At 36.7% G+C, this 144179-nt stretch overlaps 2 protein-coding genes and 3 pseudogenes across 3 annotated transcripts; 2 read left to right on the top strand and 3 right to left on the bottom strand.

Annotated features, from left to right (window-relative positions):
- Positions 1-61091: 61091 nt before the first annotated feature.
- Ttc14 (tetratricopeptide repeat domain 14) lies at positions 61092-75419 on the top strand. The gene is made up of 12 exons (XM_020162867.2): positions 61092-61384; positions 61769-61893; positions 62041-62240; positions 63421-63505; positions 63658-63787; positions 64085-64240; positions 64636-64707; positions 65218-65337; positions 65440-65562; positions 72249-72366; positions 73243-73352; positions 74135-75419. Exons 1-12 carry the CDS (start codon positions 61221-61223, stop codon positions 75054-75056), a joined length of 2325 nt encoding a protein of 774 aa, XP_020018456.2. The 5' UTR covers positions 61092-61220; the 3' UTR covers positions 75057-75419.
- Positions 66270-67161, bottom strand: LOC109685820 (triacylglycerol hydrolase DDHD2 pseudogene; annotated as a pseudogene).
- LOC109685818 (triacylglycerol hydrolase DDHD2 pseudogene) lies at positions 67164-67896 on the bottom strand (annotated as a pseudogene).
- Ccdc39 (coiled-coil domain 39 molecular ruler complex subunit) lies at positions 73519-130439 on the bottom strand. 2 transcript variants are annotated; one of them, XM_020162865.2, is made up of 20 exons: positions 129846-130432; positions 127148-127267; positions 124419-124565; positions 123129-123287; positions 120624-120716; positions 120399-120527; positions 116787-116978; positions 110533-110636; positions 109772-109904; positions 107816-108010; positions 106564-106728; positions 103948-104085; positions 101843-102051; positions 91487-91610; positions 81957-82116; positions 81360-81466; positions 80531-80671; positions 80223-80399; positions 79859-79944; positions 73519-78474 (listed from the first exon to the last, which is right to left on the bottom strand). In XM_020162865.2, exons 1-20 carry the CDS (start codon positions 129933-129935, stop codon positions 78315-78317), a joined length of 2829 nt encoding a protein of 942 aa, XP_020018454.1. In that variant the 5' UTR covers positions 129936-130432; the 3' UTR covers positions 73519-78314. The 2 variants fall into 2 exon arrangements, with proteins under 2 accessions (XP_020018454.1, XP_073929788.1); XM_074073687.1 differs by lacking the exons at positions 120399-120527; positions 120624-120716 and having other exon boundaries at positions 129846-130439.
- On the top strand, positions 93564-94046 carry LOC109685816 (NTF2-related export protein 2-like; annotated as a pseudogene).
- Positions 130440-144179: the final 13740 nt, after the last annotated feature.

The following is a 144179-nucleotide window of genomic DNA, read 5'->3' as shown; positions in this document are numbered from 1 at the left end:
CATCCTCTTTCCCAGGTGTCTTTATCATTCTTATTGCTTATTACTCAGTTTCTCTTTTTTCCCTGGATGGAGGTCAGTCTGTCCAGGGGGCTATGCTGCTCTGGCCCAGGCTTGTCTGTGGGAGTACCACAGTACCGCAAAGCTCACCTGGTCCACATCTTCCCAAGCCATCTGGGAGCTGGTGACTGGCGGCCTGGGGGCCCTCCTGGTTTCTCCATTTAATGTGAAGTGGAGATTCTCTGCACCAGTTGGAGGTGTGGAGGGGTCAAAATTATGCCTCTTCTCAGTGATTATGCCTGAAAAATGTGTCTCCAGTGTCTCTCCAAGATTTCACTATAGGAGGCTCGCTTTCTGCGTCCTCCCTCTAGCCGCCATCTTGGAATCCCCGCAAAAATTTCTGAAAGTCAAGAATATCACACCTCTCTGCCCAACATGAAATTCCTTTTTTGTTTTGTTTCAGGAAAAGGACTCCCAAGTCTCATGATTGAGTTACTAAAGAATTCATAAATGCAAGTCAGAAACAGAGCAGATCATGGCCAAAAGTGGAATAAAATAAACCACATGAAATTTAGCTTAATTATGCATAAAAATGTACTTACAAAGGCACAGTTCAAAAACAAAATTAATTATGTATGGAATTGAGTTATGTTACTGCTTTGATGACAAAACCAAAATATCTCACAGAGTTCACAGGCAGAGAGTTGTTAGTAAATACCAGAAAGTAAAAGGATAGACTTGGTTTTTCAATTGACATTTTAATTTTTACCATAATTTATATGAAAAGTTTTGTTCACTTTGTTTATTTTCGTGTTTTCTACTTATACATGATTACTTAAATCTGTACCTACATAAATTTGATTGTTTGAAGTCATATGTTATGATTTTAAATCAATTTTCTGGAAACCCTAGAGAACAAAAGTCTTTATATAACCCTAAACAGTCTTATATGTAATAAAAAATATATAAATAATGAGGTCATTATAAAATTCTATATAATGTGCAATCCACCTCATTAGGAAAGGGATAGCAGAATTTGGAGAAGTTTCTAGCAGAAATAATATTGCTGTATAATCTCCCTCAAAGTGTCAGGGGACATGGCATTGAACCGTGTCACAGCAGATCATCAAGTAAAAATGATGGGTAAGTTTACTCTAAACAGAGGGAACACAGTGATTCTCAATGTGGGAAATGTCCTCCCCAGGGAATACTGGCAATGTCTGTAGACACTTTTGACAACTGCAACTGGGAGGATGCTATTGACATATACATGGTAGACAGAGGTCAGGGATGCTGCTAAACATCCTACATGCACAAGACTGTTCTCACAATGAAGTCCAGTCAAAGATGTCTACAGTATCAAGGTTGAGGAAACTCAAACTAGAGGGGAAAAAAAGGAGAAATAAATGAGTGTGTTTAAAGAACTATGCCCATTAGCTACTTCAAATTTAAAAGCTAAAAACAACATGCATTTGTTATTGCATTAAATTTCTGAGGATCGGCAATCTAAGCTTGGATTATCTGGGTCCTCTGCTTAAGGGAGCTGCACTCTGTGCAGGAGGATGCGATCAAAGCACTAGCCAGGGTCGGTGTCTCTTTGGAGACCTGACTGTGGAAGGATCTGCTTCTAAGCTCATGCAGGGGTTGGAGAAATTCAACTGCTTGCAAATTCTCGGACTGAGACCCTCAATGTCTTGCAGGTTGGCAGGCAAGGTTGTCCTCTGTTCCTTGCCATGTGGGCCTTTTCATAGGGTAGCTAACAGCTTGTTTCATCAAAACCAATCAACAGGCTGGAGGCCTGGTTCACGCTGTACCTACCTCACAAACGCCTGAGTTCAAGCCCCAGTATTGGCAAAAAAAAAAAAAATGGAGAATAGATTCTCTAAGATAGTCTTACACATAAAAACAACTGGAAAAATGGGTACTCAACAAGTAATTGTTGAATTATGATTAAGCAAATGACAGATCAAGCATCTTATTTTTCTGAGAAATTAATGAGTTATCTGAAGTTTACATAGGTAAAATATATACAATATAAATTGGAGCCAACGTGTTTTGATGAAACAGATTATAAAAACATTTATTACATGATCAATAATAAACTTCAGAAGAAGACACATTAAGTCCTCCTTATTACCCTCAAAAGGGTAGTAAGAAAAGATCTAATATCTACTCAAAGATTTCTATGTGTTAGGTAATTTTCAGACATTATTTGAGTAAATGCTCATGATAAACTTCATTTTACAGATAAGAAACACAAAGCTCTTGAGTCAGAGATCAGGAAGATCATGGTACAAGGCCAATCCAGGCAAATAATTCCCAAGACCCTATCCTAAAAATACCCAATACAAAAAGAGTGCATTAGTTACCTATTAATTACATATTCTCTTTCTAAAAAAATTCCACAATTTAGCAGCTTAAAATAATACACACTTATTATCTCGATGTATTTATGTGGATCAGCAATCTGGTACAGATTATTTCAATTGTCTTAAGAATGTACAACAAATGGTGACACAGTCATTCAAGAAAATCTAAATCTCAGTAAGCAAAAGTCTATGCCTTTGAATCCTGCTTGCTGACTTTTCCATAAGCCCAGCTTTGCATTAAAGAAACTCCACCCCAAGCCTCTACTCCAGATCAATGCAGCCAAAAGGCAGGAGTTTCATCTTCGCACAACTCCTAGCCGGGGTTAGAGTTCAGCCCAGGAGAGGAAGACTACCAGTGTTGCTCAACTCAGCCCACTCTAGCCCTGTGTTGCTGAAGTTCTGTCGCTGGCAACTGTGACAGAAAGCACCAGGTCCTCCTTCCCCACTGAGCCCACTCACAGAGTGTATGCTCCACTCCACATACAGTAGGACAAGAATACGAAGTCCTAGATCTGCCTCACACCAGAGATTCTACAAAAGAGAGACAAAACGAAAAGACCAGGCGATCCAACTCCTTTCCATAGACCCACTTAAAAAGTGTGGATGTTACTCCAGGAAACACAGGCTCTGACACCAGTCCCGGTGCAGTGGCTCAGGAGTTCCTCCAAGATGGAAAGGCAAGTCATAAGAACAAAAAGCATCACAATTCTTCCTAAAAGGACTCACTTCATTTGGAACAGAAAATGGAGAATTCCATGTCTAAAGTTTTACAGAAAAAAAAATGGAAATTTTTTATGGGCAGGTGATTTTTAAAGAAAGACTAAAAGCCCCCAAAATTTAGCCCCAAATTCCTTGCTGCTTTTCACTTTGTCTGCCATCAGGATGAGAAAGAGGTAGACGAAAATAACTAAGTATGGTTCTGACATATTAAGGAATGAACGTATTCTATTGGGTAAATTACATTTCCCAAAAATGCTAAAAGTAAATAACTAGGCAAAAAGAACAAATTCTCAAGATAATTTTCTGTAAGCATTTTTTCTGTTCAATTTTTAAAACTGTATCCTTACAGGAAAACAAAATCTGGTCTGGTGCTTATGCTGTATTTATTAGCTTTCATTTAATTATAAAAAGTTATAATTTAATAAGCCATAAGTGTTTGTTTCCTATATTATTTAGTAAAGTCCATATTTTGAACTGCTCATTGCCAAGATAAATTTTTCTCTTATTCTACATTAATTACACAAAAAAGTAAGCATGAGTTTTATATTAACATCAACCTAAAATTGTGTTATATGAAAATTAACTTTTTAGCAGGATAATCTGTAGCAAGCTAGTAATTAAATTATCCTCGGTCAGGCATAAACTTAAGAACCTACAGGTTATAATGATAAGGAAGGATGAAGAGTGATTTGGTCAAACAGCATGAATGTTATAGGACTCCCAAAAGCTTCCAGTTACCCCAAAGTGCCTTGTGGAAGCAGGCTTGAGCCCAGAGCCTTTTCCCTCTGGGTTTGCATGTAGTTATTTCCATCCTGAGAGACTGGAATCCTTTCCAGCATTCCCACCCCTTATATGTGCTGAGAAATTTAAATTCAATTTCAATATCCTACCTCTCAAAAAATAGGGTCAGGCATGTGTTATTACTCCATTTTATTTTTCTATGATAAACTATCTGAATCTTGGTACTTTATAAAGAAAAAAAGATTTTGTAACTCAGAATTTGAAGGCTGAAAATTCAAGATCAGGCTGCTCTATCTGTTTGGTCTGGTGAGGAGCCCCTTGGTTGGCCACTGGTGAGAAGCAGACAGGAAAACAGTCATGTGCAGAAGGGGACAAGCATGTGGGGTAGCCTGGCTTTGTAAAAATTCACTCTTGTAAGAACTAACTGAAATCTTGCAAGACTACATTAATCCCTTTGAAGGACAGTATCCCCTAACCTAATCACTTCCTTCTAGGTCCCATATCTTAAAGCTTCCACAACAAGAACCAAGCTTCCAGCACATGAACCCTTGGGAAACACCACATCTGACAACAGAAGCAAAAGACTGTAATCATCACTCACAACACCTAAAATTTGTAAGTCTTGAAGTATTGGTTTCCTAAATAATTCCCAATTCTGAACTAGCATGGCAGCAAGTGATTTTCTCCCTAAATTGCACTGAAAAATAACTTTATAAGAATCATTGCAATAAGCACAGTAGAAAGTAGAAAACAACAAAGTTACATAAAGAAATAATAATTAAAATAGCTAATGACCTTCTCTATGCTATGTATAATTTATCTGGATTAACTTTTAGTCCTTAAAAATTCTGAATTGTAGTATAAATTCTCCCACCAAGTAAGTGATCTTCTTCACAACCACCATAGCCTGCAACTTGAATTTGCACATTGAAAAAAAATATCCATGTATTATATGACATAAACCTTTCAGGAGGTTCACAAATGGTTGAAATCAAGAATGAATGCCAGGGTGGGTGATAGTGATAACCTCCTTTAAACCCTCATAGCCCACTTTCATCTAAATGACACTAGTCAATGTCTCATCATATCTTAATTACTGGCCTCAATTCTCCTTCGATACCTTGAAGAGGGTGAGAAAAAAACGAAAATTCTAGCTCTAAGTAGAATACTCTTTCTCTCACACACAAATGTCATATATCTATATATATGAAATATATATATTTCACAAGTAATATTTAATGATAAACAAGACCAAAATTAGCAGGCTACTTTGCTATATTATTGGGGAAACTTGACCAATACCCATCAGAATAGCTACCTCTTAAAGTAATAATTTCTCCCTTATTTTATGATTTCATTTTTCCCCATTGAACTTACAAGCTTTTTTGCCTCAAGAACAGTAGGCAATCTTTATTCATCTTTTAAGATAATAGCAGTGAGATACACATTATCTGCTGAACCCTTCTTTCCAAGCAAACCTGATGAGAAGACTTTGTTGACACAGGCTTGGAAGGACCTGAACTACACCTACCTAGCCTCCCCTCAATCCCCAGAGCAGTCACTGAGAAACTGTGAAGACTTCTAGAACTCACTGAGGAAAGCAACCTGGGCAGGAAAACAAATGCCAGGACCAGAGACTGGACAAATGTAGCCTCATAGGACAAATCTTCCCTGCATATGTGTTTTGCTTGACTCATACTATTTTTGTTTCCATTTGGCGTAAGTATTTTAAAAGGAAAATATTTTACATAGATTCTGGATTCCTAACTTTTAAAGTGCTCTTGCACTTTAAAATATACTCAGCTCCCACTTTCACATGTAAATAACCAGTTAGATTTGTGTGGCAATGGCCCTTTCCCCTATGCTATTTGGCACATTCTTGATGAATTTTATTTTATAACCTTAAAATATGTTTCCTTCTTATCCTTGTAACAGTTGACTTTGTGACCATTGGCCAAATCTATAATAAAACTTATGCTGTCAGCATGCTGATTAAAATTTAAGAAAATCATTACATCTCTCTCAGATCAAGTGTCTTCTCTTATCATTGGGGAAAAGAGACAGTCTGTTGACATACTCACTTCTGAGTCTTCTAACTCTAATACTTACTTTAAAATTAAGAATACTCTCTTGTTAGAAGTGGACTATCTGCTATAACTTCTATTATCAGTAAAAGCCTATTGTGGCTATCATTTAACAAAAATTTTAAATAGTTTTACGAGAGCATTTAGTGATAAGAAAACAATTTACTAATTTAGGAGCACAGGAAAAGAAATACACTTCAATCTTAAAGCCCCCAGAAGGACTTACCTCGTGATAGACTTGATTTGGAAAATTTTGACTGAAAGTACAGTCTCTCTGAAAACCTGGGGACTGTTGACTTCAGTTAGATTACAACTGCTGTTGACCTTTGTCTATTCCAAGCCTAACAAAGAAAGACGAAAAAGGTAGGAGCAAATTAGTCACTAAAAATAAATCTTCCTCACAACTGATTAAGGCAGTGATTTTCCAAAGAGTCACCCAAACTTTCTGTGCCATAATTACTTTACATTCTCTAATTTGAATCTGCTTTCAATCTACTATTTCAAAAAAGTCACTAGAGAAGCACAAAGTAATTTTCTTCCTAGTTGTCTGCTTCTTTAGATCATGTTCTCAAAAACATGTTAGGTATTTGGTAAATCAGACCAGAATAATTGTGTATATAAATAACTGTCTTCTGGAATTGCTAAGAATTTTTCTGGGATTGTAAGATTTTCTAAGAAATAAAATACCAAATAAGTGAACTGGTGTGTATTAATTGTTTTATCTTCTCTTGTCATTACAGAAGTTCCTTGTTATTTCTCTCAAGTAATAAGAGTGTAAGGCCTTGCCACTCACTGTTCACGGACCAAAAGCATCAGCTTTCCGCAGGAGCTTGTTAAAAAACAGAATCTCAGACTCTATTCCAGGCCTGTTGAGTTGGAATCCACCACAGTTTAACAAGATCTGTAGGAGATTTATGCATATATTATAATTTGGGAATGTTAGTGGTTTGAATACGTCCCTCCAAAACTCATGTATTGAAAGCTTACTCCCCAGTGCAACAGCGTTAGGAGGTGAGGCCTAATGAGAGGAGACTAGGCCACGAGGGCTCTGTCCTCATGAATAGTTTAACGCTGGTATCGAGAGACTGGGTGTCCTTGTAAAAGGACAACTCTGATCTCCTTTTCTCTCATGCATACAGTGGCGTCCATGTTCTCTCTCTCTCTCTCTCTCTCTCTCTCTCTCTCTCTCTCTCCCCTCCGTCACTCACTCACTCTACCCCTTTTTGCTCTGCCGTGGTGTGACACAGCAAGAAGGATGCCAGCTCCTCCTCAATCTTGAATTTCTTAAGCCTTCAGAACCCTAAGCCAATAAATATCTGTTCGTTAGAAATTATCCAGTCTGTGGTGTTACGCTACAGCAACACAAAATGAGCTAAGACGGGGAAGTACTGGCCTAGAACACAATAGAAGAGAAATGGCTAGACCTGAGCTCTAATTCTGGTTCTTCCACTTACTAGTCATTCTGAACTTTTACCTTCATCTCAAAGTAAGACAAAATAATAATCACTTCCAGGGATGTTCTGCAGTTTTATTTACTTATTATCTCTGAAGACTATGATGCAGAGAAAGCCTTCAATAAACATTTGTAAAATCTACCTACAAAATAATAATAATAAGAAGAAGAGATAATTTAGTAGTTCCTATATAAAATTTGGTCTCTACCTTGAGCTAAATCTGTTTATTTTAATCAAGATGTGGAATTATTTTCTTTGATATTTCTTGAATCCTCAAATGGAGATTGAAAAACAAATGGTTTTCTTCCCCTTTCTCTCTTTTCTTCCTCCAACTCAACTTTCTTCCAAATGAAGCCAAGAGCCCCAAAGAGGGAAAAAAGGGGAGTGAGCAGTGCAAAGATTTTTCAGGACCGCCAAATGAATCTACAATAAACTCCTTGAGAGCTCCACATATAGCTCCCAATAGGCCATGTTGTTAAATGGTTAAGTGACAAAACAGTAACATAAAGCAAATTTGTCCATGGCACAGATGCAACATCTATGTAAAACCCTTCATTCGTTCACAGAGAGATTGCAGCAAGATATCCAGGAGCAGAAGCTTGCTAAACTGAATGAGGAAAATGAAGACATAGAATAGAAATAAATGTAGCAAAAATGCCAGGAGAATTCCTTGGAGCTACGTAGCTAAAGTATGAAACATAGGTGATCAATAGCCTTTCATATTCTAAGAAATACCAGAGATTTGGTTTTTTTTTAAAGCCTAAAGATGTTTGGAATAAATTTCCTCCAGTACATTTTTCTCTGGTTAATTCTGAAGATGGGTTCTCTCAATTACTTAGCTGGGCTGACCTTAAACTGTAATCCTTCTCATCTGTCTCCCATGTAGCTATGATTACTGGCATGAGCCACTGGTGCCCAGCTTCTTTGAGTTTTCATAATACAACATTTTTACCCTATAAATTGGAGGGAGGAGTAGGAATGATACATAGAATTATGTAATAAGCAGCTGAAGAACAATAATTAGGGATTTTTTCCATAAGTTATTATCACCACTGTGGTAAATACTTTGTCTATGCTTATTAACAATTAAAAATTAGCTTAAGATCTATACTACTTATTCTTATTTTTTAAAATATATTTACAATTCTTTTTCTTTAGCTTTTCAAATTTCTCTTTTCCTAGAAACAGTATAGAAAATAAAGTGGTTAAAAAATCAACTGTCCAAAGGATAAAAGTAGAATAAAAACAGTAATAATCACTCAAGAAATTAGATAAGGAGATATTTCTTGCATACCAAATTAGCAAAGGCTTTTGAAATGACAATAATATCTAGTGTGGTAAGTCACATATGTTTGTTATTTGTTTGGAACAGACTTTTTAGACAGCAGTAGGATCCTCACAGTGCTCATATGATTTTGCACAGTAATATCACTTGTTAAAAGGATGAACTCTAAATAGTCAGAGATATAGACAAGTATTTTATTCAAGAATTTCAGCACTATTTATGATAGAAAGTTGGAAATAGCCTAGTTGTCCAAAAATAGTTATAAACCAATTACAGTATATAAATGTGATATTATGCTATCAATAAAGAAAAATATATTTGAAGCCTATTCAGTCATATGAATAAGGGCTATTCACATAATATTTAGAGAATGAGACCAAAATATTACCACAATTTTATGAAGGAACACTCCATATACTTAAAATGTACACTTACATTAAAAAATAAGAAGAAATGATACTAACAGGTTAACAGTAGTACCTCTCTATGAAGAGTTTACACATAAGTTGGTAAACAAACTGAATTAGTAGACACATTACTTATATTTCTTTAGTAATATGTAAGTAATATAAAACATACAAGTAACATGACAAAGCATAGAGATTTCATTGACTAATTATTTCTGTACAAGGAATATCCTTTGAAGGGAATCTGGAAGAATGGTTTTACACATACAAAACTAATAGAAAATCATTCTTGGAAGAAGAAATAAAATGCACAAAGCCACTGAATTATTTGCATCCCCATTACCTAATTCAAGGATTGAAATGTTCAGTGTTTGTTGAATATACTAATGAATGAGTTATAAGGAAATACTCTTTCTTTCTCTCAAAATGTCCTTTGTCTTTTGTATTCACTTGCTAAAGGTCTACTGTTACAACACAGTGATATATTTCTCTTTGTTTAAGCTATTATGACAAAATGCCTTAGACTGATTAATTTATAATAGAAATTTATTTCTCACAGTTCTAGAGGTTAGGAAGTCTAAGATCAAAGTGTGAGTAGAATCACTATTAAGGCTTACTTTCTGCTTCATATTAGCACTTTTTGTTGCATCTTCATGTGGCAAAAGGAGCAGAGGTGTCCCTTTCAACCTCTTTTACAAGGACACTAATACCATTCATGAAGGTGAAGCCTTTGTGATTTAGTCACCTCCCGAAGAGCTTCCACCTCTCAATACTGGATATTATGTTCCAACATATGAATTATGGAGGATACCAACATTCAGATCATAGCATCTACAAATTTTCAAATTCATGGATTTTTTATCAGTCATATTTTAAGACTTTACTTCCTCAAATCATCTTGAATTCCTAAACCTCAAAAGTAATTCATTTCAAAATGGTTAATGGAAGATGCCTCAGAGAGCCAATCACCACCCCTTAAAAATATAGCTGTCACTTCTTACCCTATGTTTTAAGAAACAGCTAAAGTTTAGACCAAGAGCCTTCTAGCTACTCACCAGTTATCGATCAAAAGAATGCCTGCAACTGATTTTGGACTCCTATTTTTGAGAGACAGACAGAAAGAAAGAGAAAAGGATTGGGGGGGGGGGAGGGAAGAAGATTCTACAATGAAGGATCTTTGATACAATTTAGTTTTCCCTTAAAAAGATTTGTTTGCTGTTGCTTATTATCCTGGAAACAATGAAGTGATATGTTGGCAATGCCAATTGCAAAATTGATATTAAAAAATCTCTACAGTTACTTAATTTCTGAGTCATTACTTAACTTCTTGACACCCATAGAGATTAAAGTCCATCATATTTTGTCAGCAATTAGGAGATGGAATGTTTGGATGGAAAGTCGACAATGTTCTAATCTAATGAAATTTGACAGGAAAAGTGTCTGCTAAAAGGAAAAGCAGAGCAATGTAATATAAATCCAGGCAAGATTTAAAACATGGAAGGGAATTTAATTTTAAAGATTTATTTACAATTAAAGTAATAGCAATAGAAAACTTTCTTTTCCAGTTGTTTTATTTACTAGATACTCTAAGCCAGCCCTCTATATTGACAGAAGAAAAATATTGTAGATAAGGTACAGGCTTGTCATAAGGTGGGAAACCTAACAGAAGACCCCCATATAAAGTCAGATCTTCAAAGAGCTCCCTTCCTAAGCCATTAAAGGATGTGTTAACATTTGGGATAGTTTGGGCTCCAAGAGTAACCTCTAATTTTAACAGCTATTTTTCACTGAATTCCAACTTCTTTCCAAAAAATCAGAGGTAGTTTTAATGCTTTAGTGATACATCCATGCCAAGGGAAAACCAATGGTTTCCTAGCTCATGCTGTAAATAATAAGTTTTCACAGTAGAAATAATTAGAGAAACCTGAATGATTACTTTCATATCACATTACTCATGCACACACAGAAGACTCTCCTCTATTGAACTCAGTAACTGTATCAATAATGCAATCTATAATGTAGTTAGAGCAAAAACAACCAAAAATTGGCATAGTAAATCAATGTGGCTCATTTTAATTTTATTGGTTTTGTACTTTAGTTTGTATTTGATTGCAATTTTGTTTTGTTTTATTGTTACATAAAACTTGTATGTCTAGAGGTGTAGTTCAAGTGCACTTACCTTCCTAGCAAGTGCAAGGCCCTGAATTCAAACTCCAGTACAGGAAAAAACAAACAACTTGTACCTCCAAGGAGTTTATGCCTACTTTTTTGTGGTTGTGAAATTTGTTAGGCTCAAAAGGGAATCACCATTGTCAAACCTGAATAAACAGAGCCAGGAGGCCATAGATAAAGGGTTTTCATGTCTCTCATTTTTGCCTATTTACAGAAACTATTACAAGAGATTCCACCAAACCACAGTTTGCTACTAAGTCACAGAGACAGCTGCCTGGATGTATATTTATCTGATGTACTGTTTCCACTAATGAATTGACATCATGTCTGACACCAATGCTCTCTTTGCCTCAAAACTATTTCTGTAATACTCTTAATTTTGCCTTTAAAATCCCTGCTTTCCTTTGTACTCTTACAACAAAGAATACATTACCCATTACCATGGCACATATTACCCAGATTGCATTTCTGTCACTCATTCCTGAATAAAACATTTTATTTGGAGAACCTGTCTTTCTGAGTTTCTTTTTTAAAAGGGTTGATGTGTTTTTACACATTTTAATGGTATTTTTAATTTTTTTCTTCTTCCTTCAAAAGAAATATATGACTTCTTTTGTGGCTTTTACAAGGATTGGTTTATTATTTGGATTCTTGTGTAGATCACTTATAGGGCAGATCTGTCATCACTGGGCTTGAGTGTTCCAGTAGCTGCTTCCCATGGCAGTTGCAGTGGCCATTAACAAGCTGTGAAAGAGGTGCTCTGGATGATACATAAATCTCTCTGAACCTGGTGAAAACGCTTCTGCCCTGAGGCAAGAATCACCTTTGGTGCATATGAAATTGCCAGTTGTGTAGTCAAAAACTGTCAAATATCAGCATTTTCTTATCATATAAGTTAATACATGTTCCAGCTCCTTTTCCTTCAAGAAGAACAACTTGAGCTAAGCCAATATGAATATATCAAAAATAGAGACCTCTAGGCTGGCATCTAAACTTCCCTGATGTTATCCTAACTTTAACTAATGACATTACTCAAATTAGAACTTAACAATGAGGCTTTTTAAAATAAATTAAAAGGGTATGATGAAACATGAACTACTGAATATGTTAGTCTCATTTAAGTAAATAAAAGGAAATGGATTTAGACAATAAAAATAAAACTCTGTGTTGGGGAACTACTTGGCCATTGGTCAGGGAAATCTTCTTGATAGCCAGGAATAAACAAATTTTTTTAAATGAGGCAATGCAAGAAAGATTCAGAACTCCCACTAACAGATATCAGTCAGAACAGATTTTTCAGTGAGGTCCCTTTTGTTTTCTATTCAAGACAACATTAAAAAGTAATCATACATTACCCACAAAGTCCACATAGCCCTTCCTCATGAAGGTCTTTTCCTTTTGTTGCTTTAAATTCCCCAACAACTACCAATCCCTACCCACATCTAATTATAAGGAATGTTGACAAAGAAGAGTTATTGTTTCCTTGGCACTGAAGTAGTCTTGACTACCTCTTCCATACTGAACATGATGTTGGTGACAATATCTAAATTCTACTGTTCCAGTCTCATTTGGGGCACTGAAATGCATATTTATTTTCATCCATAGAAATGTTTCAAAGTAACAACTATGACAAAAATCTTCAGGATACAAAAAACTTCAAGATACAAAGAATCTGGAGTTAATCCTTTTGTTTTTTGCCACTTCCCATGTTTAATGTTTATAATTTATCTCTGAGGAGGGAAACACCCCAAATCTTGTGTGTGGTAGCTCCATGTCCACTTTGTTCCCAGATGAAGAGGATTACCCCTTGGCAGGCCAATAAAACCTGACCTGAAAAACAAAATATTCTATTATTTCCCTGGCATGGTACCAAAGGGTTAGGGTTAAGAAAGAGCTTACATAGTCACAAAAGAAAAAAAATGATGTTATATCTATGAAAAGGAGCAGAGTAAAATTGTAATAAATGGTAAAATAATCCTGAGGTTTTGTAATACTAACACTATACATATTTTCATTTAGTTCAATAATAATTTAGAAGAATCCATTATATGTAAGGTACTATATTAATATAAATAGCTAATAATTATTGAGCACTTGCTACCTGCCAGGCACTACACATTTTACATACATTATATCAAAGGTATTATGAATTAGGTATTATCATTATCCCCATTGTACAGAAGAAAGTCAAGAAGCTAAAAAGGTTAAATAGCTTGCTCAAATTCATAAATGGCATTGCTAAGATTTGAGTTTACATATGATCCTATTTTCTTCATATTACACCACAAGACTCACTTTAAAACATTTGAAGATTGAAGGAATATAAATATTTAGAGTGCTTAACAATGCAAAAATCAATACTCTGTTAAAGTAAATACGAATTATTTTTGAGTTAGTCATCTAAATTTCATTTAGGGTCAAAAGCATAAATATTAAAGTACCTTTTCTGTTGACAACAACATTTCCCAATGTCTTCTGAAACCCTTGCCAAGAGCTAACATCATGATAAATTTTATAGAGGTAGGAAAAATTATCATTGCTTTGGTCAGTGTGGAAATTTTCTTGCTGCTCCTCTGTGGCAGTGGTTAGCAGTAGAGTTACCCCTTGAGTCCAGAAACCCTAGAGTCTGTGGAATGCTCAAAACTGGATCTTTCCTACCTATTTTCCAAATGACAGCCAGAAATTGCAGGTCTATTTTGACCCTCATAGCTACAGACTTGACCATGATCATTTCATAGTTATTAATTTACTTAAACTATTATCTCATATTGTGTACCAATTAGTGTAATATATGTGGAAGGGAATTTTGTTCCACTCTTTTAAAATGGTCTTATAATCAAAGAAAATATAATCAATAGTAGATTGCATCTCTCCTTGGGCAAATACATTAGGATCATTTCTACTGCTCAATTTCTTATGTGATATAGGGAGGACATGCAAAGAAAATCTGTCCAAGTCCTCTAGATACCTAAGAATTTACCAAGAGGATTATGTGCCCTTTTCACTATTTTTAACCTTAGACCCAAATATATGCCTTACATAGAGTTTGCATTAAAATAAATAAGTTGATTAAATAAACAGGTTCTACATACTTTCAAATTCTTAGGGGACAGCATTTAAAAAAATAACTGTAGCACATGGATCAGAGGCCCTGATGCTTGTCCTGACAATATGCCAAACCCACCATCTTACTTTTTAGGCAAGCCAGTGTAACTTACTGCTTCCATAAAAGTCAATGGAGCTGAGTGATGACTAGGGTGTTAAAGGACAGGCCCAGGTGTTCCTTAGCATAACACTAGAGGCCTCAGCTCATTTCCAAAAAAAACTGCAGACAGAATGAGCCCTAAAAATCAGGCTTTCCACCAGAGAGCTGATGATAAATGAGCAGCCTTTCAGTGGTAGTACTGGGAAGTGATGGTGAATGGTTGAACCCATACAGCTCTAGAAACTGTGGAGGTGAAAAACTTTGAGCCCTGATGTCAGAGTGGGTATAGAAGTTCCAGTAGGAATGGTTGAGTCCAGGGACTAGACGGGCAGATTGGGAGAAAAAACTGCCTTTGGCCAGAAAAAGGAAGAGGTGTAATAATCACAAGATCAGGAAAGGACACAGCAAGGTTAGACTAATCTTGAGTCTGATAGTCATGAAATTTCCTAGGAAGAGCTCTTAAAATCACTGTGCTGCACACTCCTTTTACCAGTCCTCAGATTCTGTGAAACTGATGACTTCCTTTTTTGATTCTATTTTTAACTCTTTTCCTCAATTCCTAAGCTATCTATAGCCAATATTTTTCACATGGTTCTACAGCTGACCTCTTTGGATAAGACTCGATGAATATGACTGAATATGGTGACAAGATGATTTAAAACTTACCTTAGCGGTCCACTGATCAGCATACATCCCAAGACCGTCTGGCCTCCTGTCATTTTGAATGCAAAGCACTAAGGTACAGGGAGCACAACTAGTTAGAGATCAAATTCTGACCAGACCGCATATCATGAACCATGCCTAGCTCAGAACTGGGCCCCTGCACAGTTCTGTTATACTATGAACAGATTTTGCTTTCCTTACTTACTGTACTGCTCAAGACTTCATGAAAGAACATTCTCTTATCAGAATGCATTTCCCAATTAGTTTGTTTACTAAACCTCGCTTGTTAAAGTGAATGAATGTTCTACTTGTTGGACTTCTGAGTCTTGCTTACCATTGCTAAAAACAAATCAGAAATGCAGTGCTTAGTGGACTTACAGATCTGTGAGGCTATTGGTTCAAAAACTGTCAAATACAATTTATGTACGGTAGTCACTGTCAATGATCAATGACAATATTATAAATATCTTCATGTGCCCCTATTGATAAGGATGTGAAAGGAAATTTGTTAGGATACAAAAAAACTAAAGAAATTTACATTAAAATTAAGACAGAGATATACATATGAAGAGAAAATTATACAAGTAAGCACCCCAGCTCAGCCACTAATTAATTCTGTAACTTCATTCAACTCACTTAACCTTTCTGTGGCCTAGAGTCTACATCTGTAAAAAATCTTTTTAAAAATAAGTTGAAATTAAATAACCTACCAGATTCCTGGATTTAAATGAAGACTCCAGAACTCTATACTGACTATACTCCATTATTACTAATAATAGGGTCTAAGACATAACCATGGCTTATGCCAGAAAGTATGTATGATAATAACAATATCTAACTTAGAAAACAATAACTGTATATCACATTTTTCTAAGAGCTACATGTAGACTTATGGACTAATTATCACACAAACTCAACAAGGTAAGCACCATCATTTCCATCCTCATTTTCCTGATGAAGCAACAGAAGCACATTTATTAATGTTACACACATAGAAAATGGCACAACTAGGGTTTGAACCCAGTCTAGGTCCTGAGTCATATACTTAAAACACTATGCCACACTGCTCCTATGATTACAGATAACCTGGAAGGTTTGCATGGCTGGTGATAACAGAGATTAAGAGATAAGGGTCTTTTAAGGTAAATGGATAACTTCTAATTATAGAATCCTACCTGAGATTGGTTTTTTATACAGCTTTTCAGTAATGAGGAACTAAGATATGCCCAATTGCTCAGGCTAAAAATCAAGAAATCACTCTTCATTTTTGCCTTTCCCTCACTCCACACCCCATCAACAGGTCACATTAGCTCTACTATCAAAATAAATCCAGAATGCAATAATTTCCCACCATTGTTGAGTATGTCTTCATCTTCTCTGAAATATTGGAATTGCCTTCTTATTTGCCTTCTTATTTGCAGATCACACACACACACACACACACACACATGCACACACACATACACACACAAAAACCTGCCCAATAGCTTCCCATAATATTTAGAATAAAGTCCAAACTCCTTACTAAGGCCCTGACTACCTCTCCCACCTCATCTTTACTCACCCTACTTTACTCTATAACTTTGTGACCATTCCTCAAATATGTGAACTCGCCCCCTACTTCAGGCCCTGGCATTTCTCCTTGCCTGGGATGCTCTTATGCAGGGTGTTTATAAGCTTGGCACCTTCCTACCAGTTGTTTTTGACTGTCTCTTCCACAAAGAGAAATCCCTAAAACAATTAAACTCTTCACTCATTATCCGCATATCCTCTTCTTCATTTCTCTTCATAGCACTTGCTATTACCCAAAATCACACTCATAATTATTTGGCAATAACCCTAGGATCAGAGACTATAGTTTCTTGTTAACTGCTTTGCCTCCAGTGCCCAGACAGTGCCAGCCATAATGGTAAATGCTCAATAAATATCAACCAAATGAATTAATTTCTCCTTGTTCCATCATTTTCTGATATTATGATACTCACAGGATCAGTTGAGCATATTTACATGCTGACCCAGTCAGATTCTGAACAGACTGGTAATTTCACCACCCATCTATCTTAGGACAGACTGTCACAACTTGGCTGCCCATAATAGCACCTTGCTTTCAATGGAGGTAGATGTTCCACCTTTGGTACTACTCCTCACTCACTTCCTTCTTCTCATTGTTGGTGTGAAAAGGCTTTTACTGTTTTCTTTTTCCTTTGAGATTCCACATGCTTCCTTATGCCTCATCTGCTTCTTTTTAAATGGGTTATATTTTGCTTATCTGAATAGAATTTCCTGGAGCCTTTGAAATTCTGCTGTGATGGTCTTTATTTTTCCTGCCAAAATATAACTTCTCTGTATTTGCTGGATAAGAGTTAACTCATTAGCATTGAACACTAAGACAATTACAGCATTAAAATCCCATGACATGTGGAAATACAGAAATGAAAGCTGCCCCCTGCCTCCGTCGCTCATCACAATTTTGGAAACTTTCTAGACTGCCCTGAGTTTTTTTAAGTGACAAGAGCTACCCTCACAGCAGTCTTTTATTCTCTAGGTATTGTCTATTCATCTTTACAGTGATAAGTTGCTGGCTAAGACTGAAGTTTGTTAGCACAGATGGAAACTTTGGAATAACTACTGGGACCAGTAACTTTGAAAACCTGTGGTAAATTAGGTGGCATATATACATAATGTATGGAAAGAAAAGGTTGCTGCTATTTCCAAGAACTTGATTGCTTAATAATGGAAAATCCAGTAGATCCAGCAAAACCTAGCAAAGAGAAGTTGAAAAAGAAGCATTTCTAACAATATTTCAAGAAAGTCCCTAAAAGACTCTATCCACATATCTATAAGCATCAATTCCTCATTTAAACATCTACAGAAAGAATGGCTATCTAGTGATTTAACAGCAAAATAGTGGACATACTTCTTTTTCTTTTCACTAAATATCTCATTGAAATGTTTATGATTTGACATTCATATGTACAGGCAAAATAAAACTAAAAATTTTTAAACTGTCTGATTTACCATAGGAGTTACCTCAGGCTCTTTCTCATATTACACTAGAAGGCTCTGATCTGAGTGTGAGGACCATGTCTTTTGATCATCATTTTCTTCCGAGCCATAAGGAAAATAGTTGTGGAACAATAAATATTTCTGAGTAAACAAGTGAGAGAATAATTTTTTAAATATATGCTACATAAGGCAAAATAAAAGATCAATTAAACTGGCTTCATTATTTGTCTACTCACAGTCAGAGAAAAGCTCTGCAAATAGAGATAATAAAAAAATTTAGCATTTATTGAATTATCACTATATAAGAGTCACTGTGGTAAGTGCTTCTTCTTAAAATGTTTTATTAATATGTTAATTATACATCAGTGTGACATTCCATATATATATGTATTCCATATACATATATGTATGTATATATATACATATATACATATACGTATATATGTGTGTGTATATATATATATATATTGTGCACTTGATAAAATCAACATCCCCTTTTTCCTCCACACCATTCCCAGTCTCCTGTAATCAGTATTCTGCCTTCAAGTTGACTATTTTTAGCTTCCCTGTATGGGATAACATGCAGTACTTGTCTTCCTGTGTCTGAGCTTCAGCTCTCGATTTCTACCTCTTCTGCTTCTCATGTTTAAACCATTTTACAAATACCTCCTTCTTTTGAGGTGATGCGCTTGTAGATATTTGTACTATTGTTCAGAATTGGATTAAGTATGCATAAGAACCAAAGTAATTCATTATAAGAAGGGAGATAACAAGAAAAACTGCTGCAGACGTTTTTTGGTTATCTATTCTGTGCACAGATGGTGTACTTCTGAGAAATATCAAGATATATGAAAGAAAACATTTAGGCGACTGATGCTTATGTGGGTGCTGATTTCTGTCTACAGCAGATGCCTGTTGTAGCTTTGCATATCAGTAAATTATACTAGTTGTTTCTATAAGTCATCATCTAACAAGAAACTCAAAAGTGTTGTCTCTCAGATACTGCGGCACAATAGAAAGAACACAGATTTTGGAGTCAAACACAGATACCTAAATTCATAATCTTGAGCCTGCCATTTACATCAAAAATGTTTTTAACTTTGCATACCTAAGTTTATTAGTAAAACTATACAGTAATGCCTCACTGGCTGATTGCTGTAAGATTCAAGTAAAAATAAAGTGCCCAATAAATAATAATCTATTAATAAATGCTAACTAAAAATCCAAACCATACCAAAGTTCAGCATTGATAAAATGTGCTTTGATTATCTGATGAAACACAACAAAATAAATTTTATATTTAGGAATTTAAAGGATAGAAATGGCCCTATAGTTAAAGCAGGTTTAAAATGCAAAGAGGAGTAGGGCTGGTGGAGTGGTTCAAGTGATAGAATGCCTGCCTAGCAAAGCCTCGCAAGCATGAGGCCCTGAGTTCAAGCTCCAGTACCACTAAGAAAAAATAAATAAATAAAATGCAAAGAGGAATAGAAATATTTTGCATTTACTCTTGGGCTAAGATATCATTAGACTAATGGCAATCTTGTTTAAAACAACAGGAAAGGGACTTAGAGGAAGTGAACAGTAGAGTAGAAGTGGGGCTGTTGAGACAAAAACTGAAAAGGTTATAGAACAAATATTGTGATTGCTTCTTTTGTGGTGTAATACTTCAAGTCTCAATTTGAAAAGGTTCAGAAAAGCAAGGGAACACAATGAGACAATGGTTCAGTGAATGATAAAACCTAAGGAGTAATTAAGACAGGACTGTCTAATCAGAAAACACTGGAGGTCAACTCTCAGAGAAAGGAAAGCTTCAAAAGAGTTCACAAAGATTTCCTCTGCACCGGAGGGGCAATTATCAAAGGTCTGGGAGTAGCCAGGCATCAGTAGCTCACACTTATAATCCTAACTACTTGGGATGTTGTGATCAGGAAGATTGCAGTTCAAAGCTAGCCTGGGGAAATAGATCATGAGACCCTATTTCCAAAATAACCAGACCAAAATGGACTGAAGGTGTGGTTCAAATGCAGAATGCCTGCTTGGCAAACATGAAGTCCTGAGTTCAGCATCCTGAGAAGGCAATAGGTCCCTAAATTTGCTGAATGAACAAAGTCTGAGATTAGACCTGATGTCTTGAGTTAAGTCCATTTTCATCTTGCCTTTTGATTGCCCAGGGAAAACTCTAAGGAAATTGAGATCACTGAGATAATGCCTCTGGCAAATCTCTGCTTGATTCAAAACCTTTTTTTTTTCCTTGCAACTGATTCATTGTACAACCATACAGCCAAGTTTTCCCCTTCATAAATTAGCATGCTACATTTTTTAATAAATTTCCCTTTGGCCCAATTCCAATTCATTATTGTTGGCTTCATCAATAATCATCAGTCCCAGTCATTAGGCAGTTAAAAATAAGAATTTTGTTCATTACTCTGGGAATCTTATTTCTAAGTTTTGTTATGAAAATGTGATGTTTAATTTTATGTGTCAACTTTGCTAGGTCATGGAACCTAGATATTTAGTAAAACATCACTCTAGATGTTACTGCAAATGTATATTTTATATAAAATTTATATTTAAATCAGTAAAGAAGATTACCTTCCATTGTGAGTGAACTTCATCCAATCAGCTGATGGCCTTAAGAGAGAAGGGGAAAGAGAGAGAGAGAGACAGCCACACAGATGCACAGAGACAGAGGTAATTGCCTCTTTTATGCCTCAACAAGAGAGAATTCTGTCTCCAAACTGCTTTCAGACTTGAGCTGTAACATCAACTCTTTCTCAGTCTCCATCTTGCCAGTTTGTCCTGAAGACTTTGGATTTGCTAGACTCCTTAAAAATAAATATCCCTCATTCATTAATTTATTCATTCATTCATATTCTCTCCCCTCTCCCTCCTTCTAAGAAGTGATAGGTAGCAGTCAGACATGAATGATGGGTATATGCAAAGGGAACTCCTAAAATGGAGAACCCTTGATTTAGTGTATACTTGTTGAAAGCACTATTCTCACTCTCTCGTGGCCTACTTGCTTACACGATGCAAAATAAACTTTTCTAGACCTAGGTTTCTGGCTCAACATCCTTGTGAACACCTGTGAAACCCCTGATATGGCAGACAGGGAGAAGACCTGGTGTGAACTTCTAAGGAGAAAGGCTTGATATGGCCAGATTTTCCTGAAGATTAACCTTCCTCTGGAATATAAACACATCATTTTTAGCCTCCTGTGTCTGGCCCAAGTAAAGGAAAAAAAACTCTGGTCTAATCCAGGTAAGGTGGGCTACTTTGACCAAGCATTGCCTTTTGCCCTTTACCATGTTATTATAATCTCATTGTACTTTAAATTTTCTTCCCCTGTCCCATGGATTTTTCTTAGGTAGTCATGGGTAATTGCTTATAGTTTTTGAGCCATGTCATAATTCTTTGACAACTTCCATGTCAACGGACGCTGCAAGCTGGGCTTGGTGAGGGACCTGACACTCTAAGCCCCTTAAACTTCAATAAAATTCTATGCCAGGATGTATGTCATGGTCATTTGAGAATGACCACTTCTCTTTCTGAGATGACCCACTTTCACTCTGAAAATACCTTTGCTATTCTAATAAACTATACTTTCACTATGTTTTGCTTCTTGCCTGAATTATTCTCTCACTGGATGCAAGAATTGAGATAGCTATGCTGACCCTCCCATAACAGAAGGAAGTCTTTTAAATTGTTATAGTCTAGGCCAGGGATCAGTAAACTCTGTGTAAAGGGCCAGGTAGTAAATACTTTAGAATTTGCATGTCAAAATGTCTCTGTAAAAACTACTCAGCTCTGCCATAATAGTACAAAAGCAGCCATAGATGATATGTAAACAAATGAACATTGATATATCCCAATAAACCTTTATCTATGGATACAGAAATTTGAGTTTCTAAAAAAAAGATTATTTTTCTTTTATTTATTTTTCAACGTTTGAAAATGTAAAGAGCTTACATACTATACAAAAACAGCCCAGGACTACAATTTGCCCTCCCGCTGAGAGCTGCAAACTCTTCCTACTGGGATCTGATTCAAATTTATGAATTCCTTCTATAGTTGCTAAGGACTGCATAACGGACATTAGATGCTGCATCATTTTTATGTATCTGTGAGCTATTTCTAGTAATCTACTAAATGATTTAGAAAGCATTACTTAAATTTGGTTACAAGAAACTAAAACTAATTCAATACTAGAATTTTTGTCCATCTCTGAGCTGTTTGGCTTTTACAAAGATTACATTTCTCCTGGACCACCATAATTTATGACACCATAACATGCTGTACTCTTTTCCACACCATCTACCATCATTATAATTAATTAATTTTTTAAAAATCTGTTGCCCCCAGACCATGTCCATTTTTCCACCACTTTGACCCAGTTCATAAGATATCTCATACATGGTAGGGGTGTGTTTGCGCACGCGCACGCGGGTGCACTAAATGAATAGTCTCTCTAGTGTTAAATTGCTGTAATCTTGCTTTTGAACTGTACAGAAGTTTAATTTAGGTTCAAAATTATCAGTCCAGTTGGTTGACAGATGTAATGATGTATATTTGCTCCATCAGTGTTTGAGAATTTGCACTGATCTTTAAGATAAACATGAAATGTGGTTCTAATATGAATCATTCATACCATCATTGTTAAAATAGCTATAAAAAAGTCTCTCCTGGGACTTGGGGGGGAAGCAGTTAACGGGTACATTTTATTACTACCTCCAGGTTATTATGCCACTGGAAAATGGTCAAAAGGTTTGAAAGCCACTGTATTTAGAAGAGATGCCCTTTGTTTATGACAGGGGCATATCTCATTTAGTTGTTAGCATTTGCTTCAGGGGTCATGGACATTTCACTTTTAGAAATTCTTGTGTCTTAATGCAAGAATATTATGGGACACGGGTCACACGAAGGGGAGGCTGCACATAGGAGGGATAGAACAAGAGAAGGAAACCAAAAATTTGAATGTAGTTGATGTGCTCACTGTATGGGAATGAATACAGAAATCTTAAACTGTCCAGAGCCACCATGGGAAGGGCACAAGGGAAGAGTAAAGAGGACTGGTAGAGATGAACCACTTAGGGTTGTAATACATATATGCATGGAAACAACACAAGGAATCTCAAATTAGCAAGAATTCCATGTTTCTCTAATTATGTTTTATGTTTTTTCTTCTACAAAATTGGAGAACAGGAGGGCAGAACAGATTCTGCCCAGAGGGGGCGGGGGTTGGCACTGGTAGGATGAAGAGGTGGCAGGGAAAGGGGAAGGAGGGTGAATATGGTGCAAATAATGTGTACACATGTACATAAATGCAAAAATAATACCAGTTGAAACTGTTTCAGGAATTGGCGGGTGTGAAAGAGAGCAGTAGAGGGGGTGAATTCAAGTATGATATATTTAATACATTGTAAGAACCTTTGTAAATGCTACAATGTACTCCCACCCAGCACAACAATAATACAAATAAGCAGAAAAAAATAGAAATCCTTGTGTCTTCCCTACTGCAAGATTAGACTTTCAGAATGTATCTGCTAAGCCCCACCTCAGCTCCACTGGAGGTGATACAACTTTACTTTTCTAGGACAAGATGTGAGTCTCTGTGTGTTTTAGTTTTTATAAACATGCATTTATGAAATAGAACACCAAGTTGCTGGTACTTATCTCTGTCTTAAAACCCTGTGAGACAGGAGAGCGGCTTTCCTGGAAAACATCAGGACCACTGATCCATGCAAACAGCTTTAGATAGCTTTAGAGTTGGTCCAATTACTTCAGCATTTCTAGCACTTAATCAAAAAGGATCTGATTCCAGCAACTCTTACTTTAAGTTGTTTAAGGACAGCATTAGCCTCCTGTCCCCATTCCACTTCTTGGCATCAGTGTTGAGGAGCCATAATGGCAGAAAAACAAAAGGCCATTTTCCTCCTAGACAGTGGAGACCATTTCTCTGTTTTACCTTTTTCTCCTGGTCCCTGGTCCAATGACAAAAGTTATCATTCGGGGCAAATCTGGACAGCCCCTAGAGCGCTAGTTTACCTGGCCTCTGGCCTGCTCTTGGGGAGACCTCCTCCTCTGTCACTCTTTCCCCATAGTACCTGAAACTCCAGTGTCCCTGCTGGGACAGGATTTACTATCTCAATTAAAAGCTCAAATTCTCCTCCCCCCAGGCAGCTATCTCTGCTGCCCCCTCCTTCAGGAACAAAGAGATTCCACAGTGTGGACTGATGAGATGAGTGTAGGGTGAGCCAGGATGGCCCTCCCTATTCAAATAAAACTCAAAAATCCCTCACAGTTTCCACACCCAAAACAATATCCCCTCAAGCCTGAAGAATGATGAGGCCTTATGCCTATTCCTTAAAACAACAAGGGCTACTAATTAGTTACTCCAGCCCCTATAATAAATTTAAAATTCTTATAAAAGTTAATTTTAAAATACAAGTTACAAAGTAAACAACTGGAAAGGATATAGATAGGTAATAAATGTATTTTTTGGGAAGTTAAAGAGAAAAGGAATGGTTTTTGGATGAGAAAGGATTTTGTAAAAAAGGGTTTACCCTAAAGATTGTTTCAAATAGGAGGGATAAAAACAAGCCATCAAAGGGTTTAATGTTATATAAAGATCTAAGTAAGTTTTAAAAGTGCATAATAAGAAACTTCAGTGTGTGATAAAGTTAAATATAATCTAAGAGTTGCCTAAAAGATTTTAGGGTCATGTCAAACTAAAATCAAATCCTCTATGTCTATAAAATAACAAGGTTATCTTAATATTGTTCTGCTCTGAGTAACATCTGCACAAAAACATTACAGAGAAGGATTTTATTAAAGAAATTATTTGTGTTTTCTGCTGATCTTGTCAAGCTTTTAAGTATACTAAATCAGAGTTAATTTATATATTTGCCTATGTGTCTTAAATGACCACCTTGTAACAGTGTTATGTTATACTTTATCTAAATATGCTATAAACATTTAAAGGGTTAAAAGCGTCAATGTATATAAAACAATGAGCTAAAGCTCTCTTTTATCCAAGAGTGTTACATTTAAATCCTGACAGTCCCTGCCTCCTATAGGTCATCTACCTAGGTGTGGTCTTAAAGGGACAGACTCACTCACTGAGTCATAAATGCATCAACCCAATCTTCTGTTTCCCAACCCCCATACCATAAGACAGCTTACAGCTTTCCTGGCAGTTATAGGATTTTGCAGAATTTAGACCCCTAGGTATGCAGTCCCTGAACAGACACCTTTTATGCTCCTCCTAATATTCCTATTTGGGTCTTAAATAATGTATGGCCACCCCTTTCTCTTAGAAAAACTTGCCTCCAACAGACTCTGCTTCTCTGGCTGGCTACATGCCTTCTCAGGAAACTTCTCAGAGAGCATGCAAACCAGATCCTGCCCCACCCTATAACAATTTCTGTTAAACCAGAGCATCTTAGAGGTTGGAGGATTGGCTCGAGACTCTTTATGACCTGTGGCTACAAGGGACCTTCATCAACTTCAGGGAGGAGGAAATTTTCACCTTCGGAGCCTGGGTGTACACCACCATGAGACTCACCACCCCAATGCCATTTGCCAACTAACCCTCCCTTCCCCTACACCGCCCCTTGCCAGCTCGAAGAAGCCAGAGCCAACACAATGCCCCCCCTTCCTTAACAAACAAAAAAGGGAGGAATGTTGGCAATAATGGCACCAATAGGTTTCAGTTCTTACTGCACCCTTAAGCTTCTGTTTTCCAGGGTCACGGTCCTGCCTCAAGTCTAGCTTGAACCCTCCTTCTGCCCCAACCTCCAATCAGCATGAACCATAAGATCCTAACCAATCAGATCATGCTGAGTCCCACTAAGAGGTATTTAAGCCCCTGCCCCTCTCTCCCTCTCTCTCTTGGCTCTCTCTGCTCTCTCCCTCTCCCACCAGGCAATAAAGAATCTCTTGGCCAGATCACTCCTCTCCACGTGGTCACTTTTGGGGCCTGTATTTCCTTACAGTAAGAATTTTTGTAAATGCCACAATGTATCCCCAGCACAACAATAAAAATAAAATTTTTAAAAAAACTGTCAAAAAAAAAAAAAAGGACAGCATTAAAGTAATTTAGGTAACAATGAAATTTAAACAAAACAAAGAAAGGGAAAGTTAATTACTTTAGGGAAACTATAAACTCCCTCTTCATTGAATGTTCAATGGTTATTTGTTCTAAATGCTCTTTAGTTACTATTTATTGTGCATATTATGAAAGATGCTTTTCAGAATTGCTGATTCAATTTGCAGATGAGAGAAAAACTGTAAAATTTCCAGTAAGTTAACTAGATGTACAGAATCCTGAAACCTCTATGTTCTTAACTCCTTTGGAACCCTTTGTACACAGTTATCAGTGAATCTAGTGATTTGTTCGACTAAAACCCAACCTGCAACTCTGATATATGTTCAAAATGTAATCCACAAATTTTGCACAGGTTGACCTAATATGAAACATTGAAAGGGATGGCTAAACTCTTCCTAACACTGTAAAGGTATAATCTTGTCAAATTGTGGTGCCTAGTTACCTCAAAAAACTTAAGGAGTTGTGTGTGTGCGTGTGTGTATTATGAATATAGAAGCATTTGTAAAGGGAAAAGCAGCTTGCATGAAAACTGTCCTTTTTTTTCCTTTTTTTGAGAGAGAACATTCTAGAATTGCACACACACACACACACACACACACACACACACACACACACCCTACATCCAGAGAGACAACTGCCAAATTTTTCCTTCTGTCTTTGGCCTCACTCCTGTAAGTTAACATCTCTCAAGGGTCCTCTGCTCCTCTCCATCTATCCAGATCCTCTGCTCTTCCAATCCCAGGTCAAAAGCTCCCTCCTCAACTTCTTCCTGAGTTGACTTCCAAATGCATCTACCCAAATCAATTCTCTAAAGCATCATTGCTTTGGTCACTCATTATCTCTCTATTTCTTGATTGTTTACTTTTATAAACTCTTCCACTTTTCTACAATCACAGCATAGACTCCAGAAGAGCTTGGAAAGTACCTCCTTCTTGTCCGACTAGGGAGAAAGGTACTTTCAGAAGCTAGTCACAGGGTCCTGTGAGTGCACTAGCACAGACTGGGAGTCAGACGAAGCTCCCCGGAGGATATATCCAAAAGCAACACTCTTTCACCTAGTTAGGCTCTATCTAACCCAATGATCCAGTGAATGCTCTAGTTCTCTTTGCCTACACTTGCCTCTCCTTTTGAAAACACATCCCCCTGATACTCAATCTTCTGAGTTCTGCATCATTGATAAAATCTCTTTCTTCCTTGGAAGGGAAGAAAGAACTGAGCTAGAAATAAGTCTGTTAAAGGCTTGAGGGAGTTTCTGATGTATTTTTAATTTTCTCTTATACCTCTGTATTATGTATATGGTGGCTATACTGTATATGCATTGGTTCCAGGTCACTGGTTGGTAAGCTTGTACTCCAATTCTGGAATGGTATTTCACTTCTGGACTTCACTGTCCATTGAGCATTTAAATACATTATTTGTGTCAGAACAGATGAATAAATAATGTCACAATTCTACCACTCAGGGATTTTTGTGTTCTGCAAGCAAGTGGTAGCAGTTTATTCACTTTATAAGTAGGTTGTTGAAGATGAAAAAACTTTATGTATCTGAAAATCACAGAAGTAAACTTCCAGATTGGTTTTTCTAAATTACAAAAGGGATTTTCTTACTCAGTTATTTGTACATCCATGTTCATAGCAGCATATGCACAATAGTCAAAAGATGGATACAACTCAAATGTTCATCAATGGATGAGTGAATAAAAAATGTGATATATCTATATCTAGATAGATAGACAAATAGATATGTATCCATATATAATTGAATATTATTCAGGAAGGAAATTCTGATTTATGTTACAGCATAGATGAATCTTGAAGAAATTTTGCTAAGCAAAATAAGCCAGTCACAAATGGACAAATACCATATGGTTCCATTTGTATGAGGTACCTGGAAAGTCAGATTCATAGAGACAAATATAGAATGGTGATCTACACAGTGGTACAGGAGCTACAGGCAGAGAGGAATGGGGGAGTTTTTAATGGGTATAGGGTTTCAGTTGGGGAAGATGACAAATACTAGAAATGGATGGTGGTAATGGTGGCACAATGTGATATGTATGCTTCCTGTCACTGAACTGTACATTTTAAAATGATTAACATAGTACATCTATGTCATGCATATTTTACCACAGGAAAAGTTGTGTGGTGGGGGAGGATTTCTTGATAACACTTCCTTCCTCCTCAAAAAAAAAATGAGAAGGTGAGTGAGTAAAAATAGGATCCTGCACATTTCTTAACTTGGCTAACTCTATTCTAGCTGTTATGCTGATTGGTCATACCAATGAGACTGACCTCTGATTATTTTCCACTTAAGATATTAAAAACATAAGGAACTAGAGGTGTGGCTCAAGTGGAAGAGCACCTGCTTTGCAAGCATGAAGCCCTAAGTTCAAAACCCAGTCCCACCCAAAAAAAGATATTAAAAAATAAACAAATAAGCTCTCTAGAGGAAACATATTCACTATCCTTTTAATACTATAGACTTTAAATAACCACTTTACATACCAACTAGGTTTTTAGTTACTCTGACCCTTTATATTTCCTTTTGAAATCTGAAATTTCATGTGCAGAAACATAAAATTCAGGTTCTACAATGAAAAATAGGAATTATTATACACATAATAACTTAAGGAAAAGAAGGTACTTTCTGAAGTTTGTTAAACCATTGTTATTTAGAGTAAGATCCTGAATCACAAGAAAACTTGTTAAAAAATTTAATCTCACACCTACTGAATCAACATTTTTGTGACTAGAGGCTTGTAACCTGAATTTTAAATTTGCTCCTCCAGGTTATATTTATGCACATTAAAGTTTGAGAACCAGTAAACTAAAATATAAGTGAATGATACAAGGAATCTTCTTCCTTAGAAAAACAGGAAAAGATGAAGAACCACTTTTGAATGAAGCAAAGAAACATGAGACTGTGTACCCCAAAATCAAAATTATAACATGTCTTTGCTGAGACCTAACCCTATTCTCAGAGACCTTTGAGATAAATAACATCAGAATGATGTTTTTTGTTGTTGCTTTGTTTTGTTTTGTTTTTATTTGCTTTTGTAGTACTAGGGATTAAACCCAGGGCCTCATGCATGCTATGAAAACACTCTACCACTGAGCTATACCCCCAGCCACAGATATAAGTTAAGATAACCTGTGCCTCCAGCACAACTTTATATGTGTATGTATACACACACACACACACACACACACACACACACACACACACACACGTATATATATACATAATTGTATATAATATATAAAATAGTAGAATTAGTATGAAGGTAACCAGTAGAACAAAAAGTGGAAATTTTGGGTTGGTGGAATGGCTCAAGTGTTAAAGGACCTGCCTATCAAGCACAAAGCCCTGAGTTCAAACCCCTAGTACCACTTAAAACGAGAGAAACAGAAAGAAAAAGAAAATGTTCCTAAATACTAAATCCAACATTTAAAAAGACAAAGAACACATTATACAGATGTATGATAGTTTGGGCCAAAATATCAGTTATTCTAGCAAATTCATATAGGCTTAATTTAATTAATATATTAAAAGAAAAGTTACTTTAGCTCATACAGTAAAACTACATCCTATGCTATGTTTAAGAGAAATCCCAGCCACCTGTAATCCAGCTACTTGGGAGGCTAAGATTGGGAGGTTTGCAGTTCAAGGCCAGCCCAGGCAAATAGTTTGTGAAACCCCATCTCCAAAAGAACCAGAGCAAAAATGGGCTGGAGGTGTGGCTCAAGCAGTAGAGCTCCTGCTTTGCAAGAGTGAAGTTCCTGATTTCAAACCCCAGTCCCACTAAGAGAGAGAGAATAGCAAAAATATGCAAACAAAATAGAAGGGGTTGTGATCTTAATATCTAACAAGCTAGATTTAATACCTTAAGTATTAAAAAAGACAATAAAATTACCACAGACTTGAATATTTATTTGCCGAATATTGTAGCAAGCACTTTACAAATAGAAATATAAGAGATTTAAGATTTAACCAGAAACACAACCTAATATGAAATTTTAACACACCATTCTCAATCCAAGACAGATCAAACAGACAAAAGATAAAAATATATAGGCCCTAAATAATATAACCAACAAAATTTATTACATAGATATACATCATACTTTGCATCCTAACAAAAATATATCTTCTTTCCAATAGTACATAAATATTCATAAATGCCATATTTTTGTCCCAAAGAAATGATGCACATATAACTCTGATATTAAAAATACAGAATAACAAAATCAAAACCAAACAGTCTTTTCTATCTAGAAGTTAAATAACTATTAAGAAAATTTTTAGTTAAAGTGAAACTGACATATCAGATACATAAAAATAAAGCTAATGAAAACACTAAGTATCTAAATCCACAAGATACAATTAAAGGAAAGATCAGAGAACAAAATCAGTCTTAAATACTTACAAAGAAAAATTGAAAGGATGAAAATAAATATCAACTTGAATTAGTAGAAAGTACCCTTTGTTCTTTAATAGGATTTAATATCACAAAGATATCAATTCTTCATAAGTAATGTAAAATTTAAGTAAACAAAATACAGAAAGGGAGAATATTTAAAATAATGTCAAAAATGATGAGTTTTAAACAGAAAAAAGTAGAATTAATATCTTAGAATGCTGGTTCTTTGGGGGGAAATCAACAAAATTCAGAGTTCACTAGCTAATTAGCCAAGTGAAAAAGAGAAAAACAATACAAAAAATAAGAAATGACAACAAATAAATGATCAAAGAAGCAGGACATTTTAGAAATCATGATAGATTGCAGGGCACAACTGCATGAAAATAAATTCTAAAACTTACATGAAATATAAGTGTTCCTAAAGTTGACCCTAGTGGGAAAAAAAAGTGTGACAAGATCTTGATCTATTTTATGAATGAATAATATTCCATTGTATAAATATACATACAGGTGTACACACGTGTGTGCATATTTTTATTTGAGATTTATGCTAAATGAGTAGATTTTTAACTGTTTTTGTCTACCAGGAAAAAAAACCAGGTAACCATGGATGCATTAATCTGGTTCACTAGGGTAACCTTTTTTACTATCTATATGTATCCTGTAATATCCTGTTGTGTACCTTAAATATACACAATACAACTTATTTTTTAAAAAGAAAAAATGTCAAGCACACTAATTTCCTTTGAAGAAACAGAGATAACCAAAATGCCCACATTATTGTGTAATCCAGGCTAGCCTTGAACTTGCAATCCTCCTTCCTCAGCCTCCCAAGTGCTGGGATTACAAGTGTGTGCCACTGTATCTGGTTCTTCCTTTAAGTTTTTTTGTCTGGAATGTTATCTTTTTGAAAATGAAAAACTGACCACATCACTCCTCTCTTTAAAATCCTTCAAGAGCTTCTCATTTACCCAGAATAAAATCTAGACTCTTTAGAATGGTATACACACTCCTATGAGGATAATCTCTTACTCTCCTAGCCGAGTCTGTACGTGCTGTATGCCTCAGGTAATACTGAGTTTCTGTAGACCCTCGAATGTGCCATGCTGTCTCACATCTCTGTGCCCTTTCTTCTCTTCCTGCAGTGTCCTTCCTCAGCATGCTAATTCTCCATTCACACTAATCCTTCAAGACTCAACTTGTGTCTCATCTAGCACCTGTGTGTATCTCTCATGGCACTTGCCACTTAGTACTGAGGTTGCTGATAGCAATCAAGATGTCCTTTAATAAATGAAATGATAAATCCACACAATGTAATATTCAATGATAAAGAAAGAAATGAGTCATCGAATCTCAAAAATCCATGGAGGAAACTTAAATGCATATTTCTAAGTGAAAGACGCCAGTATAAAAAGCTATATATAATTCCAACTACTGTATATGACATTTTGGAAAAGACAAAGATAGTAAAAATATCAGGCATTGCCAGTTTGAGAGGAAGAAGAAAGGGATGGGAAAGAAAGAAGGAAGAGGTGGATGGGATTTTTTAGGTTGACAAAACTATGCTGTATAATACTGTAATAATTACATGATATTATGCACTACTCAAAACTCAGAAATTTGCAATACAGAGGTTGAACCCTAATGTTAACCATAGACTTTAATTAATAATAATGTATTGATATTGGTTCATCAAGTGTAACAAGTTATCACTGGTGCAAGATGTTAACACTAGGATAACAGGAGAAGGAGGTATATGGGGACTCTGCTTTCTGCTCACTTTTTCTGCAAATATAAAACTGATGTAAAAACAAAGTATTTTTTAAGAAGGCATGGATTCCTACTGATATTTCCAATTCAAATGAACATGCTTTTAAATTAATTTCTTTGATTCGATATGTCTCTCTTTTCTCATATTGAAAGATCTTGTTCCCTAATTTTACCAATACATTTATATTTACTTATTTATTTTTCCTAATCCATAATTTCAAAATGTTGAACTCCTAAAATTACATCAATATTACTAACAACATTAAATCCAGGGAATGAAATTTAAGATTTCTTCCTTATTATTTTATCCTTAAACTATGACATGTTTTAAGAACTTTTGTAAATTGTCACAATACACCCCATCCAGCATAACAATAACAAAAAAGAAAATATAGCAAACATATCTCCATAATTAATTTTGTCCAATGTGAAATTGTGTTATATGTGAAGAGCCAGGAGAATCTACATGAGGTGAGAAAGTAATTTGATAGATTTATTAGTGTTTCCAATTCAAAGTATACATGACATATTGCTTCTTGTTGACTATTGGTTATGTTACATACCCGTGAACTAATATCAGATATCTACTACCATTAATCTATTATGTACATTCAGTATAATTATTTTAATATTACATCAATAAAAAAATTGAAAATGCTCATAGATTAATATTAATTGAATAAAGGCAAATATGGTAAAAAGTTTGAATGATAAATCATATTAAAGTAATCTTAGCATGAATGACTTGGCAGTTGTGAGGTATCCCAAGACTCAGCTCCCATTGCTTTGCGATCACTGGTCCCAGGAGCAGGTATGCAACAGTAGGACACCCTGGTAGCCAAGAATGAATCTTCCTGCCATAATGTTCCACTGTGGTTAAGAAGTTAATGCTGGAGGAGATCCAAGATGGTGGCTAGGGTAGGGAATCAGAAATCTTAAGCTCCGTGACTCCAGAAACCACCTTGAGACATTGGAGCTACACTGGGTAATTCTGATTGCTTCTAGCCAAAATAATACTGCCATCATATTAGTTGCAAATAAAATTCAAACTGACCCTTAAATCAGCCTTTAATTGCACCTACCAGCTGCGAAAATCACACATGGCACAGCCAGCAAGGCTTATCCAGCCCTGGGAAAAAGACCTCCCAGATGTTTCCCATTTTTTCTTCCCCCAACAAGTAGAAGACAGAGCATCAATCAGAATCAAATTCTGTGACATCTTGGACCCCTAGCCCATAGAAAGCCTCCCTACACTGTATTGTACTGAGAAGAGCAACACCATTTCTCCCCACCAGCCAGCACCGAAAGTGCTTGCATGAATCTGCAGAATGAACAGGTGAGCACCATGCACCACATGCAACTTCCCCACCTACCCTCCAGGAACATAATCCAGAGGAGCTCCTGGGCAGACTGAACCCCCCCACCCCCCCCAACAAAACTGAAAAACACAAACAGCGAGCTATAATCTAACACCAACAGTGGAAGTGGGGGTGGAATGCTGAGCCTGCCCTTGAGAATGGGGGTGGGACAAGGAGCCAAACTCTCAGTGCCCAGCTCTCAATGGATGAAAGCAGCAAAGGCTGAGAGTTGGAGCAGGGTGACAAACCAACCTCACAGAGGAGCCATTAGCACCTAGCAGAGGTGGGGAGAGGCACAAAGGCTGAGAGTGGGGGTGGGGCAACAGGCCAACCTCTCAAAGCAGTGCAGGTAGTGGATCCTGGAGATGATCTCCTGGGACAGAGGGCAGCATTCAAAATTGAATTGCCCCACCTTGCTGGGGGAGGAGCTGACCAAACAGAACTGCAGCTGAAGGGCAACACAGTTGCCACCTGGTGAAAACAACAATAGTTATGACCACCCTGCACAAACTGGCAGACTTACATCACCAATTGCAACTTGCCCTGCAGACAGAAAGATCAACTACTACTCACAAGCCAATCACCTGGTGATACCACATCAGAGCTTCTGCTTGTATGCCAATACCAGGATTGGACACCTAAGGAATAACTTCAGAATTTTTATCAAAAGACTGAAATTTTTGTTGTTCGGAGAGTGGATTATGGAAAGCCTATGAAAATTGGACATAAGCAAGGCGAGATGCAGTTCACCTGCTTTTTGGAGACTGGCACAGCCCCAGAAGCAGAATAGCTATTTCTCCTAAGTTGTTTGCATTCAGAGAAGCAGGAGCACAGGTTTCTCCTGTTACAATGTCATGCCCTTCCCCAAAAACCTCTGCTCCACCCTGTTTGCCACTGTTTATAAAAGATCCCTGAAGAAGGAAGAGGGGCTTTTTGCCTTTGACTTTTACTTTGGGCTTTTGCCTTTGGTTTTTGGCTTTTGCTTTGGGATATGAGGCTTTTTGCTTTGGCTTTTGCCTTTTGCTTTTGGCTTTTTGATGTGGGAAGATTTTGGAAGGGAAAAGAATTACAAGGGAAAAGAATTGCTGAAGGGAAAAGAATGACTGGAGAGGGGTTGATAGAAAGTCCACACCAAGAACTTTAACAGAGGCCTTAGAAAAACTAAGCTTGAAAAAGCTTGCTAAAGAAAAAGGCCTTGAAAAAGCTAAGCTAAAGAAAAGCCAAAGAGAATATGGGACAGTGCAAGATAGAGGACTGAGACTTTAAGAGTTATGTATATACAGTTTTTAAGTGCAGCTGTTGTTTGCAAGTCTGAGAACTGAGGCTTTAAGAAAGCTAAAGAGAGATGGGACAGTGCAAGCCTGAGAGAAGATTATGCTAAAGAACAGCTAAGAGAAAACATGGGACAGAGTGAGTCTAAGGAAAGAGGTTTTACACAGGTTTTAAAGAAGACTTTAGAAGCAAGGTTTTAAAGAACTGCAAAGGAGTAAGGTCTTAAAGAATAAAGATAGAGAAAAGAAGAAATAAGGGTTGTGCATCTTCACCTGAACACCCAACACACCTGGCCCCACTTTCTGTCTGTCTATCTATCCTGTGTTTTTTCTGAATCTCCAGTCACCCCCAGTTAAGCCCAGTTAGGTTCAGTAACAACCAGGAGCAAAAGAAAGCCCTCTTCAACAATGGAAGGAGAGAAAAACAAAAGCTACCTCTACCCCTTCTCATCCACTCTCTCCCCTCTGTCTTCACCTCACCCTCCTGTTATCCCCAACCTGTCACCACACTACCCCTCCCTCCTAAGCACTCACCCCCTACTGACTAGCCTATTGTACCAACTGTACACAACCCCAGCCCTCTGCAATCCCTGATAAGCACCCTCCACTACAACAACAGAAATAAACCCAAACACACACAAGAACCACAAAACCCAGAAGCCCCCATACCACTTCCCCCACCACCCACCCCTTTTCCCACCCTCCCTTTTAGTGCCACTTTTACCAATTTCCCAAATTTCTATATCTAGCCGAATAACCATTACCCCTCCACAATCCCCACTGTTTTTAGATATCATTATCAAGGGGTTTTTATATAGTATGTAAACAACTTGTATGTCATTGTATCTGTGAATTTGTTATTACTAAATTACACCTCCAGGCCAGGTATAGAAAGAGCACATCAACTTAGCTAAAAACCAAGTCAGTCACAACACAAAAGTTAAATTAGGGAAAGAAAGCAAGCAATTAAAACCACCAACTAGCCTATCAAGAACATAGTTGCACAGCACCAACTGGAGTGATGGGAAGAAGAAGGGATGGAAACCACACTCCTCAAAAAAATAATTCAATAGAGGATTCAGTGGGAAATGAGGAAAATGGGTACCCAGTTCCTGACCCCAACAAAACAATGATAAAAGTCACTATTGAGCCCAATGATACCCAGAAAAAAAAAAAACAACCTCAAAGAAGAAACCTTGAAAGCAATCACTAAGAAATTCCTGGAGAAGATACTAGACATAGTTAATAAGAATGTACAAGATACACTCAAGAAATTTCAAGACACCAAAAATAAAGAACATGAGAAGACACAGAAACAAATAGATGAACTCAGAGAGGACTTCAACAAACACCAAAGTGAAACAAAGGACACTATAAAAAGAGAGATATATAAATTAAAGATGACAACACAAAATATAAAAGAAGATTTGAACAAAGATATGGAAAAACCTCAGAAAAAAGAATCAAACAGAAATCCTAGAAACAAAAAGTCCCTTTAGTCAAACAAAAAACACAGTGGAAGGCCACTCCAGTAGACTAGAACAAGTAGAAGACAAAATCTCAGTGCTCAAAGATAAAATAGAAATTAAAGGAAAAATAAAAGAAATCTTAGTCAAGATTCACAACTCAAGAGCTGTGAAAGGAATACAAGAACTCAGTGACTCCATCATAAGACCAAATCTGAGAATCATGGGCATTGAAGAAGGAGAAGAGGTGCAAGCCAAAGGGCTATATAATACATCAATAAAATAATAACAGAAAATTTCCAAAAATCTAGAAAAAGTTTTGCCCACTCAGGTACAGGAAGCCTCCAGGACACAAACAGACGTGACCAAAATAGAATCTTCTTATGGCATATTATCATTCCAACAACAACCACAGAGAACAAAGAAAGAACAATAAAGGCTGTAAGACAGAAAAAACAAATAACATGTAAAGGTAAACCCATCAAAATAACAGCAGATTTCTCAATGGAAACCTTAAAAGTAAGAAAGGCATAGGTATTTTGGGTAGTGAATAAAAATTTCAGTCTTACCCAGCAAAATTATCATTCAAAATTGATAGCGCAATAACAATCTTCCATGATAAACAGAAACTAAAGCAATATATGACCAACAAGCTACCACTAGAGAAGATTCTACGAGGAATTCTGCACACAGAAGATGAAAGCAAACAAAATCACCAGAGCACAGGAAGCATCAAACCACAGGAGAAGAAAAGACAAGTAATCAAAGAGTAGCATTGATTTGGCTGCACACAATCAAATTCTTAAACAATAAAAACAACTAAATGGCAGGAATCACCACATACCTGTCAATATTAACACTGAATGTCAATGGACTCAACTACCCCACCAAAGACACTGTTTGGCAAACTGGATTAAAAAGGAAGATCCAACAATCTGTTGTTCACAAGAGACCCATCTTATTGACAGAAATAAACACTAGCTTTAGGTGAAAGACTGGAAGAAGATTTACCAAGCCAATGGCCCCCCAAAACAGGCAGGAGTAGCAATACTTCTATTGACAAAGAAGACCTCAAAGTTACATTGGTCAAACAAGATAAAGAAGGACACTTCATACTAATAAAAGTGAAATACACTAAAAGGAAATAACAATTATCAACCTATATGCATCAAATGGCAGTGCACACCCAATTTCATCAAACATACACTAAAGGACTTAAAAGCATATGTAATGCCAACACAGTGGTAGTGGGAGACTTTAATACCCTTCTATCACCAATAGATAGGTCATCCAAACAAAAAATAAACAAAGCAATCCTAGAACTATATGATGCCATAAATCAAATGAACCTAACTGATGTCTACAGAGTATTTCATTTGACAACAGCACAATATGCATTCTACTCAGCAGCCCATGGAACATTCTCCAAAATATATCTTATCTTAGGGCACAAAGCAAGCCTTAGCAATATAAGAAAAGAGAAATAACTCCCTGCATTCTATCTGACCATGATGCATTAAAGCTAGAACTCAACAACAAAAACAACAGCAGAAAATACACAAATAATTGGAGGTTAAATAACACATTACTCAACCATCAGAGGGTCATAGAAGAAATAAGAGAGGAAATCAAAAGGTTCCTGGAAGTTAAAGAAAAAGATAACACCACCTACCAGAATCTATGGGACACAGAAAAGGCAGTCCTAAGAGGAAAGTTTACAGCCATGAGTGCATAAATTAAGAGGACAGAAAGATCTCAAATAAATGACCTAATGCCACATCTCAAACTCCTAGAAAAGCAAGAACAATCAAAACCCAAAACAAGCAAAAGGAGAGAAATAATAAAAATAAGGGCCAAAATTAATGAAATAGAGGCCAAAAAAAAAAAAATACAAAGAATAAACAAAACAAAAGGCTGGTTCTTTGAAAAAATAAACAAGATTGATAAACCCCTGGCAAATCTGCCTAAAATGAGGAGGGAAAAGATCCAAATTAGTAAAATCAGAAATGAAAAAGGGGAGATAGCAACCAATACCAAGCAAATCCAGGGAAATATCACAGACTACTTTGAGAACTTATATTCCAATAAATTGGAAAATCTTGAACACATGGACAAATTTCTAGATACTTATGACCATCCACAACTGAACCAAGAGGATATTAGCCACTTAAACAGATCTATAACACATAATGAAATTGAAGCAGCAATAAAAAGTCTTTCAAAAAATAAAAGTCCAGGACCTGACAGATTCTCTGCTGAATTCTACCAGACTTTTAATGAAAAACTAATACCAACACTCCTTAAAATTTTCCATTAAATAGAAAGGGAAGGACACTGCCTAACTCTTTCTATGAAGCCAGTATTACACTCATTCCAAAACTAGACAAGGACACATTCAAAACAGAGAACTACTGGCCAATCTCCTTATAGAACATCGATGCAAAAATCCTCAGTATAATAATGGCAAATTGAATCCAACAATATATCAGAAAGATCATTCACCATGACCAAGTCAGCTTCATCCCAGGGATGCAGGGATGGTTCAATATATGAAAGTCAATAAATGTAATACAGCAACATGAACAGAAAGAAAGACAAAAACCACTTGATCATCTCAGTAGATGCAGAAAAAGCCTTTGACAAGATTCAACACCACTTGCTAAAAGCTCTAAGAAAACTAGAAATAGAAGGAATGTACCTCAACACTACAAAGGCTATATATGACAAACCTGTAGCCAACATCATACTTAATGGGGAAAAACTGAAATCATTTCCCCGAAAATCAGGAACGAGACAAGGATGCCCACTCTCCCCACTCCTGTTCAACATAGTCCTGGAATTCCTAGCCAGAGCAATTAGGCAAGAAGAAGAAATAGAAGGAACACAAAATAAGTAAAGAAATAGTCAAAGTATCCTTATTTGCAGACAACATGATCTTTGGTCTCAAAGACCAAAAAAACTCCACGCCAAAACTCCTAGACACCATAAACAGTTTCAGCAATGTAACAGGATACAAATCAACTTACAAAAATCAGTAACCTTTCAGTATATCAACAATGAACAAACTGAGAAAGAATATAGGAAAAAAAATTCCATTTGCCATAGCCTCAAAAAAAATCAAATACCTAGGAATAAACCTAACAAAGGATATAAATGACCTCTACAAGGAGAACTACAAACCACTGAAGAAAGAGATCAAAGAAGACTACAGAAGGTGGAAAAATCTCCCATACTCATGGATTGGCAGAATAACATAGTAAAAATAGTTATACTACCAAAAGCAATCTACCTATGCAATGCAATTGCCATCAAAATCCTAATGACATTCATCACAGAGACTGAAAAATCTACCCTAAAGTTCGTCTGGAAACACAAAAGATCATGAATAGCCAAGGCAATACTGAGCAAAAAGAGCAACACTGGGGGTATTACAATAGACAATTTCAAGCTATACTACAGAGCCAGAGCAATAAAAACAGCATGGTACTGTTTACATGTACAGAATACAGGACCAGGATATGAATCTACACAAAAAATAAGGGCACCAACCTTATTTTTGACAAAGGTGCCAAAAACATACAATGGAGAAAAGACAGCCTCCTCAACAAATGTTGCTGGGAAAAGTGTTTATCTGCCTGCAGAAAACTGAAACTAGATCCATGCCTGTCACCCTGTACTAGTATCAACTCAAAATGGATTAAAGACCTTAATAAGAGACCCAAAACCTTGCAGTTGGTACACAAAAGAGCATGGGATACTCTGGAAGCAATAATAACAGGCAAGAACTTCCTCAGTAGAACTCCAGCAGCCCAGCAACTAAGAAAGGATGGACAAATGGGACTACTTGAAATTAAAAAGTTTCTGCACAACAAAAGTAATGGTCTCTAAATTGAAGAGACCACGTACAAAATTGGAGAAAATATTTGCTACCTGTACATCAGACAAAGGACTGATAACCAGAATACACAGAGGGCTCAAAAAACTAAACTCTCCCCAAAATCAATGAACCAATAAAGAAGTGGGCAACTGAACTAACCAGAACTTTTTCAAATGAACAAGTCCAAATGTCCAAAAAACACATGAAAAAATACTCACCATCCCTGGCCATAAAAACAAATCAAAACCACACTAAGATTCCACCTCACTCCTGTTAGAATAGCTATCATCAAGATCACCACCACCAACAAATGTTGGCGAGGATGCGGGGGAAAAAGGAACCCTCATACACTGCTGGTGGGAATGCAAACTAGTACAATCACTTTGGGAAAAAATATGAAGTCTTTTTAAAAAACTAAACACAGATCTGCCATATGATCCAGCAGTACCACTCCTAGAAATATACCCGAAGAAATACAACTCAGGTTATTACAAAGGCACTTGCACATGCATGTTTATTGCAGCACTATTCACAATAGCCAAGCTATGGAAACAGCCAAGATGCCCCACTACTGATGAATGGATTAAGAAAATGTGCTATTTATACACAATGGAATTTTACTCAATCACAAAAAGGAATGAAATTTTGTCATTGGCAAATAAATGGATGGAACTGGAGAACATCATCTTAGTCAAAGTTAGCCAAGCTCTGAAGGCCAAAAATTGCATGTTCTCCCTCATATGCAGATTATAGACCCGAAACAAATGCAGTAATATTATTGGACATGGGTCACACACTAAGGGGAGAACCTGTACAGGAGGAATAGGGAAAGGTAAGGAAACCTAAAATTTGATTGTGGTTGATGTGCTCACTGTGGAGGAGTGAATATAGTAATCTTAAACTGGTAGCAGCCACTATGGGAAGGGGACTAGGAAGTAGTGAAGAGGTCTGGTAGAGATGAACCAATATGGGTTGTATTATAGACATGCATGGAAGCAATGCTAGGAATTTCTCTGTATAGTTATCTTTATCTCAAACTAGCAATAATGCTGTTTTTCTTATTATCTCTTATGTTTTCTCTTCACAAAATCAGAGAACAGGAGGGCAGAACAGGTTCTGCCTGGTGGGGGGGAGGGAGTGGCCCAAGCAATGTATACACATGTATGCAAATGTAAAAACAATAAAATAAAAAATTAATTAATCTTAATACTTAAATTACAAAGTCACACAAAGTAATTACATAGCTAGGTTTTTTGTTGTTTAACCTTTTAAATTTTTTATCATATTATTGTTGCACTCAGGATATATTGTGGCATTTACAGAAGTTTTTACAATATATTATAATTGAATTCACCCCCTCCATCATTCTCCTTTATCTTCCCCACCCCACATTCCTGGAATAGTTTCAACATGTCTTATTTTTCCGTTTTCATACATGAGTATGTAATATTTCCACTACACACAACACCCTCCCAATTGTTTCCTTTTTTGATGGGACTGGGGTTTGAATTCAGGGCTTTGCACTTGCAAAGTAGGTGCTTTCAGTCCTTTTTGTTTTTTTGCTTTGGTTACTTTGGAGATTGGGGGTCTTATGAACTTTGTGCCCAGGCTGACCTTGAACTGCAATCCTCCCAGTCTCAACCTCCTATGTAGCTAGGATTACAGGCATGAGTGACTTATTCCTGGTTTACATGATATCTAGTTGAGTTAAGTTCATTAATTGTTTTATCAAATAAGCTTGAAATTAGCATTCTTATAGATGTGTCTTTCTAAAGTAAAGAATCATGGAAAGTTTGTTATTGTAAGTCATGTTTTACAATAGTTTACAATTTTGATTTGTTTTCTTCACAAAAATTCAGGTAACCCTCTTTCTAAGACCTGGAGAAATGAGAATACAAATTCTTGAAAGCATGGTGATGCTTACTTGGATTAACTATGAATAATAAAGAAAGATTCTACAATGGTTGCATTGAAAGGTAGTTTGGGGGTGTGGTAAATTGGAAAACAATCCAAATATTCAAATAAATCCTAGGTCATATAGATATCAACAGCTTTCATTTCCTTTCACCAAAAATTTCCTAGAATTGCATGCATTGTAAAAAGTCTGAAGATTTGTGTTTATATTCATTTGAGTGATTCACTAGCAAGCAATATATTGTTCAAGTGGCAAAACTGATTATGTCTTTCAAAATTACTGCATTTTCTGTTTACATTGAAGTTTAAGAATGAATAAAGAATGTGTTGGTCATTGAGATGGAAAGAGATAGCTCACACAAACTGGATAATTAAGGAGAATTTAGTAGACTGTTCATAAAAGGATGAGAAGGGCTAAGGTAAATCAAATAAAAGTAATGTTTAATTCCAGGGCTAGCAACTGTAAAAGGTGTTACTCTCCCGGGTCTGATGGCGTGAAGGGAAAGAATGGCTACTCAAACCTAGAGGAAAGGACGGTTGAAGGATGTGTAGCCTTTAGAAGAGGGACCACTCAACCTATTGATATCTGGCAGGGAGTGTCCATAGACAATCAGTGTACTGACCTGTTTTCGACAGGGATTTCCATTGGTGAAACACAATCAGAAACCAGAGAACAAGTAAGTTCTTTGATGTAGTCCACTTAGGTAAGCCCCCTGGGGCACAGAGAAAGTTGGAAATAAGTAGAAAGCAAATCTGGCCAGCAAATGGGAAATACACAGTACAGTACATTTTTGCTACAGGCAACGAAATGAAACTCAAGCTAGAAGCAAACAAGGGGATTTGTTAACTTCTGCATCTGCAGAGTTTGGGAATAGCTCTATCTTCACGTCCTACCTGACCCAGCGTCTCAAAGGATAGTATTCAGTTCATTCCATCTCTCGTCTTACTCTCTTCCTGTGGACGTTCAAAGTCTCCATGTAGTGAAAAGATATCTGACAGAAATTTCAGGTTGAAGTTCAAATAAAAAGGGAAATAATAAAGTAGAAAGAAAAGGTCATTTCAATAGCCTAATCAGAGTTTCTGGGCTTGATTCTTACTTGCCCATTCCTAAATCTGTTAGTTTAATCATAGTAATTAAACATGTGCTGTCTTTTTGCTTTTCTGTTTTGAGATGTAGTCTCACTTTCTTGCCCATGCTGGTCTCAAACTCTTGGGCTCAAGTGACTCTCCACCTCAGCCTCCAGAGTGCTGGGATTACAGACATGAGCCATCACACCCACCTGACATGGACCTAGCATTAGACACAATGCTGCAGGCCACAGAAAGCCCAATAACAGAGAGTGATGAAAGGATATTCTCTGAGAGCAATTTAGAATGCTGTTACCAAAACTCAGAAAAAGTGATGCTAGACAAATAAAAGATAACTGTTAAGGCTTATTTGGTAATCCAATTCATTTCTTGGCTCTGTATTATCTTGATGTTCCAGAATATATGAACCTATCAGTTTGGTCTAAATTTAGAATATGGTAAGCACTTCTACCCTCTAATGTCCAAAATGATGCCAATTAAACTTGCAATATATATTTATACCTGTATCTATAATGTTTATGTATACTCACATATATATAGATGTCTGTATATGAATGTATAACACTTCCCATTATGCAATAATTTTGATTTCTTGAACTGTTAAATATTTATATTAGCTTTCCAGAATCTATAAGCACTTTTCATAAGATAACCATTCTCTTTAGATGGCTTATTGCTGAAAAAAAGGAGCAATTTCTGTTTTAATTGTTAGTTAAATTTTATTCCCAAACTACTGTCTTAGAAAGATCAATTAATAGGTCAATTTGATGTTAATAATAATATAGACACTTTGGGGTATTTTACCCTGAAAAGGCAATATCTTTTGTCCCAAGATAAATGGTTTTGACACCTATAGAATCAGTCACAGAACTTAAAGCAGGAAAAGCCAAGATTATTTTAGGAATTAAGAACCAACAAAGAGTATAACTGCTTTATTTTAACCAGGGACACTACATGAACTTACAACCCATTGTGACCCCAAGTTAGTGTCAGGGGGTTTTAAGAACGAGCCTGGAAGTATATTTCCCTTAAAGCATTCTGATTTTTTAGAAAAAAAAAAAGTTTTAACCAGGTAGACACAGAATTCAGTTCTCTCTGATCACATTGACAAGGAAGACAGACTTGTTTTTTTTTTTACTGCAGCTGTGCATTTGCTGATAAGACAAAGTGAAGTATGTATTTAATCATCACATCTTCTCTGAAATGATAGAGAAGACCATTTATTTTTAGCTGTCTACTGCATTTTTTTTTACCTTTCCTCTCAATAATGTACCTACGTATTAGGTTTCAAATTGCTTACCTACACAAAGTACATTCACAGGCTTGCAGGCAGGTTTCATGTTTATTCCTCAACAGAAGTAAGCACATCTCTAAAATTATCCAGCAATGAAGCTAAATCTACATGTTTCAAAGAGCAATTGGAGAGCAGGAAATAACTTTATTTTAGCCTGTTTAATAAGAAACAAACTGAGATGTACCAATTTGAAAAGTCAGTATTAAGATTGCTTTCTCTTTGTCTTCTTCCTCCCTGGTTATTGCTGAGCTGGGGGACTTAAATAAATCTAACTAGGACATCTGGAAGAAAGAGCTGTCCACTTTGGATCTTAATTGGCCATATTCTTGGAAGCTAATACCCTTGGAGATCATGTTTCCCCACTATGTAGACAGTCTACTGAGATGTGGCAGTATAGTCTTCAGATTGCCTGCCCTCTTACTTAAGGATCCCCTCATCCTGGCTGAAGGACTGATAAACCTCCTCCAAATATGTTGAGTCTCTCTCACCTATATTCTTTGCACTTTCTTGCTTGTGGAAATGTTCATTCCTTTTTCATGTACCTCTTAGAACACAAAATTCCTAGAATTGTCATCAGGTACTCACATGTGTCAAACCAACCCTCCAGCACTGTTTTCAAGTTACTATAGTATAAGAACCTCAGCAAGCCTACCACAGTACCAGAGAAAAAGGGTAAGGCCAAAGAGTCAACCCATCAGTAGAAAAGGGAGAGAAGGAATTGATCACTACTGCCTTCCTTATACTTGCACCAAGATTCATCCCAAGGGAGAAGCCCACAGAAAACATAATGCTAAAACTCTCTTTCCTTGTTTCCATCTCCATTTGTGTTAGCATTTTTCATCACTGTGACAAAATACCTGAGAGAAATAATTTGAAAGAATGAAAGGTTTATTTTGGCTTACAGTTTCAGGGTTTTAGTCAATAGTCCCCTAACTCTAGTACTTTGTGTCTGAGGCAAGTCAGGACATCATGACAGCAGGAATGTGTGGAAGAGAAGGGTGCTCACTCATATCAGCCAGAAAAGTAGATGGGGGAACAGGACCAGAGACAAAGTACACCCTTCAGGGCATACCCCTAATGATCCTCTTCCTCCAACAGGTCCTCCCAATCACTCATTCAGAATGAGCTCATCAATGGATTAACCCAATTACCTCCTAATAATGCCACCAGCTGAGGACCAAGCTTTAGACTCATGAGCCTTTTGTAGGGACATTCTTACAAAGAATAACACCTTTCCTACCTGGTATCTTTATACATTACTTGTAAAAGCTGCTATAAAAGTCTTTGTTAATTCTATTATATCGTTTATTGTTTCTATTGATGGACTTTTCACTTGATTTTACATTTTTATTCTTGTATATCTAGTGATTTTTGATGGATGTTGGATGTAGTAGATTATACTGTTGAATGATTTTTATGTATTTCTTTAGAGAGTTTGTTCTGTCAGGCAATTAATTTACTTAGAGATTAACTTGACCATTTTGAGGCTTCTTTTTTCTACTTTGTTAATAAGGATCTAGAATGGATCTTACTCTAGCGCTAGTTTTAGCTCTTTTTCTTGGGCTAAAAGAGTATGGTCTTTTGGGAACCTCTAATGGATTCCCTGAATGTTCATCAATGTCTTTTATGCTAGCTGGTCAGAATTCAAACATCTCCAAATCTTGTAAAACTCTAGTAATTGTTCAGCTTACAGCTTCCCTATAGTTGTTCTTTCCCTGGTAATTGTTCTTTGTCTAGCTTTGTGGGGTCTTGTGCAGCTTAGTATTCCGTCAAATACTCAAAGGGACACTTATACAAATTTCTGGAGTTCTCCTGGTTAGCACTCTCATTTTTCATCCTCTGTTCCACAACTTTCAGTTGTTTAAGCCTTTCTAAACTCTGATACCTGCCTCCTCATTTCAGCAAGGCTTCCACACTACCTACGTTCCACCTCACTGTATAATTGTCTAATAAGTGCTTCTAGAACTGGTGGTGTAGCTCAGTGGTAGAATGCTTGCCTAGCATGAGTGAGGCCCTGGCTTCAATCCCAGCACTGTAAAACAAAAACAAGACAAACATACATATAAGTGCCTTTGGCCTGAAAAGTAGGCAATTGTAGGAATCATTTAGTTTATTTCTCTCCTCTCAGATTTGTAGCCCTGCACTGACTGTTGTCCAGTCTCTGAAAACAATTGGTTTGTATATTTTGCCTAGGGTTTTTTTTTTTGGGAGGGAGGCAATACTGATATTTGAACTAAGGATTTATGCTCACTGGGCAGGTGCTCTACCATGATCCCAGCCCCTTTTACTTTTAGTTATATTTTGAATAGGGGCTCATGTTTTTGCCAGGAACTGACATGGACTTCGATTTTCCTGTTTATGCCTCCCACATAGCTGGAACCACAGGCACACACAACCATGTCCAGCTTATTGATTGAGATGTGGGTCTCACTAACTTTTTTACAGTATGGCCTCAAACTGAGTTCCTCCTGATCTCCACCTCCCAAGTAGCTGAGGTTATAGATAGGAGCCACTGTGCCCCACCACGGTTTTGTTTAGATTTTGTTTTGTTGTGGTGGAAGGTTTGATTTGGTACCAGGTATTCAGTCATAGCTGCAAATAAAATCGAGTCCTTTAGTTTTCTCCATTTATAATATTGCTGATAGTCCCAAACAATGATTATACTTCTATGTTAAGTGCCTAAGAAAAGGACTGCCATCTAATCATGTGGACAGAAAAGAAATCAATAATTCATAAGTCATCACATCTTATCCTCAAATTCCATAGCTGTATAAACTCAATTGTATCGTCAAATTTTATTACTACTGCAATGATTACAAATCAGATTTGAGGTGTAGAGAGATTGGACCAGAAGACTGTTTAGCAAAACCGGACAAATCAAAACTTACTGGAATAGAGGAAGAAGAGGGATATGGGAACTAGAAATAACTTCCTGAAGAACAATGAGAAAGCAACTTACTGAGGAACAAGAGAAGGATTAATATTTTCTAGTTAAATTTAAGTGTTTTTAGGGAGCTGGTATTTGATCATTACATGGCTTATAGGAATAGAATATAATACGTTGGAAAAGATAAATGGAGGCTTGAGTAAGGGACATCTAAATGGACTTTCATGCCTCCTCCCACACTTAAGATGTGATATGGCAAGGCTAGCCTTGGAGAAGAAATGTCAGATGCTTCAAGTGAACATGGGTCTTTTATGGATTATACGAGAAACTAAATTGAACACTTTGGAGTTTCAGGAAAACTGAAAGGGATAAGTACAGTGTACTTATCCATACAGTTGGATAAGTATGCAAAAAAACAACCCTCACAATGCAGATAAAACAACGTTTGAAAAAGACAAACATGTGTGTTAAGACAGATTACCCACAAAATCACAACAATAACATGCTATCAATCCACTGTCCTATTTAAATGTATTTTTTAATCATTTAAAAAAATTGGCAATACTGGGGTTTGAATTCAGGCTTTGCACTTGCTAGGAAGGTGTTCTACCACTTGAACCATACCTCCAGAACTCATTTAATCATTTTTAATAGAGTCTATCATAAGAACACTTGCCTCACAGTTTAACTCTCTTGCTGCATGAGCACTGAGTAAAGAGATTATGTAAACCTGAAATATTTCATAAAACAAATTTTCTAGAAAAGGGTATAAGATTCTTACCAATAGTTCTATACCACTAACTCCAAAGGGCCTACAGAGATTTTTGTTATATAGTTCAGGAAATAAGTTATCTTTAATTTAACCAAAAATGAGAAGCAATGGCAAAGCCTTCAAGTGTTTTAGTTATTCAAAAATAATCAATGTGATGGCATTTATCATTGTGAAATTACATTACATACTATTGCAAATTTTTTTCTTCCTAAATTATTAAATTGCGATGAGTATCCTAGTTTTTCATTCTGTGGAGTTGAAAGAAGCTATAAAAAATAATATTTTACTTCATATTCAAGTCCATAGGTTTATAATTAAGGAAGATTCTTCAGGATGAGAACAAAACATCAGCAATAACCACTCATGTTACCTTTCTTCAGTTGAGATTTTTCTATGATTTGTTCATCACTAAATTCCCAGCAACTACAGCTTTTTGGGAATATGAAGGTATTCAAGAAGCATTAGGTGAATGAATGGATTACAAGTCTTATATTCATGCTAGTCTCCATGATGTCAATGAAATGAATACAATAAACTCTAGATCATCAGCTAATGAAGTCACAGAAAAAATAACAATAAAAATATAGCCCAAAACTTTTTCACATGATTATTTTTGGTTTTGTTCATTAATGTTGGGGAGAGGAGTGGAAATGTAACCACAGATGGGAACGAAATGATTAGCAGCAAAACTCTACTCTGCTACAACTAGGAGTGATGTTTAATAGCTCAAAACATGAAGTTGCCTGGAGTCAACAACCCATGCACAATGAGAATTACTTTTACCCAGGGCTCAGAATGGATTGTATTTTCAGAAACCAACATGGAGAATAAGGAATATTCCTAAATTCTAGACCTTGCAAATAGCAATGTAAAAATATTATAAGCTTTGAAATTCTGTTGATAAAGGCCTTTAAGTGAAAGTGATGCAATTTGAGACCGAAAGCCATGAAATCTCTTCAATTCATATTACAACTGTATTATAAATAAGAAGTAATTTGGACTAATATTGAGTTTGGACAGGTGTGGAACCCATATATGGAATGAAGCAGAATTTCTAGCCATTTCCAGTTCCTTTAGCTATTCCACATATAACTTGGTTTCTAGCTGTTTTATAATCATGAGTTAGTGCTACTCCATTTTCTTAAAATATGGCATTGAAGTAGAATACAATTGTGATGGTTAATCATGTGTATCTACTTGGCTGGGCCATGGTGCCCAAATAGGTGGTCAAACACTACTCTGGATGTTTTTGTGAGGGTGTTTTCAGATGAGATTAATGTTTAAATCAGTGGATTTGGAGTAAAGCAGGTTTCCCTCATAAATTGCATCCAGTCAGCTGAAGGCCTGAATATAACACAAGACTGACCTCCCACTGGAGGTTTGACTGAAGTGATAGAGTACCTGCCTAGTAAGCATGAGACCCTGAGTTGAAAAGGCTGACCTCCCCTAAACATGGGAAATTCTGCCAGTAGCCATCCTTCATAGTGCAGCATTAGCTAGCTCTTCCTTGGTCTTCAGCTTGTTGGCCCATCCTATGTGTTTTGACTTGCCAATCTCCATAATCAGGGATGAGCCATTCCTTAAAATAAGTCTTTTTAAATGTACACAAACACATTCTATGGGTTCTGTTTCTCCAGAGAATCTAAATATGTAGTCATTGGTCCTATAAGCATAGAAACTCACAGAGAAACTATTCCTAGTCACAAATATAATGAAATCAACTACTATTAACACAAGATAAAAAGACAAAAACTAAATGTAAAACTGCAAACCTGGAGTGGGAGTAAAAAAGAATAAAAGAGAAGACAGCAATGCTTTTTATGGCTAGTACATCATTTCACTTCTATTTGAACTTATTTAAAAAGAATAAACTCCTTTAAAGTCAAGTTAAAAACAAACTACAAGCTTTTGGCATACCAAGCCACCATGTCCCCTGTGTCTGTTCAAAACGTACGTTAAGTCCATTTGCAACATGGACTACCTTTTTGGAACAATGCCTTTGTCTGTTGCTATAATTACCAGACAGCATGCTTTGTTCATTTGCTATAACTTCTTCCCAAGCTATCAGATAATCCCACTGCCCAAAATTGGAGTTCATTTCTGGGACCCCTTCCAACTAACCTGATAACTGAACCTTGCTTAGTCATATAAATGACATACTGTGTCCCATGCCTTACTCTGAATAAGTATTATATCTACCTGGAAATATTTATAGTCATTGAATCATTCAAACATATTATTTCATACCTGATATGACCAAAACTGAACTAATTAATGAGGACAGAATCATGAATAAGACAGGTATGGTTTAGTCTTCATGTATCTTACATTTTTAGTGGGGAGAACAGATAATTGAGGTAATAATTTATGATGTGTCATGCTAGAAATAAATGGAGAGTTGTGAGAGAGAAAAGAGGTACCCTTTAAGCTGAGACCTGAAGAGAAAAAGAAATTAAAGAAAAACAATGAAAGAACATTTCAGAAAACAATGAGTATAAAAGCTATGAGGTAAGAAAGAATTGTGGCTTTTAAGATAATAGAAAATCTATGTACATGATTGTTGATTGTGACTGAGGGAGAGGGTTGAGAATGAGTTAGGACACACAGGTTGAGACCAGATCATGAAGGGCTTTATAATTAGTTTATTTGGGCAAAGAATCTTGGAGTCTGCCTGAATTTGGAAATAAGATTGCTCTCTGAGAAAGTGAAATAGGAAAGATCAAAGTATAATGAACAAAAATAACCATTTGTGGCTATGGATATAAGCCAAAGAGAAAAGTGTGTGTGTGTGTGTGTGTGTGTGTGTGTAGTATCTCAGAAATGTATAATTCCAGAGTGACTAAAGTACAAAGAGAAAAATGATTATGATATGATTATAACTTAAACTGAAACATAATCAATAATACAGAATCCTGTCTAAAGAAATAATCTGTTAACAATCCTCAGATATTCTTTAAAGCTTATAAGCCTCTCCAACCATCAGGTGGTGTGTGCCAGGGAGAGTAGGATAGGGAAAAAAAGGAAAAGGGATTAATGGGTTGAGTTCTCAATATCTTCATGTTTCTGCTTCAACTAGGGCAGTTCTGTTGTCATCTGTTTTGTATACTTGGCATCCATTTAGAGACTTTTTTTTAAATTGTGAACTGTATTTTGAATCAGTTCTCAAATACATATTAGCATTCATATACATATATTGTATTCATGTATATTGTACATACAGATGGAGAAAGAGATAGAGGGATAGAAAGTGTTCCCAGGTGAGTAGCGCATTTGATCATTTTAGAAATACCCACATAGAAAAAATGAATGCATAAGATTACATAGTTTGATTGTTAGTTGTTGACATCACTCAATAGACTGCATGCGCTTTTTGTTTATTTTCCTTTTGTATTCATTTTTTGCATTTTCTTGTATTCCAGATTCATAAACTTCTGACGAAATTGGCTGTTCAGGGGAGAATTTATTGATATTCAATCTGAGTTGATACACATAGCAAAGATAATTTTTGCACTGGTAATACATTCCAGTGTGATCTCTACATAAGTGTCCAGTTAGTTTGGTTATTGTATATCAATTGTAGGCAAAGAATGACTTGAAAACCTGGGATCAGTGCAGACAATGCAATCTATATATACCTCGTGGAACTGCCACACTGAGACTTCTTAACAATGACTAGCCAATCTTTCCCTGTGATTTATGTGCTGGTCCCTTTTCTAACTACAACTAAAGAAACTAGAGAATCTTATTCACATAAAAAGACCAGCTACAGTTGGAACCCATACTTACCAGCACTGCAGTACAATAGGAAAATAACTTCATACTGATTTCATAGAAAAAGAAGCACAGTGGCTTAAAGAGAGACATGCAGTTTTATCACTGGGACTGTTTTTGTCATAGAAGAGAGATTGCTAAGGACCTCTCTTCTGTGATTTCATGTTCATCATGTCCATTACCCTTAATTTTAAAGGTAACAAGAAAAGCACGGGAGATTAAGATGATTTGCCCAAAATTAGCTGGGACTCCTAGGCTAACACTCTTTCTACTATGGTAAGTGCCTACCTCACAGTAATAGTTTCTCATCTTCTTAATCTTCTTATAGTCATTGAAACTTCATATTCTCATTCCATGCAATGATAGGTAAATTTTAAAGTGAAATTATATTTCTTTAAAAATAATAACAGATATTTAGCTTTCTATAAAACTTTCTTTTCTCTTATGAACAGTAGTTATTTAGTCAATTCCATCCCATACAATATCATTTTTATGATTAAAGTCATAATGCTAGGCTCACCTTAAAGCTATTATTCAATGCTTGGGAATTTAACAAAATAATTAGGAATTGCTAGGTAATATGACCACTGTCTAGGAAAGGTTCAAGATGGAATTCTTCCCCAGTTCAGAAGGTAAAAATACACTTTGGATAAGGACCACCATTGTGAGCTTACTACTCCTACCTTCTGCATGTCAGGGAGTACTCCTTTCTATCTTACTATTTCTCCCTTGTTTGTCCTGCTTATTAGTAAATAAATCCTTGTTAAACTTCAAAAGAAAGAAAGCCACACTGCCCTCATGCTTAAAACCTCAGAGTGGCTCCCAACCACTAACAGTAAAAGCTTGTCTCTGCAGTGACTTACAAAGCTCTATACATGCCTGTTCACACTGCTCCTGCCACATTGTATCTTCCTCATGTTCCTCAAATCCACCAAATGACTTCCTTATTTTTTTTCTGTTTATTGTTGTGCTGGGTGAGGGTACATTGTGGCATTTACAAAGGTTCTTACAATATATCAAATATATCATAATTGAATTTAGCCCCTCCATGCTCTCCTTTACCACCCCCTTCCAGGAATAGTTTCAACAGGTATCATTTTTGCATTTAAATACATGTGTATACATTTTTGCACCATGTTCACCCTCCTACCTCCTTCTGCTCCCCAACTCCCCCTTCCCACTGGTATCAACGCCCCCCCTCCCTGGGTAGGACCTATTCCGCCCTCCTGTTCTCTGATTTTGTAGAATAAAAAAAGAAAGAAAGAAAATTACATTTTTGATTATTTGAGATAAATGTAGCTACACAGGGCATTTCCTTGTGATATTTCCATGTACATATGTATTATAACCCCAACTGGTTTATTTCCTCTAATTTTCTTCATTCTACCTTAGTCCCTTTGTTATGATGGTTTCAGCCAGTTTAAGATTTCTATATTCATTCTTGTATAGAGAGTATATTAACAATATTCAAGTTCTTAGTTTTCTTCTTTTGCCCTACCCATGGGGGTGTGTGACCTCCCCTTAATGTGACCAGTGTTTCATAGTATTGTTGCATTTTTATTAGGTCTATATTCCACATATGAGAGAGAACATGCAGCTTTTGGCCTTCTGAACCTGATTTCCTTCTTTAGAACCTGTGTTCTGACTGTTTCTTCTCCCTTTTCTCTCAAATACGTTGAATGACTAATGCCTCATCTCCTTTGAGTCTTGGTTTAAATGTCACCTTTTCAATGAGACCTTCCCTGACCACTCTATGTAAAACTCCTTCACTCGCCCCTCTGCACTTCCAGTTCCCCTACCTTGATTGACTTTCTGTAGATGTATCACCTAACATACTGCATAATTTGCTTCCTTATTATGTTTATTGCTCATCATATCTCCCTCCAGAATAAAAGTTTTATGAAGACAGGGATTCTAGTGTATTTTTAACTACTATATCCTTAACATCTGAAATAGTGCCTAATTCTCAACAAACATTTGTTAAATGAATATATAAATGCACTACTCTATGAATACAGGTAACAGGTAGCAGTTAAAACCTTTCTCATTTATATACTGGATCTTCCACTGCATTCCATTAAGGGGTGCAACATACCAAACACCTAATACATTTCTTTCTTTCTTGATTGCTTTCTGGCTTTCTTTTTGGGGGGTAAAGGGACAGTACTGGGTGTTGAACTCAAGTCCTTGCATTTGCTAAGCATGCACTCTACCACTTGAGCTACTCCACCAGCCAGTTTTTGTATTGGTTATTTTTGAGATGGGGTATCGTTTTATGCTTGGGCTGGCCTGGACTGCAGTCCTTTTATCTGTGCTTCCCTTTGTAGCTAGGGATGACAGGCACACACTATCTACTTAGCCAATGGATGAGATGGGGTCCCAAGAATTCCTCCCTCCCAGATGGTCTTCAACAGTGACCCTGCTGTTCTCTACCTCCCGAGTCTAATACATTTCTAATAGTTGAAATTCTCTTTTGGTGCTGCCATCAATAAAATAAAAAAGAATTACTATTTTATTTTAAAGAAATGTCTAATTTGATTTTAAAATTGTAATCAAAGAAATCCAGGATGTATTAACAAAGATACTATTTATTTGTAACCAAACTTTCAGTTTCTCACATGTGCTTTGGTATAGTGTTCTAAGCAACTCCTTCAAAATGTGAACCTAAGAATCTAAGGTATGTGTGTGTAACTCTATATGTAGTTATGAACAAGTAGCTGAAGATAAGCACATTAATCTATTCCAATCACCAGTGCACACATATTTCAACATTTTTCTAATAGTCAGGATGGATTTATTCTGAAGTATCTTCATTCTATTTCCAATTCTTTTTTGTAAACAAAGACAAACATGGAAGCAATACTGGCTGAAACTAGCACCACAGATGGTCACTACATATGGTCAAATATTGCACGTCTCCAGGAGTGACACAAACATCATACATGGGTTATGATATAAATTTACCACTACTTTGCACCTCACCCTAAAGTTGTGCAATCTTCACTCTGGACCTATTCAGAACCAATCAGCCTAGATTAAAACAAAAATTAGTGATCTTTCCTGTAAGGGAAAAAAACTCAAAAATACTAAGATAATCAACCCTGGACAATGAGATACGAGCTTATTTATATTAAAATAATATCCTCAGACATTTACCAATCACCAAAACATGAAAAAGGTGTTAAGAGACACAATTATCCTAAAGTGACTCTGTGTGATATGTCATAGTTCTTCTTCCCTGAATCCTTGTTCAGTTGACATGGTTTCTGGTAAAGAATACTTAATTTGGTACCACAATGATCTTATAGCACCCTCAAGTGGATTAGACTGATAGTTTTTTCATTCTTGAAGTGAGGTGTTCTGTGATAGGAAAAAGATAGGTTAGAATCTTTTCAAACAATGAATGAATGAATATGTAACAACCTTTATTGGAAGGCTTGTAGTTGGACTTATTCTTCTAACCATAGGGATAGATTTTTGTGTTGAGTAGCCATACTTCTTTGGTAGTACTAGAATTTGAACTCGGGGCCTTGAGCTGGCCAGGTAGACACTCTATCACTTAAGCCAAACCCCAAGCCCTTTTTACTTTAGGTATTTTTGACTAGGGTCTTGCATTTATAAGTAAAGCCAACATGGGCCACGATCCTATTTACACTTTCTTTGTAGTTGGGATGACAATTATGCTCCACCACACCTAGCTTTTATTGGTTGAGATGAGGGTCTCACTTACTTTTTGTTGGGATGGCCTTGAACCATGATCCTCCTGAACTCTACCTCCCAAGTAGCTAGAATTATAGGTTTGAGCCACCTTGCCCAGCTTTATTAGCTATACTTTCAATTAATGTTCCTCACTCTTTCTTGGGTCACTTCAGGCTGGCTTTGACTAAAACACAGATAACTACCTAATATACTAGCAAAACAGTAACATAAACCTCTTGTACCATGTGCTTAGGAATGAAACTAAATGACCCTATTATTGGAAAAAAGATTCAAGGTTATTGTTGGATATTAACATAATAATATATATTTGTGTTAAGCTTCTCAAGAGAAACAGAATAGGATAATACATATATTTATATATAATGAACAATTTGACTCACATGATTATGGTCCATTAGGGAGATTAAGAAATCTTATAATCTGCTATTTGCAAGCTGGACACCCAGGAAAGCTAGTAGCATAATTCAATCTGAGTCCAAAGATCTGAGAACAAGCGGTTGATGGTGTAAGTCCCAGTCTTAGGGCAGAAAAAGATGAAATGAGATGTCCTTACTAAAGCAGTGAGGCAGGGAAAAGCACAAATTCCTCCTTCCTCTGTCTTTGCTCTGTTCAAACCCTCAGTTGGGCTGGATGATACTACCTACTCTGGGGAGAACCATGTATTTTACTGAGCCTACTGATTTAAACCCTAATTTCTTTTCTTTTCTCTTTTTTACTAGCACATATTAAATATACAATGTACATTCCATACCTGCACATAATTTACTTTGATTAAATCCACCCCCTCTGTTACTCTTTCTTATCCCTCATTCCCCTTCTCAAATGACTTTCATGGGTTTCATTATTCTTTTTTCGTACATGTGTATGAAATACTTCAATCACATTCACTTTCCCTTTACCTGCCCCTTTTATCCTGACTCCTCCTGTTGGTTCCCATCCCAAAACAGTTCCCCTGTTTTACACTCGTGTCATTCATTTATTTTTTGCTATAGATTCTGCATGTAAGAACGAATCTGTGATATGTACCTTTCTCAGCATGGTTTATTTCACCTAACATGATTATTTCCAGTTCCATCTATCAAATGCTAATCTCATTTGAAAATATCATCACAGACATTCAGCAATAATGTTTGGCCAGCTAGCTGGACATTCCCTAATCCAATCAAGTTGACATAAAATTATCACAATATTTTAAAAATAATTTTCATGTAAATGTATTTTTAAAATTACGTCCTTAAGGAATGTGGATTCCAAAGCTCATGTTTGTATTCAAAAACATTTATTAACTTCTTCACATTTGTTTCTTTATTTCTAAAATGGCACAGAAGAAAGGACAGAGGCTACTAGATGATATCAGTCAAGATTCTTAGTTTCAAACCATAAATTTACTCAAATTGACTTAAGCAACAAAAAGGGATTAAAAAAAAAAAGGTAGAGGGAGTTGGGGAATAATAAAGTTGGAGGAGTGATGTTCCCTAACCTTAAGACTTATTATAAAAGTACAATAATCAAGATGGTGAGGTATTACTAAAAGAACAGACCAATGCAACAGGCTAGAAAGCACAGAAATAGACCCAGGTAAGTATAGTCATCATCTTTGACAAAGGAAAATAGGCAATACAGTGGAGAAAAGATAAGTCTTTTCAAGAAGCAGAACTGTAATAACAGGATACCTACATTCCGAGAGAGAGAGAGAGAGAGAGAGAGAGAGAGAGAGAGAACAATCTACACAAAACTGACACTCTCACAAAAGTAACTTAAAATGGATCACGGATCTAAATGTAAAGCACAAAACTATAGAATTCCAGAAGATAAACATCTTGGTTTTGGTGATGATATTTTAGATACAATACTAAAAGCATGATCCATGAAAAAAAAGAATTGATAAAATAGACCTCCTCATCAAAATTAAAAATTTCTGCTATATATGAGATACCATCACGAGAATAAAAAGACAAGCAACAGGCTGGCAGAAAATATTTGCAAAAGACTATACAAAGAACTCTTTAACTCAAGATAACCAAAAAACCAATTTAAAAATGGGCTAAAAACTTTAACAGATACCACACCAAAGAAGACGTACAGATGACAAATTAGCATATGAAAAGATGTTCCACATGATGTGTCATCAAGGAAAGGCAAATTTAAAAATGAGAACATCACCTCTGTATAGGAACAAGACAATGTGGTAAGGAAGACAGAGTAAGGAAAAATACTAGACGGGCTTAGATTGATTAAAATACAATTTATTTATAGGTTGAATACCAAGGCAAAACTCCAATGAACAGACACCTAAACAATGAAGGACAGGAATGCAGAACAGGTCATGTTGAGGGAAGGGCACTATCAGGAACAGGGAGAGCAAATATGGTTGATGTATTTTCTATGCATGTATGAATACGGAATACTGAGACCTGTTAAAGTCACTTTAAGAAGGGGGAAGAGGAAGAGAGAGTACAATGAAGGGGATGAACCAAACCAGGGTACACTGCATGATATATGGAAATGTCACCACAAAACCCCCTGTACAACTATTATAAACCAATAAAAACATTTAAAAAAATTTGATACCACTGCACACCTATTAGATCAACCAGAATCCAGAACATTAGCAACACCAAGTGTTGGTGATGATGTGAAGCAACACTTCTCATTCAATGTTGGTAGGAAAAGAAAATGGCTTAGCTACTTTGGAAAATAATTTGCTGCTTTCTCATAAAACTATATTCTTACCATATGCCCCAACAATCACACTCCTTGGTAGTGATTTTAATCTTCTGAGTAAAAGGAGTTGAAAACTTACATTCACACAAAAAACTACCTGTAGGTGTTCATAGCAGTTTTATTCATGATTGCCAGAGGTTGGAAGTGAGATGTCCTTCAGTAAGTGAATATATAAATAAACTACAGTATATTTAGACAATGGAATATTATTCAGCCCTAAAAAGAAATGAGCCATCAAGCCATGAATGACATGGAAGAAACAAATACATATTAGAAAGTGAAAGAAGCCAGTGTGAAAAGTCCACATACTGTACAGTCTCAACGATATGATATTCTGGAAAAAGAAAAACCATGGAAACAGTGATGCAATGTTCATCTAGGTTTATCAGTTGTAACAAATATACCATTTTGTGAGGGATTTTGATAATGGGAGATTTTGCATGTGTAACAGTAGGATATGACTGGAAATTTTCCGTACTTTTCCACTCACTTTTGCTGTGAACTAAAAATTGCTCTTAAAAACACTGTTTACTTAAAAAATAGGGGAATTATACAAATATGCTGAAAAATAAAAGACATCCTAAGATCCTCTGATCTTATTGATACACGCCTTTTCTGATATACATATCTAATCCTTAACCCCAGATGAGGATGAGGGCTTGTTAAAATTGTTTATATAAAGATAAATACCCAAAAGAATTTGTCTATAAATATTTCTCATAAAGTCACAGATTATATGTATATCCTTCACAAATGGTAATATGAAAGTTTCTGAGATTTAAAAAAAGACTTTATCTTTTGCATATAAACTAGCAGCTGTACATGCTAATTTGAGAAACTTGTGAGATCCAAGAAAAGCTTCATTGAGATATGCTAATTCTGCCCCTACTTGATGAGGTTACCTTAATTCACCCAAGTTTCTGTGTTCTTTACTAAATAAACCACTCAAACACACACTCAAACAAAGGAGGCAAGGGGTCTCTTTCCATCAACATGTAGCCCTCCTAAAATGATACACATATGTCATGAAAATGACTACCGACCCCAATATCACACTTATGGTCTCACACTTGTGGTCTCCAGAATGGATCCATTTTAATTTTATTGCCCCTCTCCCTAGACTGTGTATACTTGCCTCCACCTCTCCTGTTACCCCCACTCACTCCCACTACCTCACTTCCCAGAGAAGAAGGATCTAAGCAGACCTTCTAGTGGGTGCCCACAAAATAGAACTTACCACTGCACTGTATCTTTCTTATGTTTTTTCCACAGTTGGACTGTGAGCTAGCTACTCAAGAACCAGACTGTTTTCTTCATCTTTGTATCTCTAGGGTCTAGAGTGTTTATTTAATGGTGCACACGTATTTTTACTTAGAAATGGAATATGACATCATAATAAAAATAAGCCTAGATCTGTTTTGGATGCTTTGTCTTTCACACTTCCCCTATCCTGTTTGTCCTCCGCCCCCTCCCCCATATATGCATTTTATTACTCATTTCACTTAATCTGGAAAAGTTTCTCAGAGATTTTTAAGTTAAAAAACGTAAAACAACAAGTGAAAAAATGAGGCTGGTGAAGTGGCTCAAGAGGTAAGAGCACCTACCTAGCAAGTGTGAGGCCCTGAGTTCAAACCCCTGGACGACCAAAAAAAAAAGTGAAAAAGTATTTCCTTTCTGTGGCAACCTTGAGAAGCTCCATACGTGAGACTGGTTTCTCCGAAATAAGAAGCAAAACTCATTTCCTCTCCTCACCCTTTCCACTCCTGTCAAAGATCTAGTGCTCCGTCCCCTTCAAAAGCAAGTATTTATCCCTGCAGAAAATGAATTCAAGCACTCCTGTAAATATAAAAGGCTTCATCCTCTGCCGTGGGTGTAGGATTTAGGAAGTGAAGAACAACCTTGCCTTTGGCACCTAATGTGGCTACCTACTTTTAAATAAGGCCAGCACTAACCGGAGGTAGAACACCCCAGCTGGAGTTTTGAGTACACTTGCTTAAATTTCACTTCTACTGTCACTATTCTGCCTACTCCAGGCATCCTTGACCAAAGCTGCTTGTTATAGACGTGGACTAGCCTACGCCAATCTCTCTACATTAAAACGATCATGGTCTTTTTACTCTGAAATCCTAACAGTGAATGGGGTGTGCGGGGTGAACACAACTCCAGGTGCTTAGTATGTGTTAGCTCCCTGCCTCTTTTCCGCTCTTTAGTCTACCAGGAAACCTTGCAGAGCAGCCATTGTAAACTGGTTATACCGGAGAGTTAGGGATTGACTTATCCAGCAAGGAACGATCTGGTGCGACTCGTTTGGGGTTCTCACACTGGCACTGCGAAATACCTCAATAACATGAGAACGGATCATTATTTACCCTAGACCAGAACAGGGGCTATTTACATCACGTAAGTTTTTAAAAACAAGCTCCTCACGCACATCACTCCCTGAGACCCCAGCCAGCCCTTGGCCTAGGCTTCGCTCCCTCCTTCCGGCGTGCGAAGTCTCGCGAGAGCTAGGCTGAGCGCCGCGCGCCGCCGCTGGGGGCGGATCCGGAACACTTCCGGGAGGCGACCATGTAAGTGACTGGGTGGCGCTTCCTCAGCCTGCGGGACGGCGGGGCTGCCGTACTGGGCCCGGCCCCGCTCGGGCACAGCAGCCCTCCGGGCCCCTCAGTCTTTAGTCATGGACCGAGACCTTCTGCGGCAGTCGCTGAATTGCCACGGGCCGTCCCTGTTGTCCCTTCTCCGGAGCGAACAGCAGGACAACCCGCACTTCCGGAGCCTCTTGGGCTCGGCGTCCGAGCCCGCCCGTGGTCCCACGCCGCCGCAGCAGCATTTACAGGGCAGGTAAGGAGACGGCTGCGGGACGAGGGAGGGGCGGAGGGCTGCGTGGAGGAGGAGGAGGAGGAGGAGGGAGGGTGCCCAGGTGTGTGTGCAGTGCGGTCTTTGGGCCCAACTTTTTCTGCACTGCTCAGCGGGAACCTGGCGCCGGTCCCTGAGCTAGAGTCCCGTGGGCTTTCGTGTCTAACGCTGGAGACGTCGCTTTACCAGTTTCCCCGCCCTCCGCCTGCAGAAAATGCCTGGAGAAAACTTTCTCCCAGTGTGGACAACCTGGAGCGTGCAGTGGGTTGGGCGATGGGTGCCACAGAACAAGTGTAGACATAAAGAGCTTTGCAGGTAACCAGTTTTCATAAATTTTCTTTCCTCTCTCCTTTTTTTTTTTTTCCTAAGAAAAGAGAAGAAAGTCGACAACATCGAAATACAGAAATTTATCTCCAAAAAAGCGGATCTGCTTTTTACCCTTGCCTGGAAGTCTGATGCACCTGCGACTTCTGAAGTTAATGAAGACAATGAAGGTGAGTTTTGTCTTGAATCTTTTTGAGATTGGCGGTGTGGCTTAGCAGTACTTCTGATGAAGTACAGCTTCATCTGAAGCAACACTGTCAACTGTTGAAGGGAAGTCAACACTGTCTTAAATGATCTTAATATTTTTTTTTTTTCAGATCATTATGCAGTCATGCCACCTTTAGAGCAGTTCATGGAGATACCCAGTATGGACCGGAGAGAGCTGTTTTTCCGAGATATTGAGCGTGGTGATATAGTGATTGGAAGAATTAGTTCCATTCGGGAATTCGGTTTTTTCATGGTGCTAATCTGTTTAGGAAGTGGCATCATGAGAGACATATCTCACTTAGAAATCACAGTACGTCACTCGATTTTTAGTTATATGAGTTTTTAACAGTCATCCCATGCTTGCATCCAGTTGTGTTTTAAGTATACCTGCTGAGATACTTTTGGGAGTTAAATTGGAGAAAAAGCTTTCTCTTAAAAAAAAAAAAATAAGAAAGAAAGATTAGTTTCTTCCTCGATTTTTGTTTTTGGGGTTTTTCAGACTGGCTTCAGAGGCACTTCCTTTTGTACATGCTCAAAGCTATATTAATAGACATGGTGAAGTTGATTGGTATTCTGGATTTATATATTCTAGTTGAACATACTGTTTAATATTTAGCATCAAATACTTGAATATGGATAATTCAGAAAAAATTTGCCTGTCATCAATAATGTGCCACTTTAAAATGTTTCATAGTTGTTTGTTTAGGTAGATAAAAAGGAAGAAAAGCAGAACTTTGGAGAATGAACATTTCATTTTCATTGGAATCCCTGTATTTCTGGACAAATTTTAGTTTTAATTTTGACAAGTGGAAAATATCTTTTTGTTTTATAATCCATATTTGGTTCCTAAAACTAATGGAAAAGTTTCATGATATTTTAATTATTTAACTGTACCAGAAAACAAGTTTTACTGTGTTGAACACAGGTATTACTTGTGCCTAAGCTTCTTAAATTTAAACTTTCATTTAACCAATGTGTACATAAGCAGATAGATGGATAAAGGAACTGTGGTATGCATACACAATGAAATATTCAGCCATGGAAAAAAGGATGAAATCCTATCAATTGTGGCAAAATGGATGGAACTAGAGAACATTACATTAAGTGAAATAAGCAAGATAAAGAAAGACGGGAGTGAGGGAAGGGAGGTGGCACAAACAATGTATATACATATTAGTAAATGTAAAAATGATGAAAAGTAGAAAAGAAAGAAAACACTACAAAAAAAAAAAAAGAAAGAAAAGTAATGCATGTTCTTATTCATATTGGGAAACTAAAACGTTGACCTCAAAAAAGAGAGTAGAATAGTGGTTATCAGAGGCTGGTAAGATGATGGATATATGGAAGTTGGGTAACAAGTATCAAAATAGGTTGTTTACAACAACCTATTATATATTTTCTGAAGAACTGGAGAGGAATCCAGAGATAAAAGAAGACACTACTCTTGCCAAAGAGTGAAGTGTGATGTTTTCAAATACTTCTCATTGCAGGCTCTTTGTCCATTAAGAGATGTGCCTTCTCACAGTAACCATGGGGATCCTTTATCATATTACCAAACTGGTGACATCATTCGAGGTGATCAGCTTCATCATACTAATTCAAAAGTAACAGTTAAAATTTTTAGTTAACTTTGAAAATGTAATCTAATGAGAATAATGCTTAAAAACTTTTATGTATTTTTATGTTAATTTACATTTTCTTATTAACCAGCTAATTTTTTTTTAAAGCTGGAATCAAGGATATTGACAGATACCATGAAAAGCTGGCGGTTTCTCTGTATAGTTCATCTCTTCCACCACACCTATCTAACATTAAGTTAGGTGTAATTACTTCTGAAGAGCTTCCTTTGTACTACAGGTATTCATCCTTCACAAGTTTCTTGAATTATAATAGCAAGTTTTGTTAAACTTCTGACAATAAAGTGGGATTTTAACTTTTTTGATTTTAAAATGTGTTCATTTTACTTTATAACTCTTAAATTACTATAGACTTGGTAGAAGGAAGTATATCATAGTAGTGCTACACCTTCCTGTACAAAAATGGCGTTAGTATTAAAATCTCATGTAATAATGTCATTTATTAATGGAAATGTGCTAGTTACTTTAGTCATTCGATTACAGTTTTGTGTTTTTGTTTGTTTTTTGTTTTTCCAAGGAGGAGTGTTGAATTGAATAGCAATTCTTTGGACTCTTACGAAAATATCATGCAAAATTCCCTGGGATTTGTTAATCCAGGAGTAGTTGAGTTCCTCCTGGAAAAACTAGGAATAGATGAATCTAATCCACCATCTTTAATGAGAGGCCTACAAAGGTATAGTAGATCTGTGTTATTCTGTTAGAGGGTGAGGAGAATAGTGCTAAGTTCAGCTACCAACATAGATAAAAAACATACTTGACTGTAGCCATGGGAATATGTCAAAGGTTGAAGGACCAGGATGGTTCCATCTCCTTCTGAATGGACTCTTGCCAGTAATTCGACCATGTGACCAAGTTAAGAAGGGTGCAGAAACTTCATATCAGAATTTTGTGTGTATGCTTAAGAAAAGTACTACTTCACAATAATACTTTTGACAGCTCAAGGATTTTGCTATGTAAATGGATATAAATTTGTTGCTTATGATTCACTCTTTTATTGTAGAGTACCTAACTATTAGAGTGATGATTATTTAAAAATATTTACAGATTGATTTTTGTTTTCTTTGATAGCAAAAATTTCTCTGAGGATGATTTTGCTTCTGCATTAAGAAAAAAACAGTCTGCATCTTGGGCTTTAAAATGGTATGAAGATTGTTTTGTTTCAACATTTGCATTGTCTAGTCTAAAGGTTAGGGTAAGCCAAATGTTCTTATATTATCATTGAGACCAGAGTCTTAATAAATGAATTGAAATAAAGGGTTTTTGACATTTTTCTAGGTTTTACATTGATAATTTACCATACTTAAGTTTTGTCTAGAGTTGCAATGTTTTTCCAAACAATTAGTTTATTAATATATTTCATAAAAATTTGTTATGAAAATATCTTAGGTTTTTTTTTTTTTGAGATATGTCGAAAAGTCAGTATTTACAACATTTAAAGACATTTGTTTTTAAAATACATTCACACTGTTTTAAGGGGAAGAGGGAGAATGATGGAGGATGAATCTAACCAAGGTACATTGTAAGTATGTATATAGTAAATATCATAATGAAACCCCTCTGTACAACAAATATATGCTAATAATGTTTTTTTTTAAATTTACACTAACACTTTTTGGATAGTTTGTGATGCTTTACAAATGTATTTCTTAGTGTGAAGATTGGAGTTGATTATTTTAAGATTGGACGCCATGTGGATGCCATGAATGAGTACAATAAAGCTCTCGAAATAGACAAACAGAATGTGGAAGCCTTGGTAGCTCGTGGAGCATTGTAAGTGAATTGCGAATTCTAATAAATGCTTAACAAGCTAAAAGTGGGAAAGATAAGTAGCTCATAAGAGTACATTTCTCTAATTTTACTTAATGTCTTTAGATACGCAACAAAAGGAAGTTTGAACAAAGCAATAGAAGATTTTGAGCTTGCATTAGAAAACTGTCCAACTCACAGGAATGCAAGAAAATACCTGTGCCAGACACTTGTAGAAAGAGGAGGGCAGTAAGTATCCTATTTGGTCTTATAGAAATCTAGTATTCAACCAACTACTATAAAATCTTGAACTTTAGCTCACTCAGTTCAGAACAGTCTACTTCAATTTTGGGTGACTTGTTTTTAAGAGGCAGCAGAAAGGTATATTTGTAAAGAACTTGATGCTCCATCATTTCTTGTAACATAAACATGTAAGTGCTATACTGTGTACATGATATTGAAAGCTTACATTAAGCAACCATAGATGGGTCAGGTAAGAAGGACTGATCAGGTAAGAAGCCTCAGTTTGGTAGATATCTTAAAGGACCAGCAGTACTGTATGTATAGAATCCCAGTAGCATAGATGACTGTAAAGCAAATATTCATTAAAACTTTGAAGGGGTTTCTCCTGCAGCACATGGTCAATGTGTTGGCCTCTGTTAGTATTCTCACATTGATCAGCTACAGGAATCTCTTCTATGTTAACATCACTGAACTTCTTTAGCAAATTGTTCTTAAGGTCTCATCCTGGTCAAGCCTTCTGTCAGTTTTAAGTATATCCACATACTGCCTTTATAACATGGGGTCAGCATTAGCTCACATTCTATTCCTAGGACCACCATTGGTTCAATCCAGTAAGCTACATGATCAAAAGAATGAAAAATACTGAAGAAACTTTTGTGTGTTTGAAATTTGTAATTGGGATCAATTCTTTTTATTCATTGGTTAGTAGGGAACATTCCAATGAGAGATCCAAAGGCAAAGCATATTTCTGGTTTACAAATGACCAGGGGTATTTCATAGATACCTGCCCAATGCCAGCCTCTGCATATTGGCTGTTGTTAGTACCATCATTACTACTGCAGAATCCAGATTCTTTGAGGATGTTCACCTCTGAAGCTGTGTGATTGACCTATTGAGTTTTTTCAGATCCTGTAATAGTTTAGTAACTTCTTTGTTGGTCATTGGAGAACTCCCATTTCCTGAAGATCTCTGTCTGCACAAATAGTCAAAGCTTCCTTACCTACTTTCTCTTTCTCAAAGAGATGAAAGAATTCACAGTGTTAAAGTTTATTCAAATCTTCCTCTGCGGTTGTTGTATGTCCTTAATCCATAAGTATATTTAGTGACCCCTTTTCATTGTCACTTTCCGCAAACAATCTTTCGTATTTGTTAGGATATCAAACAATGTAACTAAACCTAAACTATGATCAGCAGTGGATACATCCCCTTTGAAATCTATGTATTTCAGTTCATCTCAGAAGCTCCTGTGTCCACAATTGTCTGACAGAATTGTGATACAATCTAGAATTGTATCATTAGTGAAGTGCCTGAGGCAGTTAGTACTGGGTGGGGTTATCTGAAACAGATCTACATCCACCCTAATAGAATGTAAAGGACTGTGCTGAAGGCTGAAAAAATTTCTACTCTTCCAATCTGCTGCTTTTCTTGGGCTTTCTTTTCTTTTCTTTTCTCCCACTTTGGTAGCACTGGGGTTTGAACTCAGGGCTTTACACTTTCTGGGCAGGTGCTCTGCCACTTGAGCCATATCCTATCCTTTTTGCTTTGGTTTATTTTCAGGTAGGGTCTTGCTTTTTGCCTGATATTCCCGATCCTCACTTCCCAAGCAGCTAGTATTCTTGGGCTTTCTTAAAACAGGTCTCTAGCAAGTTCAAGGAAACACCATGAAAATCATTAACACACTGTATAATTAATGTTTGAAAAGTGGGTATCGCAAGCTATTCCAACCCCATGAACTAAAAGCCAAGTGATCTGTTTGTAGGGGTTTCCCACAATGAATGTCAACAGAAATTTCTCAGCTCTTCTCTTCACAGTGAGTGTTGAACCCCATTCATCAGACCCTGCACTTGGTAATGAACCATAAGTTTTCAATTAAGTAATGTGATTTGTCTTTTGGGAGACTCCAGTTTTTTTCCACTCATCCCAAGTTTCAGCAACCATGTAAGCTTTCTGTAACACTTTGCTGAAGCTGAGTAGGAACATGTTTATTCTTTGTCTCCCTTCTGATGCTAGTTCCTCCCAGTCTACAGCTTACCTTATCCTCTTCCCCAGATGTACATATCTGCCTCCATCAATGGGAAAAACTTCCATTACAATCTTTTTCATAGTGATACGCCTCTTCTAGCTGCTGTGAATACTCAGTTGAAAGGAAACCATGTATCCTTACAATCTGTTCTAACAAAAGCAATGTAGAAAAACTGGTTTATACAGACTGCTGGCATCCATGTATATTAGCTCAAGGGAACTACATGAGTTTGGTGATGAAGGTGGATCTGACTGAGACAGCTGTTGCTGGTGTGATTCCACTGGTGATATTTCACTCTCTGGAAGCACCTCCGCCATTCTTGCTCTCCTGCTGTTACTAATGGGGAAATAACAGGTCCCCACAGCAGACTTTCCCCCAGGACAACATGAGGTAGATCAGGGAGGAGCCTGGAACCCTGCCAGGCTTACCTAGAACCTCAACAATTTTTTTTAATATAGTCATTTTAAAATCTTCTAGTCCCCTTTTGCTGCCTTAGAACAGGTTTTTATGACTAGAGGTATTTTGGTTTCTCAGCTTCATTGTTCTCAGTATTCATATTACAAAGAAATACTATGGAAAAGTATAAAAGTAATATTCTTTTTCAGGACATATACTAAAAGTTTTTTGTAATAATGAGTTTAATTTCTAGTTCATTTCATCCTAGTAATGTCAGAAATATGAATTTAAGACTGAGAGTGTAGCTCAAGAGGTGGAACACCTCCCCAGCAAAGCACAAGGCCTTGAGTTAAAACCCTAGTACTGCCCCCAAAAAATGAGAAATATGAATTGTTTTCTAGTTCATTGTGGGTAAGATTTTGCTGTTAAATTCTGCTTTTAACTACCTAGTAAAACTCAAAATTTAGATGAAATGAGCAAATCATGAAGAAAAAACAATTACTGAGATGCTCACATAATACCTAGTGTAGTAGTATCATAAATTTTTTTTTATTGTTAATGTTTTGTGTCTTTACTTTTTCCTTTTTTTTTAATTTTTTTTTCTTTTATTATTCATATGTGCATACAAGGCTTGGGTCATTTCTCCCCCCTGCCCCCACCCCCTCCCTTACCACCCACTCCGCCCCCTCTCTCTCCCCCCCACCCCCTCAATACCCAGCAGAAACTATTTTGCCCTTATTTCTAATTTTGTTGTAGAGAGAGTATAAGCCATAATAGGAAGGAACAAGGGTTTTTGCTGGTTGAGATAAGGATAGCAATACAGGGCATTGACTCACATTGATTTCCTGTGCGTGTGTGTTACCTTCTAGGTTAATTCTTTTTGATCTAACCTTTTCTCTAGTTCCTGTTCCCCTTTTCCTATTGGCCTCAGTTGATTTTAAGGTATCTGCTTTAGTTTCTCTGCTTTAAGGGCAACAAATGCTAGCTAATTTTTTAGGTGTCTTACCTATCCTCACCCCTCCCTTGTGTGCTCTCGCTTTTATCATGTACTCATAGTCCAATCCCATTGTTGTGTTTGCCTTGATCTAATGTCCACATATGAGGGAGAACATACGATTTTTGGTCTTTTGGGCCAGGCTAACCTCACTCAGAATGATGTTCTCCAATTCCATTCATTTACCAGCGAATGATAAAATGGCAAACTGAATTTAGCAACACATCAAAAAGATTATTCATCACGACCAAGTAGGCTTCATCCCAGGGATGCAGGGGTGGTTCAACATACAAAAAATAAATGTAATAAACCACATTAACAGAAGCAAAGACAAAAACCACTTGATCATCTCAATAGATGAAGAAAAAGCCTTTGATAAGATCCAACATCATTTCATGATAAAAGCTCTAAGAAAACTAGGAATAGAAGGAAAGTTCCTCAACATTATAAAAGCTATATATGACAAACCTACAGCCAGCATTATATTTAACGGAGAAAAACTGAAACCATTCCCTCTAAAATCAGGAACCAGACAAGGATGCCCACTATCTCCACTCCTATTCAACATAGTACTGGAATTCCTAGCCAGAGCAATTAGACAAGAAGAAGGAATAAAAGGAATACAAGTAGGTAAAGAAACTGTCAAAATATCCCTATTTGCAGACGACATGATCGTATACCTTAAAGACCCAAAAAACTACTCAGAAGCTTCTAGACATCATCAATAGCTATAGTAAGGTAGCAGGATATAAAATCAACACAGAAAAATCATTAGCATTTCTATACACTAACAATGAGCAAACTGAAAAAGAATGTATGAAAACAATTCCATTTACAATAGCCTCAAAAAAATATCAAATACCTAGGTGTAAACCTAACAAAGGATGTGAAAGACCTCTACAAGGAAAACTATACACTTCTGAAGAAAGAGATTGAGGAAGACTATAGAAAGTGGAGAGATCTCCCATGCTCATGGATTGGTAGAATCAACATAGTAAAAATGTCGATACTCCCAAAAGTAATCTACATATTTAATGCAATTCCCACCAAAATTCCAATGACATTCATTAAAGAGATTGAAAAATCTGTTAAATTTATATGGAAACACAAGAGGCCACGAATAGCCAAGGCAATACTCAGTCAAAAGAACAATGCAGGAGGTATCACAATACCTGACTTCAAACTATATTACAAAGCAATAACAATAAAAACAGCATGGTACTGGCACAAAAACAGACATGAAGACCAGTGGAACAGAATAGAGGACCCAGATATGAAGCCACACAACTGTAACCAACGTGTCTTTGACAAAGGAGCTAAAAATATACGATGGAGAAATAGTAGCCTCTTCACCAAAAACTGCTAGGAAAACTGGTTAGCAGTCTGCAAAAAACTGAAACTAGATCCATGTATATCAACCTATACCAAGATTAACTCAAAATGGATCAAGGATCTTAATATCAGACCACAAACTCTAAAGTTGATACAGGAAAGAGTAGGAAATACTCTGGAGTTAGTAGGTATAGGTAAGAACTTTCTCAATGAAACCCCAGCAGCACAGCAACTAAGAGATAGCATAGATAAATGGGACCTCATAAAGCTAAAAAGCTTCTGTTCATCAAAAGAAATGGTCTCTAAACTGAAGAGAACACCCACAGAGTGGGAGAAAATATTTGCCAGCTATACATCAGACAAAGGACTGATAACCAGAATATATAGGGAACTTAAAAAACTAAATTCTCCCAAAACTAATGAACCAATAAAGAAATGGGCAAGTGAACTAAACAGAACTTTCTCAAAAGAAGAAATTCAAATGGCCAAAAAACACATGAAAAATTGCTCACCATCTCTAGCAATAAAGTATCATAAATTTTTAATGATACAACACACCAGTCAATATTTTGAAGACATATTATACGTTAAATAATTGGGAAACTGTCTGTATTAACAATGAAAGCCAGTTCATATGTCTAAGAGCGTGTATTTACTGTTAGGTTTTTTTTGGTGGTACTGGGATTTAAACTCAGGGCCTTAGGCTAGCTAGGCAGGTACTGTACCATTTGAGCCACTCCACCAGCTCATACTATTACTTTTTGAAAAGTAGATTTCATCTCTTTTTCTGTTTCATGAATTTGCATAATCATTCCTGTTGGGTAATCCTTCCAGTTCGAATACTCATAAATTCTAAATTAATAAGATTTTTATATTATTTATTTTTAACTCATATGAACTCCTATCAGTGATTGGAGCAGCTTTTTACTTTCTCACTAGGTAGATAGTACCTACTGTGATGTGATTATGTTATTACCCATTTTTGGTCTCTCTTAGCTGAGTGAATGACATCAGTTACACCAGAAATATTACCTCTGACTTGTCCCTTACTCCCACATCCATACTACAGACACAAAAATGATCCCCTTATTTTCCTTTTGTGAATCAAAGCATTTTGCAAAGTCCTTTCACTGGTCTGTCTCCAAACTTTCTAGTTTTGTTTTCTTATAGCATAGACTGTGAGCTTTATGTGTATGATATGTATGTGTATTAATACTTCAAAAAAATTTTAAGCTGGGTGTCAGTGACTCATACCTGTAATCCTGTGTACTTGAGAGACTGAAATCGGAAGGGTCCCAGTTCAAGGCCAGTCTGGGCAAAGAGTTTGAGAGTCGTCCAGTCCCGCCCGTCCCCTCCAGATCTCCAGAACAACCAGAGCAAAGTGGACTAGAGGTGTGGCTCAAGCGGTAGAGCATCTGCTTTGCTAACGTGCAGCCCTGAGTTTATTTTTTTCTGGGAAAATTTTTTCATAAACTAGTAGGAAAATCTAGGCCATATAATTGTATGCTAAAAATCAAAATCATACTTAATTTTCAGTTATTCGTGTCATGTTTTCTTGTATTTCTGCAGAAACATGTCAATGCAAATTTGTTAACTAGTAATAATTATTCATGTGTTCAATCATTCATTCAGTGATTATTCATTTGTTATGTGTATATGTTATGTTTGTTATGATTATTCGTTTGTTATAACAAATGTTACCAAATAAGTTACAATAAGCCTAACATGATTTAGGTATTACCCCTTTTGAAGAGTAATTTGTTAAACATGGCTTTTCCCTAATAAGTTCTGTCAAGTAAGTTACACTAAGGCTAACGTGATTTAGGTATTACCCTTTTTGAAGAATAATTTGTTAAACATGGCTTTTCCCTAATAGATTCTGTCATATAAACCTCTGAACTACATGTGTTATTTTTACAAAAATGCTAAGTCTTCTTTCAAATTTAGGCTAGAGGAAGAAGAAAAGTTTTTAAATGCCGAAAGTTACTATAAGAAAGCTTTGGCTTTGGATGAGACATTTAAAGATGCAGAGGATGCATTGCAGAAACTTCATAAATACATGCAGGTGATTCTTTATTTCCTCTTAGAAATATAGTGATATTTAAAATTAATGCCCAAACATTTTCTTCTAGGAGAAACTATTCTAAATTACCTAAATGAAGCATTATGAAATGTTCATTCCTTCATAGTGCCTCTTCTTTTATATTTGTTTTTACTAAAAATAAGAAATTTTCTACTGCCTAAATTAGGTTTGTGATTTTGAGAACTATCCCTTGTAGTGAGCTCACCTGGTAGCTATTTCATTATCAGTGTTGGTACTATAACTGAGCTAATTATAGAAACCTTTTTGAGACATGTTTTTATTTACTTTTTCCTGTAATACTGATGATGATGTTTTCTCATGCATTTTCTTCTGAATTGGACCATTGCTGCTGTGTCTGTGACATCTGGTGCTGCTCATCCCCATCCACAAACTGGAAAATGATTCTTATGTAATCATGCATCCAACTGGGCTGTGCTATTTTTAAAATGGTTTGTATTTGAACATGGTGATTACCCCCTCAATTCATCTTTATGAAATGTCTTTGATTTCCATTTATAAAATTTGTGTCCTATTGAAATTTCTCAATTTTTAAAAATAACATTTCACCTTTCTTGCACTCTGGGTCATTGGTACTACTGCAACGGCTTCCCCTTTTTTCATGGGATACCGACTGCAATATGGTCCTCAATACTGTTCTGGCCATTCCAATGACTGATGCCAAACATCTGTATGACCAATTTTAATTTTGCATTAAAAAATAACTTGTTTAATACTGGATATATGGTGATTTGGTTGTACTAAATTGGATTTCTGGTTGGGGTGGTCTTTTAAATACTGGGTTTTATATTTTCTGCTATTTTTAACGTGTGGTTTTTTCCGATATCTGGGTTCTAAAAGAAATCTTTGGAATTAAGAGAAAAACAAGCTGAAAAGGAAGAAAAGCAGAAAACAAAGAAAATAGAAACAAGTGCAGAAAAGTTGCGTAAGCTCTTAAAAGAGGAAAAAAGGTAAACTATAATATTCAGTATTTTTTAACTTAAAGCAACTACTGAGTTGAACCCAAAGACACCATATGGAGGTAAAGTATGTTTAAAAAAAGAATTTTTTTTTCAAGTGATAATGTCTATTAAGAATTCTTAGCCAGGTGTTTGTTCCACATGTTTTTATAAGAGATTAAGCAAAGTGAAGTAAGTCTAAGACTAGAATTCTTTAAAAAAAAAAAATTAACTTTATAATTTCAGTCTCTGTATGACTGTGAAAAGTATTTTAGAGCTAGAGCAGTGGTTCTCAACTACCAGTGGTTTTGTTCCCCAGAAAATACCAGCAATGTCTGGAGAGATTTTGAGTTGTCATAATTGGTGGGATGCCACTAGCATTTGTAGAGGTCAAGGACAGTGTTAAATGTCCTACAATACACTGGGAAGACTACCCCTACCTTCAAAAAACTATTTGGCCCAAAATGTCAGTGCTGAAGTGGGAAAGCAGTAAAACTAGAGATAGACAGATATAAAACTTTTATTTCTTCAGGTTGTTTTAAGCTTTTACAGTAGTGTTGGAAACATCATTCTGTCTTTCAGAAATGATGTTTTTGCTTCTAGTGAACACTTGTCCCCAGATATTTTTCCCAAAAGTCATACTCAGTGGTAAAATTTGACTTGTAACATTTAACTATGCTATGGCTTATAAGAAATCTAGGAAAAAAAATAGGATCAACATTTTTATGGATAATTTAGTAACATTTTTGTATTTAGCTTATCTGATGAATTGACTGTTTTTTTTTTTTTAATAGGCTAAAGAAGAAAAGAAGAAAATCATCTTCCTCTTCAAGTGATTCTTCTGCTGATGAATCAGTTACTTCTTCCTCATCCTCTTCCTCTTCTGGTCACAAAAGGCATAAGAAACGTAAGAGGAACCGTTCAGAGTCTTCTCGCAGTTCCAAAAGGCATTCATCTAGGGCATCCTCAAGTCACATAGATCAGAATAGGAAAGATGAGTCCTACCCAGTTCCAACTAACACTTCAGCATCTTTTCTTAACCAAAAACAAGAAATGGAAAAACTGCTGGAAAAGCAGGATAGGTTACAATATCAAAAGACACAGGTGAAAGAAAAAGATAGATGCCCTCTCTCTTCATCTTCAGTTGAAATACCGGATGATTCTGGAGGTAGGTCTGAAGAGCCAAGAGATTTTTACAATAGCTATAAAACCCAGGCAGGTAGTAGTAGCAAAGCAGAAAAACCATATAAATCAGAAAGACATTTTTCCAATAGAAGAAATTATTCAGATTCCTTCTGTAGGAATTCAGAGGACAAAATAAAAATGTATGGTTACAGGAGATTTGAAAAGGACACAGAGGGAAGAAAAGAGTACTATAGAAGGTGGGGGCCAGGTTCTATGAGGTATTCCACTTCACCAGCAAGTTCAGACTACTCTTGGAAGTCAGTTGAAAAACACAAAAAGTGTACTTACTCTGGATCACGTGATTTCAGTAGACATGAGCAAAGATACAGATTAAATACAAATCAAGGAGAATGTGAAAGAGAGGATATTTCTGGGGAGGATAACAAAACAGAGGTTCCAGAAAAAGATAGACTAAATAGCAAAGAACAATCAGAAAGCAGAGTTAAAAAAAATTTGCCCCAAAATTTACTCAATATATTTAATCAGATAGCTGAATTTGAGAGAGAAAAAGGAAATAAGCCAAAAAATTAACAAACCAAGCACTGTTAATAAAAGTTTTAGGGTGTTTTATTAGTCCTAATATTCCAGTACAGAAATATTTGTAGAGGTTATAGAAAGCTTTTCAGGTCTCTGTCTCAACTTGAGTTTTAGGCTTTTCATGGGTATGTTCATGTACCATATATTTCTTACTCTGACAGTGTAAACTTCTTCACCTAAAGGTAAATCCTGAAAACATTGTTTCTTCATTATATTATGGTGTAAGAATTCCTAGGCCCACCTTATCTTTCTGTCTGAGAGAAAATTAAATTTGTGCATTGAACACTTGGATAATTTTCATCAAAAATAACTACTCTCTTTTCTGTTAAACATTAAAAGCCCTCAGATTTTGAAAAAGATTGTATGTTTGAATGTTTGTTGAGTACTATTTCATATCTATCACTTAAGTATCAACTTTTTGCAGTTTTATTTTAAAATGATAGGTTATGTTTTAATTTGTCTCTAAAGCCTGATTTAGCTTGTGAACAGTCATTGGCTTCAGCCCAACTTAACAAATACCTTAGGAATAAGACCATGAAGGTTGATTAAGAGCCTGCATTGCCATGGGAGGGGGCGGGGGCAGGGGGGAGAAATGAACCAAGCCTTGTATGCACATATGAATAATAAAAGAAAAATGAAAAAAAAACAAACAAATAAACAAAAAAACAAACAAACAAAAAAAAAGAGCCTGCATTGCTTATTTTTATTTTGACTTACTCCCAGTATTTTGACTGTAATAAATTTCTAAACTTTAAATATTGGCAAGACCCTTAGGGAAAGTAGATCAGAATAGAAAATAATACTTATAGCAAAAAAAGAGAGAGAAAAATCTGGTTTTCTTCTGAGGAAAGAAAATTGGAAAACTGTCCTAGTGTTGCACAGGCTCAGGTGAGAAATCACTAGGGATGGCTTGCATTCTGTGTTTTCCTTACTACATCCTTTCCTTTACTGCCACCTTTCTCAGGATCTAAATAAATGACTAGATCAACCAGAGCCCGGTTTTACTCAGAATAAATTCTAGCAACTAAAGTTAAGGGACTCGGGCTTTAAAGATCTTCCTAAAATTACTAAAAGTGGTATATTATATTTGGGAGATTTTAACTGCCAAACACTTTTTGGGTTTTTGAGACAGGATCTTGCTGTGTAGCCCAGGCTGGGCTCGAACTCATGATCCTTCTACTTTAGCCTCCCAAGTGCTGAGATTCCAGCTTTTTGAGAGATACTGATTCAAGTCCTTGGTGCCGGAGTTAGGATGCTTTTAGAATCCTTGTAAGACTCTAGAAGGTATAAAAGGCAGTAGGCTCACATGATGACTGAGGATGTATTTTTGTGGGTGGGAAGATAGGTATCCACCTACAAAAGTCTTAAGAGAATGATACAGGAGGAAGACTCATTCCTGTTCTACATTGCAGTTCTTGCTACTGGTAAAATACCAGAGCTTTGATACTCTTACATATTACTTGCGTCCTTCAAATTGCAGTGATAAGGAGACTAACTGAAAATCTGTAACTTGTTTTGTAATGGAACAGTGAAAAGAAACCCTGGTTAAGAACAATAGATAATGGCAATAGAAATAGCCCCGTCACTCAAGCATGAGTTTTTGCACCAAGAAACTCTTTTATAAAGAGTCAGTTCTACAAAGAGTGAAAACTACCTCTTGGCATAGGCCTTGACATTAGGAATCCTACAACAGCTTAAGATTTTACACAAACCATTTTATTTAAAGCTAAGTAGTGCCTTATTTTGCAGGCTGCCTGAATTTGGAAATACCGTCTTTCCTAAGATGTAGTAAATTTAAGCAGAGTGTACAACTCAGTTTCTGAGGGTGTATTTAGGAAGCTCATCACAGCAAAAAAAAAAAAACTTAAGTTGTCAAGAATCCTGAGTGACATTGTCAGCAATTTTTGTCATCATTATTGTATCTTTAGTTCATACATACCCAGACTGGCTGTGTCTTGATTTCCATAAGTAGAATAGTAGCTTTTGGATGTTAAGAAAACTCCAGATTTAGAAATAGAGGGATTGATCCCCTCTCTTACCATTTAGCATTATTATACTGAAGTTAGAATGATTTAGGGATTAGATATAAATTTGTATACTAGCCTAAGAAACTATTCCACAAATGATATGCCGGCTTTAGGTAGTGATTTAATAGTAAGAAGTTACTAGTTATAGTGCAATTACTGTGTGTCAAGCCCTGTGCATTTTGCTTATATTTTCCAGTTATTTCAATAAGTGCGAGGTAGGTAACTGTTAATCTATATTATAAGTAAGAAAAAAAAGCCTAAGTTACTGCCCAAAATCACTGAGTTGGGAAGACACAACTCCTGGCTTCATAGAGCACAGCTTAGTATTTTCAAATTTTAGGTAATTTATAAATTAATACATTGCTGAAAATAAGAACTTTGGCGATCTTCAGTCACCCAAATGATTACAGGATAAATCACTTTTAAATCTTAATAAATTTCATGTATTAGACCAATGTTTTAGTCAAAAATTATCCAGCCTTTTTACCCATCTTAATCACTGAACTTCACTACTATGCCCTTTCCTGGCTAATTCTAAAAACAAAAAGTAATCAAGAAAAATGGATATATTACCACTACTGCTTTTCAGAAGGAACATTCCCACTTGGGAACGATGTTTCTAAGACAGTCAGTTGTACTGAATATTATTTTCCAAGGTTTGATGATGTTCATTTACACACAGGAGTTCTAAAACAGTGTATTGGAAATCCAGTTTCATAACAGTTCTCATTTTCCCAAATAAAGTTCAAAGTGGCAGAACACAAAAGTATTAGCCAGAAAACTACGTCTAAATCTAGTGGTCTACCTCCAATGTAAATTTATGGGATTCTAATTGGAAATCAAATCACATCTTGCGTTTAAATTTCAAAAGATGCATGTTTATTTATGCTTCCTGTATTTTGAAAGCAAAATCTCTGATGTGTTTCATTTCTTTCAAAGAGTGGATTAATTCTTAGAATTTTGTTTTTTTTTTTTTTGATATACAGCATTTCCCTTGCTAATTATTTTCTTGAACTCCTTTAACTTTTTTCCCCCCAAAAAAGTTGAGAAACGGGATCTTCTAGGGTAAATGAGAATTTACTTTTTCCTGTGGTTAAAACTTGTCTGGTCATTTTGTATTTCAAACACTATTTCAGTAGGCTTCTTTAGGATTTACTGCTATTAGGATTGAAGTGTGTGTGTGTGTGTGTGTGTGTGTACTTGAGTTCAAAAGAGATAAAAATGTTTATTTGTTGCTCTTTTTATTTTTACCATTACTAGCACCAGTGCTAGTGCTAGATGGCCTAGAACTGTGACCTGCTGGCAAAGAATCAGGGAAGGTAAATTCTACTACTTTAATCGAAGTCTGAGAAGCAGAAGTACTTGTGCTAGTACTCCTAGCTGACCTAGAAAAATAAGCAAAAAAAAGAATTGTAAGTTTAATGCAAAATTTATATTTAATACAGACCTGCCATTATTGACAAAAGGTACAATTCCTTAAGTATATAGATTAAAAAGCATATATTAGTATTAATAAAATTAAAAGTATGACTATGTAATCGATAATAATAAATGAATTTTAAGAATATCATATCTTCAGCAAATAGTTCAATATATTTCCATGTGAGGAAAATATTGTCAACTATAGTCAATTTCTTAGTAAGCATTAAAAATTGGCAAGATGTCCAGGCACTGGTGGCTTACACCTATAATCCTAACTACTCGAGGCAGAGATGAAGATCGCAGTTTGAAGCCAGCCTGGGCAAATAGTTTGTGAGACCCTGTCTCAAAAATACCCAACACAAAAAGGGCTAGCAGAGTGGCTCCAGGGGTAGAGCACCTGCCTAACAAGTGTGAGGCCCTGAGTTCAAACCCCAGTGCCACCAAAAAAAGTTTGCAAGACAGTAACAAAAGGAAGAACAAAAGGATTTTGGTACTTGCAAGAGTAATAAACATGGTAGTTTGTGTAATTTAAGCTGAGCAGTATGACAAGGATAAATGGTGTAGTCATTTGGAAAATAGCCATACAATTCTAAAATGATATGCTTGGAAAATGCATTTATAAAAATGCAAGGAAGGTTAAGTATAAGTAACTACTTAATATGTTTATGTAAGTGCAGTTTTTTATACTTTTATCTTTTAGGCCCTTTTTCCTGAAATCTAAATGGTCCGATATAGCTGCTGACTATAAGAGATTGGAAATCCTAAAATCAGGATCATCATTAACAAATTTGGTCAGTAAGGCCACAGTGTATCCCCACCCATCACAATAAAGGGTAAAAAAAATAAAGCACAAGAGTTTTGATTAAGTATCCCTAATGATGAAATCCTGGATGACATAAAACTGTAGAATGAAAAATTAGTTTCTTTTTTAGCAAAAAAAAAGCATCATAAAAATCAAATCCTGTTTTGAAAAATTTCAAAATACAGGCTGAGTCACAAAATCATCATCCACTTCTGTGTGTACATTCAAGTTCCCCCTTTTATAGTTAAAAAAGATTTTCCCCAACTTGGGGTCCACCCCAAATGCTAGCTGAATCCCTCAAATTTACCCTGCTTTATCTTGCTAAAATAGCTGTCAGTCACAGCCAAGTGTACTATTATAGAAATAGTGACAGCAGCAGAAGTCGGGATTCTGTACATACTGTTTTCACATCTAGTCGGTGTTCCCTGACAGTGACGTAGCTGAGGGTGAGTGCACTGCTGATCTAACGGCTGTAGTGATGTGTGGCTGAGTACGCTTAGGGTAGTGCTGCAACAGTTAAGATGTGTTACTAACCTTCCACTTACCTTGCTGATTGCAGTGAAGTCTGGGAAGGAGATCTAGAGCTCTGGTGACTGCCTTTTATATTAGCAGTAGGCAGTTCTAACCCATTCTGGAAGAATATGAACACCAATCATTAGTTGTTCTACATTTTCAAAAAAAAAATTGTTTCACTTTCTGATGAGTGTTAAAATTTATTTTCATGAAATGTTTCAGAAATGCTAAGGCTGAGAGTATAGCTCAGAGGCACAGCACATAGATCGCATGCACAAGGACCAAGGTTCAGTCTCCAGTACCAAATGTATATGTATCCAAAGTGCACATATACATAACATATATATGTATGCATTCCATACACATACACACACTTATTAGAGCATACCGTATTACCTGCTGAAAGTATGTCTGAAGGATGACACGGAGCTCAGCATTTTCTAAGACACCAACTAACATTTCGTCAATGACCTTGTGAAACTCTTTCATTTCGCGGAATTTAATGTCTTTTTCTTCTAGTGTTTCATCTTTTGTGTGTTTGAAAAGACGGATTTCTTTTATGAGTTTTGCACACTGTTGGTAAATCACAGTCAATTATTATATAAACTTATTTTCCAAACTTAAGGATAAAGGAGGATTTGAGTCTATTTGAGACTTCAAAAAAATGTAAATATCACAGGTCAGTTTTTAAAAGATACCAATACCTGTTTAGTTACTCTCTCTAATTTTGGCGTCTGCTCCTCAGTTTCTTTGTGTAGTTGAAATGAATAAGCTTGCTTCTCTGATAATTTTTCTTTGGCATTATTTGCTAAATGTTCTATAACTTCTAAAGTATTTTGCATACTCTGTAGAAGGTAAAGTATTAACATTGGTTAGAATAAAAAGTTGACTTATTGATTGCCATTTGTCAAGTATTCATTTAATTATTTTGTTTAAAATGTATATTCTGTTGGTATAATAAGTGTAGTTGCCTTGTGGGCTTCAGTTTTACATAATTCCACTAGGACTTCTTTTTTATACTTGGAAAAAATAAACAGTATAAACAATGACTTGAAATCAAACAAGTTTCAAAGATTCACAATTCATATCATCTGATCCTTCAGCTTTGTTAAAAAGAAAAAAAAACATTTATTATGTCCTGCTTACTAACCATGTTTTAGTGATTTGCTTTAGTAACTTCTTTATACTATTATTTTTGTCTTTTAGCCTTTCTTAGGAACAATCTAATGTGATCGTTAAGGAATTAAATAAGTTCATTAAATAGTGGTTAGCGGATAGACCATAATTTGCAAGCTGTGCTCCATCAACTAATAACAAATAATGTCAGTGCTTAGCACTTAGATTTTAACTGACTGACTTAATACTTGAATCACTTGTTTTTCTCTCCTTAAATGAGACTCATATTTCTTACTGTCTCTCCCTAAAGAGACTGCAAATAATTGTCTTCTTTGTACAGGACTAAGAACTAAAAGTAGTCATAATGATCACTGACCTTTTTTGAAGGCGTGTTACTAACAAGCCTATTAAATTTACCTGGATGTCTTCTTCCAGTTCTCTAATTTGTCTTTGTTTATATCTGTATTTTTCATCAGCAGCTCGTTTTTGTTCTTCTAATTGAATTTTTAGCTCATATTCATCACCTAAAGTTCAGACAATTTTTAGTTTGAATTGTCAATATACTATGTAAAAAGTAATCTTAAAGTATTATACATAATAAACGTCTAACATTTTTTGTTATGAAATGTTAAATTCCTTACATGTACCTGAGGAAAAGCAGTATGGGTATATAGTAGTTATTTCTTTTTTTAGTCAATAGCAGCAATATTCTGCAAATTTTTTTCAGATTTGAAATTAATTCCCTTGATAAGTGTTAGGCTACATACCAACAGGACTAATAATGGAAATAACATCTTAGCAGACCAACTACAAAAAAGGGGGAAGAAAGATGACTTTTTAGACATTATCAAACATAGAACATTTCTGTTCATGAACCATAGTGTGCCTCTTCTTAAATAACTAGCCTAGTGAGTGCAGAGCCCTGAGTTCAAATCTCAGTACCACCAAAAATTTTTTTTAATTAAAAATACCTATATGACTTTCATTACATATGTTTTAATGACTCCTACATACTAGATGGAGTCACTTTCTTAAAAGATTGCTTGTAATTGTTGTTGCAGCTCTTTAGGACTTGCAAGGTGTTTTCTAGAGCACAGATTTCTTTTTCAGCTTTGTTGATCCTAGCGTCCAAACTGTCACCTTCTCTTTGAAGTTCTTCTTTTTCTTGAGCAGCCTATGATGTACAAAACAAAGCTAATTAAATAAAATCGTGTCATAGGGGGAAATGTCTGTCTTTGAATCAGAAGATTCTTAAATCACAAGAGTATTAGTTTACCCACAAATGGTACCAGGCATTTACTTCTTAGACTTCATTTAGAGTAGAAGACCAAATCCTGAGGGCCTTCAAAATAATGGCACATAGTTGGGTTGTAGGGTGTGATTTAGTGGTAGGGTGCTTATATCATTCATGAAGATCTGGGCTTACTCCCCAGCACTGCAAAACTATGGTGGATAGGACACAAAATCATAATGGGAATGTATCTTCAGTTTACACAAAATAGCAAAAAGTTACCAAAAAGCTAGGCGAATACCAAATTTACTGAGAAGGTAAATGGGGCTAATCAGGAGTTTGAAATTAAATATTAGAAGGTTCAGAAACACTTTCTCATTTCAAATCTTAGGAATAAAAAGGTGACCAAGGTATATCCAGGAAAATAATTTCCTAGGTATATATTACTACAATTTTTTTAAATTGTAAAAAAAAAAAAAATAGAGGTCATGGCTACAGAAGTGAGAAATAGAGGTCATTGCTATAGATGTGGCTAGAAAACATGCAGTCTTTTATCAATTGCTTAAAAAAAAAAAAAACTATGAGTTCACGTAAGTGACTTTTTACCAGCAGAACAGTCACTGATCTAGGCTTAAAAGTTCCCAGTTCCAAAGAACTCAGATTAAAAGTTGGCAGAAATAGCATGAGTATGTATTAAAAGCTTCCATAAAATCAAATTTTAGTCAAAATTAGTAAGTCTTTGTTTAGTCCCTAGATACATGTTTTTAAACCAGAATGTAGTCAATGAGAAATACAAGTTTTCCTAGAAACATCTCAGTTCCTAACATCTTTCAATGGCGTTTGTATTATGCTTCAAAACCTGAGTTACATATTTGTAAGAAGTGTTACTGTGTTAGTCAAGTTCAATGGCTGTGACAAAATGACATACACAACTTGAAGGAAAGATTTATTTTGGCTCAGAATTTCAGAGGTTTCAGTCTATGGTCTGAAACCACAGTCTCTGGGCCATGGAGATGCAGAAGATCCTAGCAGGGACCATGTGGTCAAGCATGGCTGCATACTTAATGGCAGCTGGGAAGCAGATAGATAGATGGGCTGGAGACAAGATACAGTCCTTCAGGACACACTCTTCAGTGACCTATTTCCTTCAATTAGACTAGTTGCTAGTTTGACAACCACTTCACTTGAAATAGTGTAGTGGGAGAAAGAGCACAAATGAACGATAGTAGCTAGAATTTCGTAGGGGGTTAAGTACCAGTGAGTTGAGTGGTATTACTAAATCACTTCTCTTAGGCTCGTGTCTTCATTTTTCAAGTGAGTTGAATTTGTTCATCCTACATAAATTTCTGATATAATTCCTTGTATTCCTTAAAGTTCTAGTTATTCCATCTGCTTCCAAATCAGATTATATAATGTGTATTCTATTTGAGTTAGAAATGTTGGTATTTGAAGATTAACTCAAAATGGATCAAGGATCTTAATATTAGACCACAAACTCTAAAGTTGATACAGGAAAGAGTAGGAAATACTCTGGAGTTAGTAGGTATACGTAAGAACTTTCTCAGTGAAACCCCAGCAGCACAGCAACTAAGAGATAGCATAGATAAATGGGACCTCATAAAGCTAAAAAGCTTCTGTTCATCAAAAGAAATGGTCTCTAAACTGAAGAGAACACCCACAGAGTGGGAGAAAATATTTGCCAGCTACACATCAGACAAAGGACTGATAACCAGAATATATAGGGAACTTAAAAAACTAAATTCTCCCAAAACTAATGAACCAATAAAGAAATGGGCAAGTGAACTAAACAGAACTTTCTCAAAAGAAGAAATTCAAATGGCCAAAAAACACATGAAAAAATGCTCACCATCTCTAGCAATAAAGGAAATGCAAATTAAAACCACGCTAAGATTCCACCTCACCCCCGTTAGAATAGCCATCATCAGCAACACCACCAACAACAGGTGTTGGTGAGGATGCGGGGAAAAAGGAACCCTCTTACACTGTTGGTGGGAATGTAAACTAGTACAACCACTCTGGAAAAAAATTTGGAGGCTACTTAAAAAGCTAGACATTGATCTACCATTTGATCCAGCAATACCACTCTTGGGGATATACCCAAAAGACTGTGACACAGGTTACTCCAGAGGCACCTGCACACCCATGTTTATTGTGGCACTATTCACAATAGCCAAGTTATGGAAACAGCCAAGATGCCTCACCACTGACGAATGGATTAAGAAAATGTGGTATCTATACACAATGGAATTTTATGCAGCCATGAAGAAGAACGAAATGTTATCATTCGCTGGTAAATGGATGGAATTGGAGAACATCATTCTGAGTGAGGTTAGCCTGGCCCCAAACACCAAAAATCGTATGTACTCCCTCATATGTGGACATTAGATCAAGGGCAAACACAACAATGGGATTGGACTATGAGCACATGATAAAAGCGAGAGCACACAAGGGAGGGGTGAGGATAGGTAAGACACCTAAAAAATTAGCATTTGTTGCCCTTAACGCAGAGAAACTAAAGCAGATACCTTAAAAGCAACTGAGGCCAATAGGAGAAGGGGACCAGGAACTAGAGAAAAGGTGAGATCAAAAAGAATTAACCTAGAAGGTAACACACATGCACAGGAAATCAATGTGAGTCAATGCCCTATATAGCTATCCTTATCTCAACCAGCAAAAACCCTGTTCCTTCCTATTATTGCTTATACTCTCTCTACAACAAAATTAGAAATAAGGGCAAAATAGTTTCTGCTGGGTATTGAGGGGATGGGGGGAGAGGGAGGGGGCGGAGTGGGTGGTAAGGGAGGGGGTGGGGGCAGGGGGGAGAAATGACCCAAGCCTTGTATGCACATATGAATAATAAAAAAAAAAAAAAGAAAGAAATGTTGGTGTTTGGAATTGTTTATAACTTTCTAACATTTCAAAGCATTTTTTTTTTTTTTGGAAGCACTGGGATTTGAACAGGGCCTCATGTTTGCAAGGCAAGTGTTCTTAACACTTGAGCCACTGTCAGCCCTTTTTTGTGATGGGTTTTCTTTGAGATAGGGTCTCACAGACTGCCAGGGATGGCTTCGAACTGTGAACCTTTTGATCTCTGCCTCCTGAGTGGCTAGGATTATGTGTGAGCCACCAGTGCCCAGCTCAAAGCATTTTCAAGTACATCATTGGAACAGTTTCACTAAATATGATCTGAATTAGACAATCTCCTAATAAAAACTAAGAGGAACTTGAAAATAAGATTTGTAAGGTGCCAGTTCTTCAGTGGTTATTATATTTTCAGTCTGGCTTTTAAGAGTCAGATACTATAATAAGATACTATGGTATATAAAGAAAAACAAAACCATGTGTATCATAGACCAAAGGCTACTTCGGAACTAAAAGTGGGCAATAGTTGAGCTGTGTTCATCAATAACAGATATGTTGAAGGTCCTCAAACCTAGTACCTCAGAGTGTGACCTTACTTGGAATAGGGTCTTTGTAGATATAGTCAAGATAAGGTCATTAAAGTAGGCCTTAATCCAGTGTAACTGGTGTCCTTGCAAAAATGGGAAATTTGGACACGTGAATAGAGGGAAGACAGAGACACAAGAAGTAAGTACACTGTGAAGATGAAAGCTGATATTAAGGTGACACACCTACAAACCAAGGAACACCAAAGATTTGCCAGGACACCACCAGAAAGTAGGAGAAAGGCATAGAACAGATTCTCCCTCACAGTTCTCAGAATGAACCAATCTTGCCAACACCTTCATCTTGGATTTCTAGACTCCAGAGTATGAAAAAAGAAATTTCTGTTGTTTAAACCATCTACTTTGAGACAGTTTGTTATGGAAGCCAACAAACTTTTTATGGAAAGGGTCAGATAGTAACATGTTAGACTCTGTGAACCAGTCTATGTTGAAAATACTTACCTGCCACTGTAGCATGATGGTGACCATAAACTATACATGAATGAATGAGTTTATGTATTATATATACAATACTAATTTACAAAACAAGCAGTGAGCAGTGTTTAGTTAAGGTCTGATTTGCTTACCCTGATTTCACACATGCAGAAAACAGTGGTTAGTACTGTAACCAAATTCCTCTAACCAAGAGCTATAAACATACATGTATGTGTCCATTAGGAAATATTCCCTTGTGGAGAATTGTAATGAGGATAAGGGAAGGGAAAGGATCTTGGTATGACTAAATTTAAATCCTAAATCTACCACACTGAGAAACAATTTCCAATTGGCAAGTTTAAGTTTTTCCCAGCAGTGAAAATGCTAGGGTAAGGAAAGGGAAAGGATCTTGATATGACTAAATTTAAATCCTGAATATCACATTGAAAAATGATTAACTTCCAATTGGCAAGTTTAAGTTTTTCCTAGCAGAGAAAATACTAAATATTATTTTCAAAAGGTTAAAAATTATTCTCAAGTATAAATATCTCAAAGATTTTATTTAACTTAGTAATTAATGAGGAAAATATTTAGGCTAGCTCAAAGAATTTGAAGGATAGATTTTATAGATAGATATGCACAGTCAGAAATGCTGAAATGAACTTGCCAGTAGGTGCAAAACTAGTATCTTAGGATAATAAACTATAATACTTGGGTTATCTGTATCTAGTAAGTACAGCTGTATTCCTACTGGCCAAAATTCCTTTGTATATGAGCAACAAGAATCATTTATGTGACTATCAGTTATTTGCAGTGCATCATTTATCCCTACAGAGTTGTAAAATAAGTCAGCAGAAAGTCAAAGGTGTGCACTCCTGTTGAATCAGATAGCCCCTAGAAGGCTTGCTAGGAAGTACCAAGACTGGTGTCACTGTACAATATTGTCATTTCGTCAAGTGATTGTTTCTTTCCATTTCCAGGAAATAGGTAATTTGTCCTGATAAAAGCTAGACTGAGTTTAGTTATAAAGAAGTGATGTTTCCTTTTTACACATCTGGGATGTGAAGTGCTATTAGTAAGAAGTCTAGTATACCAAACAACAAAAACTGGAAATAACAGTGTGGCAAGCCATGGATCCCAAAAAAGATTAAGGTAAAGAAATGTGGTATCAGGAAATTGAGGATAACTGATAACCTCAATTCATTTAACATTCATTATATGATATTATCCATCCATCACTTTCACTGTGAACAGAACACTTCCTCATATAAAACTTGCCTCTTTGTCTAAGATTAATCAGCATCATCACAGCTTTAACAATAACAGCAACTAACATTTATTGAGGGCTCATTTTGTGTGGTAGGCACTATCCTAGAGTTTTGCATATTTTCTCACTTCTCCCAACAAAAGTAACAATATTATCTTCATTTTGCAAGTGAGGAAACAGGCCTTATTACAGTTTGAAGTTGATATGTCCCTACAGAAGCTCATGTGCTGAAGACATAGTCCCCAATTCGCCAATGTTGAGAAAAAGGACTCTTAGGAAGTGTTTGTATCATGAGGGCTCTGATCTTATCAGTGGATTAATTCATTAATGGGTTCATAATTTGATAGGCTATTGGAAGGTGATGAGAATTTAGGCGTTGAAGGAAATATGTTCTTGGGGGCTATGTCTTGTCCCTGGACCCTTCCCCTCTTGTTCTCTCCGCTTCCTGGCTGCCATGAAATGAGTAGCTTTGTTCAACCATATGCTCCCCACCATGGTTTTCTACTTCACCATGGCCCAGGAACAACAGAAACAAGGGACCAAAGACTGAAACACGAGGCCATAAGCCAAAATAAACCTTTTCTACTTTAAAGTTGTTTCCTTTAGGAATTTTGTCACAGTGATGGAAAGCTGACTAACACAGGCCCCAAGTGGTTAAATAACTTATTCAAGATCACCTACTCAGTGGTAAAAACAGGCTATGGACAAAGGCTTTCAACACCAGCAAATTTAGGGAACTCGTCATAGCCTTTATTAGTAGAGGAAATTAATTTTAATTAAAACATTCTATCAGAAAGGATAACAAAAAATATTAAGGGGAACAATCTTTCATCAAGAAAATATAACAACTGTCAATATATATGCCACAAAAGTTAGTGCAGCCAATTTCATAAAGCAAACACTGAGACAAAGGGACAGACAGGTCCAGATACAAAAATAGTGGGTGACTTAAGTACCCTAGTCTCATCAGTAGATACACCATCCAGGCAAAAACTCAACAAAGAAACTTCAGAGTTAAAGTGTACCATATAGCAAATATATTTAACAGACATCTATAGGATATTACACACAACAACTGCAGAATACACACTCTTCTCATCATTCCATGGAATGTTCTCCAAAATAGATCACATTTTAGATAATAAAACAAGTCTTAACAAGCAGAAAAAAATGAAATTAATTTGTTGTATCTTACCAGATTATAGTGAAATAAAATCTGAACTTGATAGTAAGAAAAATACAGAAAATATGCAGACATGAAGAATAAATATACTTTGTTCAGTGTGTCATTGAAAAAAGGAAGGAAATTTTAAAATTCCTAGAACTGAATGAAAGTGAAAACACAATTTGCCAGAACCTTTGAAAGATAGCAAAGGCAATTCTAAGAGGGAAATTTATGGTTATGAGTCCCTATATTAAAAAATCACAGACCTCAAATAATTAAATTAATGATGCACTTCAAAGTCTTAGAAAAACAAGAACATTCCAAACCTCAAATTAGGAAACAAATAATACATATCAAAGCTAATGAAAATGGAGACAAACAAAATTGACAAACTTCTAGCTAAACTAACCAATAACTAAAGAGGTTTAAATTAATAAAATCAGAGTTGAAAAGAGGAATATTATAACATATACCACTGAAATCCCAAAGATCATTATGAAATATTTTCTTTTATTACAATAAACTGGAAATTCTAGAAAAGTATAAATTTTCAGACATATATGACCTACCAAATTTGAACCAAGAGGTAATAAACATCTGAAATAAGCAATGAGATTGAAGTAGCAATAGTCTCCCACCAAAGGAAAGCCCAAGACTGGACAGATTCACTGCTGAGTCTGTCAGACTTTTAGAGAACTAACATCAATACTCCTCAAACTGTTCCAAAAAATAGAAAGAGAAGGAACTCTACTATCTCCAAACAAGGATATAAAAAATATAAACCAATTTCCTTGATGAACATAGATGTAAGAATTATAATAAAATGTGTGAAAACTGGACTCAATAATACATTTTTAGCCTTTTTTTTTGGGTGGTCCTATGGTTTGAACTCAGGACCTCACATTTGCTAGGCAGGCATTCTACCACTTGAGCCACTGTGCCAGCTCTACAATACATTTTTTAAAAGAGTGTACACCATGATCAAGTTGTTTTCATTCCAGGGATGCAAGGATAATTCAAAATACACATAAATAAATGTAATACAGCACATAAATATAATCAGGAACAAAAATCAATAATCATTTCAATATATGCAGGAAAATACTTTGACAAATTCAGCATCCCTTAATGATAAAAGCCCTGAAGAAACTATGAACAGGAACATACCTCAAAATCATAAAAGTTATATACAATAAACCTATATCTGAAACCATTTCCTATAAAATGAGGAATGAGACAAGGGTGACCATTCTCTCCACTCTTATTCAATCCAGCACTTATATTTTTAGCCAGAGGAATTAGGCAGAGAAAGAAAAATGAACTGGAAGTTTATAGAATAGTACACTTCAGTATCTCAATTTAGGAACTAATGCTTTGACCGTTGTCAAATACAATAGCAAATAGCTTTAAATAAATAGTTGCTATGTTTTATAATGGAAATGTCATTTAGGTTCTTTAGAGTATTTAAATGATTGAATATGAAATACCCTGCACAGGCTCTTGTGATGAAGGCTTAGTCAGGAGCTGATGATGTTATTTTAGGAGGTGATGCAAACTTTAGGAGGTGGGCCCTGGTTGGAGCAAGTAGGCCTCTGGGGGTGTGCCATTGTGGGTATTTTGTCCTGAGCCCCTTCCTGATTCTCTCTGCACCCCAGTTACCATTACTTAAACAACTCTGCTCTACCACATCCTTCCACCATGACTGAAGTTCAGCCTCACCACAGGCCCAGAAACAATGAATTCAGTCAACCATGGATCAAAACTGCTGAAACTGTGAGTCAAAAAAAATCATTCCTCCTCTTAAATTATTTCCCTCAGGTATTTGTCATGGCAAGGAAAAACTGACTAACACAAAAAATTGATACCAGAGTAGAAGGTCCATTGCTTTGACTACCTGACGATGAGTTTCAGAAGACTTTGGAACTGGATTGTGGGAGGAATTTGGAGAAGTTTGGAAATTCAGGCTAAAGAAAGCCTGGTATGCTATAAAAGGAACTTAAGGGCAATTCTGGTGAGAGCTCAATAGTTCAGGATGCCCACAGAAATGCAGACAGTAAAGCCAGGCCCATGTGGTTTTAGACGTGCATGAGGACTCTTATTTAAAATTGCTCTAGAAACCATTAATGTTCCTTTCTGGCAAAGAACAACTACTTCTGAGACTGTGGAAATTTAAAGATGATGGACTAATTAATATAGTGGAGAAAATTTCAAGGCCGCCCATCATTCAGACTGTTGCATGGAATACCCATGCTGGCTGCTATAGGATTTGATGTTTTCCCTACTGGGTTTTGGTCTTGCATTGGTATAATAATTCTTTATGATTCCCCTTTTCCTCCCTTTTGAAATGGAAGTTTACTCTGTGACACTGTACTTAGAATATGTAACTTGTTTTTGAGTATGTAACTTATTTTAAACTTTTGAGCAATGCTGCAGCTGTTAATACTTCGGGGACTTTTGGCGATGTACTAAATGCATTTTGCATTATGAGATAGCTATGAACCTTTGGGGGCTAGAGGCAGAGGGTTAAGTTTTGAATATAAAATATTTGCCAGGCTATGTGTGGAATACTTGGTCACCAGCTGATAATCCTATTTTGGGAAGTGGTGGAAACCCTAGGTGGAACAAGTAGACCACTGGCAGTGTGCCTCTGAAGGGTATCTTGTACCTGGTCCCTTCCTGTCTTTCTCTACTTCCTTCTATAGGGTGAGCAGCTCTGCTCCACAACTCTCTTCCACCATAAAGTTCTGCCTCACCACAGACACAGAAACAAAAGAGCAAGGTGACTATGTCTGAAACCTCTTGAAAACTTTGAGTCAAAATAAATCTTTCCCTTTTTAAAATTGTTTCCCTGAGGGATTTGTTACAGTGACAAAACAAAAAACAAAACAAAGCCTAACACAGGATTACAGTGAATGAGTTAACAAAGAAAGGATACTTCATACTATTGTAGCTATAAATCAATTAAGATGAGCTTTTTACCTTTATTACATAGTAGGTCTGTGTTTTCTCCTCTTCTCCTTCAGGAGGCAGCATAACGACAGTAAGAATTTCGTATCTATTCTTCATCTTATCAATTTTACTTAGCCGCTCATGAAACTCATAACTAATAAAGAAAGAAAAAAGTTAAAGAACTATCATGTACTCTTACTGAAGACATTTGTCTGTATTACTGCTGAACTCAAGCAGGTTAAATGTGCTTACTTTTTAATTTAATAATTCAGTGTGAAGGTCTCAGAGTTTGCCCTACTTGAATGCTAACAAGTCAGTATGCCACAGTTTAATGGATGTTGGTAGAACAACACAAGATTTTTGTGATAGAGGCAAAGGACTTTATTACTCATGACAATGCAAATAGTATTAGCTTCCTGTCTGCATTGATTCTCCTTGTCCCCATGTCCCATGCCAGCTCAGGTAGATACTACACAAACACAGTATGTTTGTATCACAGCTGAGGAACTTTGAGCTTAGGTAACCCAAATATTTTCTAATGGGAAATAAGCAATCATACCTACCTTTTGCTCCAGAGGGAGATATTACCTCTGGCTTCTGAGATGCTAACAGCAGAACAGAGGAATTAGTGCCTTTCATTGCAAGGAAGGCAAAATAGGAGAAACACACAGAGAATTTTCTTCTAGCATTCAAATTCAGATTCTTAAGTGTTAATTACATTTTCCTTTCAGTTCAATAAATTTATATTTTATAAAATATTTTTCAGATATTATTTTATAATACTAATAATGCTACTATTTGCATGGTAATATGGATGGTGACTCACTGCCTACTATAACCTCACAAAAATAAGTCACCCTCTGTAGGAATTTTCCTTCCCCTACAGAGAACCAATGCCAAAATATATTTAGTGTCAGAAGTTACAGTTTTTCTTATTTTGTCAGTATTGTTTCATCAGAAAATATTTACTCATTCTTCATATGATCATAAGTGACTTTCTCATCTTTAATCTTAAGATGGTAGACAGAAGTATATCTTTCCTCCTTTGTAAAATAAAAGAGATTTTATAAAAAAGAAAACAAAAACTGGGAACAAGAAAGACACAGACTTTTCATCAATACATGAAAAATAGAAGACATGATATAAGATGAATAGAAAAAAAACACTCATGGAAAATTATTGCAGCAACAAGAGCCATTTTCAACCAGAAGTTTGGAGAAAATACAAACTCAAGAACACTGGTGGCTCACCCCTGTAATTCTAGCTACTCAGGAGGCAGAGATCAGGAGGATCATGGTTTGAAGTCAGCCTGGGCAGATAGTTTCACAAGACCCTATTTTTTTGCGAACCCTTTGCAAAAAGGGCTGGCAGAGTGACTCAAGTTGTAGACCTTGAGTTCAAGCCCCAGTACCACAAAAACAACAACAAAAAAGAATATGAAATAAAAGGAGCAACAGTGATCTGTGAAGCCACCATTAATGATCAGTTAATATAATATTTGTCTACAGAACATCTGGGCCACTCCCATCAACTCATTGAAGTACACAGAAATGTTGACATGGAAGGTTTCTGCTCCAGTGATAACGAAAAACTGCAGAGTTTTAAGCAGGTATGTTGGAATGAGACAGAGAAGTTTTTAAAAAGTAACATGAAGTAATTTGAGTCTTCCACAACAATGGAAGTAAATAAAAAGAAAAGTAGTTCCATGTTACAATGAAATAAAGTCCTCGTCATTCAAAATGGCACTTCCTAACTTTCTGTAACCAAGGAAGTCCTAACCATGCCTGGTAACTATCTATGCTCCTGAAGGAACAGACTAACCCAGGACCCCAAATCATGCTCCCATTTATGGAAGAGATCTGTAAAAGAAAGAAATCTATTTGCAGAGGAAACCCTTACTAGCTAGCTATGAAAATATCCACTAATTATTAAGTAAGCATTGATTAATAAATATAACAGAAAACCAGGGGCCATCAGACATTTATGAAAAACTAACTACACAAATTTAAAAAACAAAATGAACAAAGAAATAATAGATCCTGAGAGAAAAAGATAATGCATAGGATAAAAGAGAATTTTCAAGGAAAAGGCTCCTTCTGGCTCCCCAATGACCATGTTTGTGGATTTTAAAACTTAACATAGATCAGGCATGTAGAGCTGCTGAGGAACTTGTCAATATCTACTGTGAGACAATGAACAAAATAAGACAGGCACTTACCAGGCTTTATCTGGAAAAGACCAACTTTCAATAGAGAATGGAAATGTTACAGGGCTAGAAGACCTAATTTTTTTGAGATGTTGCCCGCTAGTGAGTTCCAGGTCAATATGTTAGATTGCCAACCAGTTCATGAGCAAGCTACCCAGTCCCAGACTACAGTTCTTATTTTGACCAGTGGACCTGTGAAGTTTGATGGAAACAAGCAACACTACTTCAACCAGAACTTCCTCCTGACTGCTCAGACTACTTCTAATAGCACTGTCTAGAAGATTTGCAAGTGATTGCTTCCATTTTCATGATTGGGTTAGTTAAAGGTGCAAAAGTTAATGCTGTAAAAGGGTCCATTAGTTCTAGTAACTGAAGTTTATGTGAATTAACACATTTCATTGTAAAAGCACTATGAACAAGTATGTGCTAAAACTAAATTTCTTTAAATTTTTTATTCCTAGCAGCACCTTTTATAGCAGCTGACAGATTGGATCACTGCCTTTAAGAGTTTCAATGCTAGCTTTTTACATGCCTTCTATATAGATTCCACTAATGGTGTTCTTAAATTTAATATTAAACATATGCTCTCAGTACTAATATACTGTGAACCTAACCTATTTAAAAAATGGAATCCTGTTGTAATACTATCTATAGGATATCAGTACAACATAACCCTCTGAGAGAAAGCGGTCTGGGTTTTTTGTTGTTTCTAAGTTAATTTTGTAGTGAAACACATACCTATTTTCAGTTAGCACTGATAACACAGTTTTAATATACAGCATAACTTTCTGAAATCAGTTCAGTTTAGGTTTACATAAGTACTCTGACATGTTTGAGTTGCATGTCAAGATGTTCGGTTCTTTTTCCCCATATTTTCTTATGTTAACATGTTTCCTGAGGAGGAGAATTAATCAACTGGAGAGGTGAAAAATATTCTCAGTGGATACATGAGTATGGGTACATTTAGTGGCTTAAAAGCAAAACTTCTTAAAAACACTTTTCTTGGCAGCTCCAGGTCTATAAATTTACGTAATGAGTGGTAATAGAACTAATATCTTTAATGAGAGAATGGGGAATGAGAAATGTGGAAATCCAAGGTAGGAGCCAAAAGTAAGAAGGGTGACCAAATGGTAAAATTTTGGGACTTGTTTCCTGCCTCCTAAAAATGTAGCCAATTTTTAGGATTTAAATCACTTAATTAATAAGTATCATTGCCAAATGGTCATGAGTGTCACTTTTGTTCTAAGAATGAGTTTTTAAGGTTTTTGTGCTTCATACTTGTCAACAATATAAATCTCAATATTCAAGAATTTATGGAGGTAAACTGTCAGCAGTAATCCTAATTTTGTGACAGGGTCTAACAAGAAACTCGGGAACAAAGCCATTGCTATCTTGATACCCTTAACTTCTAAGCCTTCCAAATGTACTTTAGGCCAAAAGACTCATATCTATTACCCACCCCCAAAATGAGTGGATTTTCCCGTGTTTTTTACTGTCAACTATTATTTGTTATTTAAAGTGATGTAGCCATCACTGGGCTTATGAGTGTCACTCACAATCTGATATAGAAGGGCGACCATTGCAAAGGCAGCAGGGACACTCCTCATGGGGCCAGCCCCAGCCCCATCAAACAGTAGGGGCACTCACCACCCTCCAGGAATCAGGTCACCATTACAGACCTCCTTCGTGCCACCCCTGGAAGTGCAGGACTAGATCTCAGTCCCTCCGCCCAATACGCATTAACTCCTGAGATGGGAACTCAGACAATCCCTACAGGAGTCTATGGGCCATTACCAGAAGGGACAATAGGATTAATTTTAGGAAAAAATAGTTTGACATTAAAGGGTCCGCAAATACATCCTGGAGTTATTGATCAAGATTATATGGGAGAACTTAAAATTCTTGCTCAAGCTCCTCAGACTTTTGTGGCTATTGCTCCCACACATAAGATCGCACAGTTGATAATCTTTCCCAATGTAAAGGTAGAAAAAGTGCACATGGACACCCCACAGGGAGAAAAAGGGCTTGGTCAGTCTGATCATGCTTACTGGGTACAGTGAGTCACTTCTGACTGCCCCGAGATGGCTCTATTTTTAAATGGAAAGTGGTTTATGCGATTGCTAGATACTACAGCAGATGTTTCTGTAATTGCAGAGTGACGCCGGCCATCCACATGGTCTTGTGTTCAGGCTACAGCAGATTTAAAACGTGTTGGCTCTGCCACAGCTCCTTTACAAAGTGCTTGCGCTATCTCTTGGCATGATAAGGAAGGACATTCTGGCACCTTTTTACCATATGTGCTAAAAGATTTGCCAGTAATTTTATGGGGAAGAGATGTTTTACAGGAAATGGGAGCTATTTTATATAGCCCCAGTGCTAAGGTTTCATATATGATGTTACAACAGGGTTTTGATCCTCATAAAGGCCTAGTAAAGAGTCAACAGGGTATAAAGGAACCCATCTCTTCTGTGCCCCATCCTCCTCATATGGGATTAGGATACAAGACATCTCCTACATATTTTTAGAAGGGGCCCTGATTAATAACTTCCCCCCCCCCACTTCATACAGCTGCTAAAATCACTTGGCTCAGTAATGAGCCAATATGGGTGGATCAGTGGCCCCTAAGAGGGGAGAAATTAGTAGCAGCACAAGGCCTTAATTCAGGAGCAATTATAAGCAGGACATATACAAGTATCTCATAGTCCATGGAATATGCCTATTTTTGTTATTAAGAAAAAATCAGGCAAATGGTGTTTGCTACAGGATTTAAGAGCTATCAATAAAGTTATGCAACCAATGGGATCTTTACAACCTGGGCTTCCCTCACCCACTGCCATTCCCCTACAAAATTATCTTTATATTATTGATTTAAAAGATTTCTTTTTTACTATTCCATTACATGAGGAAGACAGAGAAAAATTTGCCTTCTCTGTACCCATGCCTAATCATCAGGCTCCTTGTAAACATTATCATTGGAAGGTTTTGCCTCAGGTCATGGCAAACAGCCCTACCATGTGTCAAGAGTTTGTTGCTTCAGCTTTAGAGCCTTTAAGACAAAAATTTAATCAGGCTTATATTGCTCATTACATGGATGATATTTTACTTAGCCACCCTGATTTAGATATTCTTCAAAACCTATTGTCTCATGTGCTTGAACAATTGCCAAAATGGGGCCTTACTGTAGCTCCAGATAAGGTACAAAAGCAATCTCCCTTTTCAAATTTGGGAGATATGGACTATCCACCCCCAAAAAATAGAAATCTGTAAAGATAATTTAAAAACTTTAAATGATTTTCAAAAATTATTAGGTGATATAAATTGGTTACATCATGCCTTAAAACTTACCACCCATGAACTATCTCCTCTCTTTAAAATTTTACAGGGAGACATTCAACCATCATCTCCTAGATATCTCACACCAGAAGGTCATGTGGCCCTGGCTAAGGTTGAACAAGCCATTCATAACTCTCAGAGAACTCATGTTGATTATTTTCAACCAATGCAGCTTCTTATTTTACCTACTACAAGTCTACTCACAGGAGTTCTTTGGCAGACTCAGAGAGTACTAGAATGGTTACATTTACCTCACCCCCTGCTAGAATTATCACTTCTTACCATATAACATGGTAGCAAAGTTAATAGTCATGGGACGTTTTATCCCCGTACAACTGCCAGGACTAGAACCATCCCTTATTATTGTCCCATTTACCAAGGAACAACAGGCTTGGTTATGGTGCACTGATACCATGTGGCAAAATGCATTAGCAAACTTTACAGGACAGCTTGGAGAACATTTGCCTTCCTCTAAACTTCTTAATTTTGCTTCTCAACATGCTTTTATATTTCCTCACAATATCTGAGAGGATCCTGTACCTCAGGCTCTTGTGATTTTTACTAATGCTTCAGGTTCTGGAAATGTTGCTTACTTTTCCTCTCAAGGACAAAAGGTTATACAAACAGGGTTTTCCACTGCTCAGCATGCTGAGCTTCAGGCCATCATATTGGTTTGTCAGGATTTTGCTCATGTTCCTTTTAATTTGTATACAGATAGTGCATATGTTTATGGTGTACTTAAGAGTATTCAAACTGCTTATATAGGACCTACTAATGATGAAAAGCTTTTTCATCTCTTCCAGGAGTTAAGGGCTTTATTACAACAACACCAACATCCTTATTTTGTGGGCCATCTCTGGTCCCACTCTGGACTTCCTGGGCCGTTGGCAGAGGGCAATTGCCAGGCAGATGCCTTAGTTTCTCCATTAATTTTACAGGTGGATAACTCATCACCAGTAAACCAGGCCATACAAAGTCATTCTCAGTTCCACCAAAACTCCAGAGCTCTTCGTAAACATTTTCATATCACTGAGAACAAGCTTGTCAGATTGTTAAGTCATGTTCAAAATCTGATCCTCATTTGCCTTTGCCCAGTGAGAGAGTTAACCCTCATGGTCTTCATCCTCTATCATTATGGCAGATGGATGTTACTCACATTCCATCTTTTGGACGACAGAGTTATGTCCATGTTGTCATTGATACTTACTCTGGTTTTGTTTTTGCCTCTCCAAGATCAGAAAAAGCAACACACCATGTTATAGATCACTGGTTAGCCGCCTTTGTGGTGATGGGGAAGCTGCTCCATATTAAAACTGATAATGGTCCAGGCTATACATCTACTGTCTTCAAGGCTTTTTGTTCCTCCTACAAAATTCTTCATACCAGAGGCATACCCTACAATCCACAAGCTATAGTGAAATGAGCTCACCAAACTTAAAAGTTCAATTACAAAGACAAGAAGGGGGAGACAGCTCCCCGGCCACTCAAATTAACAAAGCTCTTTTTACTTTAAATTTTTTAAAATGCTCTGAATCTGGCTTTACTCCAGCTAAAAAACATTGGGAACATCATAATAAACAACATTTGCCACAGGTATTGTGGAAAGATGTAAGGACTGGGGCCTGGCAAGGCCCTAGCCCAGTCTTGTTATGGGGCCAAGGCCATGCTTGTGTTTTTCCTGAAGGTGAAAAAAGCCCAATTTGGGTACCCTCACGGTTTGTGAAGACATCAGATGCAGAAGCTCCACCTGATGGGGGAGGAGAGGAGCCCAAGCCCGCCAAAAGCCAAACTAATGGAGATCCTGTCACTGAAGGCGATAAGGAACCACCCTTACCGGTCCTACAAGAGGCAACATCATCCTTGACAAACGCAGTAAAACAACCAGGGGATCTACTCCCCCAACTTGGGGTCAAATAAAATGCTTGGTGGATATGGCCAAGAATGCCATTAAGGGATGGGGACAGGAAGAAACTCCTGCTGTTCTTCTGCTGGCTATGATTAGCATCATTAGTCAACAGGTAAATGCTGCAGAGGCCCAAACTTAGTACATTGTGCCTCATCCACCTCGGCTTCATGCAGTTACCTGGAAAAGTCCTTCTATATCAGTTTTTACTAATGACTCTGAGCTGGTAGGAGGTCACTCTAGTGGACACCTGGCTCCTACTTTCACTAATTATAGTTTTACAGGACAAGCTGTTGCTTTACCTATATGTCTGGGGAATTTGTCTTACTGTCTCCCTCTCATGCCTATTTGGAAAAGTGCTCTGTTATGGAATAGTACTCAGTTTGTTGATTAAAAAACTAGAATTGTTTGGCTTTAATGCCGCTGAGCCATATAATGCTACACATTGGCCTCACATTCCCCGCTGTCATGACAAATGCAATCCTTGGTGCCCCCATAAGGGAGCCTCATGGGAACAATGTGTATTTGCTTCTCCAATGACTGTTAATGTTGCAGGCTACAAGCTTGTGTATTGGTCTCATAATAGCACTTCTGACACTAATATTATAGAGTATTGGACCACCCCTGGTGGGACCACATGGAGGAACCATTCAGTCAGGTATATGGAAGCTCAGAGCTGCTACTGCTAATATCAATCTAACTAGCCATTCAGGCAGCTCTGTTGTTAAAGGCTTGCAAGCTTGTGTTCAACATCGTTTTGCTTTATTGGCTGGATCGATTAACATCTCTAAAAATAGAACTAGTTTTGATCTCTTGTTCTAATTATAATTTAACCTCATGTGTGGACAATTACATAAGTGGCAGCCTACTTATAATAAAACAAAGCCCCTATATCTTGGTACCTACAAATTTCGTGGGACCATGGTATCATGATAGAGGACTACAGGTTGTCAAAGAAATAAAATCATTATTAGTAACAGAAAAAAGAGTTGTAGGGCTCTTGATAGCAGGCACTGTGGCCGCCATCACACTGCTATTGCCACCATGGCTACCACTGCAGTAGCCCTCTCCCAAAGCATTCAAAATGCTCATTCCGTTAATACCTTAACACAAAATGTCAGTTATGCCTTTCAACAACAAGTTGCTATAGATGAAAAAATTGATATCCGCTTAAATTCTCTAGAAGCTGCTTTGCTGGCTATGGGAGATGAAGTTCAAATGCTAAAATTCTGTCAAGATTTACTGTGCCATGCAGGCTTCCAACATATTTGTGTTATTGCAGCACCTACAATGCCACTGACTTCCCATGGAAACTTGTTAAAGCAAGTCCCTTAACCTACAAGCCTTAAAATAGCAAATTTTAGCCATGCAGTTGAGCACACGATCAGGTGCTGCTCCTGCAGATATAGCAAAAACTATATTAGATGAATTACAAGGATTTAACCCTTTTAATACTCTAAAATATTCCTTTTGGTATTTCATTGGCATTGTGTTATTAATGATTTGTTGTTTTTGCTTACTTTCAGTCAGAACTTGAAAGATCAAAAGGCGACTCCTCAGATTAAACATAGAAATGCATCAGGAGCTTTTAAGAAATAGAGTGGGGGAGATGTTGGGGAACAGGCATGACCCTGGACTGAGAATAAGGGAGTTTGCACAGCCTCTCCACGGTAGAAGTTTGCACAGCCTCTTCTACCATATTTTTCCCAGTACCTGGCGTATTGACCTTTGTTTTCACATCTCCTTGAAGAACACAACATGCTGTGTTCACATACCAGCTCCCTGATGCAAAACTAGATAAAGTACCAGAACTGTTAGGAGACTCCCTGCTACCAGATTAATCAACACCTTAGATAAGGTGTCCTGCATACATTGATGATTCCAGAACTGATGTGCTGTAATTAAGCTTCTATAGCATTAGGAAAATTAGCCCACCAAAGCTCATTCCTTTCACCTTGCATCAAGAATTGTTAAAGCTTGATTTTTACCTGAGTCTTTTCCTTGTTCTGACCTATAAAAATAAACACTCTGGCTCAGGTAGGTGCTCATGTTTCCCACCAGGAACATGCAGCCCTCCTGATACCAGTGTTCTGTTTTATGTTGTATGTCTGTATGTTTGTGTGTGTTTTATTTCTCGTTCCCCATCGCTCTTAGTCAGGCTCACGCAGCATACCCATGCAGGCCAGGGCAGTGAATAAAAGTAAAAACAGAGCAACCCTTATATTTAGTGACAAAACAATGAAAGCTTTCCTTTTGAGCTCAGGCATAAAACAAAGGTAACTGTGATCACCATTATTCAGTATTGGACTGGAGGGCCTAGCAAGTATAGTAAAGGGAGAAAAAGAAAAAGTATAAAGATTGGAAAGAAAGAAACAAAATTATTATTGCTCAAAAATGCCTAGCAATACCTAGAAAATTAGAATCCACAGAAGAATTGCTAGAATTGAGATTTAGTGAGGTTGCTTAATAGTTAACATACGGTGCTCTATACTTCAGCAACAAACCAAAAATGAAATGTTTTAAGAGGAGACAACATTGCCAGTAACAAAAATAACACATGGCCAAGAATAATCTTATAAAACATAGGCAAATCTTCTACAGGAAAATTGCTTCAATAAGTACTACTATCAGCTACATATCAGGAAAAACACATCACTGAACCCTCACAAGATATCATACATGAAAAATCACTTCCAAGTAGATTAATGACCCTAATGTAAAAAGGAGAATCTAAAGATTGCAGAATTAGTCAAAGAAAAGAGAGAAGGAATCACCTACACTTATGGCTATAATATACCCTGCAGCTTATATTAAAATTAAATGCTTTTTCAAGTGAGTAAGAAAAAGATTTACATCCAAAGTGGGAGAAGTAGAAGACAGTTCTTCTGACATCACCCTGACATTTTTTTCAAAATTCTTCAATAGCATTTTAAACCCATTTTACCTTATGTTTTGCCGTTCTTGATCAACACATCTTATTTGTGCACCTAGCATTGTTTTGTGCACCTTAATTTCTTCCGTTCGCTCCTCCATGACTGCACGCAACTGCTGTTTTCTTTTTTCCAAGGAAAGAACTTCTTCTGCCTTACTATGAAGCATTTCTCGAGTACGTTTAACCTCAAGTTTTAAAAGATTGTCCTCTATCATCAAATCCTATCAACATAACAAAATTTTCAAATATTGAAATGCTTTTTTTATACCAAAATATTTTTATTTTTCCTTGTTATAAAAGTCAAACTTGAAAATAGACCTTTTTTTCTAATTTGACTATTGACTAAGGCATTAACTAGAATAAATTTAAGTTACCCAAAGTTGTGATTCTAGTTTTTCTTTATAAAAAAGGGAAAGTTGTGGTTATTCAGCATGATTTTTAATAATTCAATGGTAAATTCAAGCTTTACTAAAAAACAAAAGAAGTTATTTGATAATTGGAACTTACAATGTCCAGCAAACATAAAATCTTACAGATGAACATATTTAAACTCTAAAATAAGTCTCACAAAATAATGGAGAAATACATTTTTATTTTAAGGCAATTCAGACATGAGTAGAGTACTGCCATAGGAGTAAACAAATTGAATATATAAGCTTTTACTATTTCATAAATATAGCTTTTGGTTAGAGAAAAAATGAATCCCTATATTTCACATGTACAAAAATATATTCCATATGAATGAAAAACATAGTGTAAGAGATTAAATCAGCATGACTATTACAAATAGCAAACATTTGTCCAATTTCTTTAATAAAAACTTCCAAGCAGAAAAATTATAAACAGGAAAAACCCTAAAGATTTGATGTTAAAGAAACATTTCAGGTCATAAACACTGAATAAAAATTTAAAGGTGAACAGGGAGGAGATTGATAATATTTATGAGAGACAGTATTTTTACATTTGAAAGTATTTTATAAAACAATTGAAAATATAAACCTCCCAAAGGAAACATGGGCAAAGATTATAAACTATATATCCAAAAAGAAAAGTTATAGAATATAATATGATAGAAAAGTCTTTATAACATTTTTATTTAATCATAAACGTTTTAAATTTTTATCTTTAAAGAAAAAGTCTTAAAATGTCACCAATTAAAACATGCATGTATGGGCCACATACGGTGGTTCGAGCCTGTAATCCTGACTACTGGATAGGCAGAGATGAAAAGGAACACAGTTCAAGGCCAGTCAAAAAGTTCGCAAGACCCCATCTCAACTAATGGCAAGGCTCAGTGGCATGCTCCTGTCATCCTAGCTGTGCAGAAAAGCACAAATGGGAGTATCAAAATTCAGGCCAGCCATGACATAAAGCAAGACCCTACCTCAAAAACAACCAACATCAACAGGGCTGGCAGAATGACTCAAGTGGTAGAGCACCTGCCTAGTAAATGTGAGGTCCTGAATTCAACCCCCAGTACTGCTAAAAAAAAATGTCTGCATGTATGAAACAAAACAGAAATATCAAGATGCCATATTTATCAAATTGGAAAGTGTTTTATAAATTAGAATATCCAGTCTCAGTGGTAAAATGCTTGCATACTTCTGGTGAGGGAATTAGTTGAACTCTAAAGAGGACAATTTGGCTTTAAAACAGTTTCAAGACACTAAAAATATTCATTTTTGAACCACAATTATACATCTACAAATTTATCCCAAGAAACTAATTGAACAACTGCATAATGATGCATGTGCACAGTACACAATAGCACTTTTGTATGACAGCCAAACAGTGGAAACAAGCATATCCAAAAAAACAAATGATGCTTAAATAACTTATGGTAACTTCATGCAATGTACTTGTAGGCAGTCTTCAAGAATTATCTTTTAAAGAGCAGTTAATATTTAGGAAACATGTATAATATATAAAATGCCTATAATTATAATACATAGTTTTTGAAAAGACTGGGAGGAAATAATAAAACTTAAAATTCTATCTTGTGTATTGTGATCAGAATGAATTATTTTCTTCTGTGTCATTTGCTGCATTTTAATTTTTTACAATTAACATGAAAACATATGACTTTAAAAACTATACATGAATATAATTTATTGTACCTGCTTAAAAGTTTTGGCTTTATTAAGTTCTTTCTCAGATCTGTCAATGAAAAGGTTTAGTTCATTTACTTTAGTCATGAGAGACTGTTTTTCATCAGAATTTTTACTATTTGACTTCTTGATGAAGTAAAGATCATTCTGTAAAAAAATGAAATGGTATATAAAAGAATGTTTTAAATATATATAAGTAATATTATAATAAACATCTTACATTAGTTATATACTCTAAATATTTTAATAACCAGATATCTCATCCTGTTATATCTCTAATATACATGGACAGTACACAGAAACATTTTCATTATCATCTATTGATGTTTAAGATTTAGTCTGAGTTCAATAATTCTAGGAAATATGATGTGTGGTTCCAGTTCAAATATTATATACGGTTCCCGAATTTTGAAGTGCTTGCCACTTATGAGGAAAAGAGAGCATGCATTTCAGTTCATTGCAGGGTTCACTCATTGCTCATTAGTTTGATTTTATCCAAGTCCCAAATGGTGAAAAAATTACCAGTCTAAGAAAGCACAGTGTTCTGGTTAACAGTATAAACTCTAAAATCAGATGCCCCTTTTACATATTAGCCACCTGACTCTGGTGGACAACCTACTCTCCATCAGTTTCCTCATCTCTATGGTGGAGATGAGAGAAATTCCTACCTCCTGAGTTGTGAGAATTAAGGAAGTTACTTTCAAAGAGAACATCCAACAGTGCTTCACACACAGAAGTGCCATGTAAATGCCAGCTGCTATTATATAACTGCATATTGCTAAAGAGAGAAATATTTGATAAGCCCTAATTATATCAGATGCATGAGTAGGTCTCACATAGCAGATGGCACTTTTCTAGTTTGGTTTGTATCCCTCTTCCTACTCAGAACCCAGAATAAGGTTTGTGTTCATAGTCCCTTCTTGGTTCCTAAATTGAAACTTTCTAGTTTTAACATAATCATTTTCACTCTCATTCCTTCATTCATTCATTCTCAGTCTCTCCCTCCCCCTCTCCCCTCCCTTTTTTCCTCTCCTCTTCCCTTTTTTCTTCCTTTCCCTCCCCTCCTCCTTCTCCTCTCCCTCCTTCTTCTTTTCTTCTCTCTCCCCACCTCCTTTTCCCCACTCCCCCCTCTCTCCTCCCTCTTGTTCACCCTCCTCCTTCTCTCTAAAGTATCAGGACTTAAGATTGCAGCCAGATAGTAAGGAAAGAGAAATTACTGGCATAAAAGTATAATGTCAAAAACTACATTTGAAAAAATAAGAATTAAAATTTAATGTTACTTTCAACCTGAAGAAGTTGGTCTCTGTTATGTGAAATAAGAAATGGAGTAGCATGGAAAAGGATTTAAAGGATGACCTTACAATCTGATGCTACTATTGAGAAGTACAAATCCTCATTAGGTTAACTTGCTTCAATTTTTTAAATTCACTTGCCTTTCTTTTAATTTAACTGTTAAAACCAGAGTTGGGATAGTCATAAGCGCTAGGCAAGTGTATGATGGAGAAGCAACAAGGATAGTTAAAAGAGGAAAGAACCGTAAGCATCCCCACACAACAAAACAGACAAATCAAGGCCAGGGTCAAGAAACATGTTCATATACAAAAATCCTCCTCCTCCCATTCTCTAGTACTAAGAGCCTCTATTCTAGTATTGTGAATAATCAATACTACGTATTATTCACTAAAAGCACTGTGATAAGAAATGCATTGTTTCTAGTTTCCCCAAGTGACCTAAAATAACATTAAATATTTTCTTTTTTATTTAGCAAACAAGTAAGCTAAGGGTCAGGAAAGTTAAAATAGCCATAGTAGTATAAACTTGAAATTCAGAACAAGTCTTATTTGATCCTAAAGTTAGTGTTATTTTCTAGTAAATCAAGGTGACAGTTTAAAAATATTTCAGCAAAATACAAACTACTCCAAACCAAATTTTTTCAATCTTATTATTATTTTTTTTTAAGCAGCCCTAAAGGCATTTGGGGGCAATTCTACACATAACCACTAGAGGGAACTAACTCATCACTAGTCTTTCCAGCTGCAAATAACATTTAAACCAGGCCAAGTTCTCACCCTGTTAGCATGTACACTCTCACTCCCTGGCTTACTCTCCAATTAATTTTTTAACGTAAGTTTACATTACAATAAACAATAAAATTCCTAAAGATGAAGGATGTTGTCACCTTACTGGAAATGCAACGGGGTAACACTAACAGACAACTCATAAGGAATAGCTTCTTTTAGATGGCATTTCAGAGGTAAGGGATAATCAAGTTATCAGTGTTCTAAATCGTATACTCTTTATGAGTATTGTAGAGTCAAGTGAATCACCTGCCAAACCTTTACCTCTTTTGTACAAGCTATAACATTGGACAAGTTACTTAACCTGGAAAAAACAGATAATAAATAATTTGTTCCTCATGAGACATTTATAAGAGTTAAGTGAAATAAAATACTAGAGGCATGTAATACAACACTGCTCAATCCATGGGAACATTTCATATATTTGTTAGTTATGTGGCCAGCTTGGCAATGATCCTGACCAAATTAGTCTTAGGAACATATTGACTTAAAAGAAAATAACTAATAACCAGGATATTGAAAACAAAAAAGTTTTTGGCTAAGTTACATGAAGCTTCTTGATCTGTGTTTCCAAAAGGTCAAATGTGGATTTTTTCTCTTCCAATGATTTCTTAAGTTCAACAATTTTTGCTTCAAGGGCTTGTTTCTCTTCTGAATTAATCTCTCCCTTTAGCCATGACATTCTTCGTTCCACTTGTTGAATGTAAAAATCCTGTTAATGATTTTTAAAAAGAAGTTAGTAACGGGATACAAAAAATTAAAAGCATCTCTTTAAATATACAAACAGTAAATACTTTCTTGGGTTTAGCCTGAACATCATCATTTAAAGTCACTTTAGTTCTTTAGTAATTCAGGATAAAATCCTTCATACTCTAAGGGAGCCACAACCAACTATTCTTCAATCAGGGTACATGGGAAAGACATAGAAATAATCTGAAAGTATAATGCATTCAGGGATATGTAAAATATTACCATAATAGAGCCCCAGAAAATCCCCTGGATATACATGGATATGGACTTTTGATGGTATATTTTCTAAAAGATGCAAAAAGGACAGTCACAAATGCCATGAAAGGCTCAAATATGATAAACCTGTAAGGAATTGCTTTAAAAATTACACTTTTGCATCTGTAATGTGAGAAACTAAGAATATATTAGATGAGACAATTAAGATGTGAAGAGAGGATGTTAAGAAATTAACATGAATATAAATAACGTGTGTGTCAAGCAAAATACAGAAACATCAAAAAATGTATTCAATCTATTGGCCTGGGATGGGGGGAGGCATGGGATACCTGTTTGCACAAGTAAGAATCAACATCCAGTGTTTCTAGATTTCAGATAGTCCATGAGTTTTGTTTTACTCTAGGTCTAGCTGCTCCAGGCACTTTTAAAACATGGTCCTCCCTCACTAGAATTGTCTTTCCCCTTGCCTGTTTATTTTAGATTGCAGGGGCGGAAATTAAGCTCCCTCAATCTTCTACTGACCTAACATGATATCCAACTGTCAGCATCTGTTTACCCTTCCAAAAAGATTACTCAGAAATCTTCGTTTTCTTAAGATACTGAGGTATCTTAAGATTTGTTGTTGTTTGAGGCCGGATCTCACTATAGCCATTTGGCTATAGTGAGATCACTATGTAGCTCATACTAGCGTCAAAGTCAAGATCCTCCTGCCTCAGTCTCCCAAGTGTTGGAATTATAGTGTACACCACCATGCCCAGCTCTATTCTGGGGTATCTTGATCACCACAACTATAATAAATCAATATGGAAGATATTCACAAGAGTAACATTTACCTGACTGTACATAATTTCTTGCTGCTTCAAGGTTTCAAAATCCAGTCTATGTAATTGATGGTTGAGATGTTTCAGAGAGGAACGGGTTCCTTCGATTTCTGATACAATAGCTTTTTCCTTCATTGTCTCAGTCTGTAACTCCTGAACTTTCTTAAATAGCACATCTTTCACTATGTTCAATTGAACTTCCACTTCCTGATAATAAGAAATAAAGTGGTTAATGAAATTATAATATCTTGAAATGTTTTATTTATATGAACATTATAATTCAGGTGCTCATAAACAAATTTGAAGCTGGGCACTGGCGGCTCACACCCGTAATCCTAGCTACTCAGGAGGCAGAGATCAGGAGAATAGAGGTTCGAAGGCAACCCTGGGCAAACAGTTCACGAGACCCTATCACAAAAATACCCAACACAAAAAAAGTGGTGGAGTGGCTCAAGTAGTAGAATGCCTGCCTAGTAAGCATAAGGCCCTGAATTTAAACCCCAGTACCACCAAAAAATAAACAAACTTGAGATGTTCCCACCAATTTTAGCCCTTGAAAAAAAAAGTTCCCACAATTTCAACAAATTCCCAACATTTCTTATTATCTATGCTAGTAGACTAGGTTAGTAGTATTCCTGTATCACACTGCCCTAGCAATAGATCTAAGCCACCCCACTGGTTACTCAGGAAATTAAATCACTGGAGATACACAGTTTTAAGTTCACAACGTTTACTGAAGTTGTGAGGGTATAATGGGGAAGAAATGGCATCACCCTTTTGGGTACTATCAACTGTTGAGCAGGTAAATGTTTAACCAGCAGCTTTCCAGTCAATGGTGGGGGGGTGTTACAGAGAGAATATGACTTCCACTACTACAATGGCCAAGTTCAAGCTACTAACATGATTCCACTAAATACAGAGTTGGGAAAAGATACATCGAAGCAGACCATTATGTGCTATTTCCACCATGCAGATATAAGAGATGTAAGTAATTTTAACCTCCAGAGTACATATAGCCGGGTGCCGGTGGCTCACACCTGTAATCCTAGCTAGTCAGGAGGCAGAGATCAGGAGGATTGCAGTTCAAAACTAGCCTGGGCATAGAGTGCCACAAGAGCCTATGCTGAAAAACTCTTCACATAAATAGGGCTGGTGGAGTGGTTCAAGGTGAGGGCCCTGAGTTCAAGTCCCAGTACTGCAAAAAAAAAAGAGTACATATCATAGTAAAGTGATTTGGAAGTAATGAGTCCTGAGTATTCACTACTTTTGTGTTGAATGTAATTTAACTGTAAGTATATATAAATTGACTTTTTAAATAGTAGTTGTATCTAGCAGTCAACCTACAAAATTCTTGAAAATTTAACTAACTACTGGCTCATTTCTTTTTTCTTTTTTTTTTTTGGTGGTAGTACTTTGAACTCAGGACCTCATACTTGCTAGGCAAGCACTCTACCACTTCAGCCACAATACAAAAGTATTGATTTTTGTGAGGTGGTAGGGGCCACCATCAGCACATCAGCACACTATTGGCCTTCCCACCACTCATACTTCCTTCTAGTTGGCCTCTTTCCATGTGCAACCCTCTAGGAGTCCATTTGCAAAAGAATGGTGCCAGATTGTAAGGGGTTAAAGAAACAGTAACTGATAGTGAATTTGGACCATCAGGGGAATTTGATCACAAACAAATATAATAAAGTGATAATGAAGTAGAAATTATTATTAAAAAGGGCATTTTTCAAGGTTGGTATGCAATATACCAAAAGACATGGGGTGTGAATGCTATAGACTTTGGAAAGAAATAGACTTCAGGGCACAGTGAAGGGCTGCCTTTAAAAGAAGACATCAAGTTAAATGCTAACCATAGTATAGTCTCTTACAAGACCTCCTAGTCCTCCCATCCAAAGAGACTAATTTACTTACTATTGTTAAGTGTGCTATGAGTTTTTAAACATTGAAAATAAACTCTACCTTTACACCTTTTTCCTCCTCCTTCAGCATATCTTCCAAATTGGTAGCTTTCTCTTCTATAGTCATGGTTTTCTCAGTTATGTGTTTTAATTTTTTGTTTACAATCTGATTGTTACTTTTCATTTTTTGTAACCTAAATAGGATTTATAAAGAAAAGACAGAAAACATGCCCTAAAAGCATTTAATACAAAGCATAGTTTATCTTAAAATTTCTTTATATAATTTGAAGGTTTCATTTACTATAGACCTTTTTATTACCACTTACATCTAATAAGCTATGAAAAATATTGTTCTTAAGCCTTTATGATAAAAAAGACAGGATTTTTTTTTTTTTTTGTGGTACAGGGGTTTGAACTCAGGGCCTCGCACTTGCTAGGTAGGTGCACTACCACTTCAGCCACTCCGCTAGCTTTTTTGCATTGATTATTTTTGATATAGGGTCTTGATTTGTACACAGCCAACCTGGACCACAATCCTATTTGTGCTTCTCTACATAGCTGGGATGACAGGTGCATGCCACCATGCCCAACCATTGTTTGAGATGGGAATCATGCTAACTTTTGCCTGGGCTGGCTTCAAACCATTACCCTCCTGATCTCTGCCTCCTAAGTAGCTAAGATTACAGGCTTGAATCACTGTGTGCAGCCTGGAAATTTTGAAGCTTAATAATGTAAGTAGTTATAATTTTATAGTTATTTAACCAAAAATATTCTTATGTAATACTTTTCTAGTAAAAAATATTTAAATAGCTTTTTTCTTACCTTGTTGTTTCTTCATGAATGTCCTTCTTGATTTTGGAAATATTTCTCCTCAGAGCTTCTAACTCACTGGAAGTTCTATTCACAGTGGCTTTTAAAGAATCCAGCTATTTATCAGTTAACAGACAAAAATCATATATTTACTCTATTTTATAAATTCATTTCTGAGATGTTCTATTCTGCCCACTTTAAGTGGGCATCACATCCATAAAAACAGTAACTTTTTGTAATTAATTTATATTTACAGATTTCCTTACTGATTATCATATCAAATTTCAAGTGGCTTTGTTTTATAAAAACAGCAAGTAATCAAGATCTATGTTTATGTGTTGAAAGTAAATGTGGAAGTATCTAATATCAGTAGACCTGCTCAGGAAGAACACATCACAAGATTCAAGCTAAATTGAGTAGTGAGGGTGTGACTCGAGTGGTAGAGCACTTGCCTAGCAAGCGGGAGACCTTCAGCTCAATCAATCCCAGCACCACAAAAACAATAAATAAATAAATAAATAGTAAAGGAAAGTTGATGCATATGTATAATGTGCTCATGAAAATCATAACAAGCTTGGTAGAATTTGGAAAAATCTCAGGAGATTTAAACATATCATCCTCCTACCTACAAATATGCTCCTGATGGCACTGTTAATCTAAATTGTTAAGACAGAAACTCTAAGACATGAATTGTTTCCTTCATTAAGACTTTATGAACTGGGCAATGGTGGTTTACACCTAGCTACTAGAGAGGCTGAGATATAGAGGATAGCAGTTTAAGGTCACCTCAGGCAAATAGTTCATGAGATCCCATCTCCAAAATAACCAGAACAAAATGGACTGGAGGTGTGGCTCAAGTGGTATAGTGCCTACTTTGCAAGTGTGGAGCCCTAAACGCTAACCCTCGTCTCACCAAAAAAAAAAAAAAAAAAATCTGCAAAAACCTAGGTCTGGCAGGGGTCATGGCTATGTGGTAGAGCACTTGCCTAGCAAGCAAGAAGCCTTGCATTCAAATGTTAATAGCAACAAAATTAAAGAAAAAAACTTTGTGAAAACCTACAGATTTTGCCAAAAAAAGTTATAACTAATTAACTCAGTAGAGTTGTAGGACAGAAAATCAATATAAAAATCAGCTGATTTCTAGACACTAAATGAACTATCTAAAAATGAATTTTTAAAAATCCCAATTACAATAGCAACAAACAGAATAGAATATTTAGGAATAAATTTAACCAAGGAGATGATCTGTCTGTATACTGAAAACTATTAAATACTGATGAAAGAAATTATAAAGAAAACAAACAAATTGGAAGATGTCCTGTTTCATGAATTAGAAGAAATAATTCTACTAAAATGTTACTAGCCAAAGCTACCTATATAGGTTTAATGTCATTCTTCACAGGAGTAGAAAAAACAATCTTAAACGTTCCCAAATCACTAAATCAATCTTAATAAAAACCAAGGTAAGGTAATCACACTTCCTGATTTCAAACTGTATTGTAAAGTTATAATAATCAAAATAATATGATGTTGGCATAGAAACAGACACATACACCAATGAAACAGAATAAACAGACCAGAAGTAAATCCAAGTATATAGGGCCAACTAATTTTTGCAGAAGGTGCCAAGAATTCACACTAGGGAAAGAACAGACTCTTCCACAAAGAATTTGGGAAAACTGGATACCCATATGCAAAATAATAATACAGAAATTTTCTCTTGCACCAGACACAAAAATCAATTCAAAATGAATTAAAGACCTAAATGTAAAAAAAGACACCATAAAATCCCTAGAAGAAAAGCTCACTGACATTTGCTTTGTCAAAAATTTTTTAGATTTGACATCAAAAACATGGTCAACAAAAGCAAAAGTTAGTAAGTGAGGCTACCCAAAATAAAAAGTTTCCCCACAGCAAAAGAAACAATCAGCAAAATGAAAAGACAATTTGCAAAATGGGGAAAATTGCAGACCATGATTTGATAAGTAGTTAATCTCCAAAATACATAAGAAACTCAGAGAGTTTAATAGAAATAATAATAATACCACAATTTAAAAGTAGACAAAGCATCTGAATAGTCATTTTTCCAAAGAAGACATCAAATGGGCAAGAAGTATATGAAAAAGTAGTTCAATATCATGAATCATCTGGGAAATGCAAGGATTCAAACAGTTAAATAATTTAAGGAAGTAAATTCAAGACTTGGATGAGAAATTCAAATACTTAGATGAGAAGTTCAGCAAAAAGAGACAGAAATTCAGGAAGGAAGGAGGAGGAAATCTTGGAAATGAAAAACTCAATAAATCAAACAAAAAATTCAATTAAAATTATTACCAACAGAAAAGATGAGGCAAAAGAAAACTATCAGGAATTGAAGATTAGGTTGAGAATTACTACACATAGGTATTAATAAAGAAAAAAAAATAAAAGATCACAACCACAACATCCAAGACCACTGAGACAATGATTAAGAGACCAAATCTATGAACATGCAGTATAGAAGAAGGACTTAAGATATGCTAAAGGCATAAGAAAATTATTCAATGAAATTATAGCAGAAATTTTCTCAAATTTAGGGAAAGAAATGGACATCCAAGTAGATGAGACATTTAGGAAACTAAATATACATGACCAGAAAAGAACCTCTAAATATCATATTATACTTAACATGCCAAGAGTACAGAACAAAGAAAGAATACTGAAGTTGCAAGAGAGAAGTGCCAAGTTTCTTACAAATGCAAACCTATCAAAATAACAGCAGACCTTTCAGCAGAAACCCTAACGGCCAGGAGGGCATGTATTGATGTATTTCGAGTCCTGAAACAAAATAACTGCCAACACCAAGACTACTATATAAAGCAAATATATCCTTTAAAATAAAAGGAGAAAAAAGATCTTCCATGATAAGCAAGAGCTAAACTCATGATCACTAAACTAGCACTGCAAGATACTTAAAGGAATTCTACACACAGAAGAGGAAGAAAGATATACACAAGCATGAGAGTTTGTAGAAGAATAAATCATAAGGATTTATGAAAGGAAAGAATGAAGCATTATTAAAACAGCAAATCTCTAAGATGAAAAGGGAGAAGTTAGTACATACTTCTCTTGAAATAACCCTAAATGTAAATGGTCATAACTCTCCAATTAAAAGACACAGGCTGGTGAAATGGATTAAAAACAAAGTCCAAGAGTTTGTTGTCTGCAAGAAATACACCTCATTAGCAAAGACACATATAATCTGAAAGTGAAAGGATGGAAAAATATTTTCAAAGCAAACAGAATCCAAAAGCAAGCAGGCATAGCTATCCTCATATAGCACAATGAAAACTTCAAACCAAATTTAGTTAGAAGGGATAAAGAAAGTAACTATATACTAATAATGGGACCAATCCAGCAAGAAGATATCACAATTATAAATATATATACACCAAATGTTGGCATACCCAATTTCATTGAACAAACATTACTGGAATAAAAGGACAAATAGGTTCAGATACGATAATGGTGATGACTTCAATACTCCACTAATCAACAATAAATCATCTACACAAAAAAATCAATAAATAAACTTCAGAGTTAAAGTGTACCACGGAGCAAATAGATTTAACAGACATCAACAAAATATTCTGTCCAAGAGCTGTAGAATAAAACACTTTTCTCAGCAGCCCAAGGAACTTTTTTCCAAATTAGATCGTATTTTAGGCCACAAAGCAGGTTGTAACAAATACTAAAAAAAAACTTAAACAATTTCTTGCACTTTATCATATCATAATGGAATAAAATTAGAAATAAATACCAAGAAAAATATAGAAATTATACAAACACATGCAAATTGAACAATACACTGTTCAAAGATCAGCTGAAATCTGGGAGAGAACTTATAATTTCCTATAATCAAATGTAAACAAAAACATGACTTACCTTTGGACTATAGAAAAGGTGGTTCTAAGGGGGAAGTTTATAACTATGATTGCCCAAAACTAGTACTTTGAAGTAGATAATAAGATCAGGGCAGAAATTAATAAAATGGAGACTTAAAAAAATACAAAGAAGCAATGAAGCAAAGAGTGGGTTCTTTAAAAAGATAAATGACATTGACAACCCTTAGCCAAACTAACCAAAAGAAAGAGAGATGAAATTCATAAAACTAGAGATGAAAGGGGGGATATTACAATAGATACCACTGATGCAGAAGACCATTAGGGAATATTTTGAAAGCTTATATCCTAATAAACAGAAAAAACTAAAAGAAACTAAAACTAAATTCCCAGATACATATGACCTAACAAAATTGAACTAAGAGGATATAAAAGATTAACTCAGATCTGATAATGAGCAATAAGATTAAAGCAACAATAGAGTCTCCTAGGGATAATGGAGTGGCTCAAGCTCTAAGAGTGCCTGCCTAGCAAGTGTGAGGCTCTGAGTTCAAACTCTAGTGCTTTTAAAAAAAAAAGTCTCCCAACACAGAAAAGCCCAAAACCAGACACATTCACTGCTGAATTCTATCAACACTTAAAAGAACTAATACCATATTTTATTCCATAAAATAAAAAAGGAAGTCTATTTTAGACTTGTTTTATAAAGCCAGTATTACCCTGATACCAAAATCAGGTAAGACACAACAAAATAAAAACCACAGACCATTTCCTTCATGTACATACATGTAAAAATCCTCAATAAAATACCATACACTGAATCCAACAAAACATTGGAAAGATTATAGACCATGATCAAATTAGTTTCATTCCAGGAATGCAAGGATGGTTCAGCATACACAAACCAATAATCTAATACAGAACATAAATAGAAGCAAGGACATGATTTCATGATCATTTTGATTACATGTAGAAAAGGCCTTCAACAAAATTCAGCATTGCTTTATGATAAAAGCCATGAAGAAAACAGCAATGGGAGGAACATAGCTCAACATAAAAACAAGAGCTATACGTGAATTTTTACCCCATATTATACTGAATGGGGAAAAACTGGAAGCATTTCCTTTAAACTCAGGGACAGGAACAAGACAAGAGTAGACATTTTCTCCACTCTTATTCAATATGGTGCTTGAATTCTTTTTTTTTTTTTTGGCTGTACTTAGGTTTGAATTCAAAGTTTCATGCTTGCAAGATAGGCACTTGAGCCACGCCTCCAAATCTTTAGTGCTTAAAGTCTTAGCCAGATAAATAAGGCAAGAGAAAGAAATAAAAGGGATACAGATAAGAATGGAAGAAATCAAATTATCTCTATTTTCAGATGATACAAAATTGACATACAGAAATCAATATAAGCATAGTAGGAAAGAAATCAAGAAAACAATCCAGTTCACAATAGTCTCAAAAAATACCCAGGAATAAACCTAACCAAGGAGGTAAAAGACCTCTATGATGAAAATTATGAAACTTTAAAGAAGAAAATCAAGATGGAAAAACTTCCCATGTGTATGGATTGGCTGAATTAACATGAAGATGGCTAAATTACCAAAAGTGATCTACACATCAGTGCAATCCCTATCAAAATTCCAGTGACATTCTTCACAGAAATAGAAAAAAAAATACTTAAATTCGTATGGAAATTTAAAAGACCTTAAATAGCCAAAGCAATTCTGAGCAAAAAGAGCTGGAGGTATCATACCACCTGATTTGGAATTATATTACACAGCCACAGTAACAAAAACAGCCCAATACTAGCACAAAAACAGACATGTAGACCAATGAAACAGAACAGAGGACTAAGAAGTAAACCTGAACAGCTACAGACACCTGATTCTCAATAAAGGCACCAAAAAAAACCAGCCTTTTCCACACACAGTGCTCTGAAAACTGGATATCTACATGTAGAAGACTGAAAATAGATCTCTATCTTTTACTCTATACAAAAATCAACTCAGAATAAATCAAAGACCTTAATGTATGATCTGAAACTTTGAAACTGCTACAGGATAGAGAAAACAATTCAAGATATGGATTAGGCAAAGACTTTCTGAATAGGATTCCAATAGCTCAGGAAATAAGAGCAAGAATTGACAAATGGGATTGTATCAAATTAGAAGGCTTCTGCACATTGAAGGAAACACAACCTTAGATGTAAATGGTACTTTCTGTTGCCTCATCATTCAGGAGCCCAATGGGAGTATCCTAAACATTTAATAAAGGGGATTTAATAAAAAGAACTAGAAGATAGTTCCTTAATCAAAAAGGCTTTATGTTATCATTATAATAATTTGTCATGAACACATAAATCAGTCTTTTCAGTTGACGTACCTCATCCTTCAGCTGAATTCTACTATCTTCATGGCGCTGGTACTCTGCTCTACATTTTAAAACTTTACGATCAGCATCAGAAATTCTTTTCTCATATTCCATGTTATTTCCAATCTCATTTTCCAAAAACTTGATCTTTTCTTTAGCCAAACTTTCTTTTTCTCTTGTTTCCTGCTTTATCCTTGCTAATGCCTAGGATTGAAACACATGTGTTCACTTAAATATTTGTTTAATATGACAAAACTAACACTAAAAGGAATTTAGTTTTTATTTTTTCATTATTATGTGCAGTGTTTATGTAACAAAAACTTCTTAGAACATTTTAAAGAGACTTTTATATGAACGAAAATAAAATATTAATATGCTACATACCAATATCTATAAACTCATATTGTTAAAGGTCTCTATATTATCTTTCATCTATCTAGAACTTTGCTATAGTGCTGAAAAAAATAGTTGGGCCTTTATATGTGAAGGGTAATGTTGAATATTTTTCACATAAAATTTGGGTTTCAATGAAATTGTCCAAATATTTTACAAACCAGCATTTTTCATCTTTTAAAAATTGCATTTTAATTGGGTGTGGTGGTACAGGCCTGTAAATCCCAGCACTTGGGAGGCCAAGGCAGGACTGTGAGCTTCAAGGCCAGCCTGGGATATATAGCAAGATCCTGTCTCAAAAAAACAATAACATTTTAGTTATTGATTTAATAAGAATGTCTTCACTTAGGTCTTCTCAGCTCTTAAAAATACAATAATAAATGGAATACACCAAGCACTGTATTGAAATATGGACAAAGTTCTATAGAAACAGCAAAGTGATGAATTCTGCCTAAGAGGGGTCTGGAAGACATTGCCAACAGGTATCATTTGAGTCAGAACTAAGAAATGGATGGAGGTGCACATAGTATAGTTAAATGTACGATAGGAGGATAGAGATGGGAAAGGAATATTAAGCAGGGATGGACTATAAATGAAAGGAATGAGGCTAAAGGTGGGGCTTAGTACCAAATTGTGTAGAAATTCAAATGCCATGTTTAAAAGGGTTGATTTTTAAGCAACGTGGAAAAGATTTTACAGATGGGTAGTAAAAGGATTAGATGAGGTTTTTTACAATATGTTAAATGGATATATAGCTGAGATATAATGCATTTTAAAAGATGTTTTAAATTGGTACAATGTAGTATTTCTATAATAATAATTCTGAAATTGTAGCATGCTATATAGTTATTGTATTTATTCAACCAAAAGACATTAAAACTTCCTATGTTTAAATGTTTCAAATAAGCATTCTCAAGTTTTCTGCATTATACTGATTTTTCTATCACTTAGGCAGATGCTTTAATACCTACTTCAATATTCTTTTTTCTTCTTCTTCTTCTTTTGGTATTACTGAGGGGGTTTGAACTTAGGGCCTCACTTGCTAGGCAGGTGCTCTACCACTTGAGCCATGACCCTATCTGCCCCCCTTTCTTTTTAACTTTTAGTTCTTCTTCAGGTAGGGTCAAGAGTTTTGTCAGAGGCAAACCTCAAACTTCAGTCCTTCTACTTACAACCTCCTGCATAGCTGGGGTTACAGGTGTACCTGGCTTATTGTTTGAGATGGGGTCTAACATTTTACTTAGGCTGGCCTTGAACCATGATCCTCCTGATTTCTGCCTCCAAAGAATATCCATAAAGGTGCTATTAATGATTAAGTTTTCATGTAGAAGACATTTAAAGTAATATTCCAACATCTATACACTATAATAAAAACCCAGTGGAAAAAATATTCTTCCTTTTCTTAAAACTATTTCAGAATTGTATCGCCAGACTCCTGCCAAGAAGGCTCTGAGAATGGGTACTGTTTTGGAGGAAGAGAGACAAATGAGTACATTTTCAGGTATAGAGGACCAAAAAAATGCCCCTTCAGCATATTGACCACTTTGAGTTACAGGCACTTGAAAAACTGCAGACCAAGAAGTGCATGCTAACCTTTTTTTTTCTCTGAAAGCAAAAGATACAACTCCTATGTAAAAAGTACCCTCCCCGTACCAGGAGAAATAAAGATATTTTTATCACCAGAGACAGGGAAGTGAGGCCAAAAGAAATCTTGTTAAACTAACCCTTATTTTCCTAGTTACTTTCCACCATTGCCACTCTGTTCAACCATGTACATAAGCACTTATACCTAGCCACTTCTTTGAGTCTTCATTTTTCTTGTGAGGGCTCCCTGTACATGTAAATAAAACTCAGCTGCTTTTCCCTGTTAATATGCTTTATGTCAGTTCTAACCAGAAACCCTAGGACGGTAGAAAAATTTTACTTTCCTTACACTGTCTAAATACACTAGTGTTGTGAACCAGCTCTTAGTGACTCCTAAGAACTGATTTGCACATCTCTTCTCAGCCCCGTGTTCACTGGTGTCATGTTGGTATGGAAGTAGTTACACCACAGAAATCATAACGACTTAAATGGGGGGTTGTTCTATTTTGTTTGGATCTCAGAGAGCAGTTGTTACAAACTTAGAAGCTCCCACTGCCACCTCTTAGCATCCTCCCTAGTCTCTGACAACACAGACAGTAAGGAGATATCAACCTGTAAAAAGGAACCCCTATGACTATGACCAGACTAGTTGTGCATTCTGCCATATCAATAAGCTGAGTCAATTAATCATAAGGTTATATGAGAATGCTGATTGTGGATCTATTATCTTGAATTTGGCATATTTCATTCACATAGAGGAAGCAATCAGGACCTGATGTTTCAGAACAATAAGAAATAGATACCAATATCAACATTAAGAATTAAGGACCAATAGTAATAATTGGCTCTCTCCTTCAAGGGTGGCACAACCCATCTTGTCAATAACAGTGTGGTTTTTTTCAGAAATTTAAAATATTAGAATCATAAGCAAATCACATCTAGAATACTGTCATAATTCTAAATTCCCAGTCACCTTTGCTGCTTGCCTTTTCATGGAGTAGATCCAGAAAGGAACTTATAAACACATCTCACCTGTTTTCTTTCCTCCTCAGTTTCTTCTCCTTCCCATACCCTCCTAATCTATATTTCATTTCTTAATTTCCCCCCAAAAGTTCTCCTAAATTACCTTAGAAAGTAACAAGTGGTAACAATTGGTCTGCATTACTATTCCACTGTTCAGCACCCCCACCCTTTTCTGGGCCTCTATATCATCATTGGTACCCCAGCTTCAAAAAAAGTGTCTCACAGTCTAGATTTCTTTTCTGATTCTCTGTCCTTCTCTTAGTTATCTACCAAGCTTCACTTCTCTATATCTGTAACTTGCTGTCAAATAATATTTATATTAAATTTAAGGTACTGTGGGCAACCATGTATAAGTCAGGGCACTGGTTTTACTGCAGTAATATTTGTTCCATAATTCAGAGATGGCACAATTCAGTCTTCAGGAATTATAATACCATAAGCAAATAATCTTCACAAAGTCACATGCTAAAAGGATACAGACTCACTTTAAAAAACAATTACCAAAACTATTGAATCCTGCTGGAAAAAAAACACTTCAAATAAGTATGATTTACACTTGAAATAATGAGCTAAATACAGAAGACATAAATACAGCTGAACATTACAAGGACCAAACTACTTTACCAAGGCACAGTTATCTATCTCTTGATCCCTCTTCTGCATCTGTTCTATTGTGTTCTCCCACTGTTTAATGAGTTCTTGTCTTTCATTATGAATCTTACGAAAATCTTGTGCTGCTTTATCCAATTCTAACTGTCAAATAGAGAGCAAACAACATTTCTGTTAATTTAAGTGTTTCTGCAAACATCACCTTGAAAATTAAGGAATAAAAGTCTACATTAAACCAACCTGTGCACTTAGAGTCTCTGTGAGCTCATTGTCAAGAATCTTTCTTCTCTGATTACATTCCAAAGTTAGTCTTTCTAGTTGCAGGGTCAGAGCCTATGATGTGGTTACATATAAAATATTTATATTTATCATTTTACTTTAATTTAAAAACTAGTAGTAGCTATGTAACATGAAATATTACATTCTATGTAAGTACTAATTTGACATCTAAAACAACTATAAAACAATATATATTTTTCTTGTCTTTTAACTCCAAAAACTAACCTAATGGTTGCAAAAAGTTTCATGAAAACTCAGTTGTCTTTAAAATGACTTTTATTAGTTTCACCAGATGTAATTATAAGTGGGTTTTAAGTGATGGTTATGATAACATATCAATATCATATCTATAGTCTCCTCTACCTTACCATCAGTGATACCATTCGTGGGCATATATCCAAAGGAATATAAGCCAGGATACAATACAGACACTTGTATACCCATGGTCACTGAAGCACTATTCACAATACTCAAGCTATGGAAACTGTTTCCATACACGATCAGATGCCTGATCAATGGATTAAGAAAATGTGGTATATATACGCAATATATATTTTATTCAACCATAAAAAATGAAATTATGTTGCTTGCAGGTAAATGGATGGAAATGAAGATGATGTTAAGCAAAGTAAGCCAGGTTCAGAAAGACAAAGGTGGCATGTTTTCTCTCATATGTGGAAGATAGATCCAAAAGACAAACATATACAAAAATACAAATGTGTGTGTATATATACATATATATATATACATATATATATGTATATATATATAAAACATGTCTATAATCATGGGACTGTTTGAAAGAACTAGGGAGAGGAAGGAGAGGAAAAGAGAATGAATAATACCAAAATACATTTTACCTGTATAGGAAGATGGTATAACAAAACACACTGATTAATAGGGGCGGAGGAGAAGGAGAAGGGAGAGTAATAGAGGGTTAATCTGACTAAAGTACAATATATTCATGGGTGAAATACCATGGTGAAACTCCTTTGAACAAAGAATATACTTGACAAATGAAAGACTGGAATGAAAAACAAATCCTGGAGAGTGTAAAGGAGAGGGAATAAGGTCAATGTACTTTATATACTTGTATAAAGCTAGAATAATGAAACTTGTTGAAATAATTTTAAGTAGGGGAGAGAGGGTAAGGGAGAATGATAGAGGGGATGAATCTAACCAAGGTACATTGTAAACATATATGGAAATGTCACAGTGGAAACCCCCCTCTACAACTAATATATGCTAATAAATGTCAAATAATCCACTATAGTCTCAAATTAGCAGAAACTATACATAATATTCAAACTATATTTTCAAAATATAAGAAAAAAAATATAAAAATATATAAGAAAATGTGGTATCTATACACAATGGAATTTTATGCAGCCATGAAGAAGAACGAAATGTTATCATTCGCTGGTAAATGGATGGAATTGGAGAACATCATTCTGAGTGAGGTTAGCCTGGCTCAAAAAACCAAAAATCGTATGTTCTCCCTCATATGTGGACATTAGATCAAGGGCAAACACAACAAGGGGATTGGACTATGAGCACATGATAAAAGCGAGAGCACACAAGGGAGGGGTGAGGATAGGTAAGACACCTAAAAAACTAGCTAGCATTTGTTGCCCTTAACGCAGAGAAACTAAAGCAGATACCTTAAAGCAACTGAGGCCAATAGGAAAAGGGGAACAGGTACTAGAGAAAAGGTTAGATCAAAAAGAATTAACCTAGAAGGTAACACCCACGCACAGGAAATCAATGTGAGTCAATGCCCTGTATAGCTATCCTTATCTCAACCAGCAAAAACCCTTGTTCCTTCCTATTATTGCTTATACTCTCTCTACAACAAAATTAGAGATAAGGGCAAAATAGTTTCTGCTGGGTATTGAGGGGGGGGAGCGGGAGGGGGCGGAGTGGGTGGTAAGGGAGGGGGTGGGGGCAGGGGGGAGAAATGAACCAAGCCTTGTATGCACATATGAATAATAAAAGAAAAATGAAAAAAAAAATAAAACTTACTCTTCTGAAATGCTTTCAAGAATCCTTCTAGGGGAGGTAAAGGAGAGTGGTGGAGGGGTGAATAAAACTATGATATACTTGATATATTTTAAGAACTTTTGTAAATGTTACAATGTACCCCCACCCACACAACAATAAAAAAATCAGAAAAAAGAATCCTTATAAATCAGAATATTCTTAATCTGGGGTCCATGGACCGCTAACAGAATAAAAGGTTTCAGTGGACCTATAAAACAGATTCGGCCAAATTTTATTGGGATTTGTGTCTAGTCATTTTCTTCTACAGACAAGATACTTGGCTTTAACAGATTTTCAAAGGAGTCCCTGACCTAAAAAAGTTTAAGAACTGCTGCTTTAAAAATCAGTAAGTACAATTTTAGGTTAAAAAGAGTTGATATACTATATGTTCAGAGAAAAACTAAGTTACAATTTATAGCTGCTCACCCTGATTTTATTGTCATCTTGCTGAGCATACTTCTGCAGAGTAAGGGCATCACTGTCTTTATGAGCTGATTCTTCTAACCAGGCTTCCAATGCTTGCTGGTCCCAGTTCATTTGACATTTCAAACCATCCAGTTTTTGGGTAGCTTTAAATATGCCATTCTAATTTCCAAGGAACATGAGAGAAAGGGTGATTGTAACACATTATTTACCAAGCAAACTAAAATAAAACATAACATTATATACAACAGACTATATTAAGAAGAAATCTTGTCCATGCATTCCAGGTGTTAATGATATACTATATTTAACAATATAGCTATCATACTTGTACTTTAATTCTAGTTGTAAAATAGAAAAGAGCTGATTTTACAAAGTTGAGAACCATAGTTGAGCTGGAGATCTGTTAGAGAGACTTTAGGTAGCTCCTTCATAGTGATGTCATTAGCTACTCCAACAAGCCACCCCCAATATATATACATAATGTTAGTTAAAATAATGTATTTGATGTTAACTAAAACCCATACCAAGTTCCTTCAGTCTCATTTCCAATCACATTTGCTTCCCTTAAGAGGTCTCCTATATAGGAATTTTGGGAGCACTTTTGACTGAAGTAAATATAGTAAAAGAGATAAAAATATTTCTATAAATGTAGTCATTTAATGAATCTATACTCATAAAAGACAAGAGAACATATAAACAAATACAAACGATATATAAGCAATTATATTGCATATATAAATATTACATCATAAAATTATAATAAAATATTTGTGTATGTGAACGTATATATACATATTATGTGTTTCCATATGTTTATGCATATGTAAAGAGAATAATCTGAATTGGGAAAGAGCTCTCAAATCAAATAATTGAGAAATAAGGAAAAACAGAGAGAAATTGGTTAAAGTTAGCATTACAAAACTGACAAATTAATATGAAAGGTAAAAAATTTTAATGGGATTCAAAACTAAAAGTGATGTGCTGTTAATAACATGGCACTTGCATGTAAACTATGCCTGGTATTTTATAACAGGCATGATTTTTAACAGTTAGCTTTTTTCTGTATATGAAAGACATTCATCAGTTTCTTGGCATTTATGTACATTGTCTTTTGGACAGTGAAAAGACATGGAGCTGCTGTTTGAGTAAAATAATGATGAGTATTACATTTCACCCCATTATCCATTCACTTAATTATTTATGGAGAGTTACTATGTGCAACATATCATGCTTCCATGGTCAGAGAGAAGGTATAGTAGCACAACATTTAAACAACATTTCAGCACATACTTCCTTATCACTTTTCCTTTCCCGTATTGAATCCATCTCATTTTCTAGTCGTCTGATTTCATCCTTCACTCTTCCCAATTCTCTTTCAGCAATGGCCTTAAAATGTTCTTCACTTTCAATCTCATGCTCCCTTGCTTTATAAAGACACTTCAGAATAACACACAAAAAAGAAATGCTTTTTAAATTTTAATGTTATAAAATATTTATAATAAGCCATTACACAAGAAAAGTTTCCACAAAATGTTTAGATTAAGTACTATTAACTCCACTACCACAAAACCTATACCACGTTAGACTGTGATTATAGTGTAGTTGGTGTTGCTCACCAGTTGTAAGAAAGTCAATGAAACGCTAGGAGAAAATATTGTCAGCAGTTTGGAGTCATTATGTTGGCTTAGGAAAATTAAATAAAGCCAAAGTTTATATGGTGAAACTTAAAGGCTATATAACTCATCTTTATCCATAAATAAGAATTATCAGTTAAAAAATAATTAAAACAGGAACTGTTTATATTGAATTTACCACATATTCAAATTAACAGAGATAATTTTAAATAATTATTTAAGCACTGGTGGCTGTAAATATTTCCTTCAATACATTAGTATACAATCTTGCTTTTGTATTAAGTTCTATTTAGCAAAAAGGGTATTTCTTGACTATTGATCATGTAGTGCTTCAAAGTCAATATTCTCAGTATTAATTTTACATTATTAAAAAGGCTAGTTATAAGGAGTTTATTATCTTTTGTCTCTATTTAATCCAGGCTTATGTATTTAATCCAGGTTTGAAGAAAATAAGATATACCAACAGAGAATCTCTGTCTATCCAATCCCTGACTCATTCAATAACCAGAAGGAAAATATTGCTACAAATAGTTTAGTGTTTACTCGATCATACAATCACATCAGAATTCAAGAATCCTGAATAATGCTTTTGTTGTGTTGTGTTTTATTGGAAGTACTGGGGTTTGAACTCAGGACACTGTGCTTGCTAGGCAAGTGTGCTATGACTTGTGACACACCTCCAGGCCTTTTATTTTTTCCCCTTTAGTTATTTTTCAGGTAGGGTCTCAAGTATTTGCCCCAGCAGCCTCTGGCCACAACCCTCCTACCTACAGCCTCCCTTGACTTACTGAGATGGAGGTCTTACTGTTTTATCCAGGCTGCCTCAGATTGTGATATTCTAGATTTCTGCTTTCTGAGTAGCTGGGATAACTGGTGTGAGCCACTATGCCCAGCCTGAACATTGTTTTTAAAAGCTCATTAGTTTTCTTTTTTTTTCCTTATTCATTTATTCATATGTGCATACATTGGTTGGGCCATTAGTCCCCCTGCCCCCATCCCCTCCCTTTTCACCCCACCCCCCTCGCTTCCAGGCAAAACCTGTCCTGCCCTTTTCTCCAATTTTGTTGAAGAGTAAACATAAGCAATAATAAGAAAGACATAGCATTTTTGCTGGTTGAGATAAGGATAGCTATACAGAGAGATTCCTAGCATTGCTTCCATGAACAAGTGTATTACAACCCGAACTGATTCATCTCTACCAGACCTCCTCACTACTTCTGGGTCACATTCCCATATTGACCTCTGTTGTTTCAAGGTTACTGCTCCTCTGCATCAAATACTTTCAAGTTTTGGGTTTCCTACCTTTCCCTATTCTTCCTGGATGTGTTCTCCCCTTAGTGTGTAACCCAAGTCTAATATTACTACATTTGTTTTAGATATAAAGTCCACATATGCAGAAGAACATACAATTTTTGGTTTTCTGAAAAGCTCGTTAGTTTTCTAATAAGATTTGCAAGCTATGAATTAATTACTTACCTATGTTGAGTATAAGTTGTTTTTAAAAACATGGCTTTGCTCTTTTTTAAGAATTAGTTTTTTCTCAGAAAAGTCAATGAATTTGAAAAAAAATAGTTTGAGATGGAAGTTGATAAGCTCTCTAGTGCTGATTTGCCCATCAAAAAGTGAATTTCTATACTTGAAACTGATTATTCATAAAACAGAAGCTTGCCCAGCTTTTAATTAAATCATATTTGTGTATTTCCAAAATGCATTTTGCATTCTCTGATTATCTTAAAATCTTCTAAATACATCTGAACTTATTAATCTTAGTAGTATCACTAAAATTTCAATTCTCGAACAAGATATGGTATCACACCTATAACCTATAACCCCTGCACTTAGGAGTCTGAGGCAGGAGAATTGATTGTTTAAGGCCAATCTGGGTTACATTATGAGATCCTGTCTCCAAGAAAAAAAAAATCAATTCTTGAGCTACACTAAATACCATGAAGCTATAGGGGCTACTGAAGTGTGTGGACTATAGCCTCCATGTAAAGTGGCCCCAGTGGGTGCCCTAAATTAAAAAGGAGAAAGAAACTCTACTGTGTATTATATTAGCTGTGTTTCTGCTATGGCCATCATTTCTCCTTGCCTTCATTGTGTCCTTCATATATTAATTTGCCGTTTAATATTATTATGAGATTTTAAATGATGAGTTCTTCTTCTACATGAAATGATTTTTGTATTAAATTGGTAGTAGTAGTTAGTTCCCAAAGACTTTTTTCTATCTACTTTCAGGTTCAAGCTTTTGAAACTAAGGTTTTCATAACAGTTTAATTATATAAAGTGTCCTTCTACATCTCTAAAATAAAATCACAGATACAAATGTACCATAAAGCATTCCATGATTATGTGTGATATAATTAAATTTCAATATTTTTGTACCTGTGTAAATGAGAATTCTTGCTTAACATTTTTGAAGTGAGAAGTCATAGCATTAATTCGCTCTTCACAATCACGAAGCTGATCTTGCAAGTTTGATCTTTCATCCTGAAGCTTTGATAACTGTAAATAATAAATACTATGATTTATCAAAGTCCTATTAAATTTTACTATATTGAAGAACCTAAAATCAAAAGAAAAATCTTCACTTACCTTGTATAAAGGTTTGAGAAGCTATAACAAAAATACCATAGGCTGGATGACCTAACCAACAGAAACTTTTTTCTCACAATTTTGAAGACTGGGATGTCCAATATCAAGGTGCTGGTTGCTTTGGTTCCTGGTGAGGGCCCTCTTCCTACTTCACTGGCAGGTGCCTTCTTGCTGTGTCCTCACACAGTAGAGAGAAAGATCGTCTCTCTCTTTTCTCTTCTAGTTAGGGCACTATGTTATTTATAAAGGGGCTCCACTTCCATGACTTAATTTCTTCCCAAAGGCCCTATCTCCACATACCTCACTGGGGAACAGGACTTCACTGAATGGGTTTTGGAAGGATACAAACATTTAACAGATAGCATTTTGCTTCTTACCGTTCCATAGGAACTTCTAATATCTACTGATCTTTTAAATATGCAATAGTGCTACCAGTTGGAGATTGCTGTGGGAAAATTAGCACTTTACAAAGAACATAAATCTCTCTTTACATGTACAGCAATACCAGGATCCACAGCTAAAATGCATTTCTCATACAGCCATACTACATTCTTATAAGGCAAAAATAAAATTCTATTCTACAAGATGTCTTAAGTAAACAACAGCATGCTAGAAAGACATAGCAAAAACAGGCAGGAGCACAAATGTGAACAATGACTATATATAAAGCATGAACTCCTTTTCCTAACTCATAGATGGAGGTGAAGCTTAACCAAATAGTGGTCATGTGCTCATGTTTCTTAACATATTTTGCTTGCCTGTGAATTAGATCCTCTAATAGAAACAAAACAGTGTAAATATTAGACATAAAACAAAATAAACATTTAGGAAAATACAAAACAGATTTTCAGGACTATTATAATGTACCACACCTCAAAGTGGTACTAAAAACTCAACAAAGGAAAATATGTTTTCTTATAGTCTTGAGCTACAGACACCAAAGTTAGGTGCACCTTCCAGGGATACACAACAATTCGCTGAAATATGGAAAACATTAGAACTTTTACCTAAGGGAAAAAAAAACTAATTGACCAAGTAATACCTAAATTCAACAATTCCTTTTCTTCTTCTACCTGCTAAAGTTAATATTTTGTGTTAAAAATGACATGTACAATAGAATTCCATTTTTATAATACTCCTTCTATTTGTTTCTTCTTTCTGCATATCTCTATATCAAGATATCTGGATAGTTTGTTTATTATCATGCAAGTCACTTCTACAGTAACAGTGGGTACTTTGGGCCTCACTTTTGCAAGAGCTGCTTTTTTAATGTCACAGTGAAGCAATTATTGGCCTCATTTTTCTTCTTTCACTGTTCTATAAAGTAGCAACATGAACAACATGTGCATAAAATTCTCAGGGACAAATATATTTATGGCAATAACATTAAAAGCTAACATTTAACCTACATGATGTCCTTAGAGCCTTATGAAAACTCTGCAAGATAATTATGGTTATTCTTTACTTACTTCTATTTTGAAGAAGAAATAGGATCAGGGTTGGCAAATAGGATCTGAACCCAGGGCTGATGCTTACTACCCCTCAATACTCTGTGAGGGATCACCTTCATTTCCTAATGTTGTCATTTGAGAAAAGAAAAAAGGCATCTTTCTAAGTTAGCCCTGAGTAACTAGGTCAGAATATTCTGAAAAATGTTTCCATTCTTTTCCAAAGACTGTCAAAGGATTTTCATATTCATTTCTTCAGAGGACAGAAAACTTTCTAGTATTTTGTAAAGTTGTGTGCGCATCATCTGTTGTTCCTGGACCCTCTCCCACACATCCTATCACCATAGCATAGAAGTTTAGACCTACTACTAAAGGTTTTTGAGTTTTCTGAGCCAATTGCACTTTCAAAAGAAAAAAAGTGTTATAAATTGTAGCTGGTATAAGTTCTTCCTTGCATAGTAAAACAGGTATGTCATTGTGACAACTTGATCTTCTCTGTGAAAGCTGTAAATTGCACATTTTACATTGTTACCAGAATGTCCCTCTTGAAAACATCTCAGGTCACTTTGAACATTCAACACCATAGGCAGAAACTCACAAAGAATTATCAACCTGAACCAGAATGTGCTTTGTTTATAAACATGTGCACATTTTTGTTGCTAGGTGAGCCTCAGAAATCCCTTTCCAAGCACAGCTTAAATTCAAGGAAGAAAAAAAAACAGGTGGGGAAATCAGCCTTTTGCCTACTGCTCAGGAGCCTAGAAATGAGTACGAGCAGCAGGCGGAAGGAAAGGAGTAACTCGATAGTTATTATCTTAAATGTCAACTATTGTTTCAATTTTAAAAAAATCTAAATGCTTAACAATTACCGAAAAGGGCAGGCAAAGTGAGGGAGGAAGTGGAGGCATGGAAAAGCGCTGGACACAAAGGATGAGATGAGAGAAGGAAAGGAGAGGAGTAAAAGGGTGGGTGGTGCAGCCAGCCGGAGAAGGCCGGCAACAGACCCTTCCTTCTTCCCGTGGGTCTTCACCTGACCTCACCTGGTCTTCCAGTATCTTGTTCTCCTGGTTCGCCACTGGGATGGCGAACCCATCCTCCCAAGGCAGCTCCGCCAGAAATTCGCTATTCATGGCAAGCGGACAGGGAACCCCAGAGAGGAGTGAGCTACACCCCGGCGCGGGTGAGCGGTACCCTGACCCCGCTGAGGCAACCGCCGAGTTGCCACCGGAGCTCTAGCAACAGTCCGGCGCCCTTAGTTACCAAACCGGAAGCGCTCTGTTCGGGAGGCAGGACTTCCGGTTTAGAATTCCCAGCTGGGTCCCAGGTGTTAATTCTGAGAGAACTTCTCTTTGCCATCGCCTGCGGCGTCACAACTTTCCATCCAAAGACTGCCGTGTCCGCTGAGCAGTGATTCTGGACTGGGCAAATTCTGTGGGCCCTGAGGCTGCCGGAGGACCACAAGGAGGCTGGTTGTATCTGCCTGCGTGGAGGACAGGCGAGCTAGCAAAGTTAGCAAGCAGGGATTTCTTTCTACCTTCTCCACTGGTGAACAGAGACCGAGGTCAGCTGGTATTTCGAGTCAGAATTCGCTCCCCGGAACCACCCGGATGCCGTGCGCTTGGCGTGTGTGGGGCCCCGGCCCTTCCTCGCGGTGTCACCTGTCGGTACAGGCGGCCGAGCTGACGCCCAGGTGCACGCGCAGAGACCCAGGACCGCCGACGTGGGTCCCAGCGCCGCCCCGGCACCTGCGGCTTTCTTGGCGTGTTCTCTGGTAACATTGTAAGAATGCGAATTTTCACGTAAAAGTCTCTATTTCATTCTCTCGAAAAAGACCAAAAGACAGACAGAGCCCATGTTATCAAAAAAGCAATATTCAATCGGAAAGGCGCCCCCGTTAGACCAGCAAGCGTTTCTCCAATTCACTAATTTGAATTAGCATGCTTCGCGTGGATAAGAATTTGAGTTCTGGTTCCTGTTGCTCAGCACCTTAGAACTGGGAAGGATGAAACAGTCAGCTAATGTAATTACTTCATTTTCTAAATAAACTTCGGTGAATGAGTAAGCATCGGGAGCATAAGTTAATTTTGCATACTCAATAAACAACCTTCTGCAACTCTTTTTACCCTAAAACGTAAACGTGAGTAAAAATTAAAAACTGTAAAGAGCCTCCATAAACGCATCACCTTGATCTAGCATTCATATTTTTCCATATTAGTGTTATCTAAGGCTTAGGATATCTTTTGCCAAAGTACTTTAAAGACATCTTAACATCTTGTCCCCAAATGCTTAAGCATGCATTGATTAAAAGAATGGTCTCAATGTCAGCTGTAGCTGCCAGTGCACGACTGCAGCTGTCTGGCAGGTCCTCCCCTACACTTCATGGCCATAAGTCTAGCAGCTGATGCCCTGAAAAGAACCTCATGCTCCGTATCTCAAGGATTCTATTTCCTGAATTTAAAGGCGATATATAGTATTTAAGGCTAGATGCAGTTTCCATGCATTCCCTAAATTCTACATTTTTGACATAAAATGATGTCTCTCTTTCACCTGGTTCTCACTCTAATTCTCAAGTTCTATATCGTAACTCTACATGCATTCATTCTGATGTAGCTGTGGAAACAAACCAGTTTTACAAGCCTTGTTGCTGAACCTGAAATACTCGATTTAATCCTAGAATAGATTATCTCATTCCCATGTAGATAGCTTTAACCAAATCAGATTGTTCAGGCTAAAATATAAATAAAGTCAGATCTTTTCTGTCAAAGGTGTCACTGTGTAGATGCCAGCTAACCTCCACAAACCCGTCCATCAGGGTGAGGGACAAAGAGATAAAAACTGAGCTGACTCCACGCTCAGTGTGTTTTTGGCCTATCTGATTATGGCCTGTGGCTGCACCCTTCTGCAGAAGTAAAACTTTTCTTTTTGCCTTGCTGAGCAACTCCTGCATGTTTCTTTGATCAGTGTTTGGGACTGGCATTTCTAACAATTTGGCGACCACAAAGGGATCGTGGATCCCTTTCTCAGAGGAAATGCGTCCTGCTGCCTAGTTGCTGGGGCCTCAGAATGGGGAGATCTGCCATCACTAGGCCAACAAAGAACCCAAGGTTGAGAGTCCCTCAGTAACGGGAGGAAGGGGCTGTTATAGAAAATGCTGTGGCAGTCAAGCAATCCTATGCATAGGCCAAGGTAAGAAATGCCACTTTGTGACAAAGTATTCCTTGCTGACTGGATTCAAAACACGTGGGGTGGCATGTGAGACACTTCCAGGAAATAGGGAGGTTGAACACCTACCAGATTCAAAGTGCGGGGTAGCATGTGAGACACCTCCAGGAATTAGGAAGGTTGAGCATCTACCAGGTTTTCTCACCAGCCAGATAGACCAAGTAGAAAGAAAGCACTTTGAGTAAAATGCAAGAAACCTCCAGTACTGGGGTGGTTGAACTTTTCCTGGGGAAATAGCCACAACCAAGGTTAAAGGATGGGTAACAAAAATCACTTCCAAAGAGGGAGACTTACAAGAGAATAGATGCATCATCCACCATTCCACTGTATTACCCTCTGGATATGGTTTTAAAAGGTATTTCTGAGAGTGTACTCTAATTTTGTGTCTATGTGTGTCAATTTGTTTACGTCACTGGGAAAAATTTAATTTGCTCCTGGAATTCCAACTCATCTTATGCACGCTTAAATTGACATTTTTTCTGGCATGCTTAATTTATAAAACTTTTGGGGGGGGTGTGTATGTGAGAGAGAGCATCTTCAAAATGGTTCTTAAACTGTGGTTATAAGGTTAGTGTTATATTCAAGGTAAGAAAAAAACCAAGGTGTTTTTTTTAAAGATCTCTGTTATAAACTGCTTATGCTTTTTTACGTATGAACATGTAAACATCTTGAGGATGGTTCTTATTATAGAGTCAATGTAAAAAAAAAGTTACTCTGTTCTATTGCTACTTTTAAGAAAACCAGTTTTCAAACTTATTTCAATCAGGTCTCATTAGGATACAGGTATTCAGGGGTTAACACTCTGGCTCAGACCAGAGGAGAAAAAAAAAAAAGAGGGGCCACAGCCTGCAGCAGGAATCTTGAAATTTGGGTAGTTAAAAAATGACCTTAGCCTGTTTCATTCTGTTCTAAATAAAATCTTGGATTTAATTCTCTCTTATAATACATGGGTCTATTACAAATGGGCTTTCTATAAGTTGTTTTTATACAAAAAATAATTTTAAGGTTGCCTTCTTTCTGTTTTTTATGCAAATATAAGGCTCTAAGTTAAAAGGTTTTATGAGTTTTTTCAACAAATAACAAAAATATATAAAAGGTATTAAGGCTATGGCTTTTAAAAATAAAAAGTTAAAAAAATGCTTTTGAATAAAAAGATTATGTGAAAAAGATTTGTCCTCAAAATTGTCTCAAAATAGGAAAAATAAAAAGGATAATGACAAGCTCCCCCATGGGATACAGAATAAGTTGTCATAAAGGTACAGAGTAAGGTTGTCATAAAACGATAGAGCTTATAAATGCTTATGAAAGTGATTGAGTTGACTAAAATTCAGTTACATTAAAGGTTTTGTAAGGTCAAAAATTTAATGTACTGATGTTAAGATAAACCTTAATTCTCTAAACTCATACCAATAAGGCTATCTTAAAAATATTGTATTCTTCTTGATAACATCTACGAAAAAACTGTCTTATAAAAAGGTCAGAAGTTTTTTGGTTAATCTAAAAATTTATCAAGACAATAAGAGTTTATTAAAACATAGAGAGGCAAGAAGCAGCTGAGCACAGGTAGTGTTGCTGTACTGATATGAGGGTTGAGACAGATTTACTTATGTAACGCAAAGTAAAAAAGAAAAACAACCAAAGTGCACCCTCCAAATAGGATAAAAAAATTCAAAAAGGAGCAAAACACTGGAGGTCAAGACCTCCAGTTTTTTTATTGGAGTCAACTAAGTGGAGATGTTAGTCCTACTGTTTCCACCAATCAGGCAGAGGGAATTTTTGGCCTGGAATGACCAGTTTAGTCCTGTTATTTTATAGGGGCTCCATTGACTACAGGTTAGTGGGATCCTGCTGTATGTCATGACCCATGTGTTAATGTCAACAGTCTAAGATATCCCTTGTCAACATCTGAGCCATGATTCTTGGCCATTAGGTTTTCTAACTCCACACTTAGTCTCCATAAATATTTGCCTGTGTTCTCTGGTGATTTTTGTCAGGGTTTTGATTACTGAGGTAACTGAGTCATAACTAAATAAAAGTTCATTTAAGAGCTGGTTTATGCAAAATTTTCTAAATGACCTCATAATTATGGTTAAACAACTGTTGTCTTGGCTGGTTCTAATGCAGTCAGTACCCAAATGTGTCTGTGACTGGGCTATTTGGGGTCACTGACACTATTCTCCCCCTCCCATAACTGATGAGAAATCTAAGATTTTACTTCAAGAACAACAACTAAACTAGTATGTATATATAACCTTCATAGAGCTGTGATGCTGTTGCTGATTCCTGTGCATTAAAAATATTTATGTTTTTCAAGTATCTTCTAAAATACAAAATTTAGATAAACGTGGTAACAAAAAGTTAATGGTACTGATATACTGTTCTGTTAATTGCTAAATTGTGCATCAATATTTTAACGATGGTTCTTTTAAGTTTTTGTCATTTCAGTTCTGATCTTTCTGGGGCATTTACAATCAAATCCATGGGAAATGACTCTCATGAGTACTTATGTGTCAACCAGGTTAGCTTTTTGGATGTCTGCTTTTGTTGGATTTTGGTTTTTATTGTCCTCACCTAGAAGCTCACTGCTCCTTCTAAGCCTCTTTTCTGCTAAGCCCCAAAAGGGTTTAGCTGGCACTGACTCCCACCTGATCTGCTCATTACTTCCCCCTCCTCGCCATCTGGGGCCAAAGCCAAACAAATAAACAAAAATCTAAGAAAGAGCAAATCCTTATCTTAAGGGAAGAAAATAACCAATCAAGAAAGATCTTCAGTCTATGGCCATACCACCCTGAACTCACCCAATCTCATCTGATCTCAGAAGCTAAGCAGGGTTGGTCCTGGTTAGTACTTGGATGGGAGAAGGATCTTCAGAGAAGACTGTTCAGAGACAAACAGTTTGGAGACAAGGGGGGAATGCCATCAAACTTCAAATGGAGTCACTTGTGCCAGACCTCTTAAAAATAACCAAAGCTGAGAGGATTGAGGAAATGGTTCTTATGCATGTGTGACTATCTGTTATTAAAGCCCTTCCAGGCACAAACTCATATTTTTTTTAGACAGGGTCTTCTGCTTAAAGAGACAAAGTGACTATTTTTACCGACTCTAGACAGGTCCTTTGATACTTAAAGATGGTATCTTAAACTTTTTTTTAACCAATGTGTTTTTCTTGGACATATATACTGATAATGTATTGCTGCCATGGTAATTCTACTCAGTACAAAAAAAATCCATGGGTTCAAATAATTTAAAAATGTGCTATAGCTAACACCTCCTGCTAGAAGTATGAGAAAAAAAAATTAAATCTTAACTACCATCTCTAACCTGGTTATTCCCTCTTCTCATCCCCTGATCTCTTAATCTGTTTGTCAAGTTTGTTTCTTCAAGGTTGTGAGATAATCAAGCTCTAGATGGTGATGGAGACAAAGCCACACATGCTAGAAACCTCCTCCTGATACCATGGACTCCTTGACAGACCCCCTTCAACATCTTGGAAGAGACACTGACTGACTGTCCAGGAACCCCTTGAGTCAACACCCCCTTTGCTGACGGAAGTCAGGGTTACTTCTGGAGAGAGGGGAATATGAGCAAAATAATATAAAAAATAAAATAAAATGACAAAAATGTCCCTTTGAGTGTAAATGTAAAGGGACAAATGACAAAAGTAACTTTGTTTTTGATAAAGGAGACAAAAAGACATATTTAAAAACAAAACATTTAAAACGACATGCAAACCAGCTTTGCATGCAAGTGCTGATGCACAACTAACTCTCACAAAATAAACAAAAAGGGGTCTCACCAGAATAATCAGCAGTAGTCATAAAATATAGGTAATAAACCTCAAAGATGGACTGGACTAACAAGGCCCCCTTAAAATGTCCAGTCTGATAAGGAACTAGATTGTCATCCTTAACCAAAAGTCAATTGATACTAAGTTTGAAGAAAAGGGCTATAAATAAAAGAAAAGGGGGAAATAGTGAGAATCAACCCAAGTCAGGTCTTTTCTGTCAAAGGAGTTAATGTAAAACTATCACTGTGTAGATGCCAGCTAACCTCCCCAAATTGCTGCCTACATGTTTTGTGAAACCTTGCTTGACCTTGCAAAGTTCTTGAGGTCAAACAAAGAGCTGTTTATCACCAGATGTCCTAATCTCAATCTGCTTGCTTAAAGATGAATATTGCCCAAAAAGAATTTTCTTGTTCTCCCTGCTTCAAGGTCCCCCTTACCACACATGCCCCCTTTTCTAAGTAACCAATTGCAAAAATTGTGAACCCAAACCTGTCCATCAGGGTGAGGGGCAGAGAGATAAAAACTGAGCTGACTCCATTCTCAGTGTGTTTTACCTATCTATATTATGGTCTGTGGCTGCACCCTTCTGCAGAAGTAAAACTTTTCTTTTTGCCTTGCTGAGCGACTCCCGCATGTTTCTTTGATCAGTGTTTGGGACTGGCATTTCTAACTTTGGTCCTCAAGACCCAAAGCTGATACCTCTACTCTTGTTTCCCAGCTGATCGTGTCTGTTTTCATGACTCTGAATACAATGATTGGGGCACATAACAAAATACTATAGACTGGGTGACTTAAACAACAGAAATTTATTTTCTCAAAGTTCTGCAGTCTGGAAATCCAAGATTAAGATAATGGCAGGGTTGACTTCTAGTTGAGGCCTCTCTTCTAAACTTGCAGATAGTGACCTCACTTAGTCTCTTTAATGTGCATTCCTGTGTTTCTTCCTCTTTTCCTGAGGACACCCACTCATCCTAGGATTAGGGCCCCACCCTTATGATGTCATTTAACTTTACCTCCTACAAGTCCCTATTTCCAAATACAGTTATATTAGGAGGTTAGGCTTTAACATATGAATTTGGTGGGTGGGACAAGAAGAACAATACAAAGACAGATGTTATTATCTTAATGGCTTCCATTACCATTTCTTCTAGTCCAGATCTCTCCTCTGCCCTCTAATCATATATCCAAATGCAGATTTCTCATAAATATCTTAAACCTAATACACAGGTCTAAGACAGAATTCTTTATTTCATCTCATATATATTTCAAACTTACTCATGTTCTATCTATCTCTATCTATCTATCTATCTAAATGTCTATCCATCTATCTCTTCTTTACCTCAGTAAAAGACAACACTGTCTATTCAACTATATAGCATCAAATTGTCTTCCTAATCTCCCATCACCAGTACATTGCTATTACATTTCACTTTTACCTCCCAAAGCTACACTGACTATATTTATCTCTGCTACTACCACTCCAATTCAGGCTTTTGCCCTCTACCAAACTTGCCTCCTCACTAATCTGCCCACTACCACTCTTGTTTTCCTAAAGTGTATACATTGTTTGGCCCACCTCATGCCTTCAGCCTGCCCACCCTGCTTCCAGGTAGAGTGTGTTCCACCCTCTTTTTCTCTGATTTTGTTGAAGAGAAAACATAAAAGATAATAGGAAAGACATAGTGTTTTTGCTAGTTTGAGATAAAGATACTACATAGAGAGATTCCTAGTGTTGCTTCTGTTGAGGGTTGGTATCAAGAGTTCTTGCCTTCACTGGCCAAAGAATTGGCTCATGAGGCAGCAGATTGACTCGTGAGACAACAAGGTCAGCACACAAAGTAGAATTTACTAGACAGAAAAGAAAAGCTGCCCTTAGAGACAGACAGAAAACCCAGAAAATTGGTAGCTCCCTGTCATTTACAAATAGGGACTTTTTTTTGATCCTTTTTTGGGGGAAGGGGAGTCAGTAGTCAGGGGTGAAGTGTTCTTTTAACATATTTCTGCAGGAACATATACACAGTCCTTTGAAAGCCTCCTGTTTATCAGCCTTGTGACATTTTGAGGCATCCCCAGGAGGCCACGCCTTGTGAAGCCGCATGTCCCTTTACAGGATGTAGGACTCACAGTGCTCTCATGGGGGATGAGGGCACTGGCTCATGTTGTCTTTTGATCCCCCAGACCCAACAAGTGCCCCTCTCTGAGATGAAAACCCAACTCCTGTTGGGGAAAAGGGGCAGCGTCTCATCTGGCTTCTCCCTGCTGACAGTGGGGCAGAAGAGGGAGAGGAGGTGCAGGACACTCATCTCAGGGGTTGACTTGTGTGGTCTCCAGGACCCTCTGATAGAACTGGACAGAGGGTTCATGCATAGGCAGAGGTGAGTATTCCTTGACTAAGAGCTGGAATTTGATCCACTGGACCTGTTGAAATATGAATCTGGAGACAGCATTTATTATATAAGGGCCAAATAGGAGTGCCAGAAGAATCATAAAGAGAGGACCAGTGAGAGGTAACACCCAGGGAGCCCAGCTCCATGTGCTGTCCCAGAAGGACCATGAATTGGCTAATTCCTGTCTCCTTTTTGTAATGCGTTCTCTTAATTGTTGGTCCATGTCTCTGACCACCACAGATTTGTTAGCATAAAAGCAACACTCTTCATCTAAGAAGAAGCATGTTCCACACTTTTCAGCAGTTACAAGTCAAGTGCATGCCTATTTTGGATCACTACTGATGTAAATGAATCTACTTGGTCTTGTAAAGTCTCTAAGGACTGTATAAATTGTTCTATGTCATCAGAAAACTCTTTTTATAATTTTTGATAAGTATAGACTGATGAGGCAATGCCTCCAATGCCAGCACCTATTCCAGCAGGGATCCCCCTGGCTACTATTAGGGGAATGATTTGAATGGCCCTCTTTGATTGAGTGTAAGCTGCTAGAGGAATAAGAAGAGATTGGTTGTTAGGAATAATATTGATTTGTGGGGTTAGAAGAACTAAAGTACAGATTCCCCTCCAATCAGGAGGCAGGCAAGCATAGCCTGCAGTTCAACAAACAAAACAAGTTCCAGGAAAGGGCAAGCACTAAAGATGAAATGTTAGATCAGTTGACAGCATTATTTTAACACAAAGCTCTTTAGGAATTTTCCCCAGTGGCCTCTACCCATGTAGGCTTTGGAGGCATTGGGGGGCTGGATGGGTCAGTTTTACCTTGGCAATATTGGGTCTAGTTAGGGGAAGGCCTGATTTTTACCTGGCGAAGTCCCAAGTGAGTCCTTGGGGGTAGCCAATTCCTGTGAGAGACTTGGAGAGAGGCACAGCCAGCAGATCTCGGCTAAAGAAGGATTTGTATAGTTTAGGAGATGATGGGTAGAATTAAATAGTCTGTCTATCTGGGGGTCTAAGTCATAAGTCCTATTGGATTGAGGGAGGCTTTCAAGCTGGTTATTTGTGTTAGATACCCAGAAGACGGGCTGTCACTGTAGGGCATAACCCCAATAGCTGTTAGCTGTTAAATTTCCAATTGAATATTTTCTCCCATTTGTATAACAAGAAAGGACTCTCTGTTCTGTAACATCTTTGTGGTATATAGGGATAGGCAGAGGTACAGGGACACTGTGGCCGTAGTGGGTCTATAGGGGCTGGAGTCGGGTTATCAAGAGGTATGGCTATAACTAGAGAAAGGAGGGTCATTATGCATGGAGGAAGAGGGACAGGGGCTGGAACCGCATCTCTAGGAGGCATGGCTGGATAACAGATGTAACAAGAGTCGCAGTGTGGCCCCATTATGCAGGTTAGTTCCCCGTGGAGGCAGAAAGTTGGTCCTTGTTTGACACATAAATCAGTTGATAGCCCCAAAAGTGGGGGGTGGGCATATACTTTGCATCTACAAGGAGGGTAGAAATTCATTGTTACAGGGCAAAGTAAGGCACAGATTATGAAAGTAAGTAGAGCACAAGGAACAGGGCACAGAAGTTAATGGACCTGCCACTTAAGGCCAATTACTGGAGCCATGTCCACTCAGGGGGAGAGGTTGCCCACAAACTAACACCCAAGATAAGGGGAACAAGAATGTAAACAACCCACAAAGGGAGAGAGAGAGAGTGAGAGAGAGAGAACATAAGTTACATGCCTGATGCGGTTCTTCTGAGGAGGTATTTGAGGTCTTCCACCAATTCACAAGAGTAGGCTAGCAGAGCTGAGTGTGGTTTTGGGTGGGCTTGTCAGGCTCCAGTGTCCAATGTTTGACTCAGGAGATGTGAATTCAGGAATCCAGTCCAGCAACCTTAATTCCTGCAGGGGTAGCTAACAGGATCGGGTATGGCCCCTCCCAAGAAGCTCCAGAGAGGCCACAAGAGGCATGAAGAAGTTTAACTGAGATCATATTGCCTGGAAAAAAATGGTGGGGAAGAGTCCCCCCTTGGCTCATCTCATCCCAGCTCAGAAAGAATATGTTGGAACTTGGCTAGCAGGGTGGTGAGGGACACCAAATTGTCAGTCTCGATGTCCAGGAAGAGATCATTTTGAAGAAATGGTCTCCTATATAGTGCTTCAAATGGTGTCAGACCCAATGACTTTGGGGTATTTTTGAGTCAGGTCAGGGCCGGCGGTAACAGCCTTGGCCAGGGGAGGTGAGTTTCTTGAGCCAACTTAAGACAAATGTCTCTTAAGTAGTCCATTGATCCGTTCCACCTTACCAAAGGATTGGGGTCTCCAGGCACAGTAGAGGTGGTATTCATTTCCAAAGACTTAGACATCCCCTGGGTGACTTTGTCTTGGAAGGCCAGCCTATTGTTACTCTGGAGAGTCTGGGGAAGTCCAAATCTAGGGATAATCTCATTAATTAGGACTTTAATTGTCTCCCAGGCCTTTTCAGAGGAACAGGGGAATTCTTCTACCCATCCAGTAAATAAATCTACCAAGACCAGGAATAATCTAAAGGTTAGGCCTCCTGGCAGGTAAGTAAAGTCAGGTGGCCAGTCTTCTGCAGTATATGTGTCTCATCTCTGGGTCCCAGGGACAGGCAGGGCAGAGTCGTGGGGATTGTTGAGCTGGCAAATTTCACATCCCTTGATAGTATCTTGGAGGTTATCTTTGAGCTTTATCCCCTCAATTGACTAGCCAGTAAGAGAGTCTTATGAATCCCTAAGTATAAGGTTTTGAGGACCTTCCATTGGCTACTTTGTGGAAGAAATAGCCCTATGGTCAAGGTGATACCCCTGCTCAGAGGCTTGTTGGAGCTCAGTGGACGAGTATTGAGGATGATGGGGGGGAAGAGGGGCAGAAGGGATTGTTCCAATACAAAAGAAAGTTTTTGGGCAGGCTCTTTTGCTGCTATGTCAGTGCTATTGTTTCCTTTTGTTATTTCATCCCCAGATCATTGGTGTCCAGGGCAATGAATTACTGCCACCTGCTTTGGGAGTAGGTCTGCCTCTAGGAGGTCTAGGATTGCCTGAAAGTGTTTAATGGGAGATTCTGTTGTAGTTAGTAATCCTCGTTCTTTCCAAAGAGCCGCATGGGCATGGAGGACCAGAAAGGCATATTTTGAGTCTGTATAGATATTGACACTTTTTCCCTGAGATAGGTGTAATGCCTTGGTGAGAGCTACCAACTCAGCCAATTGGGCACTAGTGAAAGGAGGCAAGGGCTCAGTCCACAGGGTCTGAGTGAGAGAAATCTTTCCCTGCCTGTCTAATTCCCTCTAGGACTGCTGAGCTCCCATCTGTGAATCAGGTGAGGTCTGTATCTGGAAGTGGCTGATCAAGTAGGTCAGGCTTAACAGAATAGCATTCTGCTAGTACTTCCTCACATGAGTGTGTGATTGATCCCTCCTCTGTGGGGAGAAGGGATGTCAGATTTAAAGCTGAACACACTCGGAAGCTTATATCTGGGCACTCTAAGAGCAGAGCCTGGTATTTGAGCAATCTGTTATCTGACAGCCATAGTCCCCCTTTTGAGGTTAGGAGTCCTTCCAGGTCATGAGGAGTATATATGATTAGGTGGCAGCCAAGAATTACTTTTTGGGCTTCTGGGATTAAGAGACAGACTGCTTCAAGGCTCTTAAGCATCCAGGCCATCCTTTAACTATATTGTCTATTTCCTTACTCAGATATCCCACTGGCTGTGGGGTGGGCTCTCAGAGCTGAGTGAGTACCCCAAGGGCTAGGCCTCCCTTTTCATATACATATAGTTGGAAATGGTCCTGAATAGGCAAGCTCAGATTTTGAGGCAACTGGAGTGCCTGTTTGAGAGCTTGGCAAGCCTTATTGCTCTCCTGGTCCCGTTCAAGATAGAAATGAGAGTTTTGTTGAGACTCTTTAAGAAGATGATATAAGGGCCTGGCTAAGTTGGCATATCCCAGAATCCAAATACAACAGAACCCAGTGACCCCCAGGAAGGCTCACAACTGGCACAAGGTCTAGGGCAAGGGATACCCCAAAATTGGCTTAATCCAAATTCAGAACTTAAGGAATGGATTTGCCCCTCCAGGATCATGCCAAGGTAGGTAACCTGAGAAGGCATAGTTGGGCTTTTTCTCTCAAGACCTTGTAGTCTTGAGAGGCCAAAAAGTTTAGAAGGTATTCAATTGCTCTGGAAACAAGAGCCTCAGTGGATCCACACAAGAGTAGGTCATCAACATACTGGAGAAGTGTGACCCCTGCATGTTGCCAATCCAGTAAGTCTTTGGTTAGGGCTTGCCCAAAAAAGTGGGGACTGTCTCTGAACCCCTGAGGCAACACCATCCATGTCAGCTGTTGTGAGGGATTGGTGAGGTCCTCAAAGGCAAACACGGGCTGGCTATCAGGATGTAAAGGAATGCAGAAGGCATCCTTTAGATCTAGTACAGAGTAGTATTGAGCCTTGGGGGTTATCTGGGCTAATAGAGTATAGGGGTTGCAGATAATCAGATGAAGGGGAATGACAGCCACATCAGTGAGTTGGAGGTCCTGAACCAACCTCCATTTATTTGGGCTCTTATGGACAACAAGAGTAGGAGTGTTGTAAGGGTTTGAGCATTCCACTAAAAGTCCCTGCTGTTTTAGGGAGTTAATAATGGGCAATACACCCTGCTGCCCTTCAGGCGTTAGGGATATTGCTTTTGATAGAGGAATTGGAGGGGGTCTTTTAGCTTTATTTGTACAGGGATAGCAATTTTTGCTTGACTGACAGTTGTACCATCAGTCCAAACAATGGAATCTACCTGTTCTTCAATGAGGGGGAAACAGAAGTATTCCTTGGGGGGGAGTAGAATTTGGACTGTAAGTTGGGACAATAAGTCTCACACCAGCAGGGTTATTGGAGTTTCAGGGACCATAAAGAAAGAGTGACAGATGTGGAGTTCCCCCCAGGATCAGGCCAGTGGCTGGGTGAAATAATGCTCAAGAGACTGGCCAGATATTCCTTGAACAACTATTTTATCTTTGAGCCTTGGATCTGGAGAGAAAGGGAGGACAGAGAAGCAGGTTTCACTGTCCAGGAGGAAAATGACCTTTTGCTTCTCTATCGTAATGGCAACCTGAGGCTCCTCATTTTTGATATCAAGGAATAGAGCCTGGACAGGAGGCCCCATAACCCATCAATCTGAGGGAGGTGGCACCCCACCTTCCATCTGGAGACAGGGATACTTAGACCTCCAGTGGTTGCCCTTACATATGGGGCATGGTCCTGGAGGGGACTGGGGTTGTCTCCCAGGCTGCCCTCCTCTTTGACACTTTCTCCAGAGGTGTCCTTCCTGTCCACATTGGTAGCATGTCCTGGGAGTGGGGCCCCATCAGGTGGGGAACTCCTTGAGCACAGTGATAAGGTCCTGGTGTTTTTTATCCTTATCTCTCTTTTTAGCTAGGTCCTGGTTCTAATACACTAAGGTGGCAAGCTGTACCGGTTGGTCCAAAGATCTTTCTCCTTTTGCTACCACCTTTTGATGTTTTCTATAGATATCAGGTGCTGATTCAGTCAAAAATTTATCCTTGAGAACCTACCCCACCTGTGACTCTGGGTCCACAGTGGTATGTTTTTTAATTGTGTCCTTAAGATGCTGTAAAAAAGACAGCCCTGTTGTACAGTACTCACTTGGGAATAGTTTAGTGGCTTGACCTTGGCCCTTTTTAGTCCTTCCACTACTAGGTAGATAAAGTGATGCCTCCTCCATTCATCCCTCAGATCATTTGGGTCCCAGCAGGGGTCTGCTTGGGGAACTACTTGTGCCCCTATTGGTATCTGGGGCATCTTTATTCCCTCATTCCCTGAGGTTGGGAGCATAGTGGCCCATTGGAGGTGGAAATCATTTCCCATTTGGGTGGCCTGGGCCAAAACTCACTGCTTTTCAAGGGAGTGAGAGTTTGGTCCAGTAAGGGCATGACATCCTTTCA

This window comes from Castor canadensis, chromosome 5 (genome assembly GCF_047511655.1).
Source record: "Castor canadensis chromosome 5, mCasCan1.hap1v2, whole genome shotgun sequence".
Taxonomy (NCBI): Eukaryota; Metazoa; Chordata; class Mammalia; order Rodentia; family Castoridae; genus Castor; species Castor canadensis.
The sequence above is the reverse complement of the archived record's forward strand: the minus strand, read 5'-3'. Positions and strand labels throughout refer to the sequence as shown.

Bases quoted from the DNA above. Each gene is read 5' to 3' on its own strand.
- Ttc14 (XM_020162867.2), top strand. From the start codon at position 61,221: ATGGACCGAGACCTTCTGCGGCAGTCGCTGAATTGCCACGGGCCGTCC. The intron at 62,241-63,420 runs GTACGTCACTCG...TTCTCATTGCAG, and splicing joins TATCTCACTTAGAAATCACA to GCTCTTTGTCCATTAAGAGA. The intron at 64,708-65,217 runs GTATGAAGATTG...TGTATTTCTTAG, and splicing joins GCATCTTGGGCTTTAAAATG to TGTGAAGATTGGAGTTGATT.
- Ccdc39 (XM_020162865.2), bottom strand. From the start codon at position 129,935: ATGAATAGCGAATTTCTGGCGGAGCTGCCTTGGGAGGATGGGTTCGCC. The intron at 120,528-120,623 runs GTTGGTTTAATG...TCTATTTGACAG, and splicing joins CAGAGACTCTAAGTGCACAG to TTAGAATTGGATAAAGCAGC. The intron at 108,011-109,771 runs GTAGAGTTTATT...TCTTATTATCAG, and splicing joins AGGAGGAAAAAGGTGTAAAG to GAAGTGGAAGTTCAATTGAA.